The sequence below is a fragment of the Corylus avellana genome, chromosome ca7 (assembly GCF_901000735.1).
Source record: "Corylus avellana chromosome ca7, CavTom2PMs-1.0".
Classification (NCBI taxonomy): Eukaryota; Viridiplantae; Streptophyta; class Magnoliopsida; order Fagales; family Betulaceae; genus Corylus; species Corylus avellana.
Window position 1 is genome coordinate 4850091 of NC_081547.1, and position 130305 is coordinate 4980395.

At 35.4% G+C, this 130305-nt stretch overlaps 14 protein-coding genes across 32 annotated transcripts; 3 read left to right on the plus strand and 11 right to left on the minus strand.

Annotated features, from left to right (window-relative positions):
* Window positions 1–1168: 1168 nt before the first annotated feature.
* On the minus strand, window positions 1169–3448 carry LOC132186137 (protein BPS1, chloroplastic-like). Of its 2 annotated transcripts, none has more exons than XM_059599962.1 (2): window positions 3339–3448; window positions 1169–2437 (listed from the first exon to the last, which is right to left on the minus strand). In XM_059599962.1, the coding sequence occupies exon 2, from the start codon at window positions 2422–2424 to the stop codon at window positions 1384–1386; it is 1041 nt and encodes a 346-aa protein (XP_059455945.1). In that variant the 5' UTR covers window positions 2425–2437; window positions 3339–3448; the 3' UTR covers window positions 1169–1383. The 2 variants fall into 2 exon arrangements, with proteins under 2 accessions (XP_059455945.1, XP_059455946.1); XM_059599963.1 differs by lacking the exon at window positions 3339–3448 and adding an exon at window positions 3124–3302.
* A 4136-nt stretch (window positions 3449–7584) lies between these two features.
* Window positions 7585–10713, minus strand: LOC132186136 (probable serine/threonine-protein kinase At1g01540). The gene is made up of 7 exons (XM_059599961.1): window positions 9947–10713; window positions 9157–9261; window positions 8944–9066; window positions 8682–8852; window positions 8423–8552; window positions 8114–8323; window positions 7585–8029 (listed from the first exon to the last, which is right to left on the minus strand). Exons 1-7 carry the CDS (start codon window positions 10486–10488, stop codon window positions 7889–7891), a joined length of 1422 nt encoding a protein of 473 aa, XP_059455944.1. The 5' UTR covers window positions 10489–10713; the 3' UTR covers window positions 7585–7888.
* Window positions 10714–13397: 2684 nt separating this feature from the next.
* LOC132186764 (CAAX prenyl protease 1 homolog) lies at window positions 13398–22304 on the minus strand. Its single transcript, XM_059600810.1, has 14 exons — window positions 22197–22304; window positions 20678–20825; window positions 20413–20497; window positions 20241–20336; window positions 19428–19493; window positions 19136–19234; window positions 18866–18979; window positions 18654–18764; window positions 17384–17446; window positions 16426–16518; window positions 15437–15550; window positions 14551–14622; window positions 14303–14368; window positions 13398–13798 (listed from the first exon to the last, which is right to left on the minus strand). Exons 1-14 carry the CDS (start codon window positions 22225–22227, stop codon window positions 13682–13684), a joined length of 1275 nt encoding a protein of 424 aa, XP_059456793.1. The 5' UTR covers window positions 22228–22304; the 3' UTR covers window positions 13398–13681.
* Window positions 22305–24936: 2632 nt separating this feature from the next.
* On the minus strand, window positions 24937–26993 carry LOC132187608 (uncharacterized). Of its 4 annotated transcripts, none has more exons than XM_059601972.1 (6): window positions 26495–26993; window positions 26033–26187; window positions 25635–25701; window positions 25428–25471; window positions 25247–25341; window positions 24937–25161 (listed from the first exon to the last, which is right to left on the minus strand). In XM_059601972.1, exons 1-5 carry the CDS (start codon window positions 26847–26849, stop codon window positions 25282–25284), a joined length of 681 nt encoding a protein of 226 aa, XP_059457955.1. In that variant the 5' UTR covers window positions 26850–26993; the 3' UTR covers window positions 24937–25161; window positions 25247–25281. The 4 variants fall into 4 exon arrangements, with proteins under 4 accessions (XP_059457955.1, XP_059457953.1, XP_059457954.1 ...); XM_059601970.1 differs by having other exon boundaries at window positions 25420–25471; window positions 26495–26990; XM_059601971.1 differs by having other exon boundaries at window positions 24937–25341; window positions 26495–26992.
* A 603-nt stretch (window positions 26994–27596) lies between these two features.
* Window positions 27597–33684, minus strand: LOC132186373 (sphingoid long-chain bases kinase 2, mitochondrial). The gene is made up of 12 exons (XM_059600308.1): window positions 31732–33684; window positions 31501–31577; window positions 30544–30597; window positions 30382–30441; window positions 29989–30066; window positions 29780–29826; window positions 29622–29662; window positions 29399–29483; window positions 29203–29317; window positions 28966–29088; window positions 28753–28853; window positions 27597–28104 (listed from the first exon to the last, which is right to left on the minus strand). Exons 1-12 carry the CDS (start codon window positions 31910–31912, stop codon window positions 27975–27977), a joined length of 1092 nt encoding a protein of 363 aa, XP_059456291.1. The 5' UTR covers window positions 31913–33684; the 3' UTR covers window positions 27597–27974.
* A 101-nt stretch (window positions 33685–33785) lies between these two features.
* Window positions 33786–36242, minus strand: LOC132186374 (large ribosomal subunit protein uL5c). The gene is made up of 3 exons (XM_059600309.1): window positions 35956–36242; window positions 35192–35392; window positions 33786–34396 (listed from the first exon to the last, which is right to left on the minus strand). The coding sequence occupies exons 1-3, from the start codon at window positions 36205–36207 to the stop codon at window positions 34055–34057; spliced, it is 795 nt and encodes a 264-aa protein (XP_059456292.1). The 5' UTR covers window positions 36208–36242; the 3' UTR covers window positions 33786–34054.
* Window positions 36243–39717: 3475 nt separating this feature from the next.
* On the plus strand, window positions 39718–51823 carry LOC132186220 (uncharacterized). Of its 2 annotated transcripts, XM_059600081.1 has the most exons (11): window positions 39718–40649; window positions 40778–40876; window positions 41058–41257; window positions 43683–43876; window positions 44105–44213; window positions 44321–44634; window positions 45791–45896; window positions 46032–46201; window positions 46935–47016; window positions 47135–48754; window positions 51518–51823. In XM_059600081.1, exons 1-11 carry the CDS (start codon window positions 40582–40584, stop codon window positions 51676–51678), a joined length of 3123 nt encoding a protein of 1040 aa, XP_059456064.1. In that variant the 5' UTR covers window positions 39718–40581; the 3' UTR covers window positions 51679–51823. The 2 variants fall into 2 exon arrangements, with proteins under 2 accessions (XP_059456064.1, XP_059456063.1); XM_059600080.1 differs by having other exon boundaries at window positions 45791–46201.
* A 1033-nt stretch (window positions 51824–52856) lies between these two features.
* LOC132188830 (uncharacterized) lies at window positions 52857–60247 on the minus strand. Of its 6 annotated transcripts, XM_059603390.1 has the most exons (8): window positions 59824–60247; window positions 59581–59727; window positions 59263–59467; window positions 59096–59155; window positions 57891–57988; window positions 57170–57229; window positions 53280–53686; window positions 52857–53189 (listed from the first exon to the last, which is right to left on the minus strand). In XM_059603390.1, exons 1-5 carry the CDS (start codon window positions 60151–60153, stop codon window positions 57948–57950), a joined length of 783 nt encoding a protein of 260 aa, XP_059459373.1. In that variant the 5' UTR covers window positions 60154–60247; the 3' UTR covers window positions 52857–53189; window positions 53280–53686; window positions 57170–57229; window positions 57891–57947. The 6 variants fall into 6 exon arrangements, with proteins under 6 accessions (XP_059459373.1, XP_059459375.1, XP_059459376.1 ...); XM_059603392.1 differs by having other exon boundaries at window positions 52857–53686; window positions 57891–57970; XM_059603393.1 differs by having other exon boundaries at window positions 52857–53686; window positions 57837–57970.
* A 5191-nt stretch (window positions 60248–65438) lies between these two features.
* LOC132188829 (protein REVEILLE 5) lies at window positions 65439–71016 on the minus strand. Its single transcript, XM_059603388.1, has 9 exons — window positions 70624–71016; window positions 70209–70266; window positions 69735–69858; window positions 69471–69641; window positions 69237–69365; window positions 67916–68025; window positions 67617–67676; window positions 65857–65975; window positions 65439–65766 (listed from the first exon to the last, which is right to left on the minus strand). The coding sequence occupies exons 1-8, from the start codon at window positions 70884–70886 to the stop codon at window positions 65868–65870; spliced, it is 1023 nt and encodes a 340-aa protein (XP_059459371.1). The 5' UTR covers window positions 70887–71016; the 3' UTR covers window positions 65439–65766; window positions 65857–65867.
* Window positions 71017–73499: 2483 nt separating this feature from the next.
* LOC132186312 (C-terminal binding protein AN-like) lies at window positions 73500–82168 on the minus strand. Its single transcript, XM_059600218.1, has 9 exons — window positions 81235–82168; window positions 79767–79987; window positions 77579–78167; window positions 76683–76851; window positions 76437–76567; window positions 74712–75512; window positions 74536–74583; window positions 74181–74294; window positions 73500–73792 (listed from the first exon to the last, which is right to left on the minus strand). Exons 1-9 carry the CDS (start codon window positions 81922–81924, stop codon window positions 73718–73720), a joined length of 2838 nt encoding a protein of 945 aa, XP_059456201.1. The 5' UTR covers window positions 81925–82168; the 3' UTR covers window positions 73500–73717.
* Window positions 82169–91246: 9078 nt separating this feature from the next.
* On the plus strand, window positions 91247–93264 carry LOC132186968 (heavy metal-associated isoprenylated plant protein 39). The gene is made up of 3 exons (XM_059601097.1): window positions 91247–91550; window positions 91873–91948; window positions 92654–93264. Exons 1-3 carry the CDS (start codon window positions 91545–91547, stop codon window positions 93076–93078), a joined length of 507 nt encoding a protein of 168 aa, XP_059457080.1. The 5' UTR covers window positions 91247–91544; the 3' UTR covers window positions 93079–93264.
* A 5179-nt stretch (window positions 93265–98443) lies between these two features.
* On the minus strand, window positions 98444–105208 carry LOC132187000 (KIN17-like protein). 9 transcript variants are annotated; one of them, XR_009440784.1, is made up of 4 exons: window positions 105105–105195; window positions 103126–104344; window positions 100425–100480; window positions 98444–98570 (listed from the first exon to the last, which is right to left on the minus strand). XR_009440784.1 is itself a non-coding variant. In XM_059601141.1 (4 exons), the coding sequence occupies exon 2, from the start codon at window positions 104291–104293 to the stop codon at window positions 103127–103129; it is 1167 nt and encodes a 388-aa protein (XP_059457124.1). In that variant the 5' UTR covers window positions 104294–104344; window positions 105105–105195; the 3' UTR covers window positions 98444–98570; window positions 100425–100468; window position 103126. The 9 variants fall into 9 exon arrangements, 8 of the variants coding, with proteins under 8 accessions (XP_059457124.1, XP_059457125.1, XP_059457129.1 ...); XM_059601141.1 differs by having other exon boundaries at window positions 100425–100468; XM_059601142.1 differs by lacking the exons at window positions 98444–98570; window positions 100425–100480 and adding an exon at window positions 100591–100662.
* LOC132186593 (uncharacterized) lies at window positions 99023–99658 on the plus strand. The gene has a single exon (XM_059600573.1). The coding sequence runs from the start codon at window positions 99023–99025 to the stop codon at window positions 99656–99658; it is 636 nt and encodes a 211-aa protein (XP_059456556.1).
* Window positions 105209–123598: 18390 nt separating the features above from the next.
* LOC132186594 (1-aminocyclopropane-1-carboxylate synthase 1) lies at window positions 123599–126319 on the minus strand. Its single transcript, XM_059600574.1, has 4 exons — window positions 126155–126319; window positions 125912–126043; window positions 125616–125776; window positions 123599–124595 (listed from the first exon to the last, which is right to left on the minus strand). Exons 1-4 carry the CDS (start codon window positions 126317–126319, stop codon window positions 123599–123601), a joined length of 1455 nt encoding a protein of 484 aa, XP_059456557.1.
* Window positions 126320–130305: the final 3986 nt, after the last annotated feature.

The following is a 130305-nucleotide window of genomic DNA, read 5'->3' on the forward strand; positions in this document are numbered from 1 at the left end:
GAAAGGGAAAAAAAAAATGTTTAAAATGAGAAAAAAAAATGTTTAAAGTGAGCCCAAAACCGGCCCAAACCCGGTCCAAAATCGGTCCAAAGAAAAAAGCCCAAAAAAAGCGGTTAGAAAAAAAGCGGTTATTCCAAAGCGGTTAACCGCTAACCGGGCGGTTAACCGCTACCCGGTTAGCGGAGGCGGTTAGTAAATTTTACTAACCGCCTAGGCGGTTGCGGTTAGCGGTTTTAGCCACTAACCGCTAACCGCAACCGCTATTTCACCCCTAGTCAAATCCCTAATAATAGTCAAATTATGAGAATTTTTTTTCGTCTCCAGCAAAATATACAACTTCACTTTTTTCTTTTATTTATTATTATTATTTTTTAATTTAGTGTGAACAATAAATATACTGATTATTTCAATATCCACATTGTAAACTTTGTTTATTATTTTTCCACTTCTTTCTTTTACTCGGGCTCTCATCCTCTCTTTTACGCTATTTTCCAAACAAAATAATATTTAAAAAAAATAAAGAGTATGATAAAGAATATGTTAAGAGTGTATGAAAAAATAAATAACTAAAGTAAAAATTTGTATTTTTTTAGTAGCTATTTTGTCTACTTTCTGCTAGAGATGCTCTAACATACTTGCTGCTTGCTAATTCTCTCCAGCATTCACATGTTCATGGCATCGTCCCCCATCCTCACATAGACCCCAGAATTCCCCCCAAATTAGGATCTCCAGCAATTACGAGAGTTCATATAGGACTCACATACTTAAATAATAAATTGTGTACCACTACTTAAATAATGAATTGAGTCCCATGAACATGCCCAGATCAATTTCAAAGGTTCTGCTCAATATGGTTGAAGCCACCATCTTCTTTGGTCTTTCTTTCACAATTCGATCACTTGTACAAGTATCAAAATGCAGCTGGTTTAGGTAGGAAGATTACAAGAGAGAGCAACAATGGATAAATGCTCATACACATTAGTATGCGAGGAAGGAACTCCTCATCTATGATCCTCCATGTAACAAGTTCGGGATCAATAAACATTATAAGTCTGAGCAAATGCAAAGAATCTGCAACTGTCAAAAACACAAATCCTAAAACGATGGTCAATTGAGAGTGAAACACTTGGAAAAATTTAAACCTACGCTGCATTATCAAGTTCGAATATAACAAACTTTTCAACCTTTTATTTGATATTGACATTACATGGTACAACACCCATATACAAACCGGTAGAACAATAACACAACATACCTTACAACTCACACCATACTTAGTACAATAAGCAAAACAAGATGGTATACTTTCACCTAAAACCCAATACCTACGCCCATCTATATATAGGAGAGAGTTTAGCCAGAACATTATCAATTTGCTACTCATCATGCTACATCAAGCATTGTGTCGGAGAGAGCACCATTCGATCTTAGATTACCAAGGAGAGTATCACGCCCAGTTAAAACTATTTGGAAAAAGCCATCCACTTCCTTTGAGAGAAGATCTAGTCCTTGCATAAGTTTCTCTGTTCCCCTTCCCAAATCAGAAACAGAGTTCTGGAATGCTTCTTCCACTTCAACCAGGTCCACACCCTCTTGGATCATGGGATACAATTTCTTGACACTTGTATCAACTACCTCAAGCTCTTTCAAAACTTTAACTCCTCCACTGGAAAATATATTTCTAATTTCCCCATTAATGTTACCCTGCAGATCAGTAAAATCTTGTGCCCACTTATATTTCTCAGAAACACGCAAATGTAACAACTTTCTTTCAGAACCAGAGAAGGCTGCAGCAAAAACGCTACAGATAAATACTGTCTGCACCTTAACCCCATACATAGCACGCATCAAAACCTTACCTTTGGCTGAGTTCTTAACCTTGGGAAGATCCAGTGATGCCTCAAGCTTGTCCAAAATGGTGAAACAGTTCTCGAGTCTAGGGTTCTTTGCATTAATATGCTGTCTCCAGCTATCGAGTGAAGAACTGGCCCGGATAAACACATTTGAAGAGGCAGACTCCAAATTGTGGAGTACACACTGAAGCAAGAGATTTCCCTGGTTTAATCTTGAGAGCTCAGAGCTAAAAGCAATGCATATATCAAGCAAATTTACACTGATGTCCAAGTACACATCAATCCATTTCTCATCCCAATCACTCACAGGGAGCTCAAGCTCAAATATGAGATCTTTTATGTCGTTATGAGTGTTGCAAAGTGACTCCATTGCTGACTTCATCCACGACAAGCTAAGGATGTCATTTTTGTCTTTTGGGTTAAGATTTCTCAGCCTTTCTGCCAAGTTTTCCTCAAAAGTGTTCAGTTGTAAAAGAAGCTTTTTAGACAAATGAGAACCCTTGGGTGATAACATACGGAAAGGATTTCCAAAAGGAAAGAAAGGCTGGTGTGGTTCCTGTGGACGACTCATTTCGACAAATTTACTGCACCAAACAGATAACACAAGCAGATGTGAGGTTAAAAAAACGAAAGAACGATCATTTCAGCAAAATTGATTTTATGCAAACCCCCTACCCGGTTACAAAAAAAAGAAAACCGTAATCAAAAAACATACTTAACACTAATAGAAACAGCATGCTTAGGTTAGTCGAGGTTTTCATCTCCTAAAATCCCAATATCAAAGATCAAAATTTTGTCCTTGCTCTTTTTCTTTCATGCCCTTCGCAACAAAAATCGGGCCAGACAAAACCAAAAGAAACAATCCCTTCTTTTTCTTGCAAACCATATGCGCACAATGAATTAGATAGGGTATTCTCAACAACCCTGCCTTTGGGCGCAAAACCAATATAAACACAAAATCTAGAAAGAGTAAGGATTTCCCTTCTCTTTTAATCCTATTTTTCTTAAAATTTTATAGCAAATAAATAAGTAGTCAAAGAAAGAAAATAACAAGCAAAACCCAGATCCCCTTTGCAAAACAAAATTATCCACAGCCAAAAATTCCATGTACCCTTTTTCATTATCAACACAGACCACCTTAACAAACATATCCTGCAATAATTAAAAAAATATATATACAAAATATCCAAAATAAAAGGCAGAAAATCAATCATACACGCAAAAAAGTACATACATGCATAGACATAAATATATACTCTAAATAACTCACCTAACCGTTAGATCTGTTAGATCTTTGAATCAGAATACTAACTAAACCCGTCAGAACCCAAAATTCTCGACTCGTCTTGCGAATCTGAACAAAATATAGATCAAAACCCTAATCCTAGCCCTAACCCTAAGGTGTTTTCAACAAACAAAATTCTTCATTTTTTTTTTCTTTTTGGGGATCAGAAATAGAGAAAAGAAAGTATATGTAGTTCGTACCTGATATGCCAAACGAAGAGATCGAATATGCGAGGAAATTTTCAGAGTCGGCGACAACGTTTATTTTGTTTCGTTGAAAGTTCTGGATTTGTGAGGGTTAGGTTGGATTAGAAGGTGGGGAGAGCGGGGTACTGATAGGCTGACCGGGTAAATTAGTGAAGGCGAGTGAGGTAGTGACACGTGTGTGGAGATGGTGCAGAGATATTACTGGATTGATTTTTTAAAATTAACGTACAGTATGTTATTCAGTTTACGATAAAGTCTCCGTGTGCCTTTTTTGACCCTTGCTCTATATATTTTTCTTTTTCTTTTTCTTTTTCTTTTTCTTTTTTTTTTTAAAGCAATGGGGAGAAAAGTCTTTGCTTAAATCAGGGGCATGATTTGTGCGTGTGACCTGAAAATATCAGCGCGAATCCCGATGTGACAAATCCAGCTGCGTTTCGTGGAAAAAACGCTCTTTGTATGTAGATGAAAAATGTAGAGTCTTCTTGAACTCACTATTTACTAAACCTACCCCTCTGTTTTAATGTCCCTGCTTGCCAAAAAGAAAAAGCATTAAAAAGTGTGGCAAAATGTAAAATGTTTTTAATTTTCTAGTATTTCACTGTTATCCCGAAAATATTTTTAATTCTTCTGTTGGCATGCATTGAAAACATTTTTCGGAATTTTGAGATTTCTTAAAATTTCGTTTAAAATTTTAAAATTCATAACTATAATCTGTTCATCTCATCTAAGCATTTAAAATAAGCTATGTTTCAACATAAGAAAGTTATTAAGTCTATGCTTCATTGATGGTAGATTCCTTATTAAATGCTGAAATATGACATATTTTAAACCCTTGCATAAGATAGACGACTGAGATTTATAAATTTGAGAATCTCAAATTTAAAGAGAATTCTTGAAGGATTAGGATCCCCTCAAATTTCTTTCAAATTTGAGATTCTATTATTATTAAATCATAACAATGTTTTATGTCTAACAATTCACAACGTGCAAACTATCACACAAAATAAATGTTAAAGTTAATGAAACTTTAATGCCTCACTGAACTGAATTAAGATCCTCTCCAGTTTTTCTAAATTAGGAACTGAATTAGGATCCTCTCCACTTTCTCTAAACTTTAATACCTCAATGTTAAAATCATGTGTAGGGACTTGGCTCCCTACACATTATTTTAATATAAACATTTATCTTTATTCTCTCATCTTTTATCATTTTGTCTTTCATTGAGAATTGCGTTGAAATTTTGTAAAAAATGTGAAGGTAGATAGAAAACTTATATTTTGTAAATAAATACTATTTTAATAGCATAAGAAAATGTACGGAAAGCTATTATGAAATTGTTACATAAATTTATGAAAAATCAAAGGGAAGCTACTGTTATTGCTCTTAAGATATAAAGCATGGTTATGATGTAATAATAAGAGACTCTCAAATTTGGATGAAATTTGAAGGGATTCTGGTCCGAAAAGGAAAGAGACAATTGTTTTTTAAAAGAGCAAAATTATTATTTTAATTTTTTGAACAATTTTGTCCCTCTTGAAAACGGAACAGGAGTTCAAATGAACTGAAAAATATATAATTAGCTATATTTGAAGAATATTTTTCACTTTTCACTTTTTGATTAGACAAAAATACCTATTTAATACAACTATTTATTTATTTTGTAAGTATCTAATTGAATATATTTAATCGGGAGACAATCCTAATTAATTGACAACACTAACTGCCAATGGAAATGGATCCTCTAAGGACTGGAGAATGGGTTGACGTTGGGGTGGCCCACCCCAAGCCGGCCGGTCTAGGGGTGGTCGAGCCACCCAAGACCAAAAAGAAAAGAAAAGGAAAAAAAAAATACCTTCCGTTAGACTAACGAAAAAGTTAACCCTAAAATAAAAAATATTTTTTTATTTATTAGTGGAGGCTGATGTAGAGAAATCCCAACTGTAAACTGGATATTCTCCAGTCAGATCCGTTTCCACTAAGTAATTCTATAAGTTCTTTTTATGTCCCTCTTGAGTCTCTCAAAAAATGATGTGGCTATTAAAGTCACAATTTGATCAAAATCCAATCATGATCAATTACAACTTTAATGGTAATTTTAATAGTTACATCATTCTTGAAAGGATTAAAAAAACAAGACAATAGAGACTTATACCATTATTCATTTCCACCGCTAACAGAAATAAAATGTAGATAATCATTATGCGAAGGCGGTGGCTTTACTTGGAGATTGGTGCTAACATGATAGAATGGTGTGTAATGTCTAGTCTAGGCAACGATGGCACCAAGGGGATGCCCTCCTTTCCTCTACTTCTATACTTTTTTTCTTATTATTATTATTATTATTTTGCCAAAAATATTTATATATATAATTAAGTGGATTTTACATATCTAATGATGAATTTTAAATAAATAAATAAATATATATTAAAAATTCTGGTTTACTCCTATGTTTAGGGTTAACCATGGTGTGGTGGGGAGTTTGAAAAGACGAGTTGTGGGCCGAAAATGTTAAAAACTGTGAGAAATTTTAATTGGAGAGTTTTCGCATTATTATGGAAATTAAATGACGTGTGACGTGTATATTATGCAATCTAATCTTGTATACCTGCCTTTGCCCTCCTCTAGACGGAACGTTAAAGGTGAAAAGACATCCATTCCTTTCATTCCCTTTCACATTTTTTTTTTTTCTTTCTCCCAAACAAAGCAAGCCGTGTATTCTTATCCTTCGTATTCCCACAATCCCACTCCCTCCCAACACAGAAAAAAAGTAGCCGTTGTCAATTCTTGGCTTGGTTAGCCAAACACGTTAACGCTGGCTTTTTCCAGAAGCCGACAGTGACCGTTGTGATAAACGGTCACCATCGTCATCTGTGATCCACGGAATCCGACCGTTCTGATTTCCAGCTCCACACGAATTCTGTGGTTCAATACCACGGTGAAGAGTTTATAGATGAAAACGTACGCTATATATATATATATGCAGGGGTGCAAAATTAAAATGTCATTTCAAAATGGTTTGATGGCCCTTGCAGTACCAAATGGTTTGATGGCCCATATCATCCAATACCAAATGGTTTGATGGCCCTTGCAAAAGGCCATAATTCCCTCACTCCAGAACAAGAAGGGGATCCCTATAATTATAATTCTCTTATCTCTGGATAGCAAGGAATTCCTTGCAATTATGAAATCGATGGTTATTTGCTTAAATAAGTGTTCAAACTGCCCGAACACCTGTTTTAACAGGTAAACCAAGGCAAGAACCTCTTATAATTGCCTCCCAATTGCAAGGGCCCATCCTGCCAAACCTTTTTTTTTTTTTTTTTTGGGTTAGTGAAAATCTGTAAGTTGTGGTAATATGAGGCTTAAAGGCAAAGCCAAGGGACCAAAGAGAAGCATATATATATATATATATATAAAGAAGACATTGCTGGTACGGCTAGAACACAAAAGATTCTTCCAACCCAGCATTTCCGGAAAGTAGGCATGCAAATATTAAAAGCATCACATGGATATTAAGTACTTCTCTTCAGCTAGGGAACATCTGCAAGCTGGCTCAAATAAAGAACACTGTAATTACACAAGCATGACAAATAATCAACTGTCCACCCGGAATTAATTAATACAATATCATATAGAATATTTGATTGGAAAGTCCAAAATTAAAAGAAATTCTTCCCGAAATTCAACTTGCAGAAATTGCTCCGACCCTAAAAGTGTCATGTTTCACATCTCACACGTTCTTTCAACAACAACAATAATAATAATAATAAATTTATGAACCATGCTCAAAAAACGTCACTGTTCTACAGCTTGACAAAACTTGTTGGCACATAAAACAATGGGGACAGAGAATTTGAGTTTAAGTGGTCAGGAATAATGAAGAACTCATCCTCAGATTAATGGAGAGTAGCAAGAGACCAAAAAGGTTCATTTCGTTTAAATGTCCTTATTCTCAGCTGCTAAGGCCAGAACGTGTTCTGTCATGAATGGCTGCCCACCTTGGTGGCCGAACCAGGACAAAGTGCACACTATAGCTGCTTCAGCTGAATTAGCTGGTCGATGGGTCCAATCCACAGAACCATCTGGTTATGGAGTTGGCAGCGATGTGATGTTATGTAAATGTATCAATCCAAGTAGCTGGTAAGTGGCTCCACCAAACCGTAACTGTCTGATTCTCGCGCTGGCAGCAAGCATGTTATGTAATTGACACTTTTACAGAGAAAATGTAATATGTGAACACTGAGGGAAATTACACATTTGATGTATTGCGAACTGGATCTTGTATTACAGAGAAAAAATATCAATGAATTTTGGTTCCTATAATAATGGCGAAAGAATGCTCTGAATTATACAAATGCATTCCGATTTGAGGCAGGCCAGAAAAACATGTAAACTAAGCATAAACTATATATGCATATTATTGTTTTCTTGGAATTAAGGTACAGCCGAAAAATTGGAGAACAAATGAGCAGGAAAAAGAAAAAAAAAGGAGGCTTCAAAAGGTATGGAGAAACTTAATTGTTAGCCACCACCATCAAATGGTGTTATCTCCATCTAGTTAGCTGATGATGGTTCCTACCACTATTACCTTCGCTTGTCTCAGAAGTCTCTCCACCCAATTGTCTATCGGCTAATTTTGAAACAGAATGATTCTCAGGTTCATTATCTTTTCCAATCCGGCGTTCCTGCAAATTAATGATAGAAATGAATGGACTTGGAAATTTGAACTGTGGGGAAAACAGAAAAAGAGAAGATACAATAATGCATACATCACGAAATAGCAAGTCATCTGCCTCAAGCATGTGGATCACATGTCCCATTTTTGGCCTCTTTGTCGCATCGGGATCAACACATCGAAGAGCAACCAACAGAACACGTTTAAGTGCCTTTGAAGCTGGCATCTCAGGCAGCTTGGGGTCAACTACTTCTTCAGATTTTCGGTTCCCAACCATGTTTTTTAACCAATCCACCAAATTCACCTGCAATTACTTAGTCATTTCCAACTTAATATAGTTAGCAAAAGAAGGAAAGTTGAAGTGGGGTATACAGAAATAAGAAAATTAGAATTCAAGTTTAACCTCTCCTTGTGGTCGACTATAATCAACAGGGCTTCTCCCAGAAATTATCTCCATGATAAGTATCCCAAAGCTGTACACATCACTCTTCTCATTCAGCATTCCAGTGCAGGCATACTCGGGTGCAACATAACTGGAGAAACAAGCATATGAGAGTAAGCTTTTCAACTTTGAGAAGAATATAAATGACTGTCTCAAAGCATAACTTTAGTTTAAGGTAGAATCATCGCCATCTTTGATTGAAACAAGGAAATGAACTAACCCAAATGTTCCCATCACACGAGTTGTCACATAACTCATCTCAGAACACAGGAGCTTAGCAAGCCCAAAATCAGATACCTTAGCATTCCATTGACGATCAAGTAGTATGTTGCTAGATTTTACATCTCGATGAACGACCTTTGGTTCGAGACCCTCGTGAAGATAGGCCAATCTGCAAGAGCAAAAAATCACCACTTGAGTTCAATTGCATGCATCAGATGAAACCGAAGTAATGTGAAACAAATTTTAAAACATCACCGTACCCTTTTGCTGTTCCCAATATAATGTTCATACGAATATCCCATGTTAAAGGGCTGACATTACCAACATCACCCTGAAGCCATTGGTCCAGATTGCCATTGTCAACATACTCATACACAAGCATCCTAAGGAACAAACCAGATGACACATTACATCTCTAGACACCCAACAGAAACCACAATCACAAGCTCAAGTAGGAAGATAATCAGTGGTACCTGTATGCACCCTCAACACAATATCCAAGCAACCTGACGAGATTCTTGTGCCGCACACGCCCAATTGTTTCGACCTCCACTTTAAATTCCTTCTCAGCTTGACCCCTGGTCATCAATCAGTTTAATGATCGAATGTATGGTACATGTAAAAGGAAAAGGAGGGGTTGTGGGGGGAATCGGTAAAGATAATTGAGTTAGTTCATTCCTAAGAGAAAAGTTCCAACTTTACTAAATTACTCACTAAAGAGAGAGGATTCTCATGCCAAATCATCTATCAGGCTTGAACAGGAGCAAAAGGAAGGCAGCACTTTTTCTAGAAAGCATGTCACTTTACAACAGAATTTCTGATTTCTCACTCACTCAAGACAAGAATATTGAACAAAGAAAAAAAAATAGACGAGAAAAAACAATGGACTAGCACATAACCCCAACCAACGGAAAAGAATTGTTGCGTTGGTTGCTGAGAGAAACCAAGAACGAAAATTAAATTAAACTAAATACACAAAATCTCACTACTTCATCAGGCATGGCTCAGTGAATTCATCTCTCTTTCCTTAACAATTAAACGTTTTCAAAGTAAAACTATGAGACCCAGATCAACATGTTAATCACCCACTGAACTGCACCTAACACAACTATCTCCCACACCGTAAAGTTTCCTCATTTCAAATCAACAATCCCCAAAACAAAGTGTAAGGATATGATTTTCACAAATTTTTCACTGCAACGACTTCCCACACTTGCTCAGCAACTAAACACAGATTACAAAAACACAAAATCGATGAAGTACCTGTTGTTCAAGAGGTTTTTGACGGCGACTCTGGTGCCATCAGGCAAGAGCCCACTATACACAATCCCATACCCACCTTCGCCGATCACATTCTCTTCGCACAGCCCATTGGTGGCGGCCTCCAGCTCCCTGAGAGTGTACCACCGGCCCCAACCCAGGTGCGACACCTCCGGCCCCACCGCCACGTTCCCGCTCCCCACCGGGCCCGTCTCGAGCGCCGCCGTCCCCTTGCTCTCCCCGCTCGAGTACCGATCCGACACCGTCACCACGCGGTGCTCCAGCTTCCCGATCTCGATTTGGATCTCCGCATGCGGCGCAGGCACGATTTCCTGGATTTCTTTGGAGATGGGTGGGGTGGCGGTGCGTTTGGTGTGCTTGGGGTGGCGGTTGCGGCGAGAGGTGAAGCAGAGTGAGAGGAGGAACAGTGCCAGCACGATAAGCGAGCCCACGAATATACCAATCACCACCCAGAGTCGGAGCCCGAAGATTGACGTTGGCTTCGACAGCTCTGTGTTCACAAACGCCGCGTCGTACACCGACATTTTATATATATATATATATATATATATAGACAGAGAGAGAGAGAGAGAGATTAAAGGTATGGTGGCATTGGTTTAGCCGGAGAAACCAGTGGAGAGAGAGAGAGAGAGAGGGGGGGTTGTGAGTGTGCGTGTTAAAGAGGGAAAATGAATGGAAGATTTGTTTGGAATTGATATTAAAAGTGTGGTGGTGGTAGGGGGGCTGGGGAGAGTGTATGAAATTATGAATCATATGTCTGTATTCTGCTGCTGCAGTAGCTGTAAAGACTCATTACATCACTTATTATTTGTTTATTTACTCTTTTGTTTTTATATAATTTATTTAATATGAAAATATCGCTTCAAACTTCAGTTATACACTTCCTATTAGAATTGATGCAATACCATCCGCTTGTTGAATTAGGATTCTCTCCGTTTAAATTAATTAGAGAATATGCAGTTAATTATATTAAAAGGGTTCTTAAAATATAACTGATTGGATACTCTCTCGTTCAAATAATCAGGAGAGAATCTTGTTTCATATCCTATTTGCTTTATTAACAAAGATAAATAATTATTCCAAAAAAAAAAAACAAAGATAAATAATTGATCTACTGAATGAAAAATGCTACACATTTTAAATTTGTTTTTCAAAATTTGGTTTCCAAATGATGTGTCATCATCTCAGGAGTTGGTAATACACTTCCCAAAATAATAAATCTCATAAAATGGTGACACATTATTTAGGAACCAACTTATGAGAAACAAATTTAGAATGTATAATACTCCTCCTATTGAATTGGTAGGAGAATATAAAAGCAAAATACTGATACCAATCATTTCTCATTAAAAGTAATGCTACTTTTCACTGTACACTCATTTCTCGTACTCATGTAATACACGGCTAATATAACTTATTTTAACTTATTTCTCATGTCAATCACTTAACAAATAAAAATGTAAAACACTTAAAATACTCATGTCAATCGGTGTGATATGAGTGTGAATATTCACATAATAACACCCATTTACACGGACTAACGTTTTTAAATAAGTTATTTAAAAATATTCAAAATGTGGGTCTTACATATTCAATGGTTGATTTAAAAAAAAAAACAAGAGGATAAGAGTACAATGAGAAAATACTTTTTCTTTTTTTAAGTAATTGACATGATATGCCACTTAAAACACTACGTCAACCGATGCAAAATTGGTGTAACAAATGGGTTTGAAGTACTTTATTATTCTGAATCATTTCTCTAAAAAAAAAAATATAACACTCAGCTTTATTTAATAACACTTTTTCTTTCTTTATTTTTTTAAAAACAAAAGCATTTACAAACATCTCAAAACATAATACACTCACAAAATAGTTAACAATTACCGTCTCTCTCTTTTTTTTTTTCTTTTTTTCAAAAACAAACAACAAAAAAAAACCTTCTAAATCACATTAACAAACAAAGTTAATCTATCTCACAGTCTTGCATTGCCACTCCTATGACTTTCATGCTAATTGAAATTTCTAATAGAATTGAGTTTATCACTTTATCTTATAGTGGTGCTATTATGAGGACAATCCATTTCTATGGGTCAACTTTCTCCCACTTGTATTAATTTAGTTTTTTGGAAATACAAAAGTATGCTTGCACCATGTTACTTTTCTTTTTTCATAATAAAATATAAATGATTTACATACATCAATAACTCACATGCTTTCATTGGTTACCATTTTTATAGATTTTCTTGTCAAAAAAAAAAAAAAAAAAAAGTAAATTTGAAAAGTTTATGAAATGTGAAAAGATTTTGATGAGTCCTGTGTCCACGTGGCTCGTAACTTTCTTTCTTTCTTGTCAATTATAGTGGTAATGATATCTCTTTTCGATGGTATTTGTTGGATTATTAATGGTATTGGGAGTTTAAGCACTCAATTCACCGTCAATCACATCGCTAGCAGCTTAACGATTAAGATTATTAGGTCGAATCAGCAAATAAATAACTCTTTACAACTTTCTCTTTGGACTCTTGCAATAATTCATTTAGTTTGGTGGTAAAAGGTTAGCTTTAAGTACCCTAGGCCTTAAATTTAAGCTCTACTGTACAACACGAGAGAAATCAGAAAAGGAATAATTTCCATTAATTATAGTGCAAGTAGACCAATGACGCTGAAACATCATAACAACCCTACTTTACCCCCAACCCACCCCAAGGGAGAAATCATATCAGAGGAATCAAAGATATTACAGTTGAAAATTAAAGGATTTTATTTTATGAGTAATTACATTTTGCCCCCACAAACTATAGCGCCTAAGCACTTTCCCCCATGAATTTCCAACTATGACATTTGACCTCATCAAGTTATTATCTTATGACAAAAAGCCCCATTCCGAAAGTCAAAGAGGTTAAAATTGACAGTCAACAATCATGTACAAGTCATGTGCCATTTTAATTTTTTTTCCTTCCACTTTTGCTCTCATTTTAAATTGTTTTCATGTGTTAAATTAAGGCTTATGCGGGTATACGCGTCATTTTTTCAGTCTAAAGTGAAGGCAAAAATGAAAAAATAAAATTTAAAATGGCACATGACTGTTGACTGTCAATTTTAACCAATTTGACTGACAGAATGAGACTTTTTGTCATAAGATAATAGTTTGATGAGGTTAGGTATCATAGGAGAAAAGTAACAAGGTGCTATAGTTGATGGGGGCAAAAAGTAATTACCCCTTTATTTTATTTTATGAATAATAATTTTATTGGCACCAGCTCAAGACATCAAAAGATCACTCCATTAGACAATTACCAATTCGACATGCAATAATATAGTAAGAGCTGGTTGTGATTAGTTTTTTTGTAAAAGAATTAAAGAGCCCATTGGTGAGGAACTTAAAATAGAACCATTAAAGCTAGCATTTTCCCAACAAATAAAAAAAAAAACGAAAAAGAAAACAATTTCTATATATAAATACTCCCTACTCCAAAAAGTTGTTGCTTCTCAAGATTTTGGCGTCGCATCAAAAAAAGAAATACTAGCATTAGTCGACGTGACATATGGCATCCTGCTTTTTTGTTGTTCTCTAAAACCTATAGGTTTTATCTAGCGTAGGGTGCAACCGATGAAATTTGACTCATAGAGCACCGGTGTCCCGAAGTGCAAGTATGCAAGACTGAAGGAATTCATACATGTAAAAGTAGTTTTGGTTCTGATTCACAGGTTGCCAACTCAGTCCTCTTTCTTATCTGGTTCATCAAGTGCAGCCAATCTTTCCACAAGGGGGGGATGTGAATAGTGATAAGCCGAATACCAAGGATCAGTGTTCATAGCTGACAAATTTTCTTCCTGAAACACCATAATATTTCTCGATCAGTAATCAGTAATTCAAATGGGTGTTCTAACAAGGTATTTTAGTATAAAACAAAGTTACATTGATTTACAGACAATTCTTGGCAAAAATTCTATACATTTGTTCATTGGGCTGTGCAATTCACACAATCCAACCACAAATCATCCAGGCAAACCAAATCAATTATTGGGCTATCAATCTGTCTAAATTATCTGACCCACCCATTAATGAATAGGAGCTCAAGAAATGTAAAATAAATGACGTGACGAGAAGTAAAATAGAAGCAATCAACAATAATAGAAGAATTTGACAGCAAAAAGATTATGATTTAGAAACTGTAGTTCAAATTAACTCTTCAAAGTGTAAACTCGGGGAATTTTTTTGCAAATTAACTTTTCAAAGAGTAAAATTATGGCATTGTCAAATCCCCACTGTTTCAGAGCAACAGGATAATATAGGACAGACAAGGCAATGAGAGAAGGAAACAATTGGCAAATCACCTGCAGTTTCACAAGACCAGCTCGAAGTGGAGCGGCATAACCAAGCTTCTTACCAAAGGCATCAGCCTAGACATAAACAAAATACGATAAATAGGATGAGGTTAAAGTACTCAATCATACAATATTTTTTAGTTTTATAGGAAACGTGGAAATTCATGAATAAAGAAATTGATGAATCAAACTTGCTTTAAAAAATAGTGATTTGAGAGAGAGGGAGAGCCAAGCTTTCTAGAGGAAAGAAAGATTACCTGAAACTCAAAAGATCGGCTCACAAGATTTAGAGCAAAGCTTACTAGGTGCTGGAGAGGTATTACCGTGTGCTGCAAACGACAAAGCAAGGTAAGAATATGCTAATATTGCCACTTTTCTTCCCCTAAAACAGAAAAGATTAGAATCCCAATCTCATTAACAAGAGAAATTATTAATGACTTAAAGGCTACCCAAACAGCATGGGCTTCCTGTGCAACAAGAACTCATTAGTCCAAACCTAGGGGTTGAAAAATGGTTCGACAAGGGCAACACTTGGCATATATGTGACAAAATTCTATATTCAGAAGCTAGAAACTTCTAATACATAAGTTCATTGGATCGGTAATTGCTTCAAGCTTGCATATAGTTAATCTATGACAGACAATCCAAATGCTACTTCCAATGGTAATGGAATGAGAGACTGGAAGACCAAAATTATGACAATATACATGGTAAACCTTTTTTTTTATTTTATTAAAATGCTAAATAGTAGAGCACGCTCAGTACGAACTTGAGTCGAATTAACAACATCCTGCAATTAAATAAATACAAGAATGCAACTCTAAAGGTAAAAGAGTCCACTGCCAAAGTTCTAGCCTTCCTCAGAGTGACAGAAAATGATATTAACAAGAAATAGCATTAGAGTGCAAGCATAAAGCAGCATTTATGCCTGTTAAAACATCAATTTATTTAGTAATTACTTTTCATAACAATTCTGAAAGTAGAATGTAAGTAAGGTATACATAAAGGTGCAGCAACAACAAACATGTATGCAACATTTCATATATAAATATCATAGTAGTAGATCTGAAGCTAGAAATTAACATGCTAGCAGAAGACAAGTGGCAAGACAACATGATAGGTATTAGTTTCATATATCAATACCTGAAATATGATGAGACCAATGAGTACGGGTTGTGTATCAAAGCCAAAACTTTGAAACAAGTCACTTGAGTTTCTCACAAGAGTATACCCTCCAAATTGCAAAAATGTAAGAATCTGTATTAGAGTAGAAAAACAACAAAGAAAGCAGATGACATGAGATAAAGGACCACAAAAGTTAAAAATCAGAATGTAATTAATTATCTAGAAAGCTAAGTGTTCATCTTCTGGATGCATAACAATGCAAGCAATGTCAAGTGCTTCTACCTTTGTGTAAAAAACTAAAATAAAAAGGGAAAAGAAATGAAAAAAGGACACCTATTTTATATCACATACAAGATTGAAAACACAATATCCACTGTAATATTGTAAAATGAAGACTTCAAGGGGTCAAATTCAGAACTGAGTATGGGACTCCTAGAAATTAGCTCAAAAAAAGAGGTCTAAATATCATATATAAGGGCAATACTTAATGTTAAGGAAAAAAAACGCTTCAAAGCGGAAATTGGAAATTGATTGCTTTTAACTACATCTACTATTCATATGCAAATGATAACATTATAATACATTGAAAATAAAATAAACAAATTATCAAAGAGAGAGCATAAGAATTATTCAAGCCTCATTAACTCTCATAAAAACAACACATTATTTGCTTTAAATACAGTTAATTACAACAATCACAGAAAAGGGAAAAATAGAAAGTCAACAACTATAACAATACCAGCCAAAAAAAGAGGATTGAGGGCAAGAACTAAGCCACAAATATCTTGGAGCATCTCAAGAAAACTTTGTGGCGAAGCATAGCATGTATGCTTAATGATTGATAACAGCAGTTTCTTTTCCTTTTTTCTTATCAAGTGATGTTTAGCTTACCGATTCACCACCCTATGCCACAGTTAAATATGTGTATTGCAATTACAAAGTCCAATGAACTAGCAATAAAACAGAATTCTGAGAATTTATTTTGCAGAACTAAAACAAGAAAATACCTGCACAGCAATGAATGAGTACATTGTATGATTAAGTTTCCAATGCCCCAATTCATGAGCAATAACAGCTACAATTTCTTCATCATTTTTGCACTGAAAAAGATACCCAAAAAAAAACACTGTAACCTTTCCACAAAAAAAGAAAAGAAAAAAGAAGCACAACCACATAAACATCAACAATAGTCACTACAACGGAAACACACTACAAGCACGAAACACGGCTATGAATTTTGTAGCTGAGTGACGGCTGAGGTGTAATTTCCCATTTTCCCCTATTATAAGAAGTTTCAAACAAATGAGGTTTTGTTGACGATAGTTTAGTGTGTTAGATCAATATAGGTGCTTGCTAAATATGTTAAAGTGTGCATGTGTGTGAATCAAGTAGACATATGTATTTATTTGGTGCTTTTGTGAAAAGCACAATCTAGCAACATGACAATGTAAATTAAATATTTTATTAATTTGAAAGAGCTGAAGAATTTCCTGATGGCTAACCACCCCCTGCAAAAGTGGGTTCAAACATTTGTGTGCACAAGTGAATAGCACTTCATTTGAACACGACCAAAGGATACGGTTATCAAAGGGATCATAACATTTTTAAAAAAAAAAAAAAACAGCCAAACAAAATTCACAAAGTAAATTTATCACAAAAGCATAATAACAGAGCATACAAATACAAATCTATGGGTAAATAAGTTTAAAATCTAAATAGTAGATACAGAAGCAAGGTTCCGTCCACTAGAAATGAAGAAACTTACGAAAGACAAAATAAGAAAGAATGAAGAGAGAGAGAGAAGTAACTCAATGACAATATTCAAGCAGTTCTGTTGGCATCTTTATAAATTCAAAGAGCAGATTTTCCGTGAATTTTTCCTCATTTCTAATGAGAAGAACTCCAGCAATTCAAGACACAAAAAGGATTAAAAAAAAATTATTGAACATGGAATAGTTTAAACACCTGCTGAATCAATGTGTCATAAAGGACAATCCGCTTGTTCTTGAAGAATCCATACATATAAGCCTGTATCATATTTGATGAGATGAATCAGCCCAAGGAAAATATCAAACCTCAACAGGGAAAAGAAATGAAAAAAATCACAATTTAAAGCATGAGAAGTAACTGGAAAAGTAAGCAAAAAAATTATATTCCCCATCCCTATAAAAGTGGTAATGACTAACAAACCATGCAATTTGTTAGGGTAAAAGCCCCTATGACTTTCACTTTGCCAATCAAATTAATGACCCTCCCTACAGGTGTACATTTTATTCATAAAAAAGAAGGCCATTGCTAGTGTTCATCCAGAAAAACTAAGATCTTTTTTTTATATAAATAAATAGAAAAACTAAGATCTTAGGAGGGGTAACTTAGATGCAATCCTAACTTTCAACATTTTTGCACAAAGTGGCAGCTCTCAAAGAGCTGAACAGCATACTTGCTATTGGCAACTCAAGACATCCAATATTTGTGGCCCCTACATAACATTCCAGATGATAAAAGTATCCTTTAAACAAACCTAGAACCGCTAAGCCAACATGGATAATTTCCTAGAGAAAACAGGAAGAACAAATCCAGGCACATGCATATTCTTTTCTGTTGCCCTGTCTCCATATCTTAATTGTGGTCAGCACAAATGCCTCTAGATATTCTAAATCCTCAATTCCTTCCACCCTCAGTGCATAGAAGTTTTAAAAAGATACGAACTAGGATCAGACCTTCATTCCTGTGGAAGTCACTATGTTAATTCAAGTATTGGAACTATATGAATGCTTACAAGAAAGCACCCAAACAAAATAAGAGCTCCCTTCAGCCATTTACACAACTATTTTCACTGCGTCGGCCAACACACATGAAGAGGGAGTACATTGGATTTTATGTACGATGGCCTTGAAAAGCAATTCTGGTGCATATTACTATAAAAGTGCGTTTGTAAGCAAAACTATCTTGTCTGATAGGACAACATACAGACAGGAAAACAGAACAAACAAAATCATAATAAAAGAGGGCTTCATCTGTTTGATTGTCTCCTTCCATAGCTTAACAACAATCTTGTTTTATTACATTAAATAATCACTTCAATGTCACCATTAGCAAGTAAATAGGAGCCATGCAATCAATTATTAAAAAAATAAAAATACCATACAAAAATAGCAGCGCTATTTCAGATCAAATAAAATGAAACAAGGCTTGAAGAAACAGGCCGAAAAGAGATAAAAGAATTAAATCTCACATTGCTATGGCTCGACCTTGTGGATCCATCAACAACGAACAACTTCTTCAAAGGAAAATTGAGAAAGGAAGCAAGTTTTTCAATTTTCACCCTGAGCTCACCGTCTGGGAGCTATTTGTTGCAGCATAACCAAGGAAAAGATCATCAAACCAAAGATAATATAGGAACAATTGGAGTTTACTCACTTAAGGACAAAAATCTCAAGTACTCACAGGGGTGAACTTGTTAAATAGTGGGGCTATTAGAATAGGGTAAAGTGTCATCATCACAAGAGAAAGAGCAAACATAAACCCCCAGAGATAGATTGCCAGATAAGGACCTCCTTTCTGCATCCATCATATGAAATTAGCACTGTGAGGCAGGAGAAACGAAAGCAGAGATAAATAAGGTTTGTAAAGATCTACTAAATTCTAGACTACTGGTACTCAAATCATGTTAACCAACAGAAAATAAAAGCATTAGGCACAGAGCAATGATCTTACCTGTACTATTACAATAATTGCAGAAACAATAAGTGGGCCAAGTATAACAGCAAGGCAAATTCCTTTAAATAAGTCCCTAAAGAATAACCATACTGTTTGCTGTAGAAAAGATGATAATAATGTTAAGAAGTATCAAGAAACAGGATAGAAGGCAAAAGGAAAAACAGACGAAGATAATTTTTATACCAGTACCAGCAATATGAGAAATGAAATCAGAAATGTTCCAAAATAGCAAATCAGGAAACCAGGAAATAACAAGAGATGAATTATAAGACATGGAAAGAATACAAACTTTGTTGAAACCATGGCGGGACTCAATCACAAAAGTTGAGTACAGAGAAAATGGCAAGTCAGTGACCTGCATAAACATTCCAAAACAAACTTTCAGTACCAAGAGATTGAAATATAATTTTTTTATGAATAATAATTTATCAAAAAGAAAGCCAAAGTCCTCATACACAAAAATTATACAAGAGAAAACAACCGCCCTAATGATGTTCGAAATCTATAAAGTGAACAAGATCTACAAGATTAGAGAAGGAAAAATAAGAATGTAAGCTTGCCTAATCTAAGAGAGAATTCAAGGCGGAGGATTTTAAACAAACACATTCGACTCACAGTCTTCAAATAGACGCCGATTTCTTTCTCTCAAAATGCAAAAAAAAAAAAAAAAAAGAAAAAGAAACAAGATATTGAAATATAGTAAAAGCACACAATTTTATAGCCCCCACAAGTCATAAACCATTCTAGACATAATAAAAAAGCAAGACATCTAGAGGAAATATCTGGAAATCTTCACAACCAGCAGGACCCCATATACGCCCCTTCTCACATCTGACTTTGCATAGAAAACAAAAAGTCATGGACCCTCCCAAATCAAGGTACTTGAACAAAAGGTCAAGATTTTCAGCAACATAATTACAAGTAAGAATATAAACGGTCTATTTATCAATTCAGCATCAGATGGTGCTTGATAGACCAAAACATATTATCACATATGAAGAAGCACAACAATACAACATACACTCAAGTGGAATTTTGTCATCCACAATGCTATCTATACTAATTTATTTTCTAGAGTAAGGAGGAGACATCACATGCTCACCTGTGACCAAACCATAACACCAGCCAAAAACGCAAGGGTATGTATTATTTCATTCTCTGCATTGAGGCCAGCTAGAACCACAAATTCTCCCGATTTCTGCATTAATAAAGAAAATTCAAACAAGGATAAACTGCAAGGGAGGTGTGAAATAATACAACATCCAATAACTCACCTTCCAAAACCAAGGCAATACTCCGAAGAACAAAATTGCAGAATCCATCAATATAGTCACTAACTCATGAACAAAATGGAAGTGGCTGAAAGCAAAAATGTCGGCATCAGGGAACAGCAGTAGAAGAAAGTACTAGTAATAGTAGTAGCAGCAGTATCACTAAAAAAACATATAATGTACTGCTAAAAACATGTCAAGTGGAAACTTGATTGAAGAATTCCACTGTACACCTATATAAGAATGAATTGAAACCAACAACACAAACCTTTTATCAAGACTATAGGCTCGAGACTTTTCAAATTTCTCTTGGCTGATCACTCCTACCAAAGTTTTTGGAAGAGTCGGCAGTTTGAGGGCCGCATGTTGCCGCATATCCAAATAAGTTTCAAAGATATACATTAATATCATGAAACCTGAAAAATTATTATGAGAGTAAGGGCAGGAGTTATAAATTCTGCAGAACAGAAAAATTAACCACTTAATGCAGTGGGACGGTGACGTCAATTCCAAAGAAAAAATCCAAAAAATAAAAATAAAAATCAAATTACAATGCAGGTGGAAAAAAAGGGTAACAATAATAATAAACAAATGAAAGGGAAAAACTATAATTGATCTCACAAAGTCACAATCCAGTCCAGATCTCAACAGCCTCTAACTATTACAACTTGCATCTTGACAAACCTTACACCATTGCAAGTGTCTTTAACCAACTCTCTTTATCCTATTTCATCAAGTTACAATTATAAAGTCCAATCATCGTGTTTAAATCCTTTACTCTTCAGAAAGTCCACGATTGCCATTGTCTATGTAAAAAGCCATCAATAACACTACAACCTACAAAAATCTTTAGCACGTTTTAAATTCTTTAAAACTTCCTTTTCTTACACTCTTCACTAATTGCCATAAATCTGAGGGACTAAAGGGAAATTAAACTTAGAATCACACTTGTTCAAGTTTACAGATCAACAAATAATGAAAAGCTCACTCCTAGTACGCCCAGTGGATGTGTTGGGTACAATAAGCTAAAATTATCCATTTGCCAAGTCTAAAATAATAACAACTCTACTGTTTTTTTTTTTTTTTAGATGAATGAGCAACTTTATTAACGAAAACAACTACAACAAACTGGAACCCAGCTACCCACAGTAGCTAACAAACAAAAACCTATATAACAATAATACTAACAAAGGACTCCATCAGGGAGACCCCAATTCCTACACAAATGAATATTCTCACTACTTCTCACATATTTACACTTAGAAGTAATCCGAGTTCTAATCTCCCAACGAATTTTTAAAAGGATCTTCTCTTCCGTAAGTAATTGCGCTCCATGACGAACACTATTTCTTTCCTTCCAAATGGCATAGACCGTTCGATGAACAAAAGCAAATATGTTTCCAACCTTAATTTCTTATCTTTCCTCGCACCCAAAGCTCAAGCAGATATTCTGTCCGTAACTCAATATTTAAAACGAAATGAGAATGAAGGTCATTAAGTGATGCCAAAAATTAACTCCACAATTTTATCTTAAAAATGAAAAATAAATAAACAAATTAACACTTTGTCCTCATAAAATGATGACTGTGGAACATTTAAACGACATAAACACCCTAAACTATTAACCAACGGCCAGAAGGGAAAGACACAAAAATCAACAAAATATGATGGAAACCTAACATCAATCCCTAATTGAACAAATTAATTTAAAAACGTAAAAATACAATAAGATTATATAATATAGTACAAGACTAAGCGACAAAACGCATTAGAGAGAGAGGTAGTACCGACGACAGCTTCCATGTACGGAAACGCCATTTTCGACTTAGCAGGTGCAGCCTTTGCGAGAGACAGATAGAGAAAGAGATACAGAGAGATTTTCCTTTTAAGGTCGCTGTTTGGTAACCTATAAATAGGGAGGAAAAAAAAGAAAAATAAAACAAAAAGACCCGACTAATTGATCCGCGTGTAATAACCCGCGTGTGACGTGTCATAGCAAGAGGGATTTAGCAGATGTGGGCTCAGCGCGTTGGGCCTCCATTTAGCAGAGATTTCTTCCTATTTTTTCTATAAAAAAATCAATTTCATTTCTTCATGTTAACCCATATTCACTTTTCTCTCCAAAATTAAAATTAAAATTTATTTTTACTTTATATCACATTAATCACTTCTTATTAATATTCAAACAAAAATTTCACAACAAAACTCATTACCACTTTTCTTTCACAAAAAATTCAAAATCTCTTTCTATTTTATATCACATCTATCAATTCATTCATCATTTATCTTCTCAAAACTCTTTACTAAACACACCCTAAGCGCATCTACAAAAGAGTAACCAAATGGTTCAAAATAGTTAGATTTTACTATTTAGAGTCAATTTTAGTCTCCAAGAGAATTGCTAAGTTGCAGATTTTTTATCTAGTGTAAACAGTTTTCAATGTTTACTGTTCACGCACTAGAGAATGAACAATGGACGAAAAATCAATGGTTCCTTTGCTTATTTGGCCAACGTGCCACAAAAGAGCAACCCACAACAACCCAGGCGGCGATTTCTTCTCATGCCCATTTTTGTAAAAGTATTTTGGTGCTATCCCATTAGACCAAACAAGCTGAGGATTAGTATCACGAGAAGTGCTTGGAGCCAAACAAATGAACTCAAAAAAAATTTCAAACTGATGTGGCAAGGGTTTTTAAATTATAAAAAATGAAATTCTCTCTCCCTTATCTTCCACTCACAGTCTGCCACGTTAATTTGAAAATTTTTCTGGGTTCATTTATTTTGCTCCCTAGCACTTCTCTAATATCACTCACATAGAATTGTTGCAGCTCTGTCTGTCTTCTTGTGGTTGGGGATTCAATTTGTAGTTGTGATATTTTGTGGGTTTCAATTTGTTGTTGAGTTTGTGGGTTGGATTTATATTTGGTGATGTATATTATTTATAGAAAAACTTAAAAGAGAATAATCTATAAAGATAAATAAAATTTCAATTTTGAATGAATCTAGTCTATCTACATTTGAAAATCACAATTGATTCAACATTTAAATACAATGATATAATGTCAATTTAATGATTTTAATTAAGTGTTGGCAATGATATAATAAAAAAAACAATGAAAAATAATATTTAAATACAAGTAGTAAAATAAATAAATAATCTGTTGGAGATAATAGAGAAAAAGTAATAGCTAAAATAAATAGTTGTACTTTTTCGATAAAAATACATATTCATATTCCTTAGTTTAGTGACGAGAGATATGTCCTAATTGGAACCAAACCAATTAGAGATGAAAGCCACGTGTAAAAAAATAGATCTAAAGGTCAAATGTTTGCCATGTCAATTTTCATGATATGAACCACAAATACCGTTAACAAGGGCTTCATATTTGTTTTGTTTTGTTTTTTTTTTTTTTTTTTCATTTTCTATCTTTTTGCAACTTTCATGAATATTCTTTTGAGTTTGTGCTGTCGATAGACTACTATCTATTAATCAATAGAAGCTGTGGAGGATTTGAAATGGTTCTTGAATAAAGGTTTGGAACCCTCTTCCAACTCGTGGGTTAAACATGCAATGAACAAATAAAAAAATATTCGGCCAAAATCTTGGGGGAACAAAGAAAAAATATTCAGCCCAAGGCTTGGGGGAAGGTTCCAAACCTTCATTCAAGAACAATTAAATCCTCTAAAACTTCCATTGGTTATAGATAGTAATCCCTAGAAGGCACAAGCTTAAAAGAACATTCAAGAAGAAAGGAAGTGATTCAAAATTTCAAATGGAGAAGAAGCAACATGGACCTGAATGGAAGAACTTCAATGCAAAATGAAGAGTTTGTCTTGTCAATGGTATTACCTTTAGGATTAACTGACTAAGGTCTCCTGCGATTCTTAAGATTTAGACAGTTCATTCAAAATGAATTATTTCAATCTTGCCACATAAGCCATTGAAGGAAAAAAAAAAAAAAAAAGTGAAGGGGTGGTCTGCTTGAGGTGGTCGGTCACTCCTCAAGATGGTGATTGGCCATTCCCCCAGGGGGTGTTTGACCACTATTTTACTCTTTGAGCGAATTGTCGATCGCCTCAAAAGAGTGGGGGAGGGATAGGGTAGTGCGACCACCTTCGAGGGTTTGGGGCAATCAACTACCCCTCATCCCCAATGAGATGGTCGATATCTTTCTTGGAAGTGGTCAAACCATTCTATCCACCTTTTGGAGTAGTCGAACCAGTCATTTGGGGCGGCTAACCACCCTTCAAAAGGCGAGGAGATAGATGGCCATTCCATTGAAGGTAAAATGGTAAGCCCCCTCTTTACTTGCTTTACTTTTTTTATACTTGTCCTTAAAGACTTATGTGGCAAGATCCATACATTTTATTTATTTTCTGCACCGAATGCTTTTTTTTTTTGAATCAATGACAATAATATTCATTCTTGGTAGGTATTTAAACTTTGGCAACTTCTGAAATTTTGGATAAATCAAGCGTTTGGGTTATCAATTTATTTTTGACTATCTAAATCATATTCACCAGTGACAAGTGACAAACCAGTAGCAAGATCAAATGTTTGGGAAAAATGCCAAAAGCAGAAATTTCTTTCTAAACACGATATTAATTCACAAATAAGTAAAATCTCTTTCTTTCCTATAAACTCTAGTTGAACTAATGCTTCCAAGAGAAAATCTCCAATGCTGATCATAAGCAGATCACAGCAACTGAATCATCAGTCTTGAGAGAAGTGTCACCATCTCGACCTTTTTCTATCAACATATAATTATTTGAGTATTATTTGGGAATGTATATCTTTTCAAAACCTACTCAGCTACAAGCTTCATCAATGTATACCTTAAGCACCTACTCTCTTGCTCCATAACCCCCTGCTAGGCCTCAGAATTTGCTTCAGTAAAGCCATTTTGGGAACATTCCAGTGCTCCACATGTCTGAAGATTTTCATGGAGAGCTCAAGAATGATAATGTTGGAAAGATAGAAAGAATGTATAAGATTGTGAAACTTTTACCTGCTTACTTTTCCTGATTGTGTGTCAAAATAATACTCTGTATACCCAGTTGCTGCAGCATAGAAGAGGTAGGTAGATACACAGGTTTAGTCAATATAACAGGTTTGTTTTTTGTGAATATGTTATGATGCCTTTAATAGAAGAAACTGTTTACAAAAGAGCGCCAATGAGTTCATTGGCTAGAACAATTTGATGCATAAGAACATAATACATACCAGAAAGAATGGGCTTCCAAGGAAATGACATGATACAGCTAAATCGCCAATGCCCAACTCCCTTATCCTGCAATCACAGGAGGATTTGATGTCTGAGATGGCAAACCAGGAAACTTCAAATGATAAAAGAGACGTGGAATGAGGGCCGATTGGGTGTGTGTTTGAAGTGCCTATAAGTACTTTTAAAATTTAAAAAGCTCGTTTAAAATAAAAAAATATATGTTTGATAAAAAAAATTGAAAGCGTTTTTAAAGGTCTAAAAAGTTTAAAAATTGTCAAAAATGCCCATAACGTATTTTTGACGTAAGCTTAAAAATAAAACTTTTGTCAAAAAATATTTTTTATTTAAAAACTTTATTTCTCAACCGCAACCCTAAACATGAGATTCCAAAGCTCACCTCAAAGTCTTCCCACTTCATCAGCTGCTTACTTGACTTTTCTATAAGGTACCCAAAATTTGTACAATTCCTTTTGAAACGGCGAAGCCCTTTAAAGGAACCAGCTGGATCGGCAAATTCACAATCCTCTTCATAAGCATCAAGTGTAAGGTTCCCTAGTCATTGGAAAAGGGAGAATGTTCAGTTAGGCCAAATCGTCTCATAATAGATAAGAGGGAAAAGGGAAGAAATTTCTAAGGCACGACAGAAAAAAAGTCAAATTGGACTAAGAAAACCTGCAATTGAATTTCAAAACAAGCATATGAAGCAACAAAGAACATAGCCCGACAGCCCTCTTCTGAAACAACAGAAAGGGTTTATCTGTGTATTATGCTTGTGGCCACAGGCTAGAGAAAATGAAAATCAGAATCTCATATAAAAGCTAAAGTTTCAGTAAAATTTGTTTACGGGGGTTTGTCTAACCTGTGACGAAATATGATCTTTCAAAGTCATCTTTGATGGTCTCCACAACTATGGCACGCTCAATCACTGCTGACCCATCTCCAGCAAGCTCAAGAACTCTTTCAGGAGCTTCAACATTTGACGGGGAACGGAAGAACGAAGCAGCAATTCCCAGGAGCTCAGAGCCATACCAAGCTATCTTGAGCAGCGCATTCTCGGGTTCGGATTCTCGACTACTCGAAGAATTGCTTCCTGGGTTCTCTCCATTGCATCGCAATCTGTACTTTTTGGGACAGTAATTTGGTTTGAAAATGAGTGTGTGGTGGTGGGAATTGAGATGGGGAGTGATGGAAGCAAAGGAGAGAATAGCTGCCATGTTTCTACAGAGAGAGAGAGAGAGAGAGAGAGAGAGAGTGTTTGGTAGTTGGAAGTTGGAGCCGTCTCCCGCGGGTTCTTTCAAGTATCTTAGGCCTAAATAACGGCAGCCATAGAAAACCGAAGCAGATTTTCTATGGCCAGGAGCACACAAGTGCTTCATCAAGTCGGGTCAAACGAATGGGCTCACTGACACGGACCCGAAAGCTAATTGGTTTATTTAGGGGATTCGGATTTCTCTTCTTTTTTTTTTTTTTTTTCCGAATTGCCATTAATTTGATCAAAAAATGTGAAAAAAAATATCCTATAGAGAGCCTACATGTCTCATCATGTGAGCACCCGGCTGTCCGAAGCCTGGTCGGACACGTAAACCCTATAAGAATTCTCTCATATTTGATATTCGAACTCCATACAACAAAATTGTTAAGAATTTTTATTCCTAACCGGAATAGGATTTCCTGTTATTAGACCGTTCAAATTTTTAGAGAAAGGTTGCAGAATAAGACGACAAGTAGGTCCTGCAGCCCTTCTTTTAAGTTGCAGAAACTTCTTTTGTCATCTGCCCCACCCAGCCCAACCCCATGTTTATAGGAAGAATTCACGTCGTTGTCTACCATACAAATTACTAGAAAATACAAAAAAAAGTTCCTCAAACAAAAAAATACAATGAAAGCTTCGTCATTTGTTGTCCCTTTATTTCTCTCAAGCCACATTCGGAGTGCTAGTGAAAGGTCAACATTACACTACATTTGTCAACGAATACCAAACCTTTTGAAAACTAAAATGGGCCACTACTTGGAACTGCCAAGTCCAAACACAAAAAAAAAAAAAAAAAATTGGTTCGTATCATGGGTTACAGACAAAATCTAAGACATACTTTTCTAAAGGGATTCTTGGATTCTTCAAATCAATGCCATACATGTCACTTATTTCCCTCTCTTCAGAAAGACTCGCACATTAATTCCCTTGGTTGGGTTGTTCCTTTCTCTCATTTCTTTTTTTGATAAATAAAAAATAATGAGAAAAAAAGGAAAAAAGGAAAAAAAGAGAGATCAGTAGAGACATGAATCACTTCAAGCAAATGAGCAACCTTGTACATTACTTGAAACATTCTCCAGGGCTTGCATCAGCATATCATCTCAATTGCAGCAGGTAAATTGCAAATCTTCCTAGGAAGGAACCCTAAATGTTCTCCATCAGATTGAATGTATATGCTGCCACCGCCTGAGAGGTGCTCCACTTCAATTGACTGCACACTGCAACAGAGACAAAAAAAGGTTTAAATGGTACCAGTGGCGACGCCAAGAGTCCACTTTAGTGTTAATTCAAAAAAGACATAATAGATTAGTAACTGATCAAATTTAATCGCCAGTAAAATATTAAAGAAATGAGAATTACATGCATTTTTGTATGCTAATAGATAGTTTATTAAAGTTAAATTGAGTTTTCATACAAAATACACCAATTTTTGTTTTTTCTCCAAAAAATTAAAACTAAAAGTACAATGCTTCATGAACTTTGATTTTGATATGTAGCACCATACTCAAAAGTAATTTTTAACTACACAAGTTCATGAATATAAATTTAATATAGCAATATCTTAGTAGCTGAAATGCATCTAAGGTAAATCAAAATACTAGCACATGCAACACACCTCAAATAAACCAGACCACAGCAAAAGGAGAGTGAAAAACTTGATTACAGAGTACATCCTCAAGATGAAAATCAAGTCTAAAGAAATTCAAATTACAAGTTGTTACCTACCACAATAAGCTGCTCCTAAGTCAAAAAGTGTATGAAAATTTGGGGGTCACAGAAGGTGTTTAAATATTAAGCATATGAAAATTTACACTCATTTTTCAGAAATAACAATGTAACACATCACTCATAAAGAGAGAGAAAACCTTTTTGAAGATACATTTTCCACCGATAAATGGGTTCCCTTGTATAGCTTATGTAATTTTAGGATAAAGTCATACCACTTGAAGTCCTGAAGAATCACAACCTGCATAGAAAGTTTTTGGCAAATTCAAATTTAAAGGCAAAGCACCTAATTTGAATTATTTAAAACAACTGGCAATCAGTTAGGAAGGAGATTCACAGGAAAACTTTTTTACCTCCAAATTTCCGTTGCTAGGGTGAGCGTTTGGTGTAATCTTCATGCCACCACCAAAATATTTAGCATTTCCTATGCAAATGGCTGTCACTTGAGAATATACTTCCCACTCACCCTCATTGACCTATAACCACAAACAGCATATAAACAAAACTTTTGGTGCAAATAAAAGAAGACTAGAATTCTGTAATGTTAAGGAAAAGTATAAACTATTTTTTTGAACTTTGACTGCACTGACCCTGATTCTAAGGTCTTCATTACGGTGCCCCACAAAGGCTTGCAAAGCACCAAGAACGTAGCACAAATTTCCGAATCTCTTGTATCTAGAAGCATAATAACCTGCCTTTGCACTCCTGCAAAATTTTATAGATATAGTAGTGACATATTTAATATCAGCTTTAACGTTCAATCTAAAATCATCAAGTTAACCTTACAAATGAATATCAGCAACATTAATGAAGTAGTGTAATTCTCCGTGTTCTCTACTAATAACCCCAACATCTATCCTTGATCTCAGCCCTGAAAAACAACTTTCTTAGCACAGTATAAATGACAAAGTCATGTACATGAAGAATTAGTTAGTGGAAGCTCCTCAAGTCTTGGACCAACACAAGCATGGCACAAGGACAGAAGGATTAAACGAAAACTGAAAGGTACCTTTAGCTATGCGTTCAATGGCTTCATGAGGATCATTTTTCCTGATGAATGTATGAAAATAGATTCTACAATTAATGATCTAGAACATGTAATATATAATTAAAATTAGACAGGAAAATGGAATCAAGAGAAATGAGATCGAAGCGACATGAACTAACCAGCCAAATGTTCTTGCAAAGTCAGACCCAGTCCCCAGGGGTATGAGCTGTAGGAAGGCACAATAAAATTTTATATCTCCTCTAGAAAAATCCATGCAAACCAGATCACAAATCAGACTAACAAGTTACAGTTGACTGAATTTTGCAGTTAAGATGAGCAGAAAGCAGGATCTAAATCAAAACTACCATAGACTGATGGTATCACTCACACCAAGTGCAGTTGGATGAGCAACCTCTCTTTCATGATTAGCAACAGGTTTTCCATCCCAGAAGAAGCCATTAACAACCTGCTTATTGCAAGTCCATGTGGATCAGTAGCATTCTCTTTATTAAATACATTTTTTGTATGAAATAATGTGAATATCATGAATTACCAAGCTTAAAAAATTGCCAAATATCAACTCCTCATATTGTTACAATCCAATAGAAAATTTTCACACCAAAATCTAGAACAAACTTATATTTGCCCGCAATTGGGCAGAAGCCATTGTTTATACAACAGAATACTCGATGAGTAAATTCTTGTCTCTTTATTAAATCCATTCATCCTAGCAAATTGCTTATGTAAATATATGTTTTGAGTTAAATGTAACGTTGAACACCTCATGAAGAGTTCCATCACCTCCAACTGCAATCACAGCATCTGCACCCTCCCGTATAGCCTGCATACAAGAAGATTAAGTGTAGAAGAACTAATAATGACCACCCCTTTAACAGAACCTAAAATAGGTTCAAGCCCAACCTACAAAGGCTCCAATCCCTACCTCCCTCGTTATGTCAATTGCATGAGAAGGACCTGAAGTCAAGGATTCACATATCTGGCCACAATACACAAAATCATCACAAACTGAAACAAATCTCAAGAAAACAAATGACTTTGCACAAATATGTAACAGATGTGGAACATCCCTCAATAGACTGGATAAATGTTGATGTGATCAATATCATCACAAATGACTTGTGAAGGTAAAGAAAAATGAGTTCACTACAAACATTATACATTTAAAATACATTGGAACTCTAAAAAAACTAAAGCACTCCACATCCTCCATCATGCCTAAATAATTACCACAACGTAGTGAAATTCTTTACAATATAATCTAAATAATTTGGATTAGTCTGTATGTGAGATCAAAAAGAATTATAAGAACAAAGAAAATTAAAATGAATCGACTAATTATATAATTGGTTTCATCTAAAATACAAAAACATGAAGATCCTGACATAGAGAAAAGTGTATGTTGACGTATTAAATAAATTATTAAATACTATATTTTTTTATTAACTTAAGCTTTTGGGATAAATAGTAATTTAACATAGTACCATATCTAAAGTCCTGATTCAAAACTGGCTCCACAGGTTACCCATATTTATATTTTCAATTAAATATTTTACCTATTGGGTTTACTTATTAAAGAAGAATTTGAGGCCCTCCACGTGAAGGAAAATCTGCATTAAAGAATAAATTAAACAATTAACTATTTCCTATCAATTTAAGTGTTTAGGACTGAAGTAATGATTTAACAATGGCCACTATCATCATGTCCAGAATAAAATTTTATACATGAAAAATCATCATCACAAGATTTCATAGTGACTTAAACGGGGCGGAATATCTCTCAGGTTCATGCATATTCAGTGTAATCCGAGATAATTAACATCGTTCACTTGACAACGAAAAGAACAAAAAAAAAAACAATTCAATGAAAGAGAGAACTCACATTGCATTCTCTACCGAGGCGGGACCTTAAATACGGAAGTAATTTCTTCCACTCCTTACCCGTTCTACCATTTGCACCTGCTCCAATTTCAAGCCAAAAAAAAATTAATAAGTCATTGAAGCTGAAGCTTTTCGTTGAGGACCTATAATGCTCTTCAATTTGATTGCTCAAAACGAAATAAAGAAAAAGGAAATTGAATAGGCCTATTCTTCGGAGAAAACAAGGAGAGACCTCGAGGATTGACGACGAAAACGATGTCGCGGCGGGGTGAGGTGGAGGAGGGCCCGCCTCGGTGAATCGAACGGTCGGCGGAGAGATCAGGTGCCAGGGGTTGCTCGGCTCTGAAACCCGAGGGTTTTGCCATTGCTACTCCCACTCTTCCCAATGCTATCTGATAGTAAATGCTCGACATCTTTTTGTTTTCCAGTGCTTTTTCGGTTAAGTACCTGCCTTTTTAGATACCTGTCCTTAAACGATGTTCCTGCTTTGTTAGCGCCACTTTATCAGAGATTTTGTAAACATAATCCGTTGACCTCGGATTGGATCCGGTTTCTGGCGATCGTTCTCAAGTACAATATGGTTTTTTTAATTTTTATACTGAGAAGTGAGAACAACAACGGTTTCATAGAAAATAAATAAAAGAGAGAGAAAAAAAAAAAAACGGTTTTTTGAAAAATATTAAAAACTCATTTGAGTGACGACAATTGAAAATATTGATTAAAACTATGAATTTAGCGAGTTTTCTTGTAAATTGTGTTAGGCAATGGGCATTTGGGATTGTGATTTCGCAAGAATAATCTGCGTTTTTAAAATATATCACAAAACATAATACATTTAGTATTACGATTTAAAAAGCATTTCATTTAAAATATGAAAAAAAATTTGCGATTTCTATAAACAGGCTATGTGATACTTATTTGAAAAAGTGCGAATTAAAATCGCACTTATTGAAATCATAATCTCAAACAGACCTTTAGTCTATAAAATTGTTACGTATCTCTTGAACACATGAGAAGTGTGAATCGAAATTTCATTCAATATCTCATTTTTTTTATTTTTTATTTTTTGCCATAAATTATTTAATAATGTTGATGTAGCACTCTAAATTAATTATTATTATTATTTTATTACTTAACAAAGATAAATCCAATGATTAGTTGAAAGTGACACATCAGATTTGTTAGATAAAATTATATCTAAATATATATTCAAATGTTAAACTTCACATCCACCCCTCAATGTTCGATCAAGAGAATCAAGATGCAATGTGCCGCATCTCATAGTGCCACAATTATGGAAAATGACAAAAGCTAACAATCCCAAGCAGAATTTGTAGCTACAGTTGCCGATAGTGGCATCTTTGGAGTTTGGCCTTATCTTTCATGCGAAATGCACTTTAGAAGTTGGCAATTGAGAGAGAGGAACTCTAATCAACTTACAAAATCTTAACCGTTTCTGCTCAAGGTCCATGTGTGGCTTAGATTAGTTAAGCAAGAAATTGCCGACTAATTTTCTACAATTTAGTTTATTAAATTGACATAATTAAAATACACATATTTTTAATTCTCACATATATTTTAAAATTTAATCCAATCTAGTTTGAAATAAAATTTCATTTTAACTCCCCTAGCCTGAAATTAGGGATTAGTCACCAATGTTTAAGCGGTTCAAAAGTTACAAAAAGAATTTCAATCGCTGATTTCCAATGTCATATCATCTCAATACATTTGAGTGAACTTCAATTGCTAGATTGTGGTTGGAACAATATTCTCGATTACTTAGTTTTAGGATATAGCAAGATTTCATCTGCTAATCCATATCTACAAATCAAAATCCACAATCATCAATATCAAACCAACCAAATTCCATCTGCTAATCCCAAATCCATATAAAAGGAGGAGACCATTGAGCTTCAATTTCGATAATGAGAATGGCTTGGCAGTTCTTGTGACTTCCCTGAATACGATTAACAATTACCCCCAAAGAATTTTCCAAAGCCGATTTTCAGTTATTGATCTTTGCTTCTTGTTTCTCAAACAATAGAGAGAGAGAGAGAGCTTGCTATGGCATGAAGGCGTAGATATGAAGGGCAACACAAGCAATTTTTGTTTCTCAAACAATAGACAAGTCAAAATTACTCCGGGTATTAGGGCAACATATTGACACTTTTTTAACAAAGCCATATACCACCCACTTGCCAGTTTCCTTGTTAAGTTCAGCAAATAGTAATGGGAAGTAGGCTAGTAGACTTGCTTAAATGACAGTAAGAAATCAAACTTCCTTAATCAGTCAAAAGCACCAAAGAATTTGATAAAAACAGAGAAGATAACTCTTATAAAGAAGTATTTTCCTCTTCAGAAAGGAAAGACAATAAATATGCCCAAATGATATAAATGTGAAAGACAACTACACAATTACAACAGCATGATTTACACATCCAAATCATTTCCATTTAACATCATCACTAAGGGCATAACGAGCAAACATACAACAGAATAGCAAAAAGATGCAATTCAATCTTTGGTCTTGGGAAAAAAAAGAAGAAAAGGAACACTTATCTCCGCGATCTGCCCCTTGATTTTGAATCAAAATGGTGAGCCTTCAGCTTCTTTTTGCGCATCAAAGTTGTAGTGCCACTACCCTCTCGGAATGGCATCCCCATGAGAGCCAAAAGTCTTTGGGCTTCTTGATCAGTTTTAGCTGTTGTTGTAATACAAACATCCATTCCCCTTCCTTTACCAAGTGCATCATATGGGATCTCCGGAAATACACTCTGTTCACGAATCCCGACGCTGTAATTCCCATTTCCATCAAAGCTGTTTGGGTTTACACCTTGAAAATCCCTTGTCCTAGGAAATCCCAAGTTAATGAGCCGATCTAAGAAGGAATACATTATCTGTCAAAAACAAACAACATGCATAAAGCAAAAAAAATTAATATGTATGGTAAAAGCAATGAATGCCAGTTTATAATCCTGTGGGCAAAGATGCATTACTGAATTCTTGATAATACAGAGACGCACAAGGATGTATATTGCAAGAAATAGGTTATGATTCGTTCAATGTGAGAATGGCAGAGTTTGCGGCAAGTAATCCATTATATTTAAGAAAAAACATGCCATAGGCACATGCAGACAAACACAGAGACAATCTTAAAGAAAACCAATTATAAGGAACAGCAATTTCTTGCAATTAAGTCATTGTGATTTGATGAGCACAGTCATCATCTCTACTATTTCTCTTCTGTCTATTCTCTCTACAATAGTCATGTCAAAATCAAGTGAATAATCATTGCAATGATGTCTACAAGATCGTCTAGAGCATTCACAATGTTATCTGACACATTCAAAAGAGACGATGAAAAAAACTAATAACCATAATAACAATGAAAATTCCATCACATGAGATAAAATGTTTGTGTTGATAGTATAAGATAATTCAGGTCAGGTCAATTTCAAGCACTACCAGTTACAAAATAAGATAAAATTCAATTCAATCGAGAATCAAAATCAAATGATTATATATATATATTATAAAATCAAAAGATGATATGAACCTTTAGGTCTACATACTACCATTACAGACAACAAAAAGCATATATCCCTAAAATCTAAATTGAAGAAATCAATGGAACAAACTTAAGAGCAGCTCAGATAATAAGAACCACACTTGAAGGAACAAAACATGCTTACGCTTCCTCTTAGTGTGACAGCAATCCCCAGTGGTTGACCTTCCCTGATCTTGAAGGTGGCAATGGCAACTCTTGCTCGTGTCTTTATAGGCCTCTGCCCGGTAATGAGTGCCAGGTCATTCAATGCCGCTTCCAAACCCTTTGAGTTCTGCTGAGCATCCCCAATACCACAATTCACCACAACCTTCTCAACCTTTGGAACCTATATATTGCCAAATTGAAGATAGAAAAATAATTCATGATCTATTCCATTTGAAATACTAAAGCACAAAATCTGCTGACAACAAAATGAACAATAACTCAAACAAAAAATCCCAAAAGGCCCCCCATTTTTTTTCCAATCGATAATGTTGTTGTTTGGCTACCAAGAAAATAAATAAAGGAAAACAAACGAAAAGAAAATTTATTTCTATGTTCTGTTTTTCTCAGACTCCAGAAAAATGGAACGACCAGCTCATGAGCTCATCTACGTAGTACTAAACTCTAATTAGTTGATTTTTTATTAATGGTGATTAGTTTTCTCAGTAACCAAACAAAACCCACCTCAAACCATTTCCCTTAAAACAAATATACCTCATTCAATAAGCCAATACACAACTAAAAGCAGTAATAAAAAATCGATATATCATAATCTCCAAAACGCTCTTCTTCAGCTCCAAAATCAAACCCCCATAAACCCCTAATGAGCCAAATCCAGATAATCCAATTATTCATATAATTCATTGATGTGTTACTCTAATGAGTACAAACGAAAAAGATAGTTACCTCGTGGATATTCTTGTACGAGAACTCTTCCTTGAGCTTGGGGATGATTTTCTCGAGGTAGGTGGCTTTGAGCCGATTGACCTTCTCGGCCTCCGACTTCTCCACCAGCACTGCCCCAGTCATCGCCTTCACTGAGACGACCCGAACTCCGTGACTTCCGTGAGGGACTCGGGCGGACACTGGGACCGAAACGAGCGGGAACTGGCCGTGAAACGACGACGTCGCGGAGCGTAAGATAGAGGGACTCGCCATGACTGGTTGTCACACTGTCAAGTGCGTACAGAGCCTTTGGCAGGAGGAGGGTGGGGTTTTAGAGTAAATGATGGCGAAATAGGCTTTAATTGGAAATTATTTACCAGAATGCCGAGGGCTTTGGTTGGTCTTGTGGGTTTTTTGTAAAAATTATAAACAGCAAGGGTAGATTTTAGTGTCCAGCTATCTCTGAATATAAGAGAAGAGGATAAGGGGTAGTCCTAGGGGTGGTTGTGCTACAGGTCGTTCATGATATGTCGTCTTGCGAAAAGATTATGCTACGCGTAGTGGTTGAGTACCACGTGACATCCCGTCGTCTAATCTTTTCGCTATGGACCTCGTTTACACTAATCTTTTCAAGTAAAAACATTTCTCTCAAGTAATAAATTTTTTTTATTACCATTTACCATCACCAGCGGTGGTTGCCTTAAGGCAATTTTTAAGTGGTTAGGTAAATTTATATTTTTACGGGACTGAGTCGAACAATAATTTAATTGAAATTAGTAAGCGTTTGTAATTTCTGTTGTTTAAGTCCCTTCTGTCACATCCAAATAGAGTAACCAATTTAATTGCCTCTTTCTACCTTTTATTTGTGTCTTAAATTGAATTTAATATTTAAATGAAAGGTGTTTGTGAGAAGGCTTAAATGCCCTTTTTTAGACATGATAAACACTTTTGAGTTATACTTGGAATTAATTTCACTCACTTTCTTTCTCGTCAAAAATTTAAAATTAACTCTAAACTATTACTATGACACGTAGCTGTAGTTTTTTTTTACAACCCCTAAACCAAATCCAACACTTTTTAACATCATAATTAAATGAGTCATGATTTATTGTAAAAAAAAAAAAAAAAAAAAAAAAAAGTTATGATTTATATTAATAAAGGATCAATAATGTGCTACATCAAGGAACAAATTATGCTTGGAAAAATATTTACATAGCTGGCCATATGGCCCCATATATAATTCTGGTTCAAGCTTATAATGAAACCCTTCGTTGTGTTGTTATAGATTATTGATATTTGATAATGAATATATTTAGTTTTTATTTATATATTACTATATTAGTTCATTTGTTTCCCTCTTACAGTTTCAGTATATTATGTAGACGTTTTATTTTATATAGTATATATGTTGTGTCACTCTAAGAATAAGGTATTTTTTTAAAATTATCATTTAATTAAAATTCAATTATGATTAATCATAAGATTAATAGTAATTTTAGAAGCCACACTATTCTTTAAGTGATACAATAATAACTTGTAGTATTACTCGACATGAAATATACTTGGATTTTGTTGAAATATGTATTAATAAGTTATAATTGACAATAAACCATACCAATTTTATTTATTTATTTTATTTTTCCCAAGGTAATAAGGTTTAGACCCGCATTTCATTGCCACTTTTTTCCCACCTACCCCTTAAACGTGGGATTATTCTAACCAATGCATAAGCCACCTGCCCCATGTTACTGCGCAAGGACAAATGGGGACAAGACAGACATTACCCTTTTTTTTTTTTTTTAAATAATTAGCATTACTCAATTCAAATGCAATATATATAATAATACCAATGAAATCCATAATAATCAACTACTACCATATCCATAAGAATTTGTAGTCAACCTTGCAAAATGATTATTAGAAAAAAAAAAAAAACCTTGCAAAATGATTGATTTTTTTTTTTCATTACCTATATTTTGTTCACATGCTTGAAAGAATAATACCAAGTACGTGCCAAATGATATAGATTGGGATTCAAATTGCTTACTAATAATTCCAACAATTTTATAAAATAAAATAAAATAATAGATTGTTACTATTTTTTTTTCTTTGACAATTCTGCACAATGGGAGGAAAAGAGGGAGGTGGGATTTTAGTGACCTCCACTTTGTTAGACATAGTTTAAAACTAGAGTTACTCCTTGAAGATTTATTTATTTATATATTTTTTAAATCAAAAAAGAGTGTTACTCAATTGCACTTCATATGAATAATATGGAGAGAAAGCCTGAGAGCTAATATTTATAGCCTGGCTTAGATTGAGACATGAATATTTTTGCAAATGCCGTAAAATTCGGACTAACGCTTTAATATTTGTAATTTTTTTTTTTCTAAAACAAATTGGAGTATTTTGCAAAATGTTAATAGATAGGTGAGATTGTGAACAATTGAAATATGGATATATTGAGAAAAATTGAGCTTTAAGGGCAAAAGTAATGACAATTCAGGGTTCAGTGAAGTTGTCCCTAATAAATAAGTTAAAACTCAATTATTCATAAATAAACTCATAAATATTAAGTTTCATTTGTTTATATAATATAAATATAAAGTTAAGATTCATTAGATAATATCACATACTATATAAAAATTTAAGGTTATTAATATAAACAATATAACTCGTGATTAAAATTTATACGTAGTAATTGTGAATAAATAGTGAAATGATTTTTTATTCATAGATAAATCCAAAATTTAATATATCATGTAATTTACATTTACTCAATAACAATTAATTGTAATTTTTTTTTTTTTTTTAAAAAAAACGTGAGTATAGATTTTTTTTTTTTTTTTTGACATATCCGCACAATAGGGGATAGGGGGATTCGAACTAGTGACCTCCGCTAGCTTCATGAGGCGTGGTTTCCATTCGATTGAACTACCCCTTGAGAACGAGTATAAATTTTCATAAGGCAGTGAAATGCCAATCATGATATTTATTTTATGTAATTCCTTAACTCAATAAGTAAAGAGGCTAATAAAGCAGCTTATATATTAGTGGATTTGTGAGAACAACTCTCCATCAGTCCCTAAATCAGGTGTGGTTGGAAGAAAGTCTTGATTTTATTAAGAATATTGTAGTTGCTAAGCAAATAATTATCAATAATTATCGATGAAAATATTGTGATTTTATTTTATTTTATTTTAAGTAGTAGTATTTATAGGACACTTCTATTCTATACAAAAAATGAAAGAAAAACAAAAGGTAAAAACTATCATTAAAATGACCAAAACGAGGATTACAAATAAAATAATTAATGAATAAAGAAAATGCATTTAAAAATGTTGGTGTATTACAATAAAAATTAATTATTTCATAAATTTAATTGTCACAAAATTTATTATGAAAAATATAGCACGTAGATATTGTTTTAGGGGAAAATATACTTATTATGAATATCTGTTGCAATATTATTATGAATAATGAAATTATCTGATTATTTTATAAACTGCAGAAAAAATCAAACTTTACTATTTAGTATAATGATTAGTTTAATTTGAACTGATATTAACAATATAATTAATAATCTTTAAACTCTTCAATACTTTTGATTCCGGTCTAATTGGTTATCGAAATCTGTGAGGACCATATATGTACAAAAGAACGAAAGCGTGCTGTTCACGAACCAAACAAGCGCGTGCGATTCATTTTTTCTCGCATAATTTTTTTTATTTTTTTATTTTTTTATTTGTTTACTAAGTGATGTGAAAATGTGATGGTATTTTCTGCAACAGCGAACGGGAAGACATACCATCGGCCATCCTCTCTCTCTCGCTCTGTCACACTTAAAACTCTCTCTCTCATCGATTGCTTCCAACAAAGAGATGCAAAAACCCACAGATCAAAACCCTAATTTTCACGGTCCGTTACTGTAATGGTCTCTCTCTTCTTTCCGATCCAGCTATATCAAAACCCTAAATTTTTGGAGCTTCTTCTAGATTAAACTGAAACCCTAGAATTTGTGCCTCGCTATGCTTATACAGAGCTAGTTTCATCGAAATTCGGGAACTTATGGTGATAATTTCTTGATTCATTTCCTATATCGTGCGAGATTCGGCTTTTGATTTGTGAGATACATATGAATGTTTTGGGATTGAATTTCTGAGAATAGGTTTGTGGAAGATCGTTGGAATTGCGGAGAGGGAGTTTGGGTGGTGTCTGAATTTTTGGTTTCGTTGGGGTTTTATTGAAGGTTGAGGTAGATCGTAGAAAGGAGAAGCAAGCTCTTAGAGTTAGCAGTTTGGATTTTGATCTGATTTAGATAAGTTGGGGTTGAAATATTGCTTGGAAATGCTAAAAAAATCGATGGATGAGCCGGAATTAGTACTTTGGTTGCACTAAAATATAGGGTTTACCAGCGTAGTCTATTGAATTAGGAGTTGGATTATCATTATATGGATATACTTGTTGAAAATTCAAGGAGGTGGGGGTGTTTTTAGTGGTTCAAATGGTGATATGATATCTGGGCATTCTTTAATGGGCAAGGGATTTTGTTAGAGTTGTTGAAGCTTTCCGAGTATTTGTTTCCTTGGCTGAGGCCGCACGCGGATTTCTTGCTACCAGGATATTGTTTTTACTAAACTTTGCAGAATGAGCTCAGAGAACGAAGACCAAAACTCATTGGACCAGCCGGCGGAAACGAATCATGAATCACACAAGTAACGAACTTCTTTTTGCTTTTTTTCCAGTTTTTCATGGTTGAATTTTCTCTTTTTGAATATTTCTTTTGTTTTTGCTTCTTCCCTTTTTGTGTCTTTGATTAAAAAAAATTGTTTTAATGATGTAGGAAGTTGAGATTTTCATATACAAGGGAGTTCTTATTGTCATTATGCGAATTGGATGTTTGCAAACAGTTGCCTGGTGGGTTTGACCCATCTATTCTAAGGTAAGATTTTACTTCTTATATGTGGACTTGTAAAATCTATCTGTATGGTCCAAATTTGTGAATTATGAAGAAAGAATGCGGTGTTTAGTCTGCGTAGCATTGCTTTGGTTTCTGCTTCTGGTTTACCCATGCATTAACTATGCCTTGTTCTTAATCCTTTTTTTTTATTAAACAAAATTAGTGAGTTGGAGGATTCTTTCCAAGATCGGCAAAGAATTTCTGGTGGTTTGTCATCACAAAGTTTCAGGCGTAATGAATATGGTTCATCCCCACCTACCAGAGGGGATTTGAGTAGCTATTCTCGGGGTGTCCAGGGAAGATGGGAAAGTCGTTCTGTACGGAGTGAAAGAGACAGTGACTCACAATCTGATTGGGAGTCAGGTAAGACATTGGATTAGTCCATGCTTATGTTGATATTTTGATTACTATTAAATTGTTTAATATGTGTGTGTGTATAGTCGTGTATGCATTTTTTTTTCTATGCTTATGTGTGCATATTTAGATTTTTTATTCTTGGTGTAGTGTAACAGTCATCTTGGATAAAGTTGTTTCCAATATGGATCTTGCAATAGTTAGTAGGCTTTTGACATGCAAAATTACGTGTTGAAACGTGGCTGATGAGTCTGTTGTGTTTGCATAGCACACCTGGTCTAAGGCGTGTTCTCTGATCTCTGAAGGAGGGTTTGGGGTCCACAATTTACTTTCATTCAACCAAGCTTTGTTGGGAAAGTGGCTTTGACGTTATGTTCATGAGAGACAGGTCTTATGGAGGGTAGTTATGGACTCTAAATATGGTAGTGTGTGGGGTTGATGGTGTTCTCATGAGGTTCGTGGGGGCGTATGGGGTGGGGCTATGGAAGAATTTCAAGAAGGGTTGGGGAGAGTTTTCTAGTCATACTAAATTTGAGGTTGGAGATGGCTTCAGAATTAAATTCTGGTATGACGTGTGGTGTGGGGATCAGGCCCTCAAGGAAACTTTTCTAGTCTTGTTCTATTTGGCCCGTTGTAAGGATGCTTCTATGGTAGATCATTTGGAGTTTTCTAGTGTTTCTCATCAATGAAATGTTAATGTTCTCAGAGTGGCTCACAACTGAGAGGTGGATCTCTTTATCTTATTCTTCAATTTGTTGTACTCCTTCAGATTTGGACAAGATGGCAAAGATAAGCTTTGTTGGGTTCATTCCAAGAGAAGTTTGTTTGATGTTAAGTCATACTACAATGTCCTTGTTCCCCGCAAATAGTATTCCTTTCCCTTAGAGGAGTATTTGGAGGAATAAGGCTTCCTTGAGAGTGGTTTTCTTTGCTTGGTCGGCTGCCTTAGAGAAGATTCTAATAGTGGATAATCTTAGAAAGTGGCATGTCATTGTGGTTGATTGGTGCTGCATTTTGTTAGGCTTTCATCCATTGCGGAAAATTCCCTACTATATGTTAGTTGAGTTGGGAGTCAGTGGACCACTTTTTACTACATTGTCAGATGGCTAGAGCCCTATGGAATTCCTTCTTTAGCCTTGTTGGGTTGGCGTTGGTTATGCCTAGTCGAGTGGTAGATCTCTTTGCTTGTTGGAAAGGGTATTTTGGTAGAATTTGGAATGCTGCTATATGGAAGATGGTTATGTCTTTAGAGAGAAAGAAATGATCGAAGTTTTGAAGACCATAAATAAATAGTGGTAGAACTAAATGATTTTTTCTTCAAGACCCTGTTCACTGGCAACTGCTTTTTACTTGAACATTTCTAACTTTCATGTTTTTCTTGATCTTCTTTCTTTTGCTAGCTTGGTGCTTTCTCTTGTATTCTTATGTACTTCGATTGCGCTTCTTGTGTTTTTTTCTTCAACCCTATAGTGATCAGCTTCCAAGATTTTCTTTTTAGATTTTCTTCTTCTTTCTCTTCTTCTTAGTCGCTCTCTTGTATACTCCTGGTGTACTAGGGTTGTACCCCTCTGCGCCTTTGATAAATATATCTTTACTTATCAAAAAAAAAAAAAATTGTGTTACTTGTTAAAAAAAATATTGGTGCCTTTGAAATTATTTTATCCATTTGGCTCTAGCATAAGTCATACCTCCTCCATAAAATGGGAGGAAGGTATGTGGGTTAAGGAGCCACTAGGTCTGTGTGTAAATCATCAATTAAAAGAAGAAAAAAGGTTTTTATTTTTTATTTTTCTTATTATCACCATGGTTTGTTCTATGCTATATATGTCATCTGGGTGAGCTGGTGTAATCACCTATAATAGTTCATTGAAAAGGCCAGGCTTACAACATATATTTAGCACCTTCCTTTTGTACTAGACTGCTAATTAACAAGTCAAATACTTTGGGACAAAGGCTCACTAAATTTGTTGTAACAATCAATTATTTATTAAAATCTTGTCTTGCAATATCCAATTGACTAAAAAATTTATCATCTTTTCAAAACTCAGTCTCTAAGATGTCTTAAAAGAATTTACTTAACATTTTTTAACCTTAGCGTCTTCTTGTATCCAGACATGTCGATTTATGTCTGTCACCTAATCAACGTGGGTTTACCCCCTTCTTAATGCCTGTGTGTTGTTCATATGTGTCCTGAAAGCAAATGAAATAGATTGCGTTGGTAAATGTTCTATTGTCATTCTATAATTTAATTGAGCATTCTATCTATGCCTATCTCGGTACTGCATAAAGCATTGTCATGCAATGCCTAATTTTCCAGTAATATCACAAAATATTTTGTTTTTCAAGTGGTGTGCTGGTTGTGGGTTTGTCTAGAACAAGCAACTGATCTGTAACCTGTCTTTTGTATCATTTGACTACTCGCATCGATATGCAGATTCTGGTAGACGTTATGGCAACCAACCTCGGCGATCTTGGCAAGTTCCTGAGCATGATGGACTTCTTGGTAGTGGTTCTTTTCCAAGACCATCTGGATATGCAGCCGGAGTGTCGGCTCCAAAGATTCGAGCTAATGAACCCGTCCAGCTTAGTAAGAGCAATGAGCCATACCATCCTCCTCGTCCTTATAAGGTTAGGATTGTTATTGTTTTTGTTTCTCAATGCTAGTTTAGAAAAATATCGTACCGTAATGCCTATAGTTGTGGACTTGGAGTTATGCATCAAGTTTTTAATGTTCTTGTATGATCTTATCTAGCTTAAAGAATAAATGTATTGCAAACAGAATGAAAAAAGGTTGCAATTCATGCTGGATGAGCCTCCTAAAAACTGATGTGATTTTTCCTACCATGTATTCTTCAGGCAGTACCTCACTCACGCAGGGAAGGCAATGATTCACTCAACGATGAAACATTTGGTTCTTCTGAGTATACAAGTGAGGATAGAGCAGAAGAGGAAAGAAAGAGAAGAGGTAATTTGCATGTTTCTGCCAGATTGACTTGTATGTGTATATATGAATCTTAACTGCTAAACTGCTTCTCTAATGTGCAAGTTTAAAATTGGTGACTTGCCTTTCAGCTTCCTTTGAGTTAATGAGAAAGGAACAACATAAAGCATTCCAAGAAAAGCAGAAGTTAAATCCAGATAAGCGTAAAGATGAGTTTGACCTAACCACTCTGCTGGAGGATTCAAAAGATGAGAAGAGACTTTTGAATAGAAGCAATGAGTCTGATTACCCCGTGATAATAAAAACATCGAATAAAGATTCTGAAAAACCTTCTCTCCCCCCACAAATTTCTCAATCCAGACCACTTGTACCACCAGGTTTTGCAAGCACGATTTCGGAAAGGAACTCTGGACCCAAGCCTGCAATTCATCCCCGTACAACGGAGGTAACCATCTTTTATTTTCATCAGATTTATATGCGTGGGGAAGTTGGTTATCTTGAGAAAGAAATAAGAGAAATGCATTAAGAAGTTGGCTGGTCATGCATTTTCTTTTTGCTTCAAGTATTTTGTTCTTTAATTGTTTGGTTTTTTGATACAGTGGCTCAAATAAGCAGTTTGCTATTTTGTTTTGATTTGGAAGTATAGCTCCATTTTCTTTGAAGTTTCAAATCACAATTTTGCCTTGCTTGCATTTTCCTAGTTTATTGGAAGATATTCTAATGTATGAGAAGTCATCAGGAAGTAGCTGAAAAGTCAGTAGCAATATCAAGTAACTCTACCTGAACTTGGTACTTTCTCTGAAGTGTAAACCCTCATCATAATGAATAAAATGCAAATATAAGATCCCTTGACAGTTATAACTTAACAAGCCTAAAAATTATTGGGAGGAAGGGGGATTTTGCTTTCTCTTTTTTTTTTTTTCCTCCTTTTCTTTTTTTTTAACCTGCAGTTCCATGGGCTTCAAGAGTTGTAAGTATTTGTACTGCTACTTAATACATTCATATATGTTTCTAGGAATGCTGTTTATACGTGTTCTCTAACATATTAATGAAGGATGGTTTCTTAGGCGTCCTCTTGTATACTTCCTATGTACTAGAGTTGTGCCCTTTTGCGCTTTTTGATAAATATAACATTACTTATATATAAAAAAAAAAACTTATTAATGAAGGATGGTTTTTGTAGGAAACTTATTAATTAGATATTTGACCTATTAGGAGGGTCATATTATCTACTGATTCTTTGTAGTCTTGTTAAGAATGCCAAGAAATGTTGTATCTTGCAAGGCTGATTTCTTTTTTCTTTTTTTTTTTTGATAAGTAATAGATTTCTTGTTAACGAAGAATGGGATCGTCACTTGTATGTGGTGTTTATATGATAATTCAAATATATGCTGGCTTAGGTTTGTTAAATATATGGTGGACTGTCACTTGTATGTGGTTTCCACTTGCTGACCATTCTGCTGTTTAGGTTCAGTATATGCTGGCTTAGGTTTTTTTTTTTTTTTAATAGCAAATATATGTTGACTCAAGATTGAGTTGTGTTATGTGTCATCTTTTGCTTTTCCTCTCGGTAATAGGACATGTGTCTGCTGCTTCTGTAGGTTGTGAATCCTGAACTTGGGAACAGCCTTTCAAATGCCAAAGGTAACCAAATGTTAGATGGGACTTCCGATAATCAAGTGGAGAAACAATCGGCAGAGCAGAAAGGTTTGATTGAGCAGCAACTGGGAAGCACTATTATTAATATTTCAATTAGTAACAAGAGTGACAAGAATCTGAATGTACCATCTAGTAAGACAATTTATGTGGATAGTCAATTGCACAATACTTCTCATCTTTCAGAAGCCTTGGAAACTTCAGAAAATATAGAAGCCATTGAGCTTAATGCTGGGAAGGTGACAGGGAATAAAATAGTTGATGAATCCAATCAAGTTCATTCAACTTCAATCCTAGATAAGCTTTTTGGCTCCACTTTAATATCAAGCGATGGTGGGTCCTCTAGTTTCACTGAGGTAATCACGATTTCTAATAGAATTTCTTGATACCACTTTCATACTCCCTTTTTCTTGGTTCACTGTAATGTCAATTCAATGTTTAAAATCTTTTACAACTAATTATTGATATATTTTTGATTTATCATTACAAAAAAAAAAAATGATATATATTTTTTTATGTGCTGTTGCCATGATATTCTTTCTGTTGTTTCCATGATATTTGGCATATGAGTGTAATTAACTTGTCTAACTGATGTCTTTATTGATATCTGTTTACCTCATAAATGGGAGTCGAAAAGTTAGGTTGTTGAAGGTTTATTAATGATGAGTTCTGCTCTAGTTTTTATTCACTGAATCTGTACCATGTTGACATGAAAAGAATACATATAGAATACAAGCATGCTTTCTTATCAGGAAATTTGGTCAAGCAACTGATAAATAATGGTGTATTCTGTATGTACTCTTTTGGTTCTAATTTAAGTTCCACGTGAGGTCAAATCAATTTTATTGGTTGAATTTTAGTTTTAAATGTATGATCTGCCTTTAAATCTTTCATCAGATCTTTTTCAACTGCGCATTGCAGTGGTTCTTCACTTCTTCGTCCTATGAATGGATGCATTGCTAATTTTTGGTTGACATACATATTATTGTAGAAGTGGATGTGTGTTTGGAAAAAATGTTTCGTTTTCGTGTTTTAGTTACAATGTCCTCAACATGTTGTATCCCTCACAAATCTTTTTGTTGCCTGTAGCATCATGATAGTAAAGCAGATGAGGCTTGGAGCCCTCGTGCTGCCCATTCTTCCAAGTTTGCTCGTTGGTTTCTTGAAGAAGGTATGCTTGTATCGATATTGAATATTTAATTTTTTGGAGTATTTCAACTTAAATTGGTTATACATTGATATCAAATAATATGCTTTAAGCTCTGATTCTTCGTTTCATCTTATTGCAGAAAAGAAACCGGTGGATGATCTCTCCTCCAGCGGGCCAAATGACTTGCTCTCTTTGATTGTTGGTGGTGAGAAAGTTGGATCCCAGGTTTCTGATTTGAAGAATACTGAGAACATTTTACCTAATTTTCCTTCTGAAAGCTCCAAACCTGCAGAGGGGCATACGACTTCAAATATAACATCTGCTGTAGTTGAAAATTCTGAGCAGTTGTACAAGAATAATAAACCTCAGGCGGTTCCAGCTGTCCTTACTTGTGAATACCTTGAACAGTCAATTTTGTCAGAAATTAGCGAAAGTGGCTCGACTTTGCGGCCACCTGTTCAAGTCTTGAGCATTCCTGATGCAAAGGCTGAGCAGCCAAAAGCTAATATTGATGATCATGCATCTCAGCACCTCCTTTCACTGTTACAGAAGGGAACAGGCCTGAAAGATATTGCACCATCCCCCAATCTAGACATCGGATCTTCAGATAAACCACATAACAGTGACGGGGCAAGTTTTGACACTGCACCTCAGACAAAAGAGGTAAATGCTGATAAATCTTCCAATTCACAGAATCTGACTCTTGAAACACTCTTTGGAACTGCTTTTATGAAGGAGCTGCAGTCAGTTGGAGCACCAGTTTCCGTCCAGAGAGGCTCAGTTGGGTCTGCGAGAGTTGATGTTTCACAGCCTCATGAGTTTCCTTTTCCTGTTATGGATGATGGCCTTGTTCTTAAAAATGAAATTGGGTCCAATACAACTAGTTATGAAAGCAATGTTTTGACCTCCAAGCAAAGACTGCAAACCAAACCTGTAAAGATTGAAGAGCAATGGTTAGGTTTTGATGATCTTCAAAGAGGACTGGATTCAGCACAGCCTCATACTCGATTAAAGTCTAAGCTTGATGGCTTTGACGGCCCTGTTGATATGCGACTTCCTGAAGAGGATAGCTTGATTACAGCTAATGCTCCTTTGAACCTTCAAAACTATGCGACTGCTGGGAATACAGCTAGAACTGAGTTGTTACCCTTCCCAAACACTGAAGTTGACATTGCTGAAAAACTAGCAGCTTTCAACATCTTCAAAGATGAAAGATCTTTCATGGGAGGTCAAGAAGGTCCACCTTTTCTTCGTGGTCCTTATGATGTGAGGGAGCCTGATGTTCCCTATCAGAATCTTAGCATCCAGTCATCTTCCCCACAGCTTCACCCCCCTCATTCTAATCATGCAGGACCGTTATTCCATCCATTAGATTCTCATCCTGGTAATATTACTTCTCAGATGAAGTTTATGCCACCAGAGGGAATCATCCGTCATGATCCTCCAAATCATCAATTTCCTGCAAATATTCTTCGTCCTCCGTTCCATCACCCTAGCACTGGATTGACTGGGTTTGATTCTCCCAGTCATCACCCTATGTTGCAACAGATGCATATGTCAGGCAACTTCGCTCCACCTCACATGCTTCAAGGATTTCCCAGGAGTGCACCAATGCCGGCTCAGCCAAATAGGGGTGCACCTCTGCCTCCTCATGTTAACAATCAGATGACTGGTTTTGCGCCTGAACTCAACCCACTGCAAGCTTTTCCTTTTGGTCACCGGCAGCCCAACTTTGCTGGTCTTGGAATGCGACCGCCAGGTAAAGCACTTACTGCTTTATTAGTCTGTGTATGCTTTTTTTCTCATTATTACATGCTTTTTTGATCAACTATGTGACTAATTGCTTCCCTTGTGTATTTTGATTGGCTTGTGGTAGTTTTCACTGAAATGGTTGCATTTGTGACCAAATTGTGTTACACATGGTTCACCTGCCCAAGTTTGTCTTGCCTTAGGATTATAGGATTCTACTTGATCAAGTCAAAGCTTGCCCTTTAGAAGTCAGCTTTATGAAACTTAGTTTCAATGAAATTTATGAATTTCTATTTTTGGAAGTGACTGAAAAATTCTTCAAATAGAACGAGACTTTGCTTCACACTGGTAACCTGAATGTGAAGTTATTGAAATCCTCTCCACTTCATTTACCTTGATGTTACAATTTAGATGGCTGACTAGAGCAGCCTTTTATGAGTTCTTTTCCATGAGGTGGCCATCAAGTGAGAGTACCATTGTCACCGGGGTTCACACAATTCCTCTCGTGTCCCTCCAAGAATAATGTAGCTCTTAAAATCAGCATTGGGCTTGTGATTGATCATTATTGGATTTTGGTCAAATGGTAATTTTAAGAGCTACATTATTCTTGAAAGAACACAAGAGTGACACAAAAGAGACTTCTAGAATTACTTCGCAATGTATGTGGAAAGTAATGCTGGATGCATAATCACACTCTGTTTTGTGTGTGTATTTTTAATAATGTATTAGCAAAACTTTTATAACCTAATAATCAAAACAACAATCACTCAAGTCAAAACTGGAACACCGTTGCTAATCAGCAACAAACTACCTCCAAACCCAACTTCTGCAGACAGACACGGAGACCAAAACAGCTGCTAAACTGAAATGGAATCACAGAAGAAAAACTTACAATCAACACCTTACAACTATACAGAGCCAAAGCAAAGCAATACACACAAGGAAATAGCACCATAGAGCCATCACATCAGAAGCGTTACTAGAAAGTTCCAGTTATTGCAGAGTGCCACATTTTCTCTACTCATCCCAAAATGACTCTTACTCATTATTTGAGTCCCGACTTCCCAAACGATTTGCTTTACAATTCGTTCCTCGGTCTTAATCTGATTACTATGCTTGATATCATTTCGGTGCCTCCATACATTATGAACCACAGCACCAAGACTGAGTTTACAAAGAGAAGCTTTTAAGGAACGACCCTTCAAATCAGCCTCCCCATAAGAGAATATCATCCCAATTCAGAACAGGATCAGAAATCAAGCAAATATTTACAATTTGCCTCCACACCCTACGGCTGAAACTGCAAAGAAAGAGGTGGTACCTTCCCTCAATGCAACTTCTACAAAAAACACGAAGATTGTCACCCATAAGTCCCCATTTCAGATTCTCTCCCGTAGACAACCTATTCTTTGCAGCAAGCCAAAGATTGAAAGCATGCCTAGGGATAGAGAAAGAGTGCCAAATAACCCTCCACCAACTAACCTTCAAACATTTAAATCTTATAAACTCCAACATATCAGCACAAGAATGAACCTCCTTCTTGGAATTGATCCAAACAGCCTGATCTTGCTCAACTATATCCACAACATGAAGTTGACTCTGAATGTGAACAAGATCCTCTTACTGAGCAGCTCTCCAACACCATTGACCATTCTGCAAGGACACCTTATCTTCGAGCCTACCTCCAACATCATGCATAACTCGGGTGGCCAAACCTCTCATAAATGTGCCTTCTGGATGCCACCAATCATGCCATAAAAATATACTATCACCAGAACCCACCTTGAACCGAAGGAAAACCTTGGATAAATTTCTCAACTGTAACAGTTTCCTCCAACACCATGACTGGATTGCGGGACTCTTACAATCCAAAAACTTCTCCCTTTTAGAAGGTACTCCTTAACCCATGCTACCCATAAGGAACCAGTCTTTGTAAATGAGCTCCAAATATGACGAAGCACTTTTAAAAAATATTATTATTTAGTCTTTTTCAATGTACCATAGACCAACTGAATGTTAAATCTTCCGAGGTGCTGCTGGACTTTGATTTTTATTATCTATGCTTTTATCATGGGAAAAATTTATAAATATAACCCTTGAACTTTGAATATGAGTATCAATTTAGTCCATACACTTTCAATTTGAACTAGTTAATCCCTGCACGTTGCATTTATGACAAATCAACCCTATGTTTTTATTAGATTTAATAGATCTAGTCATGTGAGTTGCATATGATTTTCTGCCATATCATTAGTAATAGTGAAATGACATTATTTATCCTTTATCTCAAATTTATATTACAAAATAATAACTCATTTCTCTTTGTTCTCCTTCTCACTCACTCAGCTGGTCATAGGTTTGCTACTTCCAGTGGTAGATTTAGGCCATCCCCATCATAGTTCCATTCTTTTCTAGGATTTTCATTCTTCTTTGTCTACAGCTTGTCTTGTTTTTGCTTCCAGTTTTATCTATTCCTTCTAAAGCCACACTGTCGCACCCATAAGGAGAAGGATCCGTGGATTTTGGTTGCACTACCTATTATGGACGTTTAACCAATTAACCTATTTGACAAAACATTGATTAGATTTAGCGGAAAATTTTAATAGAAGGTTAGAATTGTCATAAATGCATGGACTAAATTGGTAAAACTGATAGTGTAGGGACCAAATTGACACAAAATCAAAATCCAAGGGTGATATTTGTATTTTCCTTTTATCATGTGAGAAATTGCATTTTTTTTTTTTTTTCTCATTCATTCTTTATCTATTTTCAGCTCCTGAAGTTGGTGGTGGAAGTAATCACCCAGAGGCCATCCAAAGGCTTATTGAGCTGGAACTCAGGTCAAATTCAAAGCAGATTCAGTCTTTTCCCGGTGGTGGCCATGGTCAGGGGATTTATGGTCATGAACTGGACATGGGTTTTGGGTATAGATAGTTGATTGGTGGTTGTGCTTGTGAATATTGCTATGTATCAACGTCTCTTGATCAGATGTGTAACTCCTTGCATCAATGATGGGATTATTATCCTTCTTTCCGGAGAAATTAGGTGGCTTAGTGTAATTAATGGATTTTTCTTGCAATTCGCCTTTAGTCAAATTGTGGGTTAATTACACTTCATCCACCTGTAGATTGGGTGAAGTTAGTAAATATGTTTAAAAAGTTTCACTCTACTCCCTCAAATCACATTTTTACTTTAATAATAATAATAATAATAACATGTGGAAATGACGTGCCTCCAAAAAAAAAAAAAAAATCAAACCATCTAATTCACTACAATCAATTTAATTTTGTCTTAGGCGGGCAAATTGTAATTAGAACAGTAGGACAATTTAAAAATGAGAATAGGATAATAAAGAATAACTTTAGTTAGGTCGTAGTGAAAACTGAAACCTTCCTATATGAATCTAACATTTCAATTTGAAATACTAAAAAATAATATAATTTTTCATTACAAATTATTTTTCTCAATACTTTATAAGAAAAATACTTGTTTATAAAATTATTGGGCCACTACTTTGGGTGATTTTAAAGACTTCAATTTAAGAGTTTAGAGCATTCGGTGATGAGCATTGAGTTAGAATTAATAAAATAATTCATACGATTGATTGATTAGAATTAAAGGTATAATGTTTTCACCTCTATTGTATTTAGTATTTTTATTTAATATGTTAAATTTCTATCGTGGACTGTAAAATAAAATTTTTACATCACATCCAAATAAGAGGAACTCTTTTTAAAAATTATTGCATTTAGTATTTTTATTTAATATATCAAATTTTTATCGTCGACTGTAAAATAAAAATTTTACATCACATCCAGATAAGATGAGCTCTTTTTAAAAATTATTCTATAAATTCGAACGCATTTAAAAATTACTCTAGCCAATACAAAGACCCACCAAAATCACCAGAGAATGGAAAACAGGAAAAAGAAAAAAAATTGGACATTTTGGCAACTTCTCTAGCAAAATTTGTCAGTACTCTCATTCCTTTTTCAGGAGAAGACATTGCAAGTTTTGGACTTCCAACCAACCATGCTCTTATCTTTTTCAGCAAATATTCCGTGTCAACTATTCTACAAGCCTTTCATGGGCGAGAGAGTTTAAACACGAGATAGATATAGTCAGTCATTTCATCTGGTCAGAAAAAGTTACACATTACAACCATGTACAATCAAAACTGAACGACACAAAACACTCAGAACTCTACACAAGATGGTTCCCGAAACAAAGCTTAAAGTGGCTGAAATCTGTTTTATCCTACACCTATGGATAACAAAAGGCCTTCCTATACAGTACACATCAGACAGAAAAACAACATTGATCTACTCACAAGCTTCGCTACGAATTGGTAGTCCACTGAAGACTTCATATACATATATACATATGCGTATTACGATTCTATAGTCCCTTGTTAGCAACAGAATATTACACATGTTTTGATTGCCCTGCAGTTACTACTTATAGTCGGATAGTGGCTGGGATAACTTGGGAGGGGAGAAATAATGAAGTCTGACATGGTTGAAAAGTCATATTACCTTTTCACTTCCTCAGCAGATAGAATGGTGTTATGGCTCCGTTTGATAAACGATTTTGCCATGATTTTGGCTCTACACTATTCATCTCACTTTTTCTTTTCTTTTTTTCAATATTTTTACTTTTTACATCACATCAATCATTTTTTATTATTATTCAAATAAAAAAATCACTACAAAATAAATTTTTTTTTATTTTTTCATACCAAACATTCTTACCTTTTCACTTGAAAAAAAAAAATTATTACTTTTTTTCACATCAATCACTTTTTGCTACAGTATCAAACCAAAACCAAAACAAAATCGTTTATCAAACGAACCCTATGTGATTGATCGGTGCAGGGATCGCTGTGAGAGCTACCGGATTTAGGTTTCTCAGGAACAGCATCATACAATGAAAGTAGCCTTCTCTGCAACAAATTAATAAGTTCATAAATAAGCAGATTGCTTGATGCAATTTAACGAATTACAAAATGAAAATATTTTGCTACCACGCTGCTCATAGCAAGAGACTCAATGGGCAACCGCATACAGAGTTTGACTTTGGTAGTTCAATGACATTTGACAAGATGCACATAACAATCATAATTTTGTCTAGAGAATTACATCCAAACATCGGGTATATATAGCATGCATAGCCAGATAAGTACCAATAGAAGAACACCCGAGATCTTCTAATTTAAAATCAATCCAGTATCAATTTTCAAATGTAAATAATGGCAGTAGTTTTAGAACCATTCCATTGAGTAACAATTGTAATCCAGGTAAGAGAACATTCTCAACTAAACGTAAAAGCACCATATTTACTCAACATGAACTTAACTAATTGATCTAGAAGCAAATTCAAGTCGAGATAAAACAAATGATGATCGTATGGCATGAAAAGAAGTATCATATATCTTGATACCAAAATCAAAGTTCAGTTTAGCAGCTAACTGACACTATAAAACCGTGAAGTTTGAAGTAGAAACCTCAAACTCAACAACCAATATGTTTAATTTATAAAAGAAAAGATGATACAATTGATAGCGCTGATTATAATACCACAAACAAGCAATGAAGTTCGGTAAGAAAAGGTCTTGTACTTCAATTCACAATAAAATAGATATGAGGCCTGAAATTTTTAAGTTGTGATAAAATATGAAAGTTGGATACATCAAAAGCCTTGAAACCAATATAACTTCACCACCTAAATTTCATATTCCCTACAGCCAAACTTCATAGCTCTGCTAACCACAATTTCCTGAAATTTTCAGTTATGGACCCTCAATTTTCCACTACACAAAAAAGAAAAAAAAAAACCACAAGCTAAAATGATGGAGCCGGAGGGGTGGGCAAAAACCCGCCCCGACCGGATTTTAGTGTTTTTTTGCGGATCCGGGTTGGATTCCTTCCAACCCGTGCGGGTCGGGGTGGGTTGCAGGTTTGGACATATTTGGGCAGCAGGTACCTGCCCCGCCCATAAGCACTTAAAATGAAAAAAAAAAAACCCTAGAATCTAGATCCTTCTAACCCAGCAGCCGCTCCTCCAATCCTCTCTGGACTCTCACTCTCGCCACTCCTCTCAGACTCACTCTTGTCGTCAGGGCAGGATCTGTTGACTTTGTAAGACATGAAGCGGCGGAGTTTGTCAGGGAAAAAGGTGCAAGCTTGGCCAGCCAGAGGGTATATGGTGTCGGAATCAAAGTTGGCATTGAATCCAAGTGGGAGCAAATGTCTGGATGTTAAGGCATTGTATTCGGGTGGGAGGTCCAATGTGGTTTCAGACACATCATGTGAAGGCATGGAGAAGTCATTTGTTGTAGTGTCGTCTGTGGCGACAGTGGTGGTGGTGATGGGGTTGTAAAAGCAGGAGGAGGAGTAGAAGGTAGTGGAAAGGAAAAGGGTGAGAAGATCTGTTGACAAAAGGAGGAAGATATTGGTGCAGAGGGACTTGGATTTACGAGGAGATTCCATGGGTTTTGTTTCAGCTTCTTGTTAAGGTTTTTGTTGAAGTACCGATCTTGGTAACACCCGACCCGTACAACCCAAACCCGGGCACAGGGACGGATCCAGGAACTTTTATGGGATGGGGCCAAAGCAATTGTTTTTTTTGTTGGTTATTATGATCTTTTTTTTTTTTTGCATCTTGTAATGAACTGATACCTTTTTCTTCTTTTTTTAATCACGGTACTCAAAAAGTGCGACCTAGCATCAATTTCCATTGAACTCATGAAAGTCTAGAGTTAATTAACACTTTAAATGTAATTTTTTTTTTTTTTTGACATATCCGCACAAGAAGGGGAGGAGATTCGAACTATTGACCTCTGCTTCATTAGGCGTGATCCTAACCGATTGAGCTACCTCTTGGGGACAACACTTTAAATGTAATTAACTCATCCAATTAGCAATCTTAGTATTCACATACCAAAAGCCCTAATTTAATTCATATTATACAAATTAGGGTTTATGTCCATACTATGAACAATATTGAAATTGAAGCTTTCAACACATTAATCTAACAACCCGGAGCTTAAATTATACATAGAAATTCACTACACACAAAAGGCCCAAGTTAATTTTAGGATTTTAGCTTCTTACTAAAATTCCCCAAATCAATATGATTTCAAACTTGAAATTCAATGGGTAGAACACAAACTCAGAGAAACTAGAGATTTCAACAAAATAGCAAAATCCCCAAAATTCCATGCAAGAACCCTAATTTTCGGACCCAACCCAAAGTCTCACAAATCCTCACAATTTCTAGCTTCTAATCCCACAAGTATAACGAAATTTACAAGAAAATGGTAAGAATTTTACCTATATCCGAAAATGCCCCTCTAGATTTAATGACAATGAGAGCAAATGGGTAATTTTTTTTGGGGGGCAGGGCCAAATGGGTAATTTTCTTTTCTTATTACCTAAAATTTTTTTGAGGAGGAATTGGGAGGGGCCCTGCCCCACTCAAATTTTTTGGGGCAGGGCCAATGGCCTTTAAATTATTATTTTTGGATGGATTGGGGGGAGGCCAGGGCCACATCCCGTCCCCCCTTAAATCCGTCACTGCCCGGGCGGATAAGGCTCACTTTTCCCGGGTAGTGGGTTGGATATTCCAAACCCGCAGGGTGCGGGTTGGGTAGGGTAAAAGGCGGTTATCCAACCCGCCCCAACCGCACCCACCCCTAAGCAGGATAGTAATACCAACTTTGCTTGGAGTAATGGGGGAAAAACATTTAAATGAAAGATGAGTAATGACCTTCACAAGCCTTGCTTATGAAAATTATAAGAAATGTTGCAATAACCAAGATTAGAGAGATACTCACAAAAAAAAAAAAAAAAAACCGAGATTAGAGAGGTTGCATCTGAATGCCTGTCAGATCAATGCTGCTCTTGTGGTTTGTATTAATGGTGTCATCCTACAACTACAACTACATTTATTCCTCTCTTTCTCTCTCTCCATATATATATATATATATAGCTCATAATGTCAACATATATGGTTGCTAGCAAATGACAAAATTGAATCACCAAAACTCAGTGTTACAAAGATTCAATGCCACAGAAACTGTTAAGACACAAATTTCCAAGTAATAACATATGAACCTCACTCTCATGGAAGATTAGAAGTTCTAAAGCTCATAAAATATATTTTTTTAATAAGTAGTCGAAATATCATTAAAAGTGTAATGTGTAACCCAAAGCAAACTACCACATTGAGTCCATACAAGAAAGCACACCATAGCTCATAGAGAATGCGAAGCCAGCTTGACTGATTACAGGTTCAAAATTACATCTCCATAATTACTATAAGTGGTAACTGTTTTAGGGTTGACAGATGCATCATGAAACATAGTATAAATGAAGCAGAACACCACAGAGAGAAAGAAATACAGGGCATAGAAAAGATGACTTACATGATCCTCAAACTCAGGACTTGTCAAATTGACGGAGAGGTTTCTCATCAACAGCAAAACCTGGGATAATGGAATAGTTCTATAATTCCACCTAAAATAAGCACTTAACGTGTATAGCTTAGAAGGGAAAAAAAAAAACAAAAAACAAAAAAAAAAAACAAAAACTACTTAACATAAGGGACAAATTAGGAAATGCTTCTCGCTTTCAAAAGAATTGAAATTCAAATATCATAATAGTCCAACATAAACATCGAGATCAAGAATAACAAACCATAAATTCTAAGAAATTTACCCAATAAAATTTCGTTCTATCGAGAACAAAACAAATATGTTAAACCCTAGTGTGCAAGCATAAGAGACTGCGGGAGAGAAGGAACAAGTTAAAAGCAATTTTAAATTTTAAGAATGAAAAAGAACTAAACTACAATCACTAAAAACCACAAAAATCCCATTGTGTTACCATTCAGTTTTTTCAATCAGTTCCCCTTCCCCCAGAAGAGAGAAAAAAAAACACACACACACACACAAGTCACATTTCACACAGGGAAAAAGTCATTGCATATTTTATAAGAGAAAGGTACCGTATATAGATCAGCAACTGATTTAAAAGGACTTACTAATAAGTTCACTAAATAAGCATCAATAATGACCAAGTAAAGATTAGTACAAATTTTCTTCTGTTTAGGCTCAGATTTCCCCTTTTCTGATGAGAGTAGCTTACATATTTCCAACAACCTCCTTAAACTCTCCATATGCATGTCACTGCTGAAAAATCTTCTCATACGACTCGGTCTCGGTCACCTGCATATAAACAGCCATCTACCAATGGATCAATGTTAAAATGCCGACAGATGCTTTGCCTCATAACCTATTCACTTGTTTCATCATACATTTTTGGGAGAATAATGTTACTTATCAAAGACACAAAAACAAACAAAGAAAGGCATGAACTATTGTGTGCGTGGGCGTGTGTGCGCAGTTGTGAGCAAAGAAAGAGGTAAGCTACCAGTTTGAACTCCAAATTATTCATACTCCTTAGCCAACCACAACTTTCCACAATAAAATTACTACTAGGTGTTGTATTTCTGCGGGAAATTTACATATTTACACACACAACTACCCAATTGGAAGCCCAGGTTCTCATATGCATAGACATTTACAATATGTCAAACAAACATTGAAAAGAATGCCCATCAGCATGCTCTTCGAAAGGAGTAGGATTTTATTTTTCTTATTGTTACTCTTTAAAAGCACAGTCTACAATCACTTGCACTCATAATAAAAATAGGTTTGGTTCCAAAGGAGCAGAGAGAACCTACAAATTTGATATGGATGGTCAAAGTTCTTATCCACAATCTTGCCCCTACAATTTCAAAATTTTCAACATCTTCTGCAATAAATTGAACTCTATTGCTTCGTGTGCGCTTTGCCAACCAATGATTTATAAGCATCACTCTATATTCACTTAAACTGTTTGGTTATATCAATCCATCAAAGTTGGGAGAATTCCATAGGGGTCACAAGCATAGGGCTTGGAATCTATATTGACCTCCCATATTTCCCTAATCCCTCATGTTTTTCATCATCCTTCCCCCAACTCCAATCTCAACAAAAAATCTAAGATTTATTCAACAAGTACCTCATCCATGCAGCCATTGAGAGGCAAAAAGAAGAAGAGATTACTTGTTTGAGCAACGAAGAATGAGTCCACCATAGCAATCCAGTATTATTCTTAAAAGGTATTTTAACATGTAGCACCCAAAATGGCTTTAGAGTGCCGTGCATCATTAATTACAGCAATAAGATAACAAGCAATTAATAATCAAAGAAATATATGATAATTACTTCCCCTCACAATAACCAAATATTATCATCAGTTCAGAAAAATCAAACCAAGCTTTCATGTCATGATATAAGGATACTAACCCTCCCAGAGGCCAGTGTGACCTTCCCAAATCCATTCTTTCCCACGAATGATGCCTGAACCTACTTAAAACAAAAAATGAAAGCTGAACATCATAAATCAATAAAACTTCACTTGTGAAGAAGAATTAAACAAATTAGTCTCCTTTAAATGTAATTCCTTAATTTACCTTCCACTTGCTCACACTCCCTGAAAGACAGCACGGTGATATTAACATCTACCGGTATCCTGCAACGCACCACAGCTTGATAGGTCTTAGTCTGGCCTCCAGCAGCAACCTCCTTGGCCACAAATGTAATATAATACCTCACCACATCGCAAGCCTGAGACATAGCTTTCACAACCTTCCGAAACTTCACCTGAGGACTTTCAGGCTACGCAACAAATAATATCAGTCACAGAATTAATGGAATATAAAACTTCCCTCTTAACAAATATTCATAAATTGTTTATTTTATTTTATTTTTTAAGAAAAAGAAAGACCAACCTTGTGGGTGCGGATCCAGGTGTTGTATTCCTCAATTGCCAAATTCGAATATAGTATGAACTTGCGGGCTTCAACCAGAGTGTTGACATTGCGTGGTTGAATTAAACCACAAGCGATGACGCCAAGCATGAGGGGAACATCAAAGCCCTATAACAACAAACAACGAACGAGTGAAAGGCGTGTATATATATATATATATATATATAGGAGTACGTAGTGACGAAGCCAATTAATTTTACTTACATCACTCTTCGAAACGTGTTCGACGTAGCGGGCAAATTCTTCGTCGGTTATGTCATGCCAATTACCCATATCAGCATAGAAATCATAGCTGCGCACTTGTTTCTCTTCTTTTTTTGGATGAATTCTCGCTCGCTTCTCGGGCTTGCCGCGGCGGATCTTGTCGGCGTCGAGATTAGGGTTCAGGCGCCTGGATCGCCTAAGAGGAGCAAGAACCGAGGCACGGCGCGTTCGCTTTCGTTGTTGTTTTTCCTCGAGAGGGGGATCTCCCAAATCAGAAAGAGGCGGGTGTCCTCTCTTCTCTTTCTTCTTCCTCACCACCACCTTAACCATCTCTCTCTCTTGACAGAAACCCTAGCAATGATGAATTGTCAGCCGCGCCACAATGCCTCCGGCCCGCGCCTCTTTTATGTTCTTTTTCTTCTTCTTACCAAAAAAAAAAAAAAAAAAAAGGTACAAATGAAATGCCGTCTTTGCCCCTTGTTTAAGGAAAAAAATATATTTTAGCCCACTTAACTATTATTTATTTTGTAATTATACCTCTAAATTTTAAGAAGTGACATTAAAGCCTTATATACTATCATTGCCCGCCAAATTATACATTTTTGCATTTTTCTTTCAGGATAAATGGTAGTTGAACATGGTATCAGAGCTAAAGGTTTTGGAATTGAATATTGGCTCTGTCAATTCACCACCTATTTAAATTAAATATTTCACGTATTATGCATCACTTATTAAAAGGGAGTTTGAACCCACAAGTGAGGAAGAGTGTTAAGGTGTTGATTAAAATATTAATAGTGTGTTTGAAATTGTGATTTTGCAAGAGTAATCTGCGTTCTGCGTTTTTAAAAGATTCCGCAAAACGTAAGGTATTTGGCATTGTGATTTAAAAAGCACTTAATATTAAAAAGGAAAAAAATCTATGATTTCTATAAATACTCTAGGGGGTGCTTATTTGAAAAAGACACAAATTTAAACCAAAATCACAATTTTGCATAACAAATATTTGATAAAAAAATACATTTTAACATGTTTTATCAATCACCTTTACGATTTCAAAAACATAATTTTTAAATACGCAATTATTAAAATCACACTTATTGAAACTGCAATTCCAAACGAAATCTTACCTCTTCTTATTAATTTAAATTTTTAAGATAAATGATAATTTAACAGTGTCGTAAAACACTTAAGAGAGAAAGAGAGTTTTATTTTGTTATTATCCTCCTTTGTGTAGAAATGAGATTTGGGTGTAATTAGAGCTTTGGAAGTTGGGTCTTATTCGAATAGATAATGACTTCACATGTTCGGTTCACCGTTACTAGTATATAAATTGCTTGGATGTTGTTTCCTAGGATCAACAAAACTTTCTTCGCCGGCCATTTTCGGGAAATCGCTCTGCACAATTTATAGTGGTCAAAATGATTTCAGTTCCAACTTAACATTAATTGGGTTGGGCCTCTCTCTCCTCTTTTTATTTTTTATTTTTTATTTTTTATTTTATTACTATTATTTTTTTTATTATTGATAAACGAGCATAAAGCTCAAACAACACAGAGCAAAGCTCTGAAGCAACCATAGCCGAAACTACGAGGTTACAATCGTTAAAGATTATGTATTACATTCCAAACTTATATAAAATATGCTAACATATGACTAATTTTCAAATTAAACAGCAAAGCTGCATTGAACAAACTCAAACCAATGCATAGGTAGCTCTTATTACTCTGCTCTTATTCATCGGCATTGAGGGCAAAAAATCTCAAGCCCTCATCCTCCTCAACCCGAAAGTCAGGATAATGTTCACATCCACAACCCAAAAGTCTGGACAAAAGCAACTACCCTGAAAGGCATCAGGAGGGCAGATCGAGAGAGAGGACCGAGCATTATTACAAACAAAAACAAAATCGATACAGGAAAACAAAACAAGATAGAAAGAACAAAAAAATGAAAGCCAGACAAAATTACAGGAAAATAACCAACAGAAAAAGCACACTAAGAGGATGACAGCAGCTGGAAAGAAGGGCCGATCGAGCGCTCGCCAAAAATTGAAAGCGAAAGTGGGCGTTGGAAGCTCATCGCAATGGGGGCCGCAAGAAAAAGGCCCAGCAAAGGACGATGGGCAGTGAAGGAGGCGCAGAAGAGATCGGCGGCGCACTCAAATAGAAGGTAAAGTTTGAGTGAAACCCCATAAGCATCATTCACAAAGAGTACCTAAACAAGCAGAAACAACAAAAGCAAAAACATAAAAAACAAAAATCCCCCCCCAAAAAAAAAAAAAAAACAAAACATGGGTACGACAAGGATAGTAGATCGGGCACAAAACGGCCGATCCAAAAGCCTAGAGCAAAAAAAGGGGACCAAAGGAGGGGGAAGAGGCGGAGAGCAAAGGAAAGTAAAAAATCGCCCAAAAAGTTAGAGGCATGAGGTAAATAGGTTAGCTCGCTAAGAGAAAGAGGGCAATGGGAGGCGAGGGGGGAGGCAGAAAAAGGAGAGGGGAGGAGGGCTGGAAGGTTTTCCCCCTCCGACAACGCTCTCAGCTAGAGTTGAAACCCTAGCAAAGAGGGAAGGGGGAAAAGAACTAATTTATTCTCTCTCTCTCCTATTGTAGCATTGTATTATACACAAATGTATCACTTTACAAATTAACAATTAGATTTGTAGACCTCACACAAGTCAATGGTGACTCTACAAAGTTAATGGTTAATCTATTGAATTTGTAAGAGAACATAAGAAAAATATAGACTAATTATTGACACCAAACATTTCTTTGATATAAAAGTTAGCATTAACTTATCAGCAAAAATATGTGTTGGGGGGCGGGGTTTCCAAGCACCGATAAATATTAATTTTGTTGGCGTCTTGAAAAGGCTAAAAACATAACATCAGAATAATTTAAGGAAAATGCTTATTTTCCATTTATGGTACTCCCATCCTTTTATTTTTAAAATTATCATTAGTTCTATCCACACATAGATCCCACAAATCTAATGATAATTTTAAAAAATAAGACGATGATGGACGGATATTTAGCACTCATAATTAAAAAGTTTAAGCACCGAGTTGGGTGGCCAAACCTCTCATATATTAATGTGCCTTCTGGATGCCACCAATTATGCCATAAAAATATAGTATCACCAGAACCCACCTTGAACCGAAGGAAAAGCTTGGATAAACTTCTCAACTGTAACAGTTTCCTCCAACACCATGACTGGATTGCAGGATTCTTACAATCCAAAAACTTCTCCCCTTTAGAAGGTACTCCTTAACCCATGCTACCCATAATTAGGAACCCGCCTTTGTAAATAAGCTCCAAATATGACGAAACACTTTTAAAAAATATTATTATTTAGTCTTTTTCAATGTACCATAGACCAACTGAATGTTAAATCTTCCGAGGTGCTGCTGGACTTTGATTTTTATTATCTATGCTTTTATCATGGGAAAAATTTATAAATATAACCCTTGAACTTTGAATATGAGTATCAATTTAGTCCATACACTTTCAATTTGAACTAGTTAATCCCTGCACGTTGCATTTATGACAAATCAACCCTTAATTATGTTTTTATTAGATTTAATAGACGGTTAAAATTGTCATAAATGCAGTATGCATGGACTAAATTGGTAAAACTCAAAGTGTAGGGACCAAATTGACACAAAAATCAAAATCCAAGGGTGATATTTGTATTTTCCCCTTTATCATGTGAGAAATTGCGTGTTTTTTTTTTTTTTTTTCCCTCTCATTCATTCTTTATCCATTTTCAGCTCCTGGAGTTGGTGGTTGCAGTAATCACCAAGAGGCCATTCAAAGGCTTGTTGAGCTGGAACTCAGGTCAAATTCAAAGCAGATTCAGCCGTTTCCCGGTGGTGGCCATGGTCAGGGGATTTATGGTCATGAACTGGACATGGGTTTTGGGTATAGATAGTTGATTGGTGGTTGTGCTTGTGAATATTGCTTGTATCAACGTCTCTTGATCAGATGTGTAACTCCTTGCATCAATGATGGGATTAATATCCTTCTTTCCGGAAAAATTAGGTGGCTTAGTGTAATTATTGGATTTTTCTTGCAATTCGCTTTTACTCAAATTGTGGGTTAATTACACACTTCATCCACCTGTAGATTGGGTGAGGTCAGTAAATATGTTGTTTAAAAAGTTTCACTCTACTCACTTACAATCACAGTTTTACTTTAAAAATAATAATAATAATAATAACATGCGGAAATGATGTGTCTCGAAAAAACAAAATTAATCAAACTATCTAATTCACTACAATCAATTTAATTTTGTCTTAGGCGAGCATATAGTAATTAGAACAATAGGACAATAAGGAATAACTTTAATTAGGTGGTAGTGTATACTGAAACCTTCCAATAGGAAGTAAACATTTCAATTTGAAATACTAAAAAATAATATATCTTTTCATACCAAATGATTTTTCTTAGTACTTAATAGAAAAAATACTCATTGATAAAATTATTAGGCCACCGTTTTTGATGATTTTAAAGACTTCGGTGTTAAGAATTTAGAGGGTTCAATGATGAGCATTGAGTTGGAATGAATAGAATAATTCATACAATTGATTGGAATTAAAGGTACATTGTTTTCATCTCTATTGTATTTGGTATTTTTATTTAATGTGTCAAATTTTTATCATACACTGTAAAATGAAATTTTAGACGACATCCAGATAGGAGGAGCACTTTTTAAAAAGGGAACAAAAAAAAAATTTAGCCCTCCCAAACTACCAGTTATATTCATTTTAGCTCTCTAATGTTCAAAAAATGATAAAGTAGCCCCTCAAACTATCAAAAAGTTACAATTTGGCCACTCTGATTGTCAACACCGTCAAATAGGATGAAAAATGCAAAACGACGCTTTTTTTGAGGTTAAGTTATTGAAATGTCATTTTGAAAAAAAAAAAAAAAATCATTTTAAAAAATAACCCCTAAAAATGACGTCGTTTTTTTTTTTAAAAAAACAACGGTGGTTTATGGGGTGGCTCACCAGCCACCAGGCCATGGGGTGGCCGTCGAGCCACCCCAAAACCACCTTTTTTTTTTTTCCTTAAAACGACGTCGTTTTGGGGAGCGTTTTTTAAAATTGATATATATATATATATATATATATATATATATATATATATATATAAAAAAAAATTTTAGTAATAACTTAAAAAAAAAACGTAGAATTATTTCCTTCCTAATGATGACTAACGGAGTGGCCAAATAACAACTGGTTAGTAGTTTAAAGAGCTACTTTATCACTTTTTTCAACATTAGGAGACTAAAATGAAAATAATTTGTTGTTTGGAGGGCTAAATAATATTTTTCCCTTCTATAAATTATTCTATAAATTTGAACGCATTTACAGATTACTCTTGCCAATACAAAGACTGACCGAAATCACCGTGTCACCAGAGAAAGGAAAACAGGAAAAAGAAAAAAATTGGACATTTTGGCAACAACTTCTCTAGCAAAATTTATCAGCACTCTCATTCCTTTTTCAGAAGACATTGCAAGTTTTGGACTTCCAACCAACCATGCTCTTATCTTTTTCAGCAAAATATTCCGTGTCAACTATTCTACAAGTCTTTCAGGGGCGAGAGACACGAGATAGATATACAGTCATTTCATCTGGTCAGAAACAGTTACACAGAAGATAACTTACCATATACAATCAAAACTGAACGACACAAAACACTCAGAACTCTATACAAGATGGTTCCCGAAACAAAGCTTAAAGTGGCTGAAATCTGTTTTATCCTACACCTATGGATAACAGAAGGCCTTCCTATATAGTACACATCAGACAGAAAAACAACATTGATCTACTCACAAGCTTCGCTACGAATTGGTAGTCCTCTGAAGACTTCATATACATATATACATATGCATATTACGATTCTTGTTAGCAACAGAATATTACACATGTTTTGATTGCCCTGCAGTTACTACTTATAGTCAGAAAGTGGCTGGGATAACTTGGGAGGGGAGAAATAATGAAGTCTGACATGGTTGAAAAGTCATATTACCTTTTCACTTCCTAAGCAGATAGAATGGTGCTATGTGATTGATCGGTGCAGGGATTGTTGTGAGAGCTACCGGATTTAGCTTTCTCAGGGCCAGCATCATACAATGAAAGTAGCCTTCTCTGCAACAATTTAATAAGAAGTGCATAAATAAGCAGATGGCTTGATGCCATTTAACGAATTACAAAATGAAAATATTTTGCTACCACGCTGCTCATAGCAAGAGACTCAATGAGCAACCGCATACAGAGTTTGACTTTGGTAGTTCAATGACATTTGACAAGATGCACATAACAATCATAATTTTGTCTAGAGAATTACATCCAAACATCGGGTAAATATAACATGCATAGCCAAATAAGTACCAATAGAAGAACACCTGAGATCTTCTAATTTAAAATCAATCCAGTATCAATTTTCAAATGTAAATAATGGCAGTAGTTTAGAACCATTCCATTGAGTAACAATTGTAATCCAGGTAAGAGAACATTCTCAACTAAATGTAAAAGCACCATATTTACTCAACATGAACTTAACTAATTGATCTAGAAGCAAATTCAAGTCGAGATAAAACAAATGATGATCATATGGCATGAAAAGAAGTATCATATATCTTGATACCGAAGTCAAAGTTCAGTTTAGCAGCTAACCGACACTATAAAAACCGTGAAGTTTGAAGCAAAAACCTCAAACTCAACAACCAAAATGTTTAATTTATAAAAGAAAAGATGATACAAATGATAGTGCTGATTATAATACCACAAACAAGCAATTAAGTTCGGTAAGAAAAAGTCTAGTACTTCAATTCACAATAAAATAGATATGAGGCCTGAAAATTTTTAGTTGTGATAAAATATGAAAGTTGGATACATATTAAGCCTTGAAACCAATACAACTTCACCACCTAAATTTCATATTCCCTACAGACAAATTTCATAGCTCTGCTAACCACAATTTCCCAAAATCTTCAGTTATGGACCCTCAATTTTCCACTACACAAAAAAGAAAAAAAATAAAAAAATCACAGGCTAAAATGATGGAGCAGGATAGCAATACCAACTTTAAATGGTTGGAGAAATGGTGAAGAAAACATTTAAATGAAAGATGAGTAATGACCTTCACAAGCCTTGCTTATGAAAATTATAAGAGATGTTGCAAGAACCAAGATTAGAGAGATTGCATCTGAATGCCTGCCAGATCAATGCTGCTCTCGTGGTTTGTATTAATGGTGTCATCCTACAACTACAACTACATTTATTCCTCCCTCTTTCTCTCCACACACACACACACACACACACACACACACACACACATATATAGCTCATAATGTCAACATATATGGTTGCTAGCAAATGACAAAATTGAATTACCAAAACTGAGTGTTACAAAGATTCAATGCCACAGAAACTGTTAAGACGCAAATTTCCAAGTAATAACATATGAACCTCACTCTCTTGGAAGATTAGAAGTTCTGACGCTCATAATTTTTTTTTTTTAATGAGTAGTTGAAATATCATTAAAAGTGCAATGCGCAACCCAAAGCAAACTACCACATTGAGTCCATACAAGAAAGCAAGAAAGCACACCATAGCTCATAGAGAATGCGAAGCCAGCTTGCCTGATTACAGGTTCAAAATTACATCTCCATAATTACTATAAGCAGCAACTGTTTTAGGGATGACAGATGCATCATGATTCGTAGTATAAATGAAGCAGAACACCATAGAGAGAAAGAAATACAGGGCATAGAAAAGACGACTTACATGATCCTCAAACTCAGGATTTGTCAAATTGACGGAGAGGTTTCTCATCAACAGCAAAACCTGGGATAATGCCCATAAACCCTCGAAGTAAATCAGCAGCTTCACCAGAGATTAAAGCAAGATAGAAAAATCTAAAGCATAAAATCTCCACTGAAAAAAGTAGGGATAACCATGACTCTTTTTGCTGCTTAACATGAAAACTTTTTTCCTTAATTACTTTTTCTTTTTATGAGTATGCTAAACATGAAACCATGCCAATAATGGTTAAATAAATATATTAGACATTGAATAGGACGTACAGTTTCCAAATTTACTCGATCCATCTGCTTCATTCTCTGTAAGTGACCAGTGGCGTTGGGATCAAAGACGCTGCCAATGAAACTGTAAACTTGAGAGAAATCTGGCATTACTGCATAAAACAGAAAGCAAACACATCAGTAATGTCAGGTCAAGAAAAATCATGAACAGATGAAAATAAATGCAAGCATAATTTTTAACGGAACCAGCAAGTATACATGAAACCGTTGCGCAGACAAAATTTTGGATCCATAAACAGGAAAGCGGTGTAACTGCCAGAAAAATAGGTGTTTCTTACATGTGATCTAAATTATTGCATGGTTGAATCAAGCTCTATGGTACCAAAGGATAGGTGGTCAAGAAATTGCACATTCTTTTTGAAGTGTGGAGCTGATATCGAGTTTTCGAAAGCTGACCAGACAAGAAAGGCTAAACTTTGTAGCCCATGCATTCATGAGCGTTAAAAAGTAGAGGTTATTCTTACATTCACTCAAAAGTATCCAGTGGATGATTCAAGCTTTATGGTAGAAAAGGATACGCTGTCAAGAAATTTAGAGCTAATATGGAATTTGGGAAGATTGACATGACAAAAATGGCAAAATTTCATATGCTCATGCAAACATAAGCGCTAAAAGGTTGAAACAACAAGAAGTTAAGAAAGAGTTACATGTGATGACATTCTAAGTATCAAACACTAGCCTAATCCATGTGATAAAGCCTCCTCTGCCCTACTGAAGCCGCTAAAACTATTTCTTCACACTTCCTCATTTTAATACCTTTTATGGGCTGACAGCTAGAATCGGCCATGTGTGATGTATCATTGAGAAATTGCTTCACAAACATTACAAGGGAATGGTGAAAGCTACAGAAAGCCTTGGGTTTATTAGTGAGAATGATAGATGATTGTTTATTAGACTTGAGAAAAGGAGATGTCATGTATCATTTAGAAAATTCCCAAGGAGAATAAGTAACATATTAACTCAATCCAAACGTACATGACAAAATTTTGTTTTTGGAAGAATCTTTTGTATGGTCAACAGTAAGAACTAAAGCCCAAACTGCATTGCACCCTTAGAGATGCCATTATAACAGTGCTATTACACGATTGGGTATCTTCAAACCATTAAGTGAGAGAATGTGGATTTGTTATTCTCATTGTTATGTAGTTTGGAGACCCTGGCATTTTCAAGACATTAGGTCAACGAGATTTATTCTCGTAGCTAAGTAGTTAAGAGACTTAACATTCATCTTCTGATTATTTTTCTGTCTCAATCATGAATTAGGAATTCAAAAAAAAACAAAACAAAACAAAACAAAACTAACCTCTCTCAGGCTTGCTATGACCCCCCCGATCAATTTTTTCCCCTCTTGGCCCTGTCTTTTGCGTGCTTTCATTACTAATACTATAGCAACAATTATGTGCAATGGTTGGTCCAACCAACCCTGCATCATCTAGAAACCCAGACAAATAAATATACTATGTTAGAAAAATGGGGCAAATAATATTTCTAGAAGAAAAGAAACAACTGGAAAAAGACAGTAGGAACAGTCCAAAACCTTTAGTCACTTGTGAGGTAGCAACTGGTGGCGTGGAGTTAAAATTCCAGGAAGTCAAAGTTAAACTAGTAACTGGATTCCCAGGAACTGATGACGAATCTGGCTGGTAAATATATGCAGGTTCAAGCAGAGCAGATGAAGACTGATATGGCCCAGTAGCTTGGGATACAACTGGAGCAGCCAGAACAAGAAATGAACAAAGGGTTTCTTCGATCTGGAACAGAAATTATAATGTTAAAAGAAAAAATTTGAAACCATGCTAACCATTTTTAGGGGCTTTCTGTGGATATGGATGAGATGCCTTTCTCTTTGGTCGAGGCGGTGGTACATGCTCGCTTGCTCCATTCTTCTGAACCTTCAGAAAGTATTTCTGTGCATGGCTGCGTATCTGCCAAAAGAATAATATTAAAGAAGCCAAAGAAGACCAGCAACCCCCAGATTTCACGTGCGGATATTGATGAAAATGTGTAATCACAAGCTGTTAGGATAAAATGAACGAAACATAACATGAAACAACAGATCCAACACCGACCAAGCCAACATTATAGAATGCTCCAGTTGGTTGTAATTGAGTTCACGATATTGAGAAGCAAATCTATGTTATAAAATGCAAATATTCATCACTAATTCTCCATCACATAGGCTTAGTTAAAAGATTTTCGTCCTAACCTCATACGACAGGGCATTTACTTCACTAATATGCCATTTAGAACAAAGTGCTTGAACCAGTGTAATTACCTGGATAACTGTCTTAGACCCAACAAATGCTTCGATTTTCTTCCAGTCCCGATCAAATCTGAAAGGATTCAAAGCAAACAAAACAAAATAAAATCAGAAAAACAGTCTTAGGAACAGAAGGTTAGCTCTCATATACGGAGGTGACTAGGATGACAATAAAATAAATAAATGAATACATATTTAATACACAATTCTTAAACTTGAAGCTAAAAGCACCTGGAGACTATTCTCCTCGCAGAATTAATTTGATCTAGAATCTTCCATCGATCAAAAAGCACTAGTATTAATTTTCTATCCTTTTCCCTTCATTTCCTCAGTCTTCTCAGCAACCAAACAGAAATAAACTAATTCCCACCGCAGAATTAACCAAAAAAAAAATAATAAACAATTTCGAAGAACAAGTAACACTACTCACAGTTGAAGAGCTTCGAGAAACTTGTCGTGCTCCTGCTCCGTCCAGCTCTCCCTGGACTTGGTAATCGTATACGGCTTCCGGATCTTCTTACTCTGATCGTCCAGGAACGACGCCGTACAAGGATTAGCAGCACCGGTCGTAGTCGTCGTGGTCGATGCGGTGGATGTCGGCGGTGGCAGAGAATTGTGGCTCGGAAGCCCCATATTCATTGGATTATCGAAGAAGTAAAACCCCTGCCCGGGGTTTGGGTTCACAGACACCATGAAGCTTTCGAAAGAACCAGAATCAACGAAATCGAGTGTTTTTCCTTTTTTTGTTTTGGCTTTGCTTTAAGCGTGTGTTTCAGAGTTCTCTTTGGCTTTGGTTAGTCGGAGAAGCACGAGATGTGGTTTACAAAAATGGCAACCGACCGACCCTTAACTCCTTTAAATAATGGGAGGGGAGTGGGAGGTATGATTAGGTGTAAACCGTACACGTGGCAGATTTGGTGGTTTTGGAACTTGCGGATGGAGAACCACGGCGACTGTGGATGAGCCAAGTGGCATCCTCGGATAGCGACGTTTTCCATTCTACTTTAGAGGCCTTGTTTAAATGAATTTTTGTTTTTACTTTTCTTCTTTTACTTGTCAGCTCAAATGGCGGCAATTCTTTTTGAGTATTTCTTTGAGAACAATCGCTATTCTAAACTTTCTAGAATTTTTTTTTTTTTTTTTTTAATTTAACATTTGTTGATATTAGATAGCATTATGGAGTAATGTTATAAATTCTCCTAGAGTCCTTGTAGGCTCTTCCAAAATGTGATTATGATTTTTAAAATTACGTTAAATTTAAGATGATTATTATTAAATTTTAATCTATTAGTGATTTTAAAAACCACATCATATTTAAAAAAAACTTTAGGAAAACTTATGACATTACTCGGCATTATGATGCCCTTAATTTTCTAGTCAGACACAGTTTGTCTCTAAACATGTATCATATTATAATGTCATCCATGAATTATTAATTGTTTTAATTTTTTTTTTAAAAAAAAAATGGCTCAATGTTATCTTAACTATCTTATGATCAGTACATAACCGAGAATATGTTTTTATATACATGTTTATGTAATATTGATATTGTATGTTAGTTATAAAATCAGAATACATGAAAATACATGATATAGACTAAAATAGTACCTAATATATATATATATATATATATCGACATTATTTCTATTCTACTTGATTGTTAACATGGGAATGATAATTTATTATATGTGATTTGTTTTTAGTACACGGTTCCGATAATGATGAGATACAACTTGTTAGGTACTAATATCAGTTTCACAAATAATAATATATATATTATATTCTTAAGCTAAATCTATGTTTGTGAAACTGATATTAGTACCTAACAAGTTGTATCTCATCATTATCGGAACCGTGTACTAAAAACAAATCACATATAATAAATCATCATTCCCATGTTAACAATCAAGTAGAATAGAAATAATGTCGAGACCCTTAAAAACTATTAAAATAATAGTTCACAATTCAATGACGACATGGGAAAACGACATGTAAACTTTAGAGATCAAAATCAAAATCCTATTTCTTTTATAGTATTTTTCTTTCTGTTTGGAAATCGTGGCGGCTATACGAACCTTTTACAGGTAAAAAGAATCAAATTTGTCTTATCCTTTCAAAGAAAAAAAAAGAAAGAAAGGCTATAAGATGTTGCCTCGTGTAAACCCTTTGCACTGTTCTTAGGAGGCACGGAAGAAAGGTACAGTGAAAGTTCTAGGGCTTCTAGCACGGTCAAGAACTTCTTTCGTTGACTTTTTGCCAGCTAAGATCTTGCCCGATTAGTTAGGTAACTGAAGATCAAAAGCTACTAATCATGTTGGTTAAAGCTTTTGTCATGTAAGGCAACCATAGGTGATTACAGGAAATTTAACTACAACATGGCCAATAAAAAAATGCACTAATCAAGGACATAGAGAGGTGGTGGTCTACCTAATTAACCCGTGCTTTGATGGACATCACCATATTTACTTTTTTTTATTATGCTGAGCTGGCCTAGAGTTAGTCATTAAATTAACCAAGTCTAATAGGTAAACCTATTACGTGTGTAATGGAAAGTGGAAACTATAGACAGACCTTGGAACCATCGAGATTCACCATCTTTATCCCCAACAATCCAATTGGGGTTTCACTCCCGATTGGCCACTGCTTGTAAATTGCTAGGTTCACCCAATTAGAGTTTCTACCATTGTTGCACTTTGATTTTTAATGTGTTATTTACTTCCAAAAAAACAAGAGGGTCCCTATACCTGCCCTAACAAGGGCCAGATTGCCTAAAACAGATTCCATAAAATTCTTCTCGCATTTATTGCTAGCCATCTGATGATGAAATTACTGAAGATAGATCTCTATTCCTACTGCCTACTGAATCAGCATGGGGCAGGTTTAAGAAGTTGAAAGGCTAGCTAGCACTTTCGAAGTAGTGTGACTTTCAACGGTAGGTAAGGGTAGGGTAGGATTCACATAGTTTTGGACATTTGCAGAGTCGGAAGACAACCCAAAGCAATTATTTACCTGAAAAAGATAAAAAAAAAAAAGAAGGCATATGTGACACATTGCTTGGTCCTAAAGGATCGATGGGCAGTGGGGGGCTGGGGACCAACAAACAGGTGAACTCTAGGGACCCCACAGCTCATGCTCAGATACCTACGCCAGCAAGGTCTCCTTTCAGATATAGGGCATTTCATTTAATCATTTGATCCGCCACTGGTAAAATGGCCGGGATTTCAGACTCCAGTGTGTGCTTTTTGTGCCTTACACAAGAATAACAGACAACAAATATGTTGGAATGGAATATCTTTTGATACACTACAAATTACATTCATTTCATATGGAGGCCGAGAAAACCAGAACACAGAAGGCGTACAAAGCTCATAAACATCTCAAAAATTCCAAAAAAAAAAAAGAAAAAAGAAGAAGAAGAAAAAAGAGGAAAAGAAAAACAGAAGAATGCTTTACAACTTTCGATATGTTTTCAAATTAATACAAACCTCATGGGCAGGAAAACCTTAGCTTTCTTAACTCAGAGTTCAATCAAGCCAGCGAGTAACCCCATCATCTTCCCCTACAGCTGCTAAAACCTCAATGCGTACATCCAAAACCGCCTACAGTTTGCAGCAATAAGAACATTTCAATAGAAAGAAAAGAACAAAGGAAAAATTAAAAGATGTTAACAGTTAAAAGATGTAGCAGTTCCATACACAATGTAGAATGTAGAGCATTCGCATGCGAGGATATTAACATAGAATTAATGGAGGCGTAAATCCTCCAACCCTTAAATCATTGTGTTGAGAGTGCAGATCCAAGTTGGACTAACTAAATTCCTTGGAGTCTTATTAAATTGAACTTGGGTCAGAATTTCTTTTTTTTAAAAAAAAAAAAAAAAAATTAATCACCAATGGCTGTTAATTATCTTATTTTGCATGTGTCAAGAAATACCAGCACAGCTAGTTGATAGCATATGCAATCATATGAAGCAATAAATGAACTTACTGATGGATTTCTACAATTAACCAGCCGACATTCATCCAAAGGACCTTCCAACATCCAACTCTCCCAAACATCAAAGCTGTGACTAGCAAATACGAATTCCATTCTTCTATTAATCTGCCACGTCAAAATAGAAACTGCTTAAATTACCAAATAGCAAGAACTTTGAAAGTATGAGTGATTCTAAATCATCAGGCAGTCAGCAATAGCATAAATTGTCAGATCCAACTGACAGCTAAGGGCTTCTCCTCGGCATTCAAATTGATAACGCACAAAAATCCAACATTAACAAGCAACACTTTTAAGCACTCCAATGATAATTCCAGGACAACATACTCCATGTATAATTTCGTATTACCTGCAATAACTTTCCACCAGCAGAAAATGATCGCAAACCAATTGTGTCCTGAAGAAAAGCCATCCATATAATGATATCAGCTAAACAGGATTGCAATTAACATGAACAATTTAAGCTAGCTATCATTAACTGAAACCTTTTTCCAGCATAAACAAGATAAGTTCCAGTCAGCTAACCTTGCTTCTGAAAGCAACGAGGAACTGTGCTGCAGGATCTCTTTTGGTTACATTTGACATAGTATCTAGGAACCAACCACCACCTCTAACTCTTTGCCTTGAGACATGGAGTGCAGGACGATCTCTTGCATACAAAGCTACAACATACCCATCCTTTAACAGTTCATCAGACTTTCCACTGAGCTTCTTGCTTGATTTTGAAAGCTGGCCAGAAGTCGATTCTTGCATTGATTCTACTGATGTTTTCCTATTTCTTGATTCTTCAGGGGAAGCAAACCGGGAACTGGAGCTTAACGCTTGATCTGTACCACTCATTGCAGTATCATCTTCTCGAATCAAGGTATTTTCCTTTTCTAGTATTGAGGGGTCATCTGATTTTGGCTGGGATTTTTGACGTGTATGCCTCTTCTTAGCCTTCTTACCTGATCTGCTGCGCCTTCCTTCAGATCGGGTAACAGTATTTTGAGACAAACCTGAAACCTGCTGCGGGATAGGAGACTCTTTGGATTTATTAGTACCTTTCTTCTGGGAGCTTTCTGGACTTACGAGCACATCATCTGTCAACTGCTCGCTAACTGAACCCTGCAGAGCACTTTCTTTGTCTTGCTTATCAGATTGTTCATTTTCATCACCTATTTCACTTTCCTCTTCTTCCTCATCAGAAAAGGCACTCTTTGGAACAACCCCATCAAAGAAGAATGTCTGCAACATAGAAATAGTTTTCTCCCTTATCTCCATCCATACTTCTTCACTATAGTCCGCACTTCGTGGAAGAATCAATACATTGGGCATCTCCTTTACCTGAAGCACAGCATGATAAGATACATTAGTGTCACCTCATATACTATTTTCCTCGTGGCTCTGCCTGCATATCTGTCAGCATATCTGTCATAGGGCTATATGAAATAACTTTACTTGGAACAACTTGTTGCAACTTTAGCAAATTTCCTACCATTTCTTCTTTGTTTGTTTGTGTACTATTATAATGATCTACACCCAACCTGAAGCAGGTAACCTATTGGCATTGCCAATTCTAATTTCTATTGTTTCAAGAAAATCTCGTTCATTTTAGATGAAGCTAAATGCTTGTAAAACACAATCCCAACAGCATCCCTAAGCACCATGCAGTTTCTTAGTTAGAACAACAGGGTCAATTATTAGCTCAAAGACAGTTTTATGATGAGTTAACAAAGTAAATGGCCAATAGATTATTTCACTTCAACCAAGAAGCAATGAATGAAAAGTAGATGATTCAAGTTTAGGAGTAGGCAAGGTAGAAGCTTCAGCAAGTAATAAAATACAAACACAAAATCATGTGTGCACATAGAGTGACATATTTACATAAACCCACACAGACTTAGCAAAGGGCAAGATACAAAATTGATTGAGAGATGATGCAAGGACCATAGCAAAAACAATATACACTCTTGTCTTTTACTTATTTCCTCAGATTCTCACTATTTTATAGAGAAGAGATGCAGCAGCACACCTCTCCCTCTCTATGTCTCTCACACACAAACATGCAGGCGTGCGGGCATATCTGACATTGTATGTGGGACTGGACACCATAAGCATTTTAATTACTCTCAGAATAACAATAAACCACAACAGAATTTTTCTGTATTTGGTGCAAAGTGGGAGAGATTCTCAAGCAAGCATGCACACAAGTGCATCTGCACACGCATAATTTTGAATAAGTTCATAAATATACACTAGTTACAATACCCAGGCTTCCATCCATTGTGGCCCTTCAGCACCATCCAGAGCACAGCCAGCTAACGTGCCATCAATCAAAAGCTGCTTCACAACACAATCATCCAGCAATTGACTGCTACCCGTATTCACAATAAATGCCCCTGTGGATTGAAAAAAAAATCGTTTCACACTAAAAAAATGAGAAAATGAAAAAGGAAAAGGTAACACACTAAACTTGTGGTAAAGAAGGATCCCAAATGATGAAAATACATATACCAGGCTTTATATGCTGCAAGCATTCTGCATTAATGATCTGAACTGTTTCATTTGTCAGAGCACAGTGAAGTGAAACAAGGTCACTTGCAGCAAGTAAATCATTAAGAGTATCCATTCTTCGGGCAGCAGGAGGAAAAGTTATCGAAGACCTGCTTACTTTTCCTTTTCCCTGAGCAGATGTCGTTTCGGACAAAGTTTCAGTACAAATATAATTTCATATGACGAAGTGGACAAGGATTAATTTCAACAATGGATCACATACAAAGTGATAGAAACACATGCTTTATTTAAGTAAACACTTCCATAGAGCTCGACAGTAATCCATTACTCTATTTTTTTTTATCCTATTTATTTCAGTTCGACCAATTATAGCATATCATTGTTCTATCCAATATGTACCTCCTTAACATCTGCATAAGCGCGTTTTTAGCTACTAAAACTTTGATTTGAACTCGGAAGAAACAAAGCCGCGCATTTTTTGCCAAAGTACAACAGGGCATAACAATAATTATATAAACCCTATCTGATTCCCACTTCATAATCATGAAAGATAAAGCACATATTGAGCTGCAAAAGCATCTATTCAAACAAGATGTACCCATTTCCATCTGATTCATAGCCCATTGACATCAAAATGAAGCACATCTTGCTCTGAGCCATCTCAAATAGAAGCACACCTAGCAAAATTTGCTCAAATCCAACTATTTTCAAACACCAAAACTCTAACTCTTATCAAATCCAACCCTCACAAACATCAAAAGAAAGCACATTCTAAGCTACACGAAATCATCCAAAACCAAGATTTACAAAAAAAATAAATGAGAAAGATATACAAATATTATTAGAACAGAACTGAATGACAATAGTAAAAATTACTGAATGTAAGAAATTCGAACCTCGTGAACATCAAAATAGAGCACGCTCATCTTGAAGGCTAAGCTCCTCGTAGCCAAAGACCTAGCCGACGCAGATCTACCTACGATCCCCAGAACCAAGCCTCGGCACCGTCGCATTCCTCGGCAAAGGGGCTGCACGGAACCTAGCCATCCCGAAGCCGAGAGCGTCTGGCGCGAGAGCAAATGCGTCCGGCGCAGCAAGCCGAGGAAGAGCGCCATGACCGTGTCCGCGATCTCCTCGGCTCGCGAGGCGTCGACGTGGACCAGGCGTAGCCCGAGGTCCGCGGCGAGCGCGGAGTCGACGCCACGGTCAGCGGAGCCAAGGCAGAGGATGAGCTGGTAGGGTCGGAGGCGGCGCTGAGCGGCGCGTGGTAGGTATGCGAGGGAGTGGAGAAGAACGGCCGCCGCCGACTCGATCTTGCCCTCGGCCAAGCGGCCGAGGGGCACGTGCTCCACGGCTGCCACGCCGGCTAACGAGTCTTGTTCCAAAGCGCAGTCTTCGATGCAGTTTAAGGTGACCACCAAGGGGAGTGGTGGCGCAGGATTGTTACGGTGTGACATTGCCGCAGAGGATCTAAGATTAGTGGTGCTCATCATCGTCGTCTTCTACTACTACTCCCTACTATGTCGAATTGCCTACGTTGTTCTCTGGAGAACGCGGTGGTTAGGGTTTATGGTTGTAATTTTTGGGCATTTCTGAGGGTAGTAGGGGTGTAAGGGTGAGGGGTCGTTTTTTGGTTACTCCTGCGCTCTTGGAGAGGTTGAAGTGTCTCTCTGGTCCCCTGGCTGAGATCCCACCCTAGTCGTCTATCACAGTTTCACTCAACTCTTTCTCCAGGAGGTGCCCTTGGGATTTTTTAAATCACGTTCACGTCCCAATTTTGTTCGCAACGCACCAACATATTTGCCTTTTGAGCTGTAGAAAGAAGCATATTCAAATTTCAATTGTTTTCGAGCTGTAGAATATCCTGGCCGCCAAATAAATAAAAAATAAAAAATAAAAACCACACGCACGAAAGCACACATTTGGATTTTGGACCTGTCTGACAAAAAAATGAGTTTTAACAAAAATCAAGGAAAAAGGAAAGTCAAGAATTGTAAAGAAGTTGCTTTAGGCATCTGTGAAATTCCCGTTTGGCAACGCTTTTTAAAAAGCGTTTTCTACGTTTAAATACTTAAAAAACATTTGGCAAGTGTTTTAGAAAAACATTTCAATATACGCTGGAAAATGTTTTACATTTTACAAATATCTATTATATCTTAAGGTCTATAAGTTCTATTAATTGAAGAGAATCTACATTCTAAACCCCTTAGGTTTTATTTTTAATTGAAGAGACTTGTGAATCGTAAATTCGTAATGATAAAGAAACCTAAATATTTGACATCAAAATCACCCAAAAAAACAAGGTGGTTTACACACAATTTACAATAACCAATGTTTCCATGGTATGAATGGCCTACCCACAAGACATACGGAAATTAGATCACCAATTCTCCCAAGCAGGTAAACACAAATTTTATCACCATAGAAAGTGAATCACTAAGAACCATATAAACAGTGTACTCGAACCATATGAACAGTTGTACTCGGTCCAAATACAAAAAGCTGATTACACTAAAGAACTGAAAGAATAATGAGAACCATCAAAAGTTAAAGAAAGAACACAATCTAACATTACCTACCAAAAAACCCATAATAATAGACATCACTGAAAACCGTCAAAACACCTAAAATTTTTACAAGACGCGGATATATATAGATATATCTTCACTTCACAGAGGCAAGTTAAAACTTCACAGGCCTATGCTGGCCACTGAACAAGTCTCTTTTAATTCCCGTTGGCTCAACTGTTGTATGTTCATGACTCTGAAGGCTGTACTTGTCCAAGGATTGAAGCAAAATCATATTACATCCAACTCCATTCTTCATTTGAAACAACAAATTCATGGCGAATAGGGTTGTAGGATGAGAGACTTAAGAAGTGTCTCCAAGAGGTTTATGGAAACAGAGAAACTACTCACAAAAAGCCTATACAGCTACCACCTCACCAACAATAAGCTCATCCCTAACAGGATACTTCAACTAATTAGTGTCCTCCTGCTTCTTCGTCAGAATCTCGAAATCCACCTCTCCCCCCCAAAACCAGAATAACAAATTTCCTCTTGAAATGATCCGGTTCAGAAAAACCTCCTCCTAAAACCCCTAGTAGTGGCTTGATATGAACGCATGAGAAGTCCAACACCAATTCCAATCCCGAGACACATCCCAAGACCAATTCCAACACCAACTCTAACACCAGCATTAAACCATGAGAGTTGGCCATCCTCACCCGGGTACATGTCTTCAGGGTAAAAGCCATGTCCAAGCTTCCCATCAGACTCATGATCATCAGCTTCTGATTCTGTGATCTGCAAAAGCCCCAGCAAGGATTATAAATTAGTCAATATAGAAGGAATTGTGTTTTATTTTCAAATTTCAAATTTGAACTCAAACCCACAGTCCTTAGCCTAACATGGAGAGTATCAGAAAACAAGAATGAAACAAATCCATACATCAATGCAATATATATGTCACATTTTTTTCCATCCATAACAAAAGAGAAATGCCATATACTTTACAACTATTTTACTGGGTTGATGTAGCACAGTGCCTTTTAGCCCTTAGATTTTTTTTTTTTTAAGTACTGATCACTGCCACATTATACTGAACAAAAAAAATAGACTAAGGTTGTGACTGAGCTTAGAATACCCTATATTACATTGAATTTCCATAGTTTTTTTACGCCTGGTTAAGCTGTTAAAAGTTAGCTTATAGCAGCTCCATTTGTTGAGAAAGGTGAAAAATTCTGGAGACATAAAGTAAACTAACATATTCAAGAAGGGCAAAATCATTGGCTTCCAAAGCCGAATAGACCACAGGGGAAAATAGAAAAAACCATTCATCCATAGAAAAAACCCTTCATCATTTGTTTCCATATAGAAATCCTAATTTTATTTAAGCTTCATAAAGATGGTTTGACCGCTAGTTTATGTTGTTTATCTCAGTTTTTCAATTAGAAACACTCTACGAGTGATTTTTCTTTTGTTTTCCTGCAAATCCTTGAATTTCTTGGTTTTGTGGAAGAATTGTGAGTTGCATGTTTGTCAATTTTGCAACCCACTACACCACGATGCATCACATTTCTAAGATTACAGGACACGTTGATACTGTAATGTTATATTTAACATACTAAAAGCAAAGTTCAGAGTAGGTAACAACACCAGCTTTCACACATGAAAATACATTACAAGTTTGCAATAACATTCCTTAATGTTTTCATATTTAAATACTAAAAGCAAAGTTCAGAGTAGTTAACAAGACCAGCTTTCACACACGAACATACATTACAAGTTTGCAACAACATTCCTATCTAAAATCACCAATGCCCAATGTAAACCCAAGTTTAGTTTCTTGTCAACTATTTAATCGTGCACTTGATATAAAGCTTCCAACGAATTACTGGAAGTCTGGAACATTTCTACAATGAATATCAGCTTGACCCAGAATATATTTCTACTTCCGACACGAATAGAGCAAATCATCAAGTTATTTTACAATGTAATTCAATTAAGTTCTCATTGCCATCCTAAATCAAACAAAACTATAATATGAATACCTGCACTTTTCGGTGCCGAACCAACCCATTACCATTCCGCTGCACTTCCTCGTCCTCTGGAATCGCATCGAGGACAGCGTGCCTCACCGGCTTCCGCCTTGGACTCATCTGAATTGTCTTCGTCAATATCACAGGCACACCCGAGCAACACCCGGCGATATAAACCTCAAATGAGGGCGCCGAAACCCCGAGCTTCGGCTGAAAAAACGCTGACGAACCCGACCCAATTGACGCAGCCATATAACAGTCCATACTCCACCCGGTCCTCGCGTCGTTGTCCAAGCCCGAACACCCGTTGCCCCAATTCGTCTCCATTCGCTCCATGGAGCCGCACAGAATCAAGTCCTGGTTCTCGTGGACCTCGAACTCGACCCCGCCGGTGACCCGGACGCTATCGGTGCTCACGTAGGTCACCTCGGACGAGTCCTTGTCGACTCGGTCGCGTCGGAGGGTCAGCGACGCGGACTCCGACGCAGGAATCCGGGAATTGTTAATCTCGAGCAAGATACCGATCTCGGGGCGTAGGTGGCGGAGCGTGAGTTGACTCGGAACGCTGTCGATCACGCACGGAGCGATCCGCACGTAGAAGAGCCGGATTTCGAACCACGCCGAGTGGTTCAGATACGGTCCGTTTGAGAAACCATACGAATTCGAGATCGACATTAACGGTTCCTTGTCCAATTGTTCCATAAATCCCCGTAACTTGAAATTTCCAGAAAATTAGGGCTCTGACAGCAATCACCGGAAGTTACATGTTTGCAAATACTGGAAGATTCTCTCTCCCTCTCTCTTCTTTTCCAACTCTAGATTTCCGGAAAACAAGATTGAACGAAACAGAAAGAGATTATTACTGAGAAGCGATCCCTAGTCAAGGGTTTTGGTTCCTCTGATTTTCTCGGGTTTGCGGAGAGATACAAGTTAGAGAAGGAGTCAAAACACTAGAAAAGTGGAAATGCGATACACGCGTCGTTTTGGCGGTTTTGAGCTGGAGTTAACGACGGCTAAACGGCGTCTAGTGGTTTTGGGCTTAAGTTTGGATGGGCGTTTAATGTCTTGTCACCATCGGTCCATAGCATTCATCCGTGGTGCACCCGCAGGGTTTAGGCCTTGTTAGGTTTCATTAAACCAAAGCCCAGCCCGCTCAAATCGCCTACAAACATCCAAAGTACTAGTTTTGTTTATTCTCCCAAGAAATAAATTCTCTATGTAGGGGTCTCTCTCAGGAGTAAGATCACATTGTCTTCTAGGTTTGCCCTACTACTTCTTTGTTTTTGCTGTTAATAAATTCTTTCTTTAAATAAATTTTTTTTTTTAAAAAAAAAAAGGTTTCAGCTGGGGCAGTAGGAAGCACATAGTCACAACTACTAATCATGAATTATAAGAAGAAATGAAAGCCAAATGATGTATATCATTATTGCTCTTGAAAGTTTTGAACCTCCAAATTATTCTCACAGTTTTCTTTTGTTTTCTGATTTATTTAATTAGAGGTATGCATAATTAGTTAAGAGGGATGAGCCATTGATTAAAAAAAAGGGTTAAATACCAAATACCTCCCTGGAGTTTGGTAACTTTATTTTTACTCTCCTAGGGTTTTATTTTTATCACAGGACTCCCCTGGGGTTTTGAAAAATGACCAAGTTAGTAAATAAAAAAAATTAAATATGTGCCACGTGTCAACATCTGATTTGTCCACGTGTCAGTCATAACGATCAACTAATGGATGGACTAACTTGGTCATTTTTTAAAACCCAAAAAAAGTCCTATGATAAAAATAAAATCCCAAGAGAATAAAAATAAAATTACCGGACTTCAAGAATATTTGGTATTTAACCCTTAAAAAAAAAAAAAAAAAGGGTGATGAGCCATTGGGAATTCTGAAAAAATTTGAGCCTTAGAAAGCCTAACGTATCCTAGTGGGCCTCATGCTGTCAGTATTGCAAACTAGGCCGGCTACTTTACTCCCACTTGCCGGACAGGAAATGATTCGAACATCAATGTCAACCCTATCAAAACACAAATCTTAAAAGGAGAAAAGCTCCTTATTTGTTCTTTCTATTTCAAATTTCATGGCCATAAAAAAAAAATTAAAAAATTAAAAAATTAAAAAAAAATTAAAAAAGAAAAGAAAAAAAGGTCATTCGCTTTCCATGGACCTCAATTTATAAAGGTAGTTTTGATGGGTATATATATATATATATATATTTTTTAATATGTTCGCACAAGAAACAGAAGGAAGATTCGAATTAATAATTTTTGTTTTATAAGACGTGATCCTAATTAATTGAATTACTTCTTTAGTAAGGACGGAGAAAGGGGGAGATTCGCCGGGGGAGGGCCATCCCCAAATGACAACAAAACATGATCTGGTAATTTGGCCCTTACCAGTTACCAGCTAAAAAAAGCTAAATTATTTTGCCCATTTGCAAGGCTGGCTCTGTCTCTGCCGTCTTGGGAACTTGAAAAGGTATGCTAATATAATGTAAAAGTGAAAACTATTTTTATATTTTGAGTTATTTGATAGTATTTTTATTTTAAAAATAAAAATATATATAAAAAATAAAAATACATTTAGAACAAATCATTCTTAGACGTGTTTTACTTTATCTGACCAACTGCTTAATAAAAGCCTTCCGTCAATTCAATAGGAGTGTGGGCCATGGCGGTGCCTGTTACTTACAAACTGCATGTGATCCGACTGATTTGTGCATGCGCTTGCGTTAGACCCACGTGTATGGGAACATTTTCAACTGTTTATACGATCATCAGATCATGTTTTGTGTTGAAGAGAATAAAGTATATATATATATATATAAATTAGATTTTCTACAATCAAAAAACATAAAAGAAAAAAAGGTTAGTTATCTCATAAGACAAGAAAAGGGCGAGTTATAGGACAGGAAAATAAAAGGTTGAAAGAAATTAACTCGTGAAAAACGAGAGAGTAAAAGTGGGAGAAGTGACTGTGACAGTTCAAAAAAATGGAAAATTATATTTTACTCTTTAAAATTTGGGACAATTTATAATTCAACCTCTAAAGTTTTAATTTTGACAATCCACCCTTTAAAGTTTCAATTTTTTGTAATTTGACCAATTTTGATCCAAAATTTTCTATATTGCCCCAAATTTTTTTTAAAATTTTTTATAAAAAAATCAGGGTGACTGTAGCCACCCCTTTGGCCATTTAGCCATTTTTGCACCCCAATTTTTTTTTATATATATATAAAAAAAAATAAAAATTATGGGCAATGTGGAAATTTTGAGATAATATTAGTCGAATTGTAAAAAATTGAAACTTTAGGGGGTAGATTGCCAAAAATGAAACTTTTGAGGTCAAATTGCAAATCGCCCAAAACTTTAGGGGGGTAAAATGTAATATTTCATAAAAAAAAAAATCAAAATTATTTTACTTGAATTAACGAATTATTACAATAACCTGAAAATTGAAAAAGTTCGGTATCTTTCATATATAAAATTAGTAGAGTTCACTAAGGCTGTTTTAAGAAAATTTGGTGACAAAAATTAATGATTGAAAACTAAACAAAATTTCCCTTAATTAATTAATTGTAGAGAGATGAATGTGCTAATTGCTGAAGGAAAATTCAATCTATGATTAATGAAGACTTGAAAATCAAGTCTTCATGTACAATTATTCTAATAATATTATTAGGTTTTCATGTTAAAATAGTAATTAAATAATATAATTCATTCATTTGGATCTACTTTTTTTTCTTTTTCTTTTTTTCAACTCCAGGAAAAGGAAAGGTGGACAAACAATGAAACAAAAAACACAAAAACAAATTACAAAGGAGGGTCTTTGCCACTCCTAATTCTTAAAGCTAAAAGAAAATGAGAGTTATCGAGAATGCTTCCAAACACAAAGTGAAAAACGACCCATTTTGCAACTGGCCCATTTTGGATCTACTTATTTGAAGCAGTTATTTATGGGGATATTAGTTTATTGGGAAAATTACAATTTACCCCCTCAAAGTTGACAGTATTTTTCAATTCGAACACCAAAGTTTTAATTTTTGCAATTCACCATCCCAAAGTTTCAAATTTTTACAATTTGACCAATTGCTTCCAAAACTTTCCATATTGCCCCTAATTTTTATTTTTTTATTTTTTATAAAAGATTTTAAAAAATATTCGGGGCCACCCCTTTGGCCATCTGGCCATTTTTGCAGCCTCAAATTTATTTATTTTTTCATAAAAAATATAAATAAATAAATAAAAATTAGGGGCAATATGAGAATTTTATAATAATATTGGTTGAATTGAAAAAAAATTCAAACTTTATAGGGGTAGATTGCAGAAATTAAAATATTGGTGTTCAAATTGAAAAATACTGTCAACTTTAAGAGGGTGAACTATAATTTTTCCCAGTTTATTAGTGATGGGCTTTGGGCAAAAGAAATGTTGTTATTTGTTTGCTGTTGTCAAATCATTTCTTTTAACTCCGTATTGAATTTGATTGCATGTAGTTAAAGATATGATCCCAGGGGGTCCAAACAGAGCCTAGCCTACAACCTACCTTCTCGTCTAACTTCTAACTTAATCTTATCATAAAAAGTGACGAAAAGTCATGAAGAAAGGATACTGTTACACTACCTTTCTCATAAACTATTCTTATTTATTGGCTTCGTTTGCAAACAGTGCCAACAGGCCAAGAACGGCACTATAGCTGGAACGATACTGTTCTAGCTACAATGCCATCCTTTAAAAAATAATTTTTTTTATTTAAAAAAAAAATATTAAAAAACTTCTTAAAAAAAAAAAAAGACTAACGGATAAAAAGATTGACCTTGGCCAAAATGGGGTGGTTTGGAGGCCAAGGAGGTGTACCTGGAGGTGTGGGGTGGTTGAAGCCTTTGTAATGAGAATTGATCAGGTCACCCCCCCTTGGCAAAAAAAAAAAGGCCCAGGTATGGGGTGTGGCTCCACCAGAAGCCCATAGGGGGGGTGGATTGACCACACCATCTTTAGGTCCCCCTTTTTTTTTTTGGCTAAAGAGATGTGGACTATAGCCATGAAGTGGTGAACCCTATCTGGCCGATGTCAGAATTAGTTCGAACCACCCATTATGGGGTGGTCAGAAATACCACCACCGTCACCCAGTCCCCTTTTTTTTTTTTTTGGCAGCCAAAGGGTGTGGGATCACCCCGCCCAGCCCATCAGGAATTAGTTCAGCCTCTAAATATAGGGTGCTCAACACCCCCATCTGGGCTCATGGGGTGGCTCGGCCCCATGGCCAAAAATAAGTGGATTCGGCCACCCCATGTTAACCAAGGCCCGTCTCTTTACGTCGTTTTTTTTTTTTTTTTTTTTTAAGAAGTTTTTTAATATTTTTCTTTTAAAAAAAAAAATTATTTTTTAAAGGATGGCACTATAGCTGAAACAGTACCGTTCCAGCTACAGTGCCGTTCCTGACCTGTTGGCACTGTTGGCAAACGAAGCTATTATTTATTTTTCATTTGGAGCATTATTGAATAGAATGGAAAGAGATAGCATTTCGATTATGCAATAGTCTTTCAAAATGAATAATCAAATTGTAATTTCTCAATGTGAAAATGAAATATTACATTGAAGCAAGATCACTTTTCTGGGCATGCTTTTTGCAAATGAAGTGGTGAGTCTGCTTTTCATGATGATTTTGGTTTAGTGGATTTGAAATTCATTAAGATATATATAATTATCATTAGAATAACTAGTTGAACCGGAAATCATCGATCGAGTACTTTAAATATTATATCTTGTAGTTGTTGTGATTTTACCTTGAAACCTCACATCTTCATTTTAGATACTCGATGTGATTTTAAAAATAAAAAATAAAAAATTGACCTTTTATAAAAGATAATAACTTCAATCGGGTCGTTGTATAAACTTGGTGTTTTTCACCTTAATAGGAAGTAAACACCTCAAATTGAAACACCAAAAAATAATATAATCATTTACATGAAATATTTTTTTTTTTTCTCCTCTTGACAAAACACTTTATATACAAAATACCCATCGATAAAATCACTAGAGCCACCGTTTTGATTGGTTTTGGAGACTCTCGTGTTGAGGATTGGATGGTGGACAGGGGGTTTTATGGTGGGTGGTGGTGTTAAGTTAAAATAAATGAAAAAGCCTATGACATTGATTTGAATTAAAAATACAGTGTTTTTATCTCTATTGTATTTAGTATTTTTACTTTATGTATTAAATTTTTATTAAAGACTATAAAAAAGGGTTTTACATTAAAATTGACTCTTATATAAAAATGACATTTATCCAATTTTTTTTAACCGTTGTTAAAAATAAATAAATCACGAATCTCTTTTTTTTTTCTAATATATTAAATATTTTTTTAAGTTAATTCATAATTTTAAATAGTAGAGTCCAATTTTAAACAAATTAAATATTGTTTTAAGTTAATTCATAATTATAAATGTAAGAACATAAAATAAAGTTAATAAACTACCAAGAATAAAACCTATAACCTAGAGTTAAAGCCTATAGCTAAAGCCTAAAAATAGAGACACAGTCACACAAGGCTCTACGCCTCTCCGTACTCCGTAGGCACCAACTCAGCAGCCTCAAGTTTGCCGCTCCTTTTACAAGGAAAAAAACATAATAATTACCAGTCTTAAGAACCAGTCTTAAGAAATTCATAATAGGTAGCTGCCACGTGCAAAGATCTGTTGCGTATTAGCTTAAACTGGCGACATTCTGGATTAACGGTTGGGATATTCGCCGCCCCCTCCCGTAGAAACCCGCATATGAGTGTTGACTTTGACCATCTCAGATTCACTGGCTGCGGCCCGTGGGGCTTCACGCGCCGGCGCCACCAATGGGACCTACACCTCTGAATCACTTGACATGCCATATTTTTTTTTCACCTGGACATGCATCACTTGATTGACATCCGGGGCATTATGTGGAATGCAATACTAAGAAATAACTCAAAACATAAAATATTTATTAAATAGTTAAGGAACAACTATCATTTCTTTCTAGAGTTTTCTCTAGAACCTTCCGTCTCTTGTGAGTCCTTTTTTATTTTTTTTAATTAAATAATAATAAAGGTTACAGGGGTGATCTTTTTCATTAGTGGTAGAGAGAATATAGGGTCTTTTCTGGTTTATCATTTTAGTTCTCTTTTTTCTATTACTAACCCTAGGCTAAATAGTAGCCTCTTTGATTTGATTGAGAAGGTGGTTACGGATGAGAAAAATGTTATTCTTTGTGGTATTCCTGATATGATTGATGAGGCAGAGTTTTTTTCGGCTATCTCTTGGGGGGTGTTTGGCAAATGGGATGGCCTAAACACTGTAGTTGATGTGAAAAAAAAAATTAAGAATGTTTGGTATAAAAAAAATGAAAAAGTGGTATGGAAAAGTGAAAAAGTTTTGTTTTGTAGTGATTTTTTTATTTGAATAATAATAAAAAAGTGAATGATTTGATATTAAAAGTAAAAAAAGTTAGAATGTTTTGATGTTAATTTTTTTGGAAAAATGGTGATGAACAGTGTTTAGCCCATCCCCATCCCCATTACCAAACAAACCCCATGGTATGATTGGCTTGTTCTATAAATCCTATTGGCCTATTGTTAAATCTAGTGTGATTTCTTCTGTGCAATCTTTCTTCAGGGATGGTTTTATGCATAAAAAATTCAATTATGCGAAGATCACCCTTTTTAACAAATTTTACTAAATGCTATTTTGAAATCGCTAATTTTTTTTAAAAAAAAAATCGCACTTTTTAAAATTATAATCCCAAATGAACTCAATAAGGTGTAGAGTTTGAATTTATTTATAGTTTTCACTTACCTTTTTGTCAAAATAATCTTTTAAGTTACCACTCTTCTTTTGAAATGTGGAACATTACAAATATGTAATTATATATCTTTTTGATGGGGAAATAACAGCAAGGCGTGATAATTTTATAAATCATTCTTATGCTACTCTAAAAATAATGTGACTTTTAAAATTACTATTTGATTAAAATTTAATAGTGATCTATTATAAGCCCAATGGTAATTTTAAAAGCCACGTAATTTTTTTAGTAACACCAAAAAGACTTATAGCATTACTCATAAGAAATCGAGTAATGTTAAATGACATCCTTATGTCATTCTTGTGTCGTCCAAAAATTGATGTTGTTTTTAAAAATCACAATTAAATTTGTGACAGATCTTTATTGTAGTTTGATATAATTGTGGTTTTAAAATTAATGTCAATTTTGGGAGGACATGGGTATTCCTTTTAGCATTAATCTAAGAAATCATGTCCTCGTTTTATATCAATCTTTTGAATGAATTAGTGATAATTTCACTTACCCCGTGATGTGTCAGCACTTTGTAATCATATCCTTAAAGTTCAAAAAATTGCAATGTCAAGTTCGTTATGTTTAAAAAGTTTGCAATGTCACCCCTACTGTTGAGATTTAGGGTTAAACAAAACAGTTAATATGTAAAATGTCCCTTATACCCCTATGAAAATTACAAAATCACCCTAATAAAATTATTAGTTTAAAAGAAAAAGTAGATTTACCAAACCCACGGCCAATCGTGGACTGTGGAGAAAACAAAAATATGTGTATTTTTTAAGTCCAATTTTGTTGAAATTTAATTCATGAGTTGTATTCCACTAAGGGCTCAGTCATTGTATATATTTGATAAAATGTAAATATAAAAACAACAACAATAAATAATAGCATTATCAAGTCGTTTTTATATCCATACATATGCTTTTATTTTTGTTTTTTTGTTTTTAAATAAATAAATAAATAAAAGAAATAACCATTTTGAAATTGGTATATATTCCGATCCGGAGAACACAAGGACGCAAACTATAGACCAAACCTTCCATTCAAACCTTCCTTTCAATTGCTCCATAAAGCCATATTTCTTCGATTTCATAATTTCCAACTTTTTCTCTCTTTAATTTCCCCAGAAAAAGTGGGCAGAAATTATTCTCCAATTTATTTTTCTCTGAAAATAGGGAACTATTCAAGAATTTATTTGCAATAATTATAGGGTGTGGTTCGACTATACCCAATAGAAAATCACATACACAAACTTAATTAGTATGCACTGAGTTTTCCTTCAAACTAGGTTATAAGAATTTTTTTTAACATACTCTATAAAAATGACATGTGTCTATTTTTTTAATAACATGTAAGATGCGCATGAGTTTTTAATATTATTTATTTCAACTTTGTCCCTGCTATTAAAAAAATATGTGCATCTCATATGTTCAAATAACACATGTCATTTTTATAGACTGGGTTAAAGGAAGTTATTCCAATCAGTTTGGAGAAAAACTCTGTCTAAGTAGTATTAGCCACCTTGGAAACTCATGATATCTTAGTAGGGCTGGGTCAGATTATGGCTCAATTAGTCTTGAAGGAGTGTCTGCGGTTCCTGCCATCTATGCTCATTCTAAATAGTTTTCAACGCCCAAATACTGCCATGATTATATCCAGGTTGAGTAGCCACATCCGATCATCCCCTCCCACCCGTTTTGCTTAGAATATATATATATATATATATAGATGTTAGGGGTCAATAAGTTCTACTTATTTGACTCATATTTTATTACAAATGCATTAGATGAACCATTAGATTTGTGGGATTCACAATTGACTATGTGCAATTCACATAAGTCCACAAATCTAATGGTTGATTTATAAGATGAGGTGAGTTAAATATGAAAAAAATATTGACTTATAGCATTTCTCATATATATATATATATATATATATATATATATATAATAGACGTATGACCACATGAAAGCACATAAATCTACAAATTTAATGGTTAATTTATAAAATAAGACTAGCTAAATATGAAAAAAATATTAACTCATAGTATTTCCCATATATATATATATATATATATATATATATATAATAAACGTATGGCCACGTACTCTCACACTCTCTTATCACTCGCGTGGGCATCACTCTGAAAGCGATGGTTCACTGCTTCTTGTTCAAAATAAAACTGATGGGCTACAGCCTACATACACCCACTGGTTACCCTTCTTCAGCATATCATACGTGCTCTCTCTCTCTCTCTCTAACTTTCTCTTTCTCTCTAGCTTTGATTCTCTCTCCTATTCTGCATTTCTTGTATCGATTCGGATTTTTCTGGTACCCAGTCTGTCCAAACCTCGCTTATCTTTTTCAACAAAGTATTATTCGATTCCGTCTTTGGCTTCGTACTTTTTCCGCAACCGCTTTCTCTCATCCCTCTCCATCTGTTTCAACATTTCTCCATTTCCGGTTTTGATCTGCATATTCCTGAAAAAGGGAATATAAACATGAAGGTCTGATTCCCGCTTTTTCATTTTGATTTTTTTTTTTTTTTTTGTTGAGTGTCTGGAGCAATGATCCAATTCTGATTCTTCATGAACTTTACTAATGGGTTTATTCTTCTTCTTTCCTTTTCGGGCTACAGAATTTAAGCCATGTCTGTCAATTTACTTCAGATTCTCGTTTTATTGATTCCATGGAATACTGTTTTTCCTTATTTTCTACGGATTTCTGAAGTTTTTTTGTTTGTTCAGATTTGTTTGATTATCTAAAGAGTTTGGTTAAGATTCTAAACCAGATCTGTTGGTGTGTATATTGATTGATTTGTGGTTGCAGAAGGTTGTATTGAAGCTGGATTTACAAGACGACAAAGCCAAGCAAAAGGCCTTGAAGACTGTCTCTGGTCTTTCTGGTACTAAATCCTTGTTCCGTTTATTTTACGCTGCCCTTTTGCTTTTCCGAAAGGAAAGAATCAACTGAAAATTTGCTAGAAAAAGTTGTTTTCCATTTATTATTTTATTGTTAGTGTCATTTTTAATATATTACGCATATTTAATATTCCTCTAAGTCACGTATTGATCGGTCTACTTCGAACACAAGATTTCACCTCTATAATTAAGTTTGGTAATTAGCCTATTAATTTGTATGCTAATTTGGGTTAGCAAGCCGGCCTGCTGGTATTTGGTAGAATCCAAGGATTGTTAGAAATATAGAAAGCAGAAGAGACTGTTTAGAATTGCTTGGAATTAAAAAAATGTTTTCTAATAGGTAAAAAGTAGCTTTACCAACCCAAAAATGGGCTGGTTCGATAAAAAAAAAACTCGAAAATATTGTATTATGGGAAAGCTTAAAAATGGGACTTTTTATTTTTATAAAATCCTTTCAGATTAAAAAAAAAAAAGAAAAAAAAAAATCCAATACAATTCCATATGTATAGCCTAGAATGGAGATCAGGAGATGTACATTTGTTGAGATGAACTGCTTTTAAAATGGAAAGTAAAAATATAGATGACTTTTTTAGGTATTACTAGTTTATTTTTCGGTGTGATTTTAATTAGTGCTAGCTAATTTTGTTTTCAGCGAGAAACTTTACCTTAAACTTAATGAATTCTTGTAGGGATTGATTCCATCTCAATGGACATGAAGGAGATGAAACTAACGGTGATAGGAACCGTGGATCCCGTAGGTGTAGTGAGCAAATTGCGGAAATACTGGCCATCGGCGGCTATAATCTCAGTAGGGCCAGCAAAAGAGCCAGAGAAGAAAGAGGAGGCAAAGAAAGAGGAGCCAAAGAAGGAGGAAGCAAAGAAAGAGGAAGAGAAAAAAGAAGAACCCAAGAAGGAGGAGGAGAAAAAAGAAGAGCCCAAGAAGGAGGAGGAGAAGAAGGAAGAAGAGAAAAAGAAAGAGCCCGACCCTGTTGTTTTAGAGCTTGTCAAGGCTTTCAAAGCATACAATTACTACAATCCTGTCAATCACCATCTCAACACGCCTTACTACGCCCCAAGCATGGAAGAGAACCCAAATGCCTGTGTTATTTGTTGACATGGGCAGCCAACAATGTTGGGAATTGAAGACAAAAATGTTTTCTCAGTGTATAGGAGGCAACTCCCAAGACGACAGGATCGAGCTCTTGTATATAAGAGGGTGCATGATGCTTCGTTGGTCTGGTCTAGTAATATCATGTGTACGTAGAGAGAATAAATAAATCTGGGAATTTGTTTTAATTTATATTTCTCATGTACTGCTTTTTTTGAGAAGTTGTCAGCAGGCTTCAACTTTTTCTTTTTCTGTTTCCTGCATGAAAAAAAAAAACCTGTTCAATTTCAATTCTCCAGGCTTTAAGCCACATGTATTATCTGAGCTGAAAGCAGAAGATCATCCCTCTCCATCTTTTTTTTTTTTTTTTTTTTTTCTTTCTTGTGTGGTTAATTTTGCTCGACAAGGCTTCTGACAGACACCCTACAGTACAACAGCTGTTGAGTTTTTCCTTTTCCAAATTTCCCCTTATCTTTCCCTGCTCCTTCAGTCCAATAGAACCGGCCTTCGATGGTACCCATGCATTGATTGGTCGGTGGCGGGCGGTGATACATTTTTGGAAGTATACGCAATTCTCAAGTGCTATCACTTTATTATTAATTATTTTTAAAATTTTTTGTTTTTATTTTTTATTTTTAGTTTTTTGTTATAATTTTATGAAGGGTATTTAATATAATTTATAGTTTAAAAATACATTAATAGTAAAATGGTAATTAATTTAAGGGTACCTATTCTTTTTCCTAAAATTTTCATTTCCTCCTTGGATGGTGCGCGTACGTGGCACAAAAGTTGGATAGAGATTAGGTGAAGTCATTTTCTGCCTCAAGAATCATAGCTTGATTGATTTGTCTTCAATTTCCGTATTTTTTAAGCCTTTCGGGCAGCCTCTTGTTTTCCAATTTGATGGCTCCTTTATTTAACATTTTTAATTCTCATACGCATTCAATTAAAGTCAAATATGTATATCTCCCTATAGCTATAATTATATTTGAGGTACTATAATTTTTATTACAATTTTTTCTTTTATATTCGACTACTCTTTATGGCTATGTGAGTGAGTGGTTCGACCACCTTTAAGTGGCATATTGGAGATGGTAGAACAATTTCTTCTAGCTGGTTATGGTTGTTTGACCACCATCAATAGTCAATTCTAGGGTGGCTGAACCACTTTAATAATCGACCACCTCCAGCTGTCCATTCTAAGGGTGGCCAAACTACCTCTAAAGTTATTGGAGGTAGTTGCCCCCTTTCCCCCTTTCCCCCTCTAGCCAATTAGAGGGTTGTTGAAGTAGCACTCTTGATTGTCAAAAGCAAGAGGGTGAGTAGCATTCATGTCTAGGAAAATGAAGGTTTTTTTTTTTTTTTAAGTATTTTATTTAACGTGAAAAAATTAAGTAATAAAATTTGACAGGTAAATTTAATAAATAATTAGTAATATCACATCGATTTATAAAGATAATAAAACTTATAATAACCCTATCACTACTCATGATCATCATATAAATATACCGCTTGTTTTTCCAATCAAATTTATAGGAAATATTAGAATAGTTTTGTTTTACTTTTTGCAAATATATATGCTTAGTCTCAGGTCATTTAACCTCACTTGCATGTTGCATGACTGCGGGTATTTAAATATTACTCCAATTTGGTGCAGGTATAGACAAGCTTCCAAGATCTCAGACCAAAAAAAAGACAAGCTTCCAAGAGTGAAATACAAACCTTTTGCATCTGCGTTCCACATGAAGATCCTGGCTGTTATATATATATATTAAACTACAAATGCATGTGATTACCCGTAGCCGTACCACATAAACTATACTTGGTGTCTGGTTTGCTGGAGTGTTTCATGTGCATGCTGTAAAATTATAATGTAATCATTCTCTTGGCCTATAAATTATTCCATCATTATTAATTATGTCACCGCTGTTATTATTATTTCATATATGTACGTTAAGCATTTCACGTGAAATTTCAGCAGGGATTGGAGGTACATTTATTTGGTCTTTTTAGCTTTTCTTCCCACCAGAGAAAGGGTCCACCACGTAGCCAAATGAGTGCTTACAAAGGCTGAGTCCTCTCCGCTGTAGCTTTATCTGTTGGATTCCAGAGGAAAAGTTAATTTATACTTTAACCCAAATAAAGCCATACAGAAGCCTCTGGATCAAAGGGGTAAAAAAAGGTAGTTTTATGACCTTTAACCTTTTGTTATGGAGATCATTTTCTCCTGGCTTTATCCGATCTAGGATATGGAAGGCGAAGTTAATTGGGAGAAGAGTCAGAGATAACAGAGATGAATTGATGTCGTATGTCCTGTCATTAATTAGATATAATACTGTTAGAATATGTGGAGTCTAATCCAGTTTGCATTCCACCCAGTTCGACGTTGAAGCCCTATGGGATTTTTGACCCGTTTTAGTGTTTTGACCTAATTGAAAGTAGTATTTATATATAGTCCCTTTTAACTAGAGTTTTTAATATTATATCTCTTAAAAATAGTAAAATTTTGCATAAACTTTATAGATGTAACCTTACTGATGAACTACGTAACTCTTTGTGTTTTTGTAATTACTTTTTTTTTTTTTCCCGCCTCTCACTTTTTCCGAGAATAATGATAAATTTCCTTATATATATATATTGGAGCCTGACATTTCAACTAGCTAGAAGACGGTATATGCTGATAAGTTCATCAACAATCGCGCTTTCGGCAAAGTTGTGCTGATAAGTTCATCAACAATCGCGCTTTCGGCAAAGTTGTTAATGCTGATTGACAACGTTATCCGTCCACTTCATGTCATAGTGAATAGCCCAAACAAACAAGATGACATGGCAATAGCCAATGGTGGCCGGCGGTTAAATTCTGCTTACTCTTCATCAAACCTTTAGGATCCGCTACTTTCCTCCGTTGAATTCATTTCTACTATTTCTCTTCTTTCATAAAAAAATTAAAAATTTTATATATATATATATATATATTTGAACTGATATCAGCTCCTAACCCAAATCTAAACTTTTATTTTATGAGTCTTTTCTTTGTCAACAAACTTTTAAATTATTTTGACATTGTTAAACTTGAAAAAGCACTTTCCCTTCAAGCATGCACAGTCCCAAGACTTGGCTAACTTTTTGCATGCAATCAATCCACAAAGATTGTCGGCAAATCCGTGGCCCCATTTGGGTGGTGGCCTAAAGGCATGCAGATCTCTCCATCATACCATAAAACAAATTCCAAGACGGCAAGAGAAGCTAAACAAAAGTCAATTTCAGCTGATCAGTGAAGAAACAAGAAGATTTTGATTCTCAATATTATACACCAACTGTGGGTGATCTTAAACACCAAAGCTCCGATTGCTTGCTCACACAAAATAGACTAATTTGGCCAAGGCAACCATTTGAACACACAGAAAAAAAAAATGTCAATGGTGGGTCGGGTATCTGTCTCCTCCCCCTTCCCCCTACCAGACAAAATGACTTCAGGTTTACCCACACACAACCAAATGAAGCCGGCCACCTGTATCATGAGTTTGGCGAAAAATGGTGACCTCTTTTACAATCTCATGCCAGAATTCTTGCGTGGCAAGCCACATAGATAAAGACAAATTACTTTGTATTTAAAAATTTGTTTAAATTATTAGGGTGAGTAGATTCTTACGAGGACGAAGTACTTACACGTGTCTGTCAACATCATTGCCATCGAAAATTGGGGTTTGGATGAGTTGGAATTTTCTGAAATCGAGTCATATATAGTGACGAGATAAGCATGCGGCGTGACTAAAGCTGCGTGTTAATTAATTTCCAAGCCCGTGTGAAAGTGATGGCCCCGTCGCTAGGCATGGATGTCATGCTCAATGTGTTATGTATATAATATATGCGACTGATTTATATATATTCCGCTGATGTCATATTAATTAACATCACTAATGGATTAATTAATCTTTTATTTATTTTCTCAATAGATAATTTGAAGTGGGGATCCTTGCTATTCCTGTTCCTGCACCATACTAGGCTCTGGATAGACTGGATATAATAAACATTCAAAAACTTTATGAGCCAGAAAACAGACGAATTCACACAATGATCTTGCTAGCTACCAAAATAAATAATAATTTAATCATCAGGATCAGGAATATATTTTTCTATATACCAAAATAAATAATATTGAAGCAGTTTACAATTGAATAATAAGAAATTATTACGCTTTTTCTTTTTCTTTTTTTTAATATCTTTCTAGGGTTCGTTGGCCATTAGTCAACTTGCAAATATCGAATGAAACTCTTACCTTCGCTCTGCCTGCTAGCTAGACTTCGACCCAGCTTCTAATCTAGCGATTCTAGCCCACAGATCGTGTCTATTGAATGAAGTTGTTTTTTTGTTTTTTTTGTTTTCTTGCTTTATAAAGGTTTGCAGTAACGAATTGACGTTCTTTTTTTTTTTCTTCTTATTTTAGCAGCCCACGTGAACATTGAATCAGTTGTCTCTTAAGTCTTATCCATTGTGAAAGTGGGTCAAAATATGGCTATTAATAGCTTGGTTTTCTCATCGGGCGGTGGCTTTTTCACCGCCCCGGCCCACAAGAATCTCTACCCTGGATCAAAATTCTAATGGTCATTACACATTTTTGAAGATTAAAGGGAATAAAAGTCTTAGCATTATTTTTTCTTTATTTGGCATAAGACAAAAGGGGATTTGGCTTTAAATTTTAGATCATTAATTGACGCTGTAAATTTTTTACAGCGCCTAATTGGCCGAAGTCGAAGAGGTAACTCTATGAATGTCTGTCATTATTACTGTTAATAGTAGTAAGAGCCACTTATTTAAACCTCCTAATTCATACCCATCCATGAATTTTTGGAGCTCTCCCCCACCACTCACTAGCCACCCATCTCCCCTAATCAATATTGAAATTTAAAAGCCTGGGCATGAATGATGATTAGGATGGAAAATAATTGGGTTACTATAATCTTTATTACAACTTTCTTATAGTTTGATGTGATATTTTATAATTAATTGAAGTATATAGTTGACTGTCCGCCACTATCTAACTAAATTAACAAGTCAAAATTTTTAATTATTTTTTTTTATCAATTATAAAATATCACCTGCCCTCTAATGCTACAAGTCTTTTTAGAATCCTCATAAAGTCATCCCAAATGTGATGTTACTTTTAAAATCACCATTGAATTTAAGATGTGATTTGTTGACTTTTGATTTAATAGTAATTTTAAAAGTCACATCACATTTTAGATGACTCTAAGAGAACTCTAAGAAGATTTATAGCATTACTCCACCTGCCAAAACTCAATAAAGATAACACCTTGTAGTTGAGGATCGAGTTAGGTACTAAATTTACTCAACCTAAAAATCGAGTGTTAAGTCGGATAGAAAGGAACTTTCATTTTTTAAAATGACAATAGTGGTTATGCTAACATGATGTCCTTTATCCTTTCAGCCAACCCAAACTCTTTATAGGTTTCCTTGGTCTTTCATAATTCTGCCTCCTGCAATAAAGCAAGTGCACCACAAATTGACATCAACTTCCTCTACACAAAAGCATTTTCAATTTATATAATTGGATATTACTCCCTTTATGATGTACATTAATCTTGAAATTACATTTGATCTTCATTTATCAAAGCCGCATATGATTATGTACTGATCATGATTGTGTGATTGCTAGAGTGCTTTTTAATGCTTCCAGATGCAACTTACATAGCTCTAGCAATGCAACACTACTTTTCCCTAATGATACAGTTGTGCAAACTAAGACCCAAGACGAAATTATGAGCAATTTTTCAACATCAAATCTTTTTCTTACATGCAGGTATGGATTTACTCACAATGCCTCAAGAAGTCATCTGCCATTAAACACCACACCCAGAGCAAGAGCATGGGCTTGAGCTAAAAAACTATAAAAAGCTATACATGTGTGCTGGATGCAGGGTGTATGGTTATGGATCAAGATATAGATGTGAGCTTTGCGACTTTGATCTCCATGAGGAATGCATGTTCACCTCCCTCAAAACTTACCATGAGTTCTTTGAGGAATCCACCTTCAAATTCTACAAGTAACTACCAAAGAAATTCCTTATGTATGATAAACTGCCCAAGGAATTGTGATGCATGTGGAAAGGCTATAAATGGCTTTGTTTACCACTGTAAAGCAAAGGACTTGAATTTACATCCATGTTGTCGCAACCTCAAGAAAAAAATTAACATTGGTTGTGTGAAATTCTGGCTTCGCCAAAAGGTGTCAAAGAGCATATGGTGCAAGGAGAATAAGCTTAAAGATAGTGTTGAGGGCATCCCAAGCTGGTCTTACGAGTCAAAGAGAAAAAATTACCATTGTCAACTGTATTGCGTAATGGATATGGTCCTTGAGAGCTGGAAAAATAGGCCTAAAGATAATAATAACTGTTTGGCATTGGAGAACTTGGAGCTACCACTTCAACCTAATTCAAGAAGTAGTGGAAAAGGTAGCAAGTATTTGCAGATAGTGAAGATGTTCCTTAGCACCATTTTAACCATTCTTTTAGGGGATCCCACCATAGCTTTTGCTTCCCTCCTCGCGGAACTGGTGACTAAGTGATCCTCAGGGTATTGCAGCTAGTGCCCGAGATATTTGAAAGGATTTGTTTCTTCTGTTTTCAATGGGGTGGTTTGTTGTTGCTTGGGGCTTTAGGAAATTTCATCGATTGTGATGATTGCCTAGGGACAATAAAATTGGTTAGTTTCAGTCTCCTACAGGCTAGGGAAGCCTACACTGTGTTTTCATGACTGATGAGATATTTACTCTTCCCTCTCACCCTTGAGTCAATCTTTCTTCTTAGACGAGGTCCTTGGCCAAGCATGTTAGTCCTTGGATAAAAGCCGCCGCCTTTGTTTTCCTTCTTATCGTAGCATTTGTTTTCATATGTTCTTGGTGTCATGCAATCTTTTTTTCTGCTGTTTTATTACTGTTACTGTTGGACAGATTAGTTTTGCGGTTTAATAATCTAGTTTTTGAAGTTGGTTTTTGGCTTTCTCAATGACTTAAAAGTTTATCAACTTGGTTGCATTAGATTGTTATTCATCATGAATATAGATGGCTGCATGTTTAGCTGAATTATGATTCAAAGTTATTTCTCTTAAGATTCTCACATTACATTTTAGGCAAAGCTGTGAACCTCAGGCTGCAATATGTAACTTTTTTCTTTTCTGGACAGCATTAACAGAAAATATATCAACCCTTAGCTGCTCCAGTTCCAAAACTCAATGAAAACATAAAGTATACAAACAAGATATCTTATTTCAAGCTCTACAAAAAAAGAAAGAAAGTAATAACAGTGAAGGAGAAAATATGTTGGGTGCCATACCTCAGACCAGTATAATTAGAGCTTGAGAGTATAGGGCTCTGCTCCTGAAATGAGAACTTACAAAGCAAAATGTTCAGCCTTATTATGGGTATCCCTTAAAAAAAAAAAAAAAAAAAAAAAAGAGATGGAAATAAAAGCTGCTCTACATGTTTAGATAAAAGAGAGCTGTCTCAATGTGAATTTGTTAAAGTACTTAACCAAGCCGGTGATGGAACTCACATGCAGGCAATAGAGCAACCTGTAGCATTTGGTACAGCACAATTCTAACCATTAATTCATGCTGATGGCTGTGGGTATATTAAGAAGACCTCACAGAGAAAAGGGAAAAATAAAGGAGAAATTTTATATAAGCACTAATGATCAAGTGGGGCCATTAAATTAAAGAAATCGGGAGGTATTATTACAAATAATAAACCAAAAATTAAACCGGCAATGGCAACATTCACGAAATTTAAACCGGTGTTGTATACGATCAGATTGCAGAGAGTAGTACAGGCCCTATAGGAAATGTTGGTATAACAGTGCCAGGAGAATCACATTGGAGCACAGGTTTGTGATCTCGAGCAAAATAATGATAGATTCTGCAGTTTTGTGGTGTAAGTTCTATTGTTCTTTTTTGAGAGAGAACTCTAAGAAAAGAAGGGAAATTGGGATTTCTTAATACAAGCTAATTTGGGTTGGATACACAGATCCTTTTATGTAACCCGACAATTTGGAGCTATGTCTCCAATTATCTTTCTAAAATGGCATCCCCACTCCAAAAGGTTAAAAAACATACTAATCTATGAGTAGGGAAATAGAGCCGCTCATAAACAGGTCCAAGCTTGACTAGAAATCATTTCATTTATTAAACAAACAAAGCTTGAACAAATTTTCAGGCGCGTTTATTAAACGAATTGAACATGTCAAAGCTTGCTTCAACTCAAAATAGGCTCTCGAACAAAGCTCGTATAAGCTCGCTCATACCAATACATATACATATACATATACATATACATATGTATGTAATTAAAATTTTTTATACATATATAAATATATCTATTAATTATCGGTATAAGCATAAGTTGATATTATAATTTATATACTTAATAGTATAGTCAACATTATTTTTACTTGTTTCCAAGGAGTAGCTCAATCGACCGGAGGCCATGCTTCATAAAGCGAATGTCACTAGTTCGAATCTCCCTCCCCCTCCTCTTGTGCAGACTCGTAAAAAACAGGCATTATTTTTACTTTTTTTTTTGTTAAACATTAATTTTTACTTGCGATGTCATTTAGGACTTTCACTGCCAACTCCGTCTTGAGCCACTATTGCCATCAGAACACCATTTTTTTCAAAATGTTTACCTTCCCCATATGGCTTTTTTCCTTCCAAGAAAGGTCATTTCTGCCACTCGAAATCTGTCTCCTTGTCTTCTAAAAGCCCACTAGGAATTTCATCAAACACATCACCTTCTCTCTCAAACTTGCCATCACAATCTTGTTCATGAATTTCCATTATTTCAACTCTTCCAATAACGCCACGTGCAATACCATTCCCACAAAGCCCACCAGACCCACCAAAAGTTTCAATTTTCTCACCACTTTTCGTGGAATTTCAGATTCATAATCAACCTGGAACTTCCTGGCATTGCTTCCATGAACCCAAAGAACCGGAACAAACTGGTTTGGCATAACAAAACTCATTGTGTCACTCATTGATTCTTTAGCACCAACTTCTGAGTCAGATATACAAACCCTGAAAGATTGTTGGCTCTTCTCTTCCTTTTCTTCTTGCTTCTCTAGCTTTTGGTTAAGTAGCTATTATTAGGCATAAATATAAATTTTTAAGGTAAATGGGCAAATCACACTAAATGTTGAACTGTATCACATGCTAAAGGGAACATCTATAACACTAAGTCCTAAACAATAAGATCTCTAGCATCAGCTGTGACATTATAAGGCTATCACGGGTCATATGATATACACAACTACTTGGTTTCTCCCAAAGTTGAGGCTGCATAAAAAAAAGCAAAAAAAATAAAAAAAGGTTCAAATGTGGATGATCTCTAAGGGGCATACACGAGTAATGATATAAGTCCTTCTTGTGTCCCTCTTGAATCCCTCCAAGAATGATGTGACTATTAAAATCACCATTGGGCTTGTAATTGATCATTATTGAATTTTGATAAAATGGTGATTTTAATAGCTATATCATTCTTGGAGAGACTTAAAAGTGACACAAGAGAGACTTCTAGAATTACTCGGGCACACACCCTATTCTAGATTGCATACTGTGATACTGATGTAATTGAATTTATGAAGACTCCCAGCATAAAGAGAAATAAGGAAGCTTAGTCATATTGATGTTCTAGTTCTTATTGAGGGGTTAATATCAGCAGTGTGATCCACAAGCAATAAAGTTCACACTAGCCCATTTAATGTGGGGACGCATTAATAGAGAGATGAGGAAGAGATTTTAAAAAATTGCTCTTGATCTTCTTAGTCAGATGGACTTTTACATTTACTTGCATGGTAAAGCTAATATCTTCATTATGCTTGTTAAATAGAAGTATCTAAATCATCAATCAAAGAGAAACATACAATATGATTGAAGCACCACTCAAAGCAGAAGGAAAAATTTCGAGAAACAAGTGAACACAACCAATATAATTTGATCATAAGCATTTCCATTAAATAGAATTTAAGTTTTGTATCAAACCTCACTGGGCAACTTTACAAATATCCTCATACTCAACAGCTTTAAGCACTCTACCAACATAAGCACCCTTCTCAATCTGCACCTTCGCGCAGAACCTGTCCGTGTCCACACCCAACAACTTGGCAGTCGCTCCCCTATATGCCCCATTCACTATCCTCACAAGCCCCCCAATCTGCGGAATCACCGTCTCAAGCTCCGCCTGATCCACCCTCAGCACGTGCTTGCTCTCAAGCATTTCAATCTCCCCAATGTACTTATCGATCACTTTCCTCACCACTCCCTTTTGCTTATAGTAGCCCTTCTCGGCCAACGCATTACTCATCACCTTCACAACAACCCCTTCGCTCAACCAATAGTCCTTTCGGTTAATCCTCTCCTTCTTCATCTCCTCCTCCCACATCAACTCCTCCAAAACCGATTTATTCTTCGCGGATTGATTTCTCTTCTCGTTCTTATCGTTCTCCGCCTCATCGAACACCAATTTCGAGCTCTCCCCCAACTCTTTCGGTTTCGGTTTCGCCGTCGAGCCAAGTGCGAAACCGACTTTAACGTCGGCCTCCGATTTCAATTCCTTTTCCGGCTCAGAGGCCGCCTGAGACTCGGTCGCGAGGGGCACAAACAGCTCGGCAGCCCGCTCGATCTGCTTCTGAATCTCGCGCTCTTGCTTCTCCTCCTCGACCAAATCGGCCTTGATTCGCTTGTTCTTCATCCTCTCCTTGAAGAGCGTCTCGGAGTCTCGGTCGATGTAGGTGATGAACCAACCCTTCGGGGTCTCCTCGACCTTGCACTTGCCATTGCGGCCGAGGTGTTTGATGAACTCGGTGAGCGTGGCCCACTCGGTGGAGTTCATGTGGACATGGTGGCGGTCATTGATGTACTCGTTATAGACGACGGTGGCAGCCACACGGCTGAAGCGGTGGCTGCGCTTCATGTGCTCGAGGAAGGTGCTCTCGAACTCCTCAGAGTAGCCCTCAACGACGCGCATAGGGTTCTGGCCAAAGATCTGCATCTGTCGCTGGTGGCTCTCGCTCATGCAGTGACACTTGAAGCCGTTCTCATCGCGGCACTGCTTTTGGCACATCTGGCAGTACCACCGCAGCTTCTGGAGCCCCTTTGCTTTGATCCGGTTCGCGATCGCCTTCGGCGTAAGGAAGTCATTCTTCCCCATCGCTCAAAATTCTTCACCAAAGGCGATGGATCTCTGCGACTCTAACAACAGCTAATCAAAATTGACAGTCAGAGAGAGAAATGAACACAACCAATTCAACAAGAGAATTCGAAAATCCAAGAAAGAGAGGCTCAGAACTATGGGTGTAAACGAGCCGAGCTTGGGCTGTCCAGGCTCGGCTCGTTTTTTTTTTGTCAGGCTCGAGCTCGAGTCGAGCCTGACTTCGCTGCTCAAGCTCCGCTCGATAGGGTCTGAACCCTGCTCGAGCTCCTCTATTTTTGATAATAACACTTCATTTCATTTCATCAGAAAACAATAACATCTAGAGCTATACAAAACTCTAAATAGAAAGAGCTGAAAGCTCTACATCAACAATTGCAAAAATACAATTTGGAACTTCATCTAACCAAACCATAGAAATCAAGCTCGAGCTCGTCTATTTCAAAGCATAGAAATCAACGAAACAAGTAAAAGATTGAAAAGGAAAATGAAAAGCTCACCTTAATCCATCTCTTATAACATCTTTTTTTGTTTAATCAATCTCTTATAACATCATCAGCATCCATTAATGTTGTTTGCTTGTTTGATAATTTGAACATTAAATATTACACCTTTCTTAATCCATCGTTTTCACTTCAACGGTTACGGCTATGGGCAAAGTTATTTAAAATTAAATATTTCTTGTTTTCAAAAATATTTACACATTTTTCTGGGCAACCAAACAAACACATCAAACGGCAAAACCCCAAACCACCCACCACCCAAGAAGAAACGGAGAAAAAAAAAACCCAAAAAGAAAAGAAAAACTCACAAATCTTATCACCTCCTTCGCCTTCGATCCGCGGCGTACTGCGAGAGTGAAACGACCTCCGAGAGCGGCGTGGACAGCGGGGTTGGCAGCGGCAAGTTCCTGGAAACCGGGCACGAGCCGTTCAACTTCAGCCAGGCGTCGAGGTGTGTGGTTGCTGCGGTGGTGGTGGTGGTTGCTGTTGGGGGCACTGGGGGAGTGGTAGGACCCGAGGAGAGTCGTGAGATTGAGGCGAGGAGGATGGTTGTGGAGACTGTGAGAGGTGAGTCGTGAGAATGGAGAGATCAGAGATTGATAGATTTAGGTCAAATTTGGGTTCTCTAATTTGCAACCGTTGGATTTGGAAAAATAATTAAATTTTAAATATTAATGGTTTGATTCGTTTTACCAAAAGCTTGTTCCATGTGGCTGTCTCTGCTTAGATCTGGTGTACTTGTTTAATATGATCCATTGATCATTTATACGTTTTCAAAATTTAATATTACTCGTCAGATTAGATCAAATAAGGCAAGCTTACGGTGTCTCTGTTACACCATGTACATATTTTTTAGTAAATGCTTGATTTTGGGGCGGGTACAGTCTGGAATTAATCTGGACCGTGAGAGAGAGAGAGAGAACGAGTCCATTAGCATTGGGCTGGGCCGGCTTTTTTCATGCAAGAGGTCCATATATTATAGCAAAGAAGAATAGTAAAGGAACAAAAGGCCCAAGCTTTTGGATTTATTGTAATATAATGATTCTCTAGTTTAAGGCATGTGTTAATTCATTTTGTGACTCCTATATTGTAAAGGAAAATGGTATAGCATGTATTTAGGTTATAGACTTTGTAACATTTATGTATTAATGTTATGGTTCATGACAATATAGTACCTTGGTATTTTTAAAATGGTGACTTTGTGGTGTCACGAGTTATTGTGTATTCTCCTACTCTATATTTGTGGTGGTCATTGAAGATTTTTTTTTTTTTTTTTTAACAAAAAAAAATCCATATAAGGGATGGAGGTGAAGACTCACCACCTTCGTGCCTTTTATAGAGGCGTAGGGGTGAGTCTTGCAATTCCGCAAAGGGGAAAGGATGGAGACCCACCCCCTCTGTGTCTCTCACAGAAACAAGTAGCAAGTCATCCACCCTTGTAACTGGTAGAGATTACCCCTTATCTGCTCCAACAAAGGATGAGAGGGACATCTCTCCCTCCCTTATGATGAAGAAATAGCGGTTGCCACTTAGAGGTTAGTCTTTTTGAAATTTTTATTTTTTATTTTTTGATATATTAAAAAGAGTAATGTTATATGCAAGTGATGCCATATGTACTGTCATGAATTAGACATAATACCTTATTAATAGACAAATTATGACTTTTGGAACTATTTCTCATCTTCAAACATCAAATAAATATCTTCTTCTCTTTTTTTATTTTTTATTTTTTGAGTATATGAGAGTGGGGTGCTTGACATTTCAACTTGAAGAACCTCAAGCGCACTTTTGGCCAATGGTGGTTAATGCTTGCTTACTTTTCATCAAACTGTTACGAGTCTTTTCTACTTTCATTAGACTTTTAAATCAGTTTCATATTATTAAATCGGGAATAAGTCTCCAGAAAATTGATTAAAATTAATTAGGATGTAGTTGTGAATAAACATAATGAACGTATAGAGTTTAGCATTATAGTCTGGAATTATGATGGTTTTGTTTTGGTCACACAAAGTACTACAAAAAAAATAGATCGTGGTGGAAGCCCTAGCAGCTACACATGCAGTGGAGTTTAGCATGGAGTTGGGCTTTTATGATAAAATGTTGGAAGATTGTGCCATGCAGATTGTCATTGCGGTTAGAGCAAAGGGTAAAAATTGGACATATTCATGTCGTCAAAATCAAAGAGGGTATGCATCTTGAAGAATTGATCATGTGAAAAGGAAGGCAAATTCAGCTACTCATGGAGAAACAGTAAATTAAAGCATGTAATAGATATAGTTTGGCTAGAAGAAATCCTAAACTATATCTGTAGTATTGTAATCAGGGAACAAGTTGCTCATGTTTGATAATTGATTTTATCAATAAAGTATGAAATTTGTTCCAAAAGAAAAAAAAAATTAATTCTTAATACTCAACTCTTATTTTATTGGGCTAATGCGGGAGGCCTATAACCTATTAGCCATTGGATTTTTTTTTCCTTTTTAAATAAAGGAAAAATGTATAACAAATCTTTGAGTCAGCCATTCAAAATTTTAATATCCTTAAGTTTTTTTTTTTCGAAAATTTAGTCCCTGGGTCAATTGAAATGACAATAAAATCCCTGCCGTTAAAATTTTTTAACAGACGTTAGGGTAATTCAAAACGCACCGTTTAACCTGATTAAGATATTAATTTTTTATTAATTTAATTTAAAAAATTAAATCTATAAAAAATAAAAAATAAAAAAATAAAAAATTGAAAACCACCCCAGGGGTGGGTTTCAAAAATTTTTTTAGATTTAATTTTTTAAATTAAATTAAAAAATTAATATTTTAATTGGGTTAAACGGTGCGTTTTGAGTTACCATAACGTCTGTTAAAAAATTTTAACGACAGAGATTTTATTATCATTTCAATTGATCAAATGACTAAATTTTCGAAAAAAGAAACTTAGGAATATTAAAATTTTGGAGGGTTGACTCAAGGATTTATTATACATTTTCCCTTAAATAAAGGATGATCCAACTGCCATGTTAGTCCAGTAAAATATGAGCAGGGCCGGCTCAAGCCCTAGGTGAGTTAGGCTCTTGCCTAGAGCCCCCAATTTAATAAGGCCCAAAAAAGAAATTTGGACAAAAAAAAAATGTTTTGTGGACCAAAAAAAATTTAAGGCCCAATTTTTTTTAATAAGGCCCATTTTTTTTTTTTTCATAAAAAACTTAAGGCATATAATTATGATAAGTAAGTAATATAAATAAGGTCTCAATTTAAAAAGGCCAAAAAAAAAAAAATCATCAAAATTTAAGGCTTCAATTTAATAAGGCCCCAAGTAATAACTAATAAGCCCATTGTAAATTCTAGAAATAATTCAAGAAAAAAAGAAAGGAAGAAAAAAAACTGATTTATTATAAATGATGAGAATTTGGTGAGAAATTATCATCATTACAAATAAAATATTATTGATTTATTTCCTATTTTATTATCTAGGGATAGGCAACGGCCAAAAACATAGACTCCATAGAGTATAATGTTAGCTACCAGGGCCATTTCAAATACCACTCTCTGTCCATTTGCCTTTCCACTTTCTAATCATAGAAAGTGCTCAAAGTGACATATTAAATTATATAAAAAGACTTAATTATTTTCCTAATGCATATATTGCTTATAGAATTTTATTGATAATACCTACAGGGTTAGCTCAAGCCCTAGGCGAGTTAGGCCCTCCCATAAGGCCCCCAATTTAATAAGTCCCCAAAAAAAAAAAAAAAAATATTGGGACAAAAAAAAAAGTTTTTTGGACCAAAAAAAATTTAAGGCTCAATTTTTTTTTAACAAGGCCCAAATTTTATTTTATTTTTTTCCACAAAAACTTAAGGCCTTTAATTATGATAAGTAAGTAATATAAATAAGGTCTCAATTTAAAAAGGCCAAAAAAACAAAATTCAAAAAAATTTACGGCCCAATTTTTATTTTATTTTAATAAGACTCAAAAAAAAAATTTCATCAAAATTTAAGGCTTCAATTTAATAAGGCCCCAATTAATAAGCCCATTATAAATTCTAAAAATAATTCAAGAAAAAAAGAAAGAAAGAAAAAAAAACCATTTATTATAAATGATGAGAATTTGGTGAGAAATTCTCATCATTACAAATAAAATATTATTGATTTATTTCCTATTTTATTATCTAGGGATAGGCAACGGCCAAAAACATAGACTCCATAGAGTATAATGCTGGCTACCAGGGGCATTTCAAATATCACTCTCTGTCCATGTGCCTCTCCACTTTCTAATCATAGAAAATACTCCAAGTGACATATTAAATTATATAGAAAGACTTGATTCTTTTCCAAATGCATGTATCCCTTATATAATTTTATTGATAATACCTGTTACAGGTGCTTTTGCAGAAAAAAGTTTTTCAAAATTAAAATTGATAAAATCCTACCTAAGATCAACAATATCACAAGAGAGATTAAATGGATTAACCATGTTGTCAATTGAAAAAAAAAAATCTTGAATATAAAAACTTAATCCGTAATGTTGCATCTCAAAAAGCAAGAAGAATGATTTTTAAATAAAAATATAATATTAATATTAATTTTTTTACTTAAAAAAAATAATAATAAGGCCCGATTTCAAAATTTTGCCCAAGGCCCCAAAATACATTGAGCCAGCCCTGAATATGAGTGAAATGAGAGTTGAGTATATAATAGTACTCCATATTATTACATTCTTCGACTAATATAAAAATTTAAACAGACTGAAAACAAGACCAAAGAAGAACAAAAAAAATAAAAGTAATAATAAATTTCACGTTAAACAAAGTCTGCCCAAAAAAAGAGGAACCACATCTTAAAAAGAAAAATCCACTCAAACAAATAATTGTAAAAATATAACTCTTGGTTAATTCATTTGATAAAATCATAGCATTACATCACCTTATATAACTACCCCAAACTAATTAGAGTCAAGTAATTGGCGTAAGAACAGAGGAAATTATAAACAGTACAAAGACCAAAAGACAAAAAGGTTGGACAACGTAAGAATCCCATCATAGGATTTACAATAGGGTCTTTATATTTTGTTTTTTTTTTTATCTAAAAATCTAAAACTCATGAAAACACCAATTTAACAAGCTTCATTATCTACTTTATATTTAACTCTTGTCAAAGCATCTCTAACAGTGTTTCTAAACTAGCTTTTTAGTTAAATTTAGTTATTTTGTTAACTTTTCTTGCTCCAACAGATACTGTAAAATAGAAGGTTTTCCTACTACTGCTACAGTGAACTCTCATATTTACAAGTTACTATAGCAATTTGTAAGTAATATTTTATTATACTTTCTCTTTCTTTCTATTTTTTTAATCTTTTCTTTCTCCTTCTCTCTTTATCTCTTTTTATGAGGAAGATAAGGAAATGATAAAAAAAACTAATAAAATAACACTAAAAAATAATATTTAATTAGAGTAGATAGTTAAAATAGATGTTCTTGTTGGAGTGTGTAGTGAAAAAACTAGTAGTTAAAATGAAAAAAAATTGTATTTTGAGTAGTAAAATGAAAACTCTTGCCGGAGATGTTCTTCATTAGATATTCTCTACATTTCAAGAGTCAAAAAGCTAAAGTTATATAATTTTTAGGGTTAATAACATTTTTGGTGCCTCAGTTTTCACTTTTTTATTTTTTCCTCCTAAGTTTTAAAATGGGACAAGAATAGTACCCAACCTATGGGAAAAGACGAAATCACTACCTCCGTTATCTTTCGTCAGTCCCAACTAACGGACATCCACATCATCGCCACTTATATCGCAACACGTGTCCACCATTAAATAAAAAAAAAAAGTAAATCCATGTCATTTAGATAATTAAACAAAAATGTAAAAAAAATTCGACGTTTACCCCCTTTTTCCCATTCTTCCCGTTCGTCGTCAGCCTAGGCTTCATAAGAACCGTATTTTCCCCAAATTTTTGTTCTAGGGTTTTCATTTAGGTGGGTCGATTCTCAATTGTGATTGCGATTTGGCTTACGATTGGAAGTATTATCGACGAGAGTTTGAGTTTGAGTTTGGGTGTGGACTGGTAGTTTGGGTTGGAGTTTGGTGGAATATTGTGGCTGGATTGGGTCGATTTCGGGAAGGAAATCGACCTTGCGGTGTGGTCAAACCTGATTTGAGCACGTTGACAGAGACCTTGTACACGAGAGGAGCAAAATTGGACGACCTTGGAGAAATCGGAGAGGTGAAGGTATGTACTTTTGCAAAAAAATTAGAGAATAAAATAGGGGATACTTTTGCTTTGCTGAACTAAATCCCCCACAAGTGGGGTGTTTTTTTAATACTATTTAGCATATGGGTTTGAGACGTTAAAATCACTTTATGGCTGCTTGTTTTTTTAGTTTCCCCTTAGTGTAGTATTTTTTGTCCGTTTTGAAGCCAAGTAGAAAGTTTTTACCTTTTTCACATTGAAAACTTTAATATAGGGTTGTTGTGTTGGTTGTCAATGGGCTATTAAAGAATTTAGGGGGAACTTCACTTACCCCCTATACTTTCGCGCTTTTTGCAGACACCCCCCCATTGTTCAAAACCTCTCACTTTGATGTATCCAACTTTCGTTTCCTTTCACTTTGCCCATTTCATTAGGATTTTCTGTTAAATCCTAACAGAAAGGGTGGAGAATTACAATCGTGCCATTATTTTTTATTAAAAATAATTTTTTTTTAAAAAAAATTTAGGGGTAGAAAGGTCAAAAGCTAATGGTAGGGGGTATTTGAAAGGAAACGAAAGTTTGATACACCAAAGTGAGAGGTTTTGAACAATGAGGGGTGTCTGCAAAAAGCGCGAAAGTATAGGGAGGGTAAGTGAAGTTTCCCTAAGAATTTAATATATGCTTTTGAAGACTTCTTTATTGTTGCTGCTGTAATGTGGGATTGTTGGGTGGGTGGAAGCCAATGTGCATGATAGATTGAGTTGGTACGTAGGTTTATATATGCCTCATATGTTCATTATTTTGGTGATGCAGGATCATCACTTACAAGATCTATTGTTCTCGTTATTTACCGTCATGGTTCATTTTGTATACCACGTATGGAATATGCAGGGGGAAGTGATGACTTTTTCTGATTTAGATATTTCTGTGTTAGGTTACTCAGATATTACAAACATAGTGAAAGTGTACCTTGGTTATCAGTATGGAAATGTGCCTATTCTCTATTACAAGGTTGATGATTATGAAGAAATTCATGAACTTACAAGGAGAAATCATGTCCGACAGATGTTTAGGGTGTTTGATTGTAAGTCCAAAAACTTCCATGTGTTTGTAGATCATGGAGATGCAGAAGTTGGTGAAAAAGAAGGTGGAGTTGTAGAAGAAGTTGGAGTTCTAGTTGGTGAAAAGGATGGAGTTGGAGAAGTTCAAGAAAAAACAGATATGGTCAATGTAGAAGTAGATGGAGTTCGAGTTGATAAACATAGTTGGGCTATTGTTAAAGTTCCAAATGGTATTATAAATAGTTATGGAGAAGGCGGGTATGGAGATGAGTTTGTGGATCATGAGGATAATCATGGATATGAAGAGGTACTTATGAAGGAGATCAAAAAGAGAAGGTTGAGCAAAATGTCAAAGAGATAGAAGAATAAATGAAGCAGCAAAAGAAGGTTGAGCAAACTTCTTCCAAGGAGAAGAAAAAGGGGAAGATGCAGTCCACGGCCAGGCAGTCCACACGTAGGCAGCCTCCATGTCATAGATATGACGAAGATTACCAGGATGAAGATGAAGAAGATGACCAGGATGAAGTAGATATTCAATCTCTTCCATTAACTGATTTTGAAGATACTGATGGAAGGGGGAGGATGACATTTATGTCCATCCCAAAAATGAAGAAGTTCTACGGGCAGCAAGGGAGGCTGCAATGAAGTGGTTCAAGCCATTGGGTGAAACATCATCATCAGCTCCTAGGGAGGTTAACATTGGAAAGGGCAAACTCAAACAGGTGAATGAAGAGGGTGTAGAAAGTCCTGAACTGCCCAGCCTAAAAAGTGAAGATGATGAGGATGAGGATGTTGAAGGTACAACAAAAAGAAAAAGAAAAAGGAGAAAGTATCTGTAATGACATGGACTGCATGATCTGAAAGAGAAGGTTAAAATATATGTGAGACAATTATTTGCAAACCCATCTGAGTTTAAAGAGGCACTACAACTGTATGCAGTATAGAATTACTTTGATTACACATACATGCATAACGAGAAAAAAATGTATTTTAGCCTATTGTAAGAAAAAATGTGGATTGGACGAAAAATGTGTATTTTAGCCTTCCGTTACTAATTTCCGTCAAATTTGACGAAAATATTTGAAATTACGTAATTACCCTCAGTTTTTTTTTTTTAAAAAAAAATTACGTCCAATTTAACGAAAATTAGTAACAGAATGTTTAAATTGAAAATTTTTGAAACATTAGGGGGGTACATTGCCCATTTTTAAACTTTTGGGTTCAAATTGAAAAACACCTGAAACTTCAGAGGGGTCAAGTGAATTTTCCCCTAGAAAAAATTCATAATTGTGGAAGTCATTACTTTAATAAAAGAGCATCAATCAAGTGGGCAGCACACCGATAAATCGATAGCTTCAAATATCAAGCAAATTAGAAGGCTAGTACTTTGAAAGAGGTGGTTCGAAAGGATTACAATGTGAATTGCCACCGTGCCAAACAAATGGCATTGAAGTTATTAGCCGGATCAGATGATGAGCAGTACAAACTTATGATAGCGTATTGTAATGCAATACGTAAGTGGAACCGCGGTAGCTCAACTTACATGCAAAGAAATTGGCTATTATTCAAAAGGATGTACGTTTCCTTAGATGCTTGTAAGCGGAGTTTCTTGGCTGGATGTAGGCTGATGATACATGTGAACGCCTGCTTTATGAAAGGTCATCATGGTGGGCAGCTACATACTGCCCTTGCACGGGATGAGAATGATTACATCTTCCCAATAGCATATCCTATATGTGAGACTAAAAGTAGAAGCACATGGACATTGTTTTTGAACACTTTGTTAGAGGATATTGGGAATCCAAGGGAGCATACATGATCATTTATGTTCGACAGACAAAAGGTAACAACCTAACATCCTAATTGAATGAATACTTGATTAAACTGTGCTAATAACATGTGTTAATTAAATTATGATCTTTTTACACAGGGACTGATGGAAGCCATGGAGTACATGAAGCCTGATGTGGAACACAGGTTATGTGTTCGACATTTGCATGCAAACTTCAAGAACAAGGGTTACAAAGGCAAAGCGTACAATGATGCATTGTGGGGTGCAGCTCGAGCAGCAAATGAAAATCAATTCAAGTATTACATGTCAGTGATAAAAGGAATGGATACTGTAGCACATGAATACATTGCTAAGGTGAACCCAAAGATGTGGTCAAGGCATGCATTCAGGGAGACCAGTTGCAGTGACATACTTTTGAATAATACAACTGAGAGATCAGCCAATTCTTATTGGCATGGAGATGATAAGGCGACAACTGATGAATCGGATTAACCAAAAAAGAAATGGTGCAGCAACGTCAACCAATATTATTTGCCCTAAGATTGTGAAAAAGTTAGATAGGAACAAGTCAGATGCTAGGAATTACATCTCCTACTAGAGTAACGACTTGACATTTGAGGTTGACCACAATCATGAAGTTATGAGGGTTGTCAATTTAAAATCGAGAACCTGTGGATGCAGTAGATGGCAAAAGAATGGGATTCCATGCCCTCATATTTGCTATGCAATTTACTAAAATAGGGAAGCTTAAGAAAAGTATGTAAGTGACTGGTATTTAATGGATACGTATAAGAAGTTATATGCATATAACATTGAACCGATGTCTGGCCCTAAAGATTGGGTTATTGACAATGATGAGGAAGTCACATTGCCATCTTTACACAAAAAACAACGAGGTAGGCCGAAGAAGGTGAGAAGAAGAGGAGCTGATGAAAACGAGCCTGATGAAAGTGTTAAGGTGAGTCGAAAGGGGTATGATGTACAGTGTGAAAACTGCAATCAGTTGGGCCACAACGCTAGGAGTTGCACCCGACCACAGAATCCAAATAGGAAGATAGACCCAAAGAAGGTTAAGAAGCCACAATTGAACACTGACACTGAGGTACGTTTCTATATAATACTCTAGAGTAGTTTGACATTTGATATTTTAAATGTTTTTCATATTGATGTTTTTTTATCATATGGTGTGATAGGGAGGTACCTTATAGACAATGCATCTAACTGACATATCCCAACCAACTGCCACCCCAAATGAACAAAGTAGGAGTTCCACCAAGATGGTAGGTAGAAGGTCGGCTAGGCTACAAACAATGGTGAGTTCATCAGTTTTGTTTGTTGTGTAGTAAGGCTAATTTGTGTGCATAGTATTAATTGAATTGTCTATGTTGATGCAGGCTAAGCCATCACAGCCAGTGGGCCAACACCAACCTCATCCACAGTCAACATAATTCAGGGCAACATAATAAAAAAATGTAGTTGGAATGTGACATGGAGATGTAATTTTTTAAGCACTTTTGGATGTGGGTTAATGGAAGTTTGTGACATAATTGTATTGACATTGTGGCATGTTTTTTGTGAATGTGGCATATAGGAATTACGGTTTTTTGTGTTTTAAATGTGGCATATAGGAATTACGTTTCTACATAATACTCTAGGGTAGTCTGACATTTGATATTTTAAATGTTTTCCATATTGATATATATTTTTTTATCATATGGTGTGATAGAGAGGTACCTCACAGACAATGCATCCAACTGATATACCCCAACCAACTGCCATACCAAGTGGACAATGTAGGAATTCCATCAAGATGGTAGGTAGAAGGTCAGCTAGGCTACAAATAATGGTGAGTTCATCAGTTTTGTTTGTTGTGTAGTAAGGCTAATTTGTGTGCATAGTGTTAATTGAATTGTCTATGTTGATGCAGGCTAAGCCATCACAGCCAGTGGGGCAACACCAACCTCATCCACAGTAAACACAATTCAGGGCAACGCAATAGGAAATGTAGTTGGAATGTGACATGGAGATGTAATTTTTTGAGCACTTTTGAATGTGGGTTAATGGAAGTTTGTGGCATAATTGTATTGACATTGTTGCATGTTTTTTTGTGAATGTGGTATATAGGAATTATGGTTTTTTATGATAATGTGGGTTAATGGAAGTTTGTGACTTATTTGTTTATTTGAAATTTATGGCATATTTGAATATTTTAGTTGGAATGTACATGATGTGGTCCAGATTATGAAAGTACTTGTTTAGTTGGAATGTTCATGATATGGTCCAGATTGAGTTAATGGACAATGTGGAATAACTTATTTACTTGGAATTTATGATATATTTAGATGTTTTAGTTGGAATGTACATGATGTGGTCCAAATTGTGAAAGTACTTGTTTAGTTGGAATGTTCATGATATGGCCCGGATTGGGTTAATGGACAATGTGAAAGGACTTGTTTACTTGAAATTTATGGCATATTTGAGTGTGGTCCAAATTAGACCAATATGCATTGTTTGAGTATGGTCCAAATTAGACCAATATGCAGTGTACATTTCAAATTGTCCAAATTGGTCATATTTGGAATATACATGGTATGCTCAAATTATGGTCAATATTTGGAATATCAATAATTTGGTCAAATTAAGTTGTATAGTATTGACAAAACATTTAGTTAATTAGTGCAATAACACAAAAGTCTATAACTAATCACTTGCATAAATACATACATTACAAAACACTCATTTACTTAGTGCACTAATGCCAATCAACATTATTATCAACCATGACAACAATAAATCAAACATGAGAAATTTCTCTCTTATCCTATTCACATCCTTCTCCATTTCTAAGTAGGTAAGCATTTTCAATTGTCTATCATCCTCCTTCTCTAGCTGATTTACCTTTGCAATGTTGCCATCACGTTTAGTCTGAAGGTCATCACGTTCAGTCTCAAGGTCTTTCACCATTGCCAAATATTGATAGTTTTCATTTTCCAGCTCTTTCACCTTATCCAACAGCGCATGAATAACTTTCATACCCCTTTCACAAATTGGTTTGTCCATCCATTTAAAAAACCGGCATGCTGCTTTTCTCTACATATACATAAAATATCAAAATATCAATGAAACCATTACACTCACTTCATCTAGGAATAACTTTCTGACCAATATGCATTGTGCAATGAAACTACTCACGTTAGAATCATAGGTAGCACAACCCCAAAATCTCCTTCTAGGGTTTTCTGGAATCCAGGATGTCTTCAAAGGTGCAGGTAACAAGTAGTAACAAACACAGGACGTCTGAGTATAGTCCACCGAAGAAAACCTATATACAGATGATGACTTCATCAGCTCTTAAGGAAAATAGCATGAACCTTAGCTTAATTTCGGTATAGTATTCACCAAAAAAAACTAAAGCTGAAATTTGGGTACAGTATCCACTAAAAAAACTAAAGCTCAAGATTGGTTTGAGTAGATACCTTATCCAAGTCGAGAGAAGATTCATTTCCTTTGGATTCCCGTAATCGACTTGATGACATTTTCTTCTCTGCGCCTTCCAGTACAAGTTCTCAAGGTCGACGGATGGAAGGCAGTTTGATATCCCTTACGCATGCATATGCAAACCAGGTTGAAGCTCGATCTGGGGACAATCGATTTAAGCTCGATTCTAGGGTTCAGGTCATTTGAAGATAACTAGGTATGTAGCTCTGGGTTGAAGAAGAAGAAGAAGGAGGAAGGTAATAGAAGGAAAGGGAGCTCGACCTTACCGTACCTATGCGTGAGACTGATCTAAGCTCAATTCAAGTAGCAAGAGAACGGATTGTTGAGCTCATAGTCTAGGGTTCATGCGATTTAAGGGTAAATGGAGAATGAAGCTCGGGTTTGAAGGAGGAGGATAAATCATGTTAGCTTATGTGGAACCAGGTGACAAATGTCGCCATTATAGCGTAGTTACGTGGCGATGACGTGGACTTTCATTAGTGGGACTGACGAAAAATGACGGAGGTAGTGATTCCATCTTTTTCCATAGGTTGGATACTAGATTTGTCCCGTTTTAAAACTTATGGGGGAAAAAAATTAAAAAAGTGAAAACTGAGATACCAAAAAAGTTATTAACCCTAATTTTTAAGCTTATTAATTGTTTACTCTCCTCTCTCTTGATTAATTAGTTTAAAACTAATAAAATAATAATGTTTTATTACAATAGAGAAATGTATAGAGAGTTTGATGTTTGACTCATTTTAAACATGATTTTTTAAATTTAATAAAATAAATTTTTCTCCTCGAATTTAATTTTTATTTGAATAGTCTATTATGAAGGCTACCTCACCAAAATCCCGACACTACAAAAAACAGGTCATTTTCTGACGTGGCAAACAGTGTCTGTTTTTTGCCACGTTAGTAAATGCGGATGTGCTGAAACTGGCACGTCAACAATAATTTTTCAGACGTGTCAAAAGTAACCTGTCAGTAAAAATTTAATCAAATTTAATTTTTAAACAATTTATTTAATGAAAATTAAAATTTATTAATTGCTAACGTGTCAACGTTCGACACGTCAGAAAATGCTGACGTGGCAAACAGACACGTCAGAATTTTCTGACGTGTCTGTTTGACACGTCATAAAATTTCTTTAATTATTATTATTATGATTATTATTATTATTATTATTTTTGTTTTGTTTTGTTTTTGTTTATACAACGTTTATTTAATATTTATATACTTCAATATGCCTAATGTTACTTAATTTTATTAATTTAAGGAGATTCCAAATGAACGAGCTAAATTATAGGATAATGTTATATATCCTTAATTTAGGTTTGACGTACACGTACATGTCATTTTTATAGCTTTGATTTGGAAAATTTGCTTTACAAAATCAATCATTCCAAAACATATTTTATATATATATAAACATGTCATTTTACTATTTTTGTATAAAATGACATTTTAAATTAATTTGGAGATATTGCAACTTGAAGGAGAAAACACAAAATCTTTTTTACAAAATCTTTTGTAAATACTATATATTAATTTACAAACCTTTTTTTTTTCTTCTTTGATTTTTTAAAAATACTTAGAATATTAGAACTTTTGCTATAAGTTAATTACAATATTATACTTATAATTAAATACTACTTAGAATATTATATTTATAGGATATTTATAGGAATTACTGACGTGCCGAGCTTGGCACGTCAGGCATGGCCTTGGGAAGGCCAGCGCCTGCTGGCCGTCCCATCGCCCACGCCCCCATGCCAGCTTGTTTTTGGGATTTCTCCCATTTTTTTTCCCTCTAGCTCTCCCGCCTGGCCCTTTCTTCTTCCCTCCCCCCGGCTTTTTCTTTTTTTTTTCTTCTCTAGCTAGCTCCTCCGGCGCCCACAACTCCTTTCCCGCGCGCTCTCTCTCTCTCAGCTATCTCTCCCGGCCAACTCTATCTCTCAGCTAGCTAGCAAGTTCTCTAGCTCTCTCCAGCTCACTCCCCATCTCCGGCCAACTCCAACACTTTGCCGTTGCCGTCTCCGGCGGTTCGCCAGCCGAAACTTCTCCGTCAATCAACTCCAGCTCTCCTGCAGGTATATATATATTGTGTTGTTTAATCAAACTTTTGTTTTATTTTGTCACGAATCCGTATGATGTTTGGTTAATACATTGGATTGATCGAGTAATTGTGAGTATGTATTAATTGATGGAGGTGTTTGTTTTTTTTTTTTTTTTATATATATATTATTTACTTATTGTACGTTCGTTGTATATGCACATGCATGCATGCAAGATGATGTTTCTCATGGTAGCTAGGTTTTTGTTTCATAATATAATAGTTTTTTAAATGTGGCTTCTTGTTTTATTTTTTTAATTTTTTGTTTGTTTAGCTGAAAAAGGTTGGCTTATTAATTAGTAAATAATTTATACAACATTATTTCAATTTTAATCATTTGACCTTCTAATTAAGTACGTGTGGTACGTGGTGATAATTATAGAGATTTAATTTTAGACTTTGTTTAATTAATACTTAAATTGAATGAGTCTTAATATTGAGACGTACATTAAATCTCTTATTAATTTGTAAGTTATACATTCTCATGGTAGCGATGATTCAATTCGAATTCCATGGATTTAATTGGGAAAAAAGTTGGCAAAAGTGCAAACATTGTGAAACTTAGAGAGACTCCAAATGAATACACACTTTGGTACTATCCCCTTAATTTTTCTAACAAATTCATATCCATGAATATTGGATATGAATATTAATTAAATAACTAACCTAGTTATTTAATTATTTTAAGGTCCTCGATCATATATAACAAATGCACACACTACTAGGTATATATTAATACCTATACATTATCACGAAGTTTGCACTTTTGAATGGCAAAAGTGCAAATATTGTGAAACTTAGAGAGACTCTAAATGAATACACACTTTGGTACTATCCCCTTAATTTTTCTATCAAATTCATATCCATGAATATTGGATATGAATATTAATTAGTGTATGTGATTGTGTGAGAGTATGAAACGATCAAGTTTTAACTAAATGAATATCATAATTTTATGGAAATAATATAACATGATTTGAATATATGTAAAGTCCTATGTGTTAATATCTTCAACAAATTAAAATGTTAATATATATCTCACATAATTGCCATGGCAAAAATGAAGCGCATCTGTTCATGTCTATAAATTTAACGTCAACATTGATTGCTCTGTGGAATAAATTTTTGTTTTTTTTTTTTATATGCATTTTTTGCTAATTAACTTCATCATCGTTTTACCTTTTTTTGTTATATCATTTACTGTGTTAGACTCAACAACTGAGTTGGGTGAATATTTGGACATTTTTCATTTTAATTTACATAGTGAATATTGTTTGGTGATTGTTTGTTTTTATCGTTTGCAGGTGATGGAGCTCATGGAGAGGATGCTATGAATGTCAATAATCAGCATTGACCGTCTGGTTCGCCATTCATACTTGTATAAAAGTTACTTTGTTGATGTAATTATATTTATGATATCTTTTTTGATTATAACAGAGATAGTTTTTTGGTAATTGTGGTTGGTTATTGGCACTTGGTATATATGTTATTTTGTGTGTGTTAAGACCTATTAGGATATGACTTATGTTATTTGTATACATTGATGGAAAAATAGCTATAATTATTTGCAATGATTGATGGATAAATTGTTTATCAGGTTAATTGTAATCCAAAATTCGGGTATAGTCCCGAAAAAATTAAAAAAAAACATATTGGGGGGGTGAAAAAAAAAATAGAAAAACTACCCAATTTTTTTGACGTGTCACATTTCAACCTGTCAGAAATTTCTGACATGTCAAATTTGAAACGTCAGAAAATAATTTCTGACAGGTTGAAACTTGACATGTCAGAAATTTTTCATTTCTGACACCTATAATGTTCATGCGTGAAACACGTCAAAAAAGCCTTGTCAGGGACGTTTTCTGACGTGTCAGACTACCTGACACGTCAAAAAAAGTGCGTCAGAAAAAATACTATTTTTTGTAGTGCGAGTAGACTTCACAAACGTGAAAGTGATCATATGGGTGGAAATAAAGTAATTTGACTCTTGTTGACAACTATTGGTATACATTGATGTTCGCACTAGTAAAACATATACAATAATCTTAGTTTCGTAGAAATTATGGACAGGACCATTACTTTTCCTTTGCATTTCATGTTCAAATGGTTTTAATTTGTAAAACGAATATAACGTTGACCAACAAAAAAAAAAAAAAAAAAAAAAAAGCAAAGTTGTCAACCTTTTAAGTGTCACTGTTGCGTAGTAGTATACGTACCAAGCAATGCGCATACTGCTTTCTAGCCTGTGGACAAGCACCTGTCGTCGATGGCGGCCAACATGGAAATTAATCTTCTCCACATAAAGAGATACGAGAGGTCAACAGACAACAGCTAATGCCATGAATGTTAATTTATACGTACGATTTCTTGTATTAAAATGTTTATATAATTAATAATTATTTATTTATTTATTAGGTTTTGTTTTATTTAGCATTATCTCGATCACCTATTGTAGAAATAGAATCTATTGTAATACAGTGTATATAATCAAATTATATATGTTATTAAGATAAGCGGTGAGAGTTATATAATAATTGTGCCACTACAAAATTTTTTGAATAGAATGCGCTGGTTGGAATGATATAATTAAAAGCATTTTCCCCTCAAGCTTGCAGTACGTCCCATGACTTAGCTTTTTCCATGCAATCAATTCACAAATTAAGATTAATTAATATCGATAAATCCGTGGCCATAATTGAGGGGTGGCCAAAAGGCATGCAGTCATGCAGATCACCATCACACTAAAACAATTTCCAAGACGGCAAGAGAAGCTAAACAAGTCAATTTGATCAGCTGAGCAAAGAAACAAGATTTTGATTCCCATTATACACCACCTGTACGTACGTAAGTGATCTATCTTAAACATCAAAGCTCCGTTTGCTTGCTGAGACAAAAGAGAGTAATTTGGCCAAGCAAACCATGATTTGAACACAGAAAAAAATGTCCATGTATGGTGGGTCAGGTATGTTGTTTCCTCCCCCTACCAGAGAAAATGACTTCAGATCATTTACCCACACAACCAAATGAAGCTAGCCTCATCAGTTTGGCGAAAAACAGTGACCTCTTTAATTAACAATGACATGCCAGATTTCTTGCGTACGTAACATGATCAGCAATAAGTTATTAGTGCATATCAACTCACTTACTCCATTGTCTTGATAAAGACAACCTCTGTACATAAGAACCCCATAAACTGATAAATATGAAACATTAGGATGAGTAGATTCTTACAGAGGTCGATGCAAGTCATGTCTATCGACTATCAACATCATTGCCAATTTGCCATCAATTATTGGGTTATGGATGAGTAGGAATTTTCTGAAATTTTCTTATATAAATATGGTGAGGAGATAAGCATGCGACGTGCCCCTAAACTGCATGTTAATTAATACCAAGCCCGGGTGAATGTGATGGCACCATGACAGCTGGCATGGATGTCATGCTCAATATTGCGGCGACTGATCGAAGCCGATGCATGCAACTTACATATTCCACTGATGTCATATATATATATATTAATATCAGTAATGGATCAACTAATCTTGTATTTATTTTCTCAATAGATAATTTGAAGTGGGGATCCTTGCTATATATTGCTGTTCCTGCATCATGCTTGGCTCTGGATATAATAAATTAACATTCAAAAACATTTTGAGCCAGAAAACAGATGAATTATATTCACACAATGATCTGGCTAGCTATAGCTGCCAAAAGAAATATTAATTTAATCATCAAGATCACCAGGTATATATTTTTGAACAAAATAATAAATATTGAAGCAGTTTACACTTGAATAATAAGAAATCATTACATTTTTTTCAGTATCTTTCTAGGGTTAGCTGCCCATCAGGACAACTTACAAATATCAAATGAATTCATAAACGAAACATTCTAGTCCCATAAAAAAAAAAAAAAAAAAACTTACAGCATCCACGTACATCAAGTGGGAAAAAAAATGGTAATTACTTCTGACAGTAAGAATCAATACCATGCACCCCCTTATTTCCTAAGTACACCCCTGTTGAATCCAACTTCATTAGAAATTGAAGATCCTTAATTACTAGAAATTATCATATATTTTCTTTTTAAAAAAGAAAATTTCTTACTTTGCTCGATGAAATAATTATAAAATAATAATGTGATTATTTTTGAAAAAAAATATATGCTAATTATTAATTCTTTGCTCGGACAAGCGGAGAGAGAGAAATTGGCGAGTGAGGGGACATCATGTGTGGAGACATAACACTCTCATCGTATCTTCTAGAGGAGAAGCTAAGCTTAAGATTGTTTTGCAAACGTTTGTTTTTCACCTGCGCCTTTCCTTTTTTCGCTTGACGTACAAATGTTCGGATTCTTTCAAGCGCAACTTCCACGGTGTCGTCGTCCATATTGGCGAAGCAAACCCTAAACCAGCCGGGCTCCGAGCAATTGAACGAAGACCCCGGAGAAACATTAAGCTTCACCTGGTTGATAATCACCCGCCATAGCACCAGCTCATCCTCAAACGTCTGTTTTTCAAGGAGCCTACGCAAATCCATCCAAACAAAAAGCCCAGCATTGCTTTTCAAGCAAGAAATCTCCACCTCCTCAAGCCCCTCGGTGAACATGCTGCGCCTCTTCGCCAGCCTCTTCGAGCTCTCCGACAGAAACTTCCCGACAAACTCCTCGTCCGACAGCATTGAAGCAAGGAGGTGTTGAGTTTGCGAGGAAACTAATCCGAAGCTCGACATTTTCCGGGCGCAGCTCACGACAGCGTCATTGTAAGAGTAAACTATGCCCACCCTGAAGCCAGGGAGGCCCATGTCTTTCGACAAGCTGTAAACAATGTGAATGAGATCGCGGTTGCATTCCATTCCTTCTATGATTTCGGAAATGCTTGTGAATGTCGGGGAGCCGGAGACAGTGGCTGAATATATTTCGTCAGATACTAAATGGATGTTCTTTTCGTTTACGAAGCTCACCAGGCTTCTCATTGTCTCAGTGTCTAGAACAGTGCCCAGAGGGTTTGATGGGTTGGCAATGAGCAAGCCCTTGATCTTGATGTTGTCTTCTTGGGCCTTTTCATATGCTGCTTCTAGCGCTGCTTTTGTTATTACGAACCCATTCGAGCTGTCGCAATCAACGGGAAGTATCTGCACCCCAGTTCGCCATCCGATGTCCCTGAAAAATCTGCAATTAAACAAAAAAAAAAATTAATTAAATTAAAAATATTAATTTTTACGGAATTTATCCATCTTAATTATATGATAATACTTTAATAATACATTAAATTATTACACGATGAGATGAGCGTACGTGTAAACGACCTATGCTGCCCACACTATTTGTGGTCCAAATACTGATTGCAGTGGGAATAAAAAAAATAAAGGCTGACAGGTGGAATCTTTAACATCTTGTATCCTTTTTCTGTGACTATGGAAATTGTCCAAACATCCAGCTGTGGATTGGAATTAGGTGATTGCCCTCCTCTCTGGATTGCAGTATGGGGCTTGTAGGCCAATAGCAAAGGTCCACTAGGTCTAGAGAGGTTTTTCTTTTTTTTTATTAATAGTAATAGTATATACTACACTCTTATTTTATTGGGTTAATGTAATTGTGCATATTAGTTTTTGATCAATCAAGGAAATTTTTTTTTTTTTTGAGAAGTGAAAAGGATGAGATCGAGTGAATTGAAGCGAGAATATAATATGTGCTTGACCTAACTTATTGACGCAAAACGTTACGTGAATCGTTGTCACTGACTTACTTATTAGTAATAGGAAATTGTGTAATTGACCTAACATTAATTGACCTCCTAAGAATAAATAAATCAAAAAATATTTAGAAGAATTGACTCTGACACGAGTAAGTTTCCTGGAAATTGCGAATGTCAGCTTTCTATTGGGTATGGTTTCAGACTTCTACTGCTACCTAAACTTTGACAAGGCATCTTTGGGAGAATCCTGCTGGTTTCTTGATCTACTCAGGGCCACGTGGTCAAGAGTCAAAGACCATGACTTGGACCCTAAGTTTGGATAGAAATTCTCTAACAATTTTGTTACTCCACTTGTCGTTAAATCACTAAATTAATTCATCATTTTTATATTAGTAGTTTTAAGTTTTAAGTTTTAATTTAATTTAATTTGTTTCCATCATTTGTTTAATTTTTGTGAAAATAAAATAAAAGTGTTAAAGAGATAATGTCCGTACGCTGGATAATAAGGTGAGGGTACAAGGAAAACATCCCCGGGATCCGCCAAACAGAAGGTGATTAGCTCGTTTGCTCCGGTAGCTCCGCCGCCCATGACTATACGGTCAGGATCAAATCTGACCCTGTTGCCTCTTACTCTCCCCATAAAGTTCGCCACAGCCTGAAAATATTTAACACAAACATATTAATATTATTGCCAAAAAAGAAATGGCATTTCTACTTCTACATTTCTTCGTTTATGTAACTTCATCATCATTTTACAAGTTAAAGAACAAGTTTATGTATGTATATATACTTGTCTAAACTCCGGCAAGCCATGATAATCCTGAAAGTTAGCAATATTCTTGAACTCATTCACTCCTTCAGCTGTGCAAATGGAAGCTTTAGGATTTTTCCTAATCCACTCTTCAATCAAATCAAAGCAAAGCTGAAACATAAATATAAACAAACACACAAACAAAAACATTAAACCTGCATGTTAACGTGCATTGTACGTGAGATATTCAAGCACAAAAATATTAATCTCCATGCACCAAACCTGATTTTCTGCAAGCCCCATCTGGATAACTCCATCTCGATTTTTAGAAGGGTGATAAGGGTTCTGATCATACGCCTTCCATCCATCGAAGTAAGGAGAATTCTCACCATGTCGGTCGTTGGTTGCAATTTTAGACAAAAGTTGGTGATTCTTACTCAACCCCATTTTCAGCTTTCCCTACAGCAAGCTCACTTGGAATGAATATTATAATTATTGTCTAAAAATATGAGTGAGTAAAATACTGAGAGAATGTGGGAATTTATAGGCCAGAGGGGAGTTGGAAGCGAAGAGATCGAGGAAACAGAGATAGAAAAGTCCATTTCAAACTTCAAATGTTTGGAAAAAGAGAATTTTTGAGTGGCGGTTTGGTCAACGAATGCGTAATGGCTTGCGTATCAGTTTACTCGCAAATCAAGCATTAACACCCACGTGTAAAAGTGAACCTCCTTGTACATGTTTGATTTTTTTGTTCATTTTGTTTAGAAAGGACGAAGTTTCTTTTTGCTCTTGCCGTGAGTTTTCAATGGAAAAATAGCAGGAAATCTGTGTGTTCCAATTTCTAATCTGGTAGGCGTAGGCGTTGGTGCTGACTCGGAGTAGTTTTGGGGGTCACTTTTTAGAGTTGTGCCGAAAGTTACATCACAAACCTCAAAATGCGCCAACTGTACTTCTGACAATAATTAGATTTTCTTTTTCCCGATTTCTTGAGGACCCCACAGTTTTATACGTGTTCAATACATTTTTTGTGTAAGAAATGGATTCCCGTTTTGTTGGACCATATATATCGTACGTGTGCTACAGACACCGATCAAAACGGTGCTATTGTTGGATTTAATGATCACGCGTGTGCTTTTTAATTTACGCGGTTGATGTATGGTTGGAGAGCAAAGGCATGGTAAACGAGGTCACCTCATTGTACTAATTACTAAAGATGGCAATGGTTTCAAAATTCAAATTTTAAGGGTACGTTGCAGAAGTAGAAAGCACAACCAACCTCACCGCCCCGAGTGCAATGCATGATAAATGTGATTACCTTTTTACTAAAGATGGTAAGGGTTTCAAAATTCAAAATTTTACCTTGGCCCCTTCACCACCGAGACCAACGCATGTTAAACGTAATGTCCTCCTTACTAAATATGGCAAGGGTTCCAGAATTCAAATTTTAAGAGTTTGTTGCATAAGTAGAATGCAGAGCCCAGCCCTTGCCCACCCCCGAGAGCGAGGCATGATAAATGTGGTCACCTCCTTGCTAAAGATGGCAAGGGTTCCAAAATTCAAAATTCAAGCTTGCAGAAGTAGCAAGCGCAACCAACTCTCGCCCCCTCGCCCGGGAGCAATGCATGATAAATGTGGACACCTCCTTACTAAAGATGGCAAGGGTTCCAAAATTCAAATTCCAAGGGTTTGTTGCAGAAATAGAAAGCACTGCCCACCTCCCGCCCGCCCCCGAGAGCAACGTTTATCAACGGATGATAAACGCGGTCTCATCCTTACTAAAGAAATTTATAATATCAAAGGTCTATTACTTTTCGGATATAGGTTTCTTGTATTATTAGAGTGTTGGTAGATGTACTACATTTTTTTAATATAAATTTTTTACAAATTGACGTAATAGTTCACATGGTATTTATCATGCAGGCTGGCTCATTACCCTTTTTTTTTAAAAAAAAAAAATCTCTTTTGTTGTAGTTATTATTCTCGGTTTATATTGATTTCCCAGCCGCACTTACTAAAGTCAAGTATCCATTATAGTGCTTTTGTGAAATTTTGAAGAGGCCGACAATCTTATTCGGGCAAAATCCTCTCTCTATTTATATTAGAATATTAATTATGAGAATAATATGTACATAGTTTGTTATTTACACGTACAAAATGGAAGACTATGGTGATTTTATATCATACATTGTGAGCACTCACATTCGACTAACAAATATTTAGTTTTTATTTTTTTATTTTTATATTTTAACCACCTACTTTTTTTGAAGCACCTACACTTAGCTCAACAATTTAGTTATTCACTTTCAATTTTTCATTTAAAATATTATTTATTTAACTACTTTTCATATTCTCAAGCAAGAGAGAGAACACAACTGTTTTTTTTTTTTTACTTTATTTATTTTTATTAATATAATTAAGGATTTGTTGAGCTACGGTGGTACTATAAAAACTCAACAAATCTTTAATCATTTGGTTAAGTTGAATGAGGAGCATTTTTTGCTACAAGGCTAGTCAAAATAACATTTTAGCTATTTTGTTGAGCCCAATGTGAATGTTCGAATGATTTTGTGAGAGAATTCATATATCCGGCTCAACAAATATTTAACTGAAAAACACTTCTTCTTTTTGTGAGAGAACTCATCCAGCTAAGCTATCCACTTTCACTTTTTTATTTAAAATATTATTTTTTTATTTAGTTTTTGTATTATTTTATTTTATCTGCTTAGCAAATTTTTAATCATTTTATTAAGCGAGATATGAAGATTTTTTGCTACAAAACTAATCAAAATAACATTTTAACTATTTTGTTGAGCCTATAATATAAATGCTCGTATGTTTTACCAAATTCGTACATATACATCATATTACAATATAAACATGCAAGTCAGTATAATCAAAGTATAGTCTTCTTGAACATTGTGTACGATAGGTAAAAAGCCTCTATGGCTGAATTATTTAATTGCGTTATTTTTTTTTCTTTTCCCTTCCCTAGAAAATCTTCTTCGGCGCGCGCGCGCACTATGGAGAGAGAGTGCTTTATTTATTTTACTCTTCAGATTTTATTAATTTCAATCATGACAACTAAAGTCAAACTTATATTCCAATCTTTCATAATATCCTTGAAATTTCGAGTAATGGCACCCTTAGAACCTAAGTTAATTATTCGGGGCATTATGGGTTGGTGACTACCACACAATATAGAAAATCAGCCCTATAATGATGATGATTATATGTCGAGCACTGGCACTTATTTTGTTACCGACACTTTTTTCCAGTGCATTTTATATCAAGCGTCGAAAAAATAAGCACTAGTATAGGTCTTTTTTTCCGGCACATTTTACGCAAATATTTCGGCGCTTATATTAAAATACTGGTACTTATTTTGCTACCGACACTTTTTTTTTGCCGATCTTACTCGAGCGCCAGAAAAATATGCAACAATATTAGGTATTTTTAGTAGTGACATAGGGCATCTGTATAGTGTATACTTTATAGTAAACTTTTGGGAAGCGTTTTGAGTTTTGGACAGGTAAAAATTGATAATTGATTTGGTGGGCCACATTTGAAAAAAGGTTTGAAAATTTATTTGTGAAAATTTTGGAAGAGTGTTTTGTAAAAATTAAAAAAATATTTTTATAAAAGATGAAGATTTATTTTTATTTTATTTTTTTTTTAAATTTTTTTTTTATGCAGCCATAGGCCAATATAAGTAGTGATCGATCAGGCAATGAGGCAACCATTGCGGGGCCACCCGTACCATGCATCACGCAGCCACATCCCCAACCAATTTAGTTTTTTTTTTTTTTTTTTTGGTTTAAAAAAAAATTATTTTGTGTTTTATTTTTTGAGAAGTGTTTTGAGTTTTGAGAACAATTTTTAAAGTGAAAACTTTAGTTTGGCTCCATAAACTTTCAGCTAGTTTTACAAACTTCTTCAATTTTTAAATCTCTCACTTTGGACCTTTAAACTTTGAATTACTCTCACTTACGACCTTTTTGTTAGTTTTTAACATTAAACTCAAACGGTTTAACTTTTTATGTCCATTATATTCTCACCCAATTCACTTAAAATTTCTATAACACCTAAAACTACAGCACCCACCCCCAGCCCAAAACGACACCGTTTTGGGCATCTATTATTATTTTTTATTTTTTAAAAAAAAAAAAGAAAAGAAAAAGCAAAAGCAAAATATAAAAAATAAATAAATAAATAAATAAAAATCGGATCGGGGTGGCTTCAGCCACTTCCTTGGCCAAAAAGGGGTGGCCGAAACCACCCCCAGGCCCTTAGGGGTGGTCCGGCCATGCCCAAAATCCCAAAACTCATTCCTTTTTTTTTGTCTTTTTTTTTTTTGGCCTTTTGCCACCCCCTTGATGCCATGGGGGTGGCTCCAACCACCTCCATGGCCAAAAGGGGGTCCATGGGGGTGGCTC

Bases quoted from the DNA above. Each gene is read 5' to 3' on its own strand.
- LOC132188830 (XM_059603390.1), bottom strand. From the start codon at position 60,153: ATGGTTAAGGTGGTGGTGAGGAAGAAGAAAGAGAAGAGAGGACACCCG. The intron at 59,468-59,580 runs GTTGGTCTTTCT...TTTGTTGCGTAG, and splicing joins CCTGGATCCGCACCCACAAG to CCTGAAAGTCCTCAGGTGAA. The intron at 59,156-59,262 runs GTAAATTAAGGA...TGTTTTAAGTAG, and splicing joins GGAGTGTGAGCAAGTGGAAG to GTTCAGGCATCATTCGTGGG.
- LOC132186764 (XM_059600810.1), bottom strand. From the start codon at position 22,227: ATGGCGTTTCCGTACATGGAAGCTGTCGTCG. The intron at 19,235-19,427 runs GTTTGTATTCTT...TCTTTTCTACAG, and splicing joins CCCGCCATGGTTTCAACAAA to CAAACAGTATGGTTATTCTT. The intron at 13,799-14,302 runs GTGATTTGCCAA...ATGGTGTTTCAG, and splicing joins CTGGTCTTGTGAAACTGCAG to GAAGAAAATTTGTCAGCTAT.
- LOC132188829 (XM_059603388.1), bottom strand. From the start codon at position 70,886: ATGGTGTCTGTGAACCCAAACCCCGGGCAGGGGTTTTACTTCTTCGAT. The intron at 69,859-70,208 runs GTAATTACACTG...TTCTTTTGGCAG, and splicing joins GGTCTAAGACAGTTATCCAG to ATACGCAGCCATGCACAGAA. The intron at 69,642-69,734 runs GTTAGCATGGTT...TGGCTGCTCCAG, and splicing joins ACAGAAAGCCCCTAAAAATG to TTGTATCCCAAGCTACTGGG.
- LOC132186594 (XM_059600574.1), bottom strand. From the start codon at position 126,319: ATGGGGTTGAGTAAGAATCACCAACTTTTGTCTAAAATTGCAACCAAC. The intron at 125,777-125,911 runs GTATATATACAT...AAATATTTTCAG, and splicing joins GCTTGCCGGAGTTTAGACAA to GCTGTGGCGAACTTTATGGG. The intron at 124,596-125,615 runs GTACGGACATTA...GTTTAATTGCAG, and splicing joins CCCTCACCTTATTATCCAGC to ATTTTTCAGGGACATCGGAT.
- LOC132187608 (XM_059601970.1), bottom strand. From the start codon at position 26,849: ATGGCAGCTATTCTCTCCTTTGCTTCCATCACTCCCCATCTCAATTCC. The intron at 26,188-26,494 runs GTTAGACAAACC...TCCAATGACTAG, and splicing joins AAGATCATATTTCGTCACAG to GGAACCTTACACTTGATGCT. The intron at 25,472-25,634 runs GTATGTATTATG...TCTATGCTGCAG, and splicing joins TTGGAAGCCCATTCTTTCTG to CAACTGGGTATACAGAGTAT.
- LOC132186136 (XM_059599961.1), bottom strand. From the start codon at position 10,488: ATGTCGGTGTACGACGCGGCGTTTGTGAACACAGAGCTGTCGAAGCCA. The intron at 8,553-8,681 runs GTTAGTTCATTT...TTGTTTCTCCAG, and splicing joins CGTGTGATGGGAACATTTGG to TTATGTTGCACCCGAGTATG. The intron at 8,324-8,422 runs GTTAAACTTGAA...AAGTAATTGCAG, and splicing joins ATAGTCGACCACAAGGAGAG to GTGAATTTGGTGGATTGGTT.
- LOC132186312 (XM_059600218.1), bottom strand. From the start codon at position 81,924: ATGGAACAATTGGACAAGGAACCGTTAATGTCGATCTCGAATTCGTAT. The intron at 78,168-79,766 runs GTTTTTCTGAAC...GACGATGATGAG, and splicing joins ACTAGGGGTTTTAGGAGGAG to CACCACTAATCTTAGATCCT. The intron at 74,584-74,711 runs GTTAGCTGACTG...GCTTTTCTTCAG, and splicing joins TCGTTGCTTTCAGAAGCAAG to GACACAATTGGTTTGCGATC.
- LOC132187000 (XM_059601141.1), bottom strand. From the start codon at position 104,293: ATGGGGAAGAATGACTTCCTTACGCCGAAGGCGATCGCGAACCGGATC.
- LOC132186968 (XM_059601097.1), top strand. The intron at 91,949-92,653 runs GTACTAAATCCT...GAATTCTTGTAG, and splicing joins GACTGTCTCTGGTCTTTCTG to GGATTGATTCCATCTCAATG.
- LOC132186220 (XM_059600080.1), top strand. From the start codon at position 40,582: ATGAGCTCAGAGAACGAAGACCAAAACTCATTGGACCAGCCGGCGGAA. The intron at 46,202-46,934 runs GTAATCACGATT...TGTTGCCTGTAG, and splicing joins GGTCCTCTAGTTTCACTGAG to CATCATGATAGTAAAGCAGA. The intron at 47,017-47,134 runs GTATGCTTGTAT...ATCTTATTGCAG, and splicing joins TCGTTGGTTTCTTGAAGAAG to AAAAGAAACCGGTGGATGAT.
- LOC132186373 (XM_059600308.1), bottom strand. From the start codon at position 31,912: ATGTCGAGCATTTACTATCAGATAGCATTGGGAAGAGTGGGAGTAGCA. The intron at 29,318-29,398 runs GTAAGGTTAACT...AAAATTTTGCAG, and splicing joins AATGTTGCTGATATTCATTT to GAGTGCAAAGGCAGGTTATT. The intron at 29,089-29,202 runs GTCAGTGCAGTC...TTGTGGTTATAG, and splicing joins ATGAAGACCTTAGAATCAGG to GTCAATGAGGGTGAGTGGGA.
- LOC132186137 (XM_059599962.1), bottom strand. From the start codon at position 2,424: ATGAGTCGTCCACAGGAACCACACCAGCCTTTCTTTCCTTTTGGAAAT.
- LOC132186374 (XM_059600309.1), bottom strand. From the start codon at position 36,207: ATGGCGAGTCCCTCTATCTTACGCTCCGCGACGTCGTCGTTTCACGGC. The intron at 35,393-35,955 runs GTAACTATCTTT...GGCAATATATAG, and splicing joins CGTACAAGAATATCCACGAG to GTTCCAAAGGTTGAGAAGGT. The intron at 34,397-35,191 runs GTAAGCATGTTT...TGTTTTTGACAG, and splicing joins CTGTCACACTAAGAGGAAGC to ATAATGTATTCCTTCTTAGA.
- LOC132186593 (XM_059600573.1), top strand. From the start codon at position 99,023: ATGGATCAAGATATAGATGTGAGCTTTGCGACTTTGATCTCCATGAGG.